This window comes from Pogona vitticeps, chromosome 3, assembly GCF_051106095.1.
Source record: "Pogona vitticeps strain Pit_001003342236 chromosome 3, PviZW2.1, whole genome shotgun sequence".
Taxonomy (NCBI): domain Eukaryota; kingdom Metazoa; phylum Chordata; class Lepidosauria; order Squamata; family Agamidae; genus Pogona; species Pogona vitticeps.
Window position 1 is genome coordinate 162,142,573 of NC_135785.1, and position 144,179 is coordinate 162,286,751.

At 41.5% G+C, this 144,179-nt stretch overlaps 1 long non-coding RNA gene across 1 annotated transcript; it reads left to right on the plus strand.

Annotated features, from left to right (window-relative positions):
* Nucleotides 1–40,604: 40,604 nt before the first annotated feature.
* Nucleotides 40,605–95,164, plus strand: LOC144588481 (uncharacterized). Its single transcript, XR_013544068.1, has 2 exons — nucleotides 40,605–44,688; nucleotides 83,104–95,164. It is a non-coding gene; the product is annotated as an uncharacterized LOC144588481 (long non-coding RNA).
* The last annotated feature ends 49,015 nt before the right edge of the window (nucleotides 95,165–144,179 follow it).

Consider the following 144,179-nt stretch of genomic DNA (forward strand, 5'->3'; position numbering starts at 1 on the left):
CTTCTGTACTCACTGTTAAGCGAAGTTTTCCCCATCCGCAGACATTTTCGCGCCCTCGGTAAGCGAGGGCAGGGCGCGAAAACGCTGCGCACGGCCATTTTGGGCATCCGGCGGCCATTTTGAAACCGCCGAACAGCTGATCCGTGGGCGTCGCAATGCGAAGATTGGTAAGCGAAACGCTTACCGATCGTCGCAATGCGAGTTTTGCCCATTGCGGCAGTTGGGATGCCTTCGCATTAGCGATCCCAAAAAAGGGATCGCTATGTGAATTCATTGTTATACGGTGCACTCGTTAAGCGAGGCACCACAGTATAAGGAGTTTAGTTCTACACCTCTGCATGTTGAGAGGGATTTGTTGTTATTTGAAGAAAAACCCATGGAGGGAAAGCCTCTGAAACAAGATGACAAATCCATTACTAATGTTGTCAATAGCTGTTTCTTAAAAGTAAGGGAACCTCTGATGTTAATGGATTGCGTCTAGGAGTCTAGGCTAAATCCTGGATTCTGAGGGGCTAAGGCTGATTTCTGCTCAGAAATAATGAAGTCATTAGTCAAGGCTTGGCAGGGATCAGCAGGCATGGAGATAAGCATAGCTAGAAGATTTGCCCCATAACCTTCCCCTAGAACAACAAATATGGCCACCGTGTGTCTTTTTTACCTGCTTTTTGGCCAGGATGACTAAAATGATGTGGGGGGGGGAAGAGGCTATGCTGGGAGATGATGCTTTGGCTGGGATGTTCATGTCTTCTATTTAATTTTTATTGAGGTCTTTTATATTCCTGCCATATCCTCTTGGGGGCTTGGCTCACTTTGAGACCAGAGGCTATTTCTTCACAGCCACTGTTTTAAAATCTATACTTGTCCTTGGCCAGACAAGTTTTCCAAGTTAAAACAGTCTGTGGGATGTGCATAGACATCTTGACAAAAATGAGACCCTGCTGGACTGTTGCACAAACCTGGCCAGTTTGGTAACATCCGACAACTTCATACATGTAGAACTGAACAAGTTGCATGTTTGTGCTTGCACAAAGCTGCCACAACAGCCTCTTCCTTCCTCAAGGATCCCTCAAAACTTCTTTTGTGAGAGAGGGAAGGTGGAGGTAAGTGTATTTGGGACTTCACTCTTCAGGGAAGTATCTTTTCTATTAGAGGACTGGATAATTGGAACAGACTAAGAAGTCCATCATCTTGAGTGGGAAACAAGCTAGCTGCCTCAGTGTCCCATGAGTCTGATCCTCACTAAGAAAGCTGGAGAGATGCCCATGTGTTCCTAGTCAGGACAGTGATACTGGGGAGCAGAGTCTGATTATCTGAGGGAATCAGCTGATTCTGCTGAATAAGTTATAGGGGCAGTTTGCTATGAAGCTCCCAGATCTGTCAGGCTGACTGTCATTGAGACAAGACGTGAGAGACTAGAAACACTAACTGGCTTGCTTGTCTGCTTGTTTTGAGTACTGTACCTGGTAGCACTCAGTCTGAGTGCCCAGCATGTACTAAATGAATGAAGAAAATTGCACACATCCTCCAGTGATGCAAATAAGCTAGTGAGACAATTTTTAATTAAGCAATTAACATTTTCTCAAAGAATCCCCTGCATATCTATGATGAGGCTTATGGAACTGTGTAGATATATAATTTTTTTTTCAGAAAAAAACCCCCAAATTACTGCATGTAGAGCCCAATTTTGCAGCAGATTTCAAATGAACAGGGTATTTCTTGGGGAGTGGTGGTAATTCAACCATGTGTTTGTAATTTGTAAATTCAATTTTTAATATGAGAAAATGAAAACAAGAATCTGAGCAAGAAAGAATACCGCACATTCAGTCATAGAATATTCTATTAATAGAAACAGCATCAGTTGAGAAAGGATTATGTGCACATGGAATTGGATTTCTGTTTATAGGTCTTCTTAGTAGATCAGCCCAGGCATAATAAGAATTGTGCCCTTTTTCTACCTTACAGAAATTACAAGGTATTAGATACTTGCTATAAAAGGGAATAAAGGTCCATTCAATTGACAGCTGTCTCATCATGGTTTCAGGATCAAACTGGGCATGATGGGGAATGCACATTCTCTCCAGAAATGAGAGGTGCATACCTCAGCAAATTAACAGTTGCAATTTAAAGCTGTGCATGCCTTTTCGCGATTAATTGAATTACAAGCTCAAACAAAGTTGACTTAGAGCAAGATATGAGCAATGGAGAGAAGCTGCACAGGCTATGATGAACAGAAAATTTCACAACTTGAATACAGTAGTACTTCAATTTATGAACGTCTCTACTTATGAACATTTCGAGTTATGAACAGCTCCGTTTGCAAAATTTTGCTTCGACTTGCGAACGGAGTCTCGACTTACGAATTGAAAAAAACTTTCCTGCCCTTTTTTTGACCTAAGTTCATCTTAGATCAAAAGTATATATATATAAAAAATCTCCCCCTAAAGCAAAGCATGGTAGAGTACGGATTAACCGGCTTTGTATTAGTTCCTATGGGAACTAATGCCTCTACTTGCGAATAGCGCCTCGCCATAAAAATGAAAAACAGCCGGAATGGATTAAATGGTTTTCAATGCATTCCTATGGGAAATTTTGCCTTGGCATACAAACTTTTCGACGTACAAACACAATTCCAATACTGATTAAGTTCGTAAGCCCAGGTACCACTGTACTTCTGACATTTTGCTAAGTATATCATATAGTATATCATATCATGTAGTTTGAACTCAGTCCTTTAATCTGATTTGTAACTGGAAATTAAACTAGGGTTTAATTTGTAAATCAGATTGGTGAAGCAAAAATCTCTGAGAAAACTGCATTGGAGAACAGAAATCTGGTTACTGTAGGGCATATGCGTACATCTTATTATCAAGTTTGACCCTAACAGTAGTTTCAGATGAAGCATTTATTGCATATATATTAAACTGACATCTATGAGAGTTTTGCATGTAATGCTCTTTGGGTTTTTGTCTTCTTTCTATGTCTTCTTCCTAATCACAGAAAATGTTTTAGGGAAAAACATATAGAATAACTGCATAATGCCTTCTAATCCTTGCATTGGAGGAGTCCTCCACTTTGAAGCACCCTCACAGAAAGAAAGAAAGTTTATTCTTGCTGGATATGTCCTTATTTTCAAATGTAGGATTTTTCTTAAGGACTAGAATATCATTTCTGAACACATTGTTGTTTTTGCATGTTAATAACTGTTTCTGAACACTACAGAACCCTCGAAAGGTGCAACATTGATTAGCTTGGAGTAGATTCTAAAATAGCAACTATGTCTGAGTTGCAAAAAGCCTGATCTTATGTGCTAACAATGTTAAAAGAAGAAGAAGGAAGAAGAAGAAGGAAGAAGGAAGAAGAAGAAGAAGAAAGAAGAAGAAGAAGAGGAAGAAGAAGAAGAAGGAAGAAGAAGAAGGAAGAAGAAGGAAGAAGAAGAAGAAGAAAGAAGAAGAAGAAGAAGAAGAAAGAAGAAGAGGAAGAAGAAGAAGAAGGAAGAAGAAGAAGAAGAAAGAAGAAGAAGAAAGAAGAAGAAGAAGAAGAAAGAAGAAGAAGGAAGAAGAGGAAGAAGAAGAAGGAAGAAGAAGAAGAAGAAGAAGAAGAAGAAGGAAGAAGAAGAAGGAAGAAGAAGGAAGAAGAAGAAGAAGAAGAAGGAAGAAGAAGAAGGAAGAAGAAGAAGGAAGAAGAAGGAAGAAGAAGGAAGAAGAAGAAGAAGAAGGAAGAAGAAGAAGGAAGAAGAAGGAAGAAGAAGAAGAAGAAAGAAGAAGAAGAAAGAAGAAGAAGAAGAAGAAAGAAGAAGAAGGAAGAAGAGGAAGAAGAAGAAGGAAGAAGAAGAAGAAGAAGAAGAAGAAGAAGGAAGAAGAAGAAGGAAGAAGAAGGAAGAAGAAGAAGAAGAAGAAGGAAGAAGAAGAAGGAAGAAGAAGAAGGAAGAAGAAGGAAGAAGAAGGAAGAAGAAGAAGAAGAAGGAAGAAGAAGAAGGAAGAAGAAGAAGAAGAAGAAGAAGAAGAAGGAGGAGGAGGAGGAGGAGGAGGAGGAGGAGGAAGAAGAAGAAGAAGAAGAAGAAGAGAGAAGGGTCTTCTTTGTAAATTGATTGACTGACTGAATGGGAGAAGGCAGAAAATAATTTCAGAACTCTCTTTGCTTTCCTTGCTGTTGTTCTGTGCTATGTTGGTTCCAACTTATAGCAACCCTAATAGACTTCCAAGGTAAGTGAGATATTTATGGAGTGGCTTGATCAGTTCCACACCCCCAATGAGTTTCTATAACTGAGCAGGATTTTGAACCCAGGCCTCCAGAGTCCTGTCCGTCACTCTATATATCACACTGGGTATTTTATTCCCTTAGTCATTTAGTCTTTGCTCTTTTCCCTGCATCTTTACCTTTGCTATCTTTCTCCATTCCTCAGTCCTGCTTGCAGCTGGCTTCTCCTTCCACCTCTGTCCTGATTTTGCACACTAGAAAGAAAAACAAGAAATCAACCCTTTCTTTCCAGACTCAATGGAGAGGTTTTGCACCACCTTGAGTGAGTGATGAAGAAGTATAAAGACTGTGTTGTGAAGGGAAGCAGCTGCAGGGAATGAAGAAAAATCTAGAGTGGATTTCTTGTGTGGGACAGGTTGTGGCATAAATCCAGTTGTTACTGTCAGCTGAAGCATACACACTCAATCAGTAAAACTGAAATAACGCTGAGTGACCAAATACACCAAGTCCTTTGTATGTGGGACTAATATTTAGGCTTGTTTCTGAATGTCATTCACAAAAGAGAAGGCACTTTGTGTGCATTAATAGGTATTTTTACTCTGCTTTTGATGTAAACCGAAATAATTGAGTTAGGTATCTGGCTGCGGAGCCAGAGGTTGGGAATTAAATTCCTCATTGTGTCTCTGGTAAGGAGAGCTAGGCTGTGTGGCTTTGGGCAAGTTGGACAAGTCCCAGGGAAACCCCAGAAGAAGGGAATGGGGAACCATTTCTGAGTAGAGATGGCTGTTTTTTGGACAAAAGGTATACAGTGCTTCTCAGCCCCACCTCCACCAGTAGGTGCCCATGCAGAGGCAGTGACCCATCTTCCCCATCCCACCACCTCCGAGTGGGAGCCTAATGGAGTAGGTGGAGCTTCGAAGCACTAAACACCAGTTTGGGAAAAAAAAAATCAAAAAATCGCACAAACCACTGGTTCAGCGGTTTGTGCCCATCTCTACTTCTGAAGGCTCTATACCTAGAAAACCCTGAAAAGGATCACCATAAGTCAGAATTGACTTGATGGCACACTACCACTACCACTACCACTACCACTACCACTACCACTACCACTACCACTACCACTACTTCTCAATGCTTGGCTGTCTTTTAACTGCTTTAAAAGCTGCAAGGATATAATCCAGTCAAGCGCAGATAGCAGTGGTTCCCAAACATTTTGGACTTGTGGCTCCCTTGATTTACTGACCACTGGCCGTGGCTTCCCCTGCTCGGAGGGGCCATCAGGGGTCTCACTGCCACCAGGGAAAGGATCTTGACACCCCTTCTCAGCAATCTCATATCCTCCCCTGCTATAGCACATAATTTAGGAACCCCTGACAGCATTAAAATCCCTTTGCTTGAATCATCTGTTAGCACCAACAGAAGAAATTGTTTGACAGTCCTCTGTTCTTGAATCTAAGCCTTATTGAGTCAAATGAGATTTACTTTCAAGTAAGTGTGTAAACTTTAAATCGTTCCAGCCTAAATCTGCTTCACTTTGATTGCATTGTGGCTCAAATGTTCTTCCATACATTGATTTGAAACTGAACCACCAAGTAAATAGTATGAAAATGTGATTTCATTCTTGAATGAACTTAGGCACATTAAAATTACTGTTCTGACCTGGGTAATGAAATAACAGGAGAAAATACAACATTGAACACTGGATGAAGTCGATATATATGAGCAATTTTCATTGTTTGTGTAATAGGCAATTGCAAATAATTACCCCTTGACTGAGAAGGATTCATTAGCTAGCTACACCAAAATAATTATGAAGTATATTATCATGGCAACTCTCTGAATTAAACTAAAGTACCAAGATACACAGTTAACTAATTCTCATAGATAAACCTATCTTTATTATAATCTGTAAGAACTGGTGGTGTTTATTAGACCTTGGTTCAAAGATAACTAGATTGCCTGTAATAAGCAACAGCAGCTGTGTTGTTTAGGGAGAAATGACAGAAGAATTCCAAGTCTATGAAGTTTTTCATCTGTCTTCATTACACTCAAAATATAAGATTTCTGACTCCTAATCCATGTGACTCTTGTTTAATGAATGCATGTAAAACTGATGCTGGAGTAATAGATGGCTCAGGAAAGATTCTCATCTCTTGGAAATTGCATGTCAAATTGACACAGTCACCAGAAATTATGGGTATCAATGCAGTAGGGTGAATTACATTATTTTTAGTTTGTAATGGATTCTAGGTGGAACTGCAGATAACATACCCCTGAAATACAGGGAAATAGAACAGATAGGATTTCCAAGGCATATGAGGGGAATTCCACTCATAGGATGTTTCCACCAGAGGAAGTGGAGAGCAGGCAATATTGCCATCCCCCCCTTCTGCTTTCATCTCCTGAAAATCTGTTATGGAGGGTTGGAGGACCTTAAGAAGGAGGGAGGGGTTGGCGTTCCCCACTTTCTTAAGCAGAAGCCTCTATTGGAGGCCTTGTATTCACGGGAGAGCAGGTCTGCAGCCAATCCTGCCCATTGTTGATGGTAATGATTAGAGATGGGGAAAAGTTGATGATTCACAAAGTTGCCCCCATGAACCGATGAGTAACTAATTTATTTGTCAATTCATGGGGGATTACTTAAAAACCAAACATCCCCCACCCCACCCCCTGATCAGCGGGCTGGTAGGCAGAATAGAAAAGCCATAGGATGGCTTTTTTTTTTTAAAGTTCTTATGGGACAAATAAAAATGGGGAAATATTTGTCGATCCGTATTCGTCGGGACTTAAAATTTGACGAGTGTGGATCGATGAACATATGATGAACTGCCACTAGCAGTTGCTGTGCAAGAGGATTTTGGACTCCTTGAATAGGTATGCAAGTGGCTGAAGTTTAAGATCAAATTAGGCAAGGCAATGAATTTGTAATTACAAATGCATGATGCAGTTTTCCCTCTGACATGACTTGTACCTGTGTAATCAGACTTGTCAATGCAACCCATGTTTATTGCCCAATCACAAAATAATTTAAAAAACAAACAAACAAATTTGTGTAATGTGGAAGTGGAGAAAACTCATAACAGGACAATTAGATGTCTTTTCTTGCTTCCAAATGCTGAGCTCACTGCCTTGTATAATCTGATCCTCATTTGAACCAGAGTTGTGATATTTAGAAAGAAAATGAAAGAATATGTGGTTAAACATGCCCTCCTTCCACTACTTCTTCTAATCCAAATGGACACTTTCTGATGCTCATTTTCTTCAACTCCCTGTCCAAACCCTTAGGTCTCAAAATTTTGCAAGCCATGATCAGGAAGCTGCAGTCCAAAAACCTCTGGGTCTCCCTGTTTGGGAACCAAGGATCTATAACCAGATCCTTAGCCCAGTCTTGGAATGCATCCAGATACACTCAAAGGTTAGCTATCTATGAACCAAGACATAATTCACACCATCAAGTAATACAGATTATAATGCAGATTTTGATTTATCTATGGTCATGAACACCATGTGTGTTGCTTTTGCTACGTTCAGTTTTGTAGACTGCACAAAAGAGGCCTTCTTTCATAAAATGAATGTTTCCATGTTCATTTCTTCATTTGCTCTTGGGATTGCCAAGAAAGAACATCCATTCCATATGTCACTTGTGTTTGGAATCTGAACTGATATTTCATACGCAGATGGGAACAAGTCATGGAAGGAAAAAAATCCCATATGTTCAAAGGATGTAGGCTGGAGATGCCTGCTTTGTCTAGTGGCAGTAGTAAAAACACAGTAATTAAATAAAAGCACAAACATCTCTGATATTCTTCTATAGAGCAAGAGCATTTCTACAAACTTCTTTGCTGATGTAATATAAGGCTGTACTTGCTTGGTAGCTTTGTTGTTTAAAAATTCATAATCTATACATTTAACGGGAAAATCCACACAAAAATGTGACCGAAGGTCAATAAATATCCCCAAGAAAGAAAGAAAGAAAGAAAGAAAGAAAGAAAGAAAGAAAGAAAGAAAGAAAGAAAGAAAGAAAGAAAGAAAGAAAGAAAGAAAGAAAAGGAAAGGAGTGAAAGGCCATGGTTGGGTTGAGAGCTGATGGGTTGCAAGTGCTTGGGCACATCATAACATTGGGAGCAAGGCAGGGAGTGATGCACGAACATTATGGTTTGTGAGCATTCCTGTTGCCTAAACCCTGACAGCAGTAGCACAGGGCATTGGAAAACAACTCTCCATATGCTGGTGGGGAAACTTCCAGAAGCCTTAGCATCAGTGCCAGGTCTGCAAAAACTGTTAATGTGTATTGTAGTAAGTCTGCAAGGATTGTGGGCCCCATCATGAATGGAAGCAACCCCTTATCCAGTGACATAAGAAAGCCTTTCCCCCTTTATTCAAGGCTGGCATAGTAGGTGGTTGGCTGGGTGTTAATCAGCTGTCTGGAAAATGGCAGCTACAGAAGTAATGCCACAAAATAGAAACCCACCTCATCTTGCATAAGGATAAAAAACACTTATATACTTACTGTCCTACACTATGGGAGATCTATAGTTAGAAGGAAACAATTTAGGCTTCCAAGCAATGAGATTATTAGGCATCAAAAGGAACTACAAAGCCTGTGTACAGTTAAGAAAGGACTTCCAGAACATGCTCAGGAATGTCCTGGCTTTGATGAGGCCTACAAGCTTAGTCCTCTCTTTAGTCCACCAGTAGGTACTGTCTACCTTCCAATGATAGCTGAAGACATCTGACTATGATTGACTTCTGTTTTTCTTTGGTTTGCACTAAGGGTACCTTTCATTGTTAATACTTTTTATTTTTTAAGTGATGTATTCCTATAACTTAGGGGTCATTTACATGGCCACATTACCGCTGTCATTCTGGTTTGTTCCACTTTTCTTCAGTTGCTGATTCTTTTGTTTTGAGTAGATATTTTCAGTATCTGCATCAATGGGTATTTCTTGCTGGATAGCCTTAGATTTATATTTTAAATAATTAGCATTTCAATGTTTTAATTTAATGTATTTAAAGCTGTTTCAGAGCCCTTATGTTTTTAGATTGCTTTGTATGGCTTTGTAACCTGCCCTGAGAGCTTGTGACAAAGGCTGAGTTTTAAATGTTTTCAACCAACCAACCAACCAACCAACCAACCAACCAACCAACCAACCAACCAACCAACCAACCAACCAACCAACCAACCAACCAACCAACCAACCAACCAACCAACCAACCAACCAACCTACCTACCTACCTACCTACCTACCTACCTACCTATCTACCTACCTACCAGCCTACCAACCAACCAAATTCTCTCCCAGCATCTTGCTCCCAGGTCTCAAAGCCCTCTCCTTCTGTCTATTCTTTCTATCATACCTCCACCTAGTTTTTTTTTAAATTTATGTATGTATGTATGTATGTATGTATGTATGTATGTATGTATGTATGTATGTATGTATGTATGTATGTATGTATGTATGTATGTATGTATGTATTTATTTATTTATTTATTTATTTATTTATTTATTTATTTATTTATTTATTTATTTATTTATTTATTTAATTTATACCCCGCCTATCTGGTCGGTGAGGACCACTCTAGGCGGCTCCCTCCTCCTCTAATTCCACCCATCCCACCATCTGCCCATAGCGCTTTTATCACAATGTCATCACACTGCCAAACCCATCTTATTCTTTTCTATTCCTACTGGTCAACTTGTTTCTCTGCTTCACAACATTCCTAATGTTTAAAATTTTCACATCTCCACCTTTCCTTTCTGCTTTTGTGCTGCAGCACATAACTACTGCTTTGCTAGTGGGGCGGGGCTGGGAGGAGGGGCTGGGGGAGGTTCAAGAGCAAAAGGGGAAAAATATTGGCTATATCTATATTGAAGCATCCAATTCTTGTACTGTGAGACAAACAAACGCATCATCTTATTATGGCAGAAATCCTCATAAAAAGCACTCACATAGAGAAATGGGTGACATTTAGCAGTTTCGTAACAGCCGTTTTTAGTGAAACGCTTACATGTCTGTGAGGGTCCGCTATTCTTCGCCTCCCCCTTCCCCAATAAAGCCTCAGACGCATTTAAACCAAACAACTTGTCTTCTTTATTTAACTGAGGTAACGGGATAGAAACGTCAATTAGGTTGGGGATAAACTTCTCCTGTTGAAGTAACGGCTCATACAGGGGCACCCAATCTTCGTCAAAAGGGTTACTGGACTTCGATGCCCATGGACCGGCCTGAACCTGGGAGGGTTCTTCGGGATCGAAGTCATCTCGCTCCATCGTCAATAATGGGGTTGTCTCCTCGAGCCCTGCATATCCCCAGGGTGATGCTGCTGTTGCCCCGAGGGTTTCCCAGGGTCCGGATGATACCCCAGTCTCCTCAGCTCCTCCAGATGCCATCGAGTCTTTTCCTCTCTTTCTCTCTCTACCCGTTTCTTTTCCTCAGCTAGCTTTCGCCTCCACTCACGGGTCTCTCTTTCTCCCCAGTAAGAGGGACGGACCCGAGCTTCATTCTTCCTTCTCTCCTCCGCTTCTTGCCTGGTCATACACACCTGTTCCCACTTGCCCGACCAGGGGTCTTGGATTGAGACCCATTCCCATTCGCCTCCTTTCCCCGCCGGCCTCCGACTGACTTCCCCCTCAGCTCCCTCTTCTGGAACTTTCGTTTCCCTCCCTGCCCAGACTAGAGGAGTCTGGGTCGCTATACTTAACCCTTTCACACCCTTTTCTAAATCAAAGGTATCCACTGCCTGGTGCAGCATCCGTGGTGGAAAGGGCTTGGGTGCGGTCTGGGTGCCCACGGAGGCTCTAGGGCGAGACGGCACTCCTAACATCACTTCACGACCCGGGGAACGGGTGTCACACATCCCCCCCTCCAAGAGTGCCGTCCGCTCTTCCTCGCTGCGCGCCCACGGACCCTGCCGAGAAAAATAATCGACATTAGTATGCTCTTTGCCTTTTCTATATCTTACTTGAAAAGAGAACGGTTGTAGAGCTAAATACCACCGAGTTAAGCGTGGGTTGGTCTCTTTCATTCGTTCCAACCACTGTAGAGGGGCATGGTCGGTGACCAGGTCAAAGGGAGCTCCTAGCAAATAGTATTTAAGACTATGTGTGGCCCACTTGATGGCCAAAGCTTCTCTTTCTATGACAGCGTATCTTTGTTCTCGGGGTGACAGCTTACGACTCAAATACAACACCGGGTATTCTACCCCGTCTTTAATCTGTGATAAGACAGCCCCTATACCTCGATCTGATGCATCTGTAAAAAGGGTGAAGGGTATATCAAAATCGGGTGCAAACCTGACTGGTAACTCACAAATGATTTCTTTTAACGTCTCAAATGCTTTCTTTTGGGAAGGACCCCATATTACTTTTACCGGGGCCTTTTTCCTAGTTAAATCAGTTAGCGGCGCCGCTATAGAAGCAAAGTTAGGCACAAACTGACGGTAATAACCTACTAAACCTAAAAATTGCTGGACTTCCTTCTTTGTCCTGGGTTGGTACCACTTGGATATTTTAGTCACTTTCTCCTCCTGGGGTTGGATTTCTCCTTGTCCGACTTTGTAACCCAGGTAATCTACTTTGGGCAGCCCAATTTTGCACTTCTTGGGATTAACCGTCAAACCTGCTTCGTGTAGCCTTTCCAGTACCCTCCTAAGGTGGGCTAGGTGTTCTTCCCAGGAGCTGCTAAAAATTATAATGTCGTCAATATAAGCGGCTGCACAGTCTTGTAAGGGTTCCAACACCCGGTCCATTAATCGTTGGAACGTAGCAGCTGCCCCATGGAGCCCAAACGGCATCTTCTTGAACTGGAATAAACCCTTAGGGGTACAGAAAGCCGTTTTCTCCTTATCTTGGGGTCTCAAGGGGATCTGCCAATATCCCTTTGTTAAATCGATCGAACTGAGATATTTGGCCCCCCCTAGTTTATCTAACAAGTCCCCTACTTTGGGCCTAGGGTAAGCATCGAACCGGGATATGGCATTAACCTTCCTGAAGTCAATACAGAACCTAAGCGACCCATCAGGTTTTGGAACCATTACCGGGAAGCTTCTCCAGGGTCCGTTGGAGGGTTCTATGACCCCCAGTTTAAGCATCTCATCAACTTCTTGGTTAATTACCCCAGTTATGTGTCTGGGCCAAGACCTTCCACTAACCCTTACAACATTGCCAGGGGTTGTTTCTATAGGGTGTTCCACCAACTGGGTGCACCCAGGTATTGAGGAGAATACTTGGGGAAAGTCTTCCTTCAACTGCCCTGCTTGTAATTTTTGCTCCTCTGACAAGAGGTCTCCTACCACTATATCCCCTCCGGAGGTCAAATCTTCCCTTTCGGGGCCCAACTCGTCATTGACCTCGGTCCCAAACAACACTTCTCTGTCTATCCACTCTTTTAACAAATTTACGTGGAACACTTGAGTTTTCTTCTTCCTATCAGGGGTCTCTATTTCATAGTCCACTTCATTTAATTTTCTTAGTACTTTGTAAGGCCCGTGCCACTTAGCCAAAAACTTGGAAGTCTCTGTGGGTAGGAGCACTAGTACCTGTTGTTGGGGTTCGAATTTCCTAGGACGAACCTTTTTATTATAGTAACCCCTTTGTTTAATCTGCGTTTGCCCCAGGTTCTCTTTAGCCATCTCCCACGCCAATTGTAAGCTATTCCTCATCTCAACTATCTGTTGGAGGGCCCCCTGGGAACGATCTTCCCCTTCTTCCCATTTCTCTCGTATTAAATCTAGTATCCCCCTGGGTCTACGGCCATATAACAACTCAAAGGGGGAGAAACCCGTGGAAGCTTGGGGGGCCTCCCTAACCGCAAACATTAATGGGGCGAGGAAGGTATGCCACATCTTGGGTTTTTCCATTGATAATTTCCTGAGCATACCCTTCAAAGTCCGGTTAAATCTTTCGACTAGCCCATTGGCTTGAGGATGATAAACCGAGGTTCGTAAAGGTTTAACCCCCAATAGGTCCCACATCTGCTTGAAGGTCAGGCTCATAAAATTAGAGCCCTGATCTGTTAAGACCTCTTTTGGAAAACCCACCCGGGAGAACATTTCTAACAATTCTTTGGCTAAGACTTTAGCTGTAGTGGATCTCAGGGCTACTGCCTCCGGGTACCGAGTGGCATAATCAATGACAACCAGGATGTACTGATGCCCCCCCGCTGATTTGGTTAGCGGACCTACAATATCCAAAGCAATTCTGTCAAATGGCCTATCTACTAGAGGCATAGGTATGAGCTCTGCCCCTGGTCCCGACTTGGGTTGAGTTATCTGGCACTTGGCACAGGACCTACAGAACTCTTCTACGTCGTGGGCCATCCTGGGCCACCAGAACCGCTGTTTCACTCTATCCAGAGTCTTTTGGGTGGCTAGGTGTCCTGCCACCGGTAAGTCATGAGCCCAATGCATTACCCAGAACTGCAGGCCCTCTGGGATTACCAGTTGGGATTCTTCATCGTTGCCAGCCTTGGTTACACGATACAGCAAACCTCCCCTCAATTCAAAGCCTTGCCCCCCTTCTGGGGTGGTCCCTTCAGTCATCGCTTGCTGCAAACAGCTGTTAAGTCCCGCATCATCTTGTTGGAGGCATCGTATCTGATCTCTAGACAAATTCATCACTTCTAACTCCCTGGCCTCCGTTTCTTCCTGAGCCCAGCCTATTTCCCCGGGCTCCTTAGCCAAATTGCTCAGTCCAGGCCAGTCTCTCCCTAGTAGCATTTCTCGGGTCATACCGGGCACTATTCCCACTTCCATGTCCCTTTTAAGGCCATCTACCTCGACCTCTGCCATGGTAGTCGCATATTCTTTCACATCCCCATGGATACACCGGATTACAGTGATCTCAGGTAAAAGTTCTCCCTCTAGCTCCTTTACCAGCGTTTTGCTGCATCCTGTGTCCACTAAAGCCTTCTTAGGATGTCCATTTACTCTCGCTTCTACTACCCAACCCGGGTGATTCTCCTCACCCACCTTGGTCATCCCGGTGCAAGCCTCTGCCCACGCACACTCAGTCACTGGGCAATACTTCCGAATATGGCCGAACTGGCCGCAGCCGAAGCAAGCGGTCATCTTCTCCTTCCCTAGGTTCCAGGTCGCCGCTTGTTTGGAGGCTGCCGGGTCGCTTGTCACCGTTGGTCTTGGTACCCTCGTTCCGACTGGGTTTGCGTATTCAATACGGTCGGGTCTGTTCTTTTTGGCCCCCGTCTGCGCCGCTCCGCGAAAATCCGCCTGTTTGTTAGCGTCCGCCATTTTCTCTCTCAGTTTGACTCCTTCTCCTTGTGGCGCACTTCTAGTTTGCCACGTGTCCTCTGCTTCCAAGTAATCTTCCAGCAGTGTCACAGCGCCCTCTAGGCTGGAGGGTTTGTTCTTGATGACCCAGTTCCTAGCTCCGCTGTTGAGCGTGGATATTAACTGTTCCATAATCACGATTTCTACGACCTGCTCTGCTGTCTTCCCCTTTGGTTGTATCCACCTCGTGGCGTTTACCCTCAACTTTTGCGCTAGTGTCCTGGGGTGTAACCCGGGCTTCAATTTTAGTCCCCGAAATTTCCTCCGGTAGGCTTCCTCGTTTAAGTTGAGGGTATTCAAAATGGCCGTCCTTACCACGTCGTAATCTCCCGCGTCTTCTGGGTCTAGGGTATCTACTATTTCTTGAGGTAACCCCGTGAGGTATGGGGTCAGTATTAGTGCCCACTGATCTTTTGGCCACTGCGCGGAGATGGCGATCCTCTCAAACGTGTGTAAGAACGCTGCCGGGTCATCCTGGGGACCCATTTTCTGTAACTTAACCGGGGGCCGTGTGGCTATGGGTTGTTTCATTCCTATGCTCTCTGAAGGCTGATTTCCCTGAGGTGCTTTTAACTGTTCGATTATCATCCGCTGCTGATCTGCTAATTGTTTCAACAAGACCTCCTGTCCTTCTGTTATACGCTGCATCCATTTTTCTGCGTCTGTGGGTTGCGGGGGAGGCCCCACGTGCTGGGCGCCAGTATGTGAGGGTCCGCTATTCTTCGCCTCCCCCTTCCCCAATAAAGCCTCAGACGCATTTAAACCAAACAACTTGTCTTCTTTATTTAACTGAGGTAACGGGATAGAAACGTCAATTAGGTTGGGGATAAACTTCTCCTGTTGAAGTAACGGCTCATACAGGGGCACCCAATCTTCGTCAAAAGGGTTACTGGACTTCGATGCCCATGGACCGGCCTGAACCTGGGAGGGTTCTTCGGGATCGAAGTCATCTCGCTCCATCGTCAATAATGGGGTTGTCTCCTCGAGCCCTGCATATCCCCAGGGTGATGCTGCTGTTGCCCCGAGGGTTTCCCAGGGTCCGGATGATACCCCAGTCTCCTCAGCTCCTCCAGATGCCATCGAGTCTTTTCCTCTCTTTCTCTCTCTACCCGTTTCTTTTCCTCAGCTAGCTTTCGCCTCCACTCACGGGTCTCTCTTTCTCCCCAGTAAGAGGGACGGACCCGAGCTTCATTCTTCCTTCTCTCCTCCGCTTCTTGCCTGGTCATACACACCTGTTCCCACTTGCCCGACCAGGGGTCTTGGATTGAGACCCATTCCCATTCGCCTCCTTTCCCCGCCGGCCTCCGACTGACTTCCCCCTCAGCTCCCTCTTCTGGAACTTTCGTTTCCCTCCCTGCCCAGACTAGAGGAGTCTGGGTCGCTATACTTAACCCTTTCACACCCTTTTCTAAATCAAAGGTATCCACTGCCTGGTGCAGCATCCGTGGTGGAAAGGGCTTGGGTGCGGTCTGGGTGCCCACGGAGGCTCTAGGGCGAGACGGCACTCCTAACATCACTTCACGACCCGGGGAACGGGTGTCACAATGTCATAATGCAAAGGTTATTCAGTTTTTTTTAAAGGAAGAAAAGGAAACAAAAACTTCACAATACACAGTCCATCTCTTTGAATGGACTGTTGAATGTTTCTAGTCCTTACTATATGGGGGGGATTCATGGTGGGATGATGTATGAAGGAAATGGGGGAGCCAGGTTTGTCAGAAAACAAACAAACAAGCAAAAAAACAGGTAGGAGTGGCACAGGGCAGTGGAGAGGCAACCATGGCAAACACAACCTCGCAGAAACAGCAGCTCCTGAAACACACCCACAAACTACACGGAACATCATGGATCAAGCTGGCATTATGTCCTACATGAAAATATCATATATCAGGACAAATGAGCAATGGGGAACAAGAACACATCACTAGTGGGGGGGGGGAGGGAAAGCCCGCAAAGCAAAGCTTCTTGTTCTGCTTTGACTCATTTGATACTATTTTCAATCTTGTGCTATGTGGGCAGTGGGAAAAGTATTGGTGCCATTGTGCCAAGAATGTTGGGTAAGTGTTCTGTGTGGACAAGCTCTTAGTGTTACAGTTAAGTATGTCTCTATATTCTCCTGCCATGATCCCCACAGAGAGCAGTCCTATATATGTCAGTTAGAAGGGCTCAGTGAAGTGTGTTACCTCATAAATGGTGTACGATTGCAGCCTGAAGTAGTTCAAACAATGACAGCACAAGAGGTGCAGTCCATTGTGTTCAGTGGGGACTCTGGTAAGTGTGTTTGGGACAGCAGCCTGCAAGAGAAGCAAAAAGAGAGATGCATGCTGTGGTGATGCCCCTTTGCGCCCCTTATTTCTTTGGACTCCACAAAGGTAAACTCGCCTTTTTTCGCTGCCACCAGGTATTAATACCAATTAATTCCCACATACAGGAGCTGCCACCCCAAAGGGTCATATATCTTATGAATCAGGGGTTTTGATTAAACATTATTTTCTTATTGAACAAATCATAAGTAAAATCAATATAGAACTGTTTCAGGTGTGCAAGTATATTAGAACGTGTAACTAATCACTTGTATTCAGAACTATGGTATGCTTTATATCACTACTTCTCATGTTAAGCTTATATGTTCATTCCTGCTTGTTCAATATATTGTAAACTGTTCAATTCCCTTTCCTAACCCCTCTAATCTATTCCTAAACCCTAACACTCTCTCAATACCTTCTGGTCCCTGACTCTCTCTATCCTTATCTGACTCCAACTGTCTCTAACTGTCCCTGCCAGCTGTCTAATTGTCCTGTTAGCTCCACCCCTCCTGCTCTATCCTCTGATTGACAGCCAGGGATGACGTCATCTTTTGGATTCCGCTACACATGCTGATATATTTTCTTGGTTGGAGGGAATAGAGGTACAATCACTATGGTCACAGCTTCTCTCAGCCACTGTAAGGTAATTGGTTTGCCCTTTTAATTGCTCTTACCTGATCTGTTGGGCAGTTTTCTTGGGCAAAAGAAAGGCCAGCTAATCTTTTTTTGTAGGAGGAGAACTTTAGCAGCTGGGAGGAAAAGCCACTGAGGAGCTGGAACGAGAAACTAGAGAATTTAAAGATGAAACATTGTGTTCTACTGTGAGAATGCTTATTAAATGTACCCATGCTGGTGCTCCACAATTGACCATCTGGCTCTGTGAAGAACAAAATTAATTTACATGTTGACCAACAGTACAATCAGCAATTTGCATTACAATGAACACCTGTTGTCATTTTAAAAAGGCCTTTCCTGGAAAACTAAATAGGATACATCACTGATTGTTACTGCCGGTGAGGATACATGCTAATGTCACCCACTTATGTGGTTCAAATGATGCATGAGCAAACGGGCTGAGTTGACTGCAGAGTATATGGTTAAAACAATAGCATTTATGATGCCCACTGAACACTACTAATTATACTGTATGTTTGTAAATATTCATGATGAGGATACTTGGAAACACAATGTTCTGTAAACTATCAAAATTAGAAGTCTGTGTCTAAAATCACTGGGTTTCTTCCCTGGATTCTCCCACACTCCACTAAACAATCCTGTCCAAGATATCAATAGCAAAATGTTGTGAAATTTCTGGACTTAAGTCTGAAAGGCAAAGATCCAGTTAATATGTAGGGTGGCCATAGTCCAGTTCTCCAAGTCCAGGTTGCCTATATTATTCAAGAAAGACAGTGTTATTTGCATATTATATTATGGAAATTAAATACAATAATGGTTGCACTGATTTCTTTTTACCAACATATTTTAGCCTCAGTGTCATATAGTGACCCCGATTGGAGAGAGTCAGTTTAGCATAGCAGTTAGCAGGATGGACTTGGAACAGGGAGACACGGCTTTAAATCAAAATTAGTCAAAAAACTTAAGTGGTGTCCTTCAGCCAGTCAGGAGCCAAACCTACCTCACAGGATTGTTTGAGAGTTAAAATGGGAATTGGGAAAGAGCCACTGTGTACATTGATGTGCATATAAAGCTACAATGGTGCTGCAAAGAGGGGATTATATTGGTGGACACTGGCATGGACCAAAACACCTGATCCCCCAGCTTGGCACACTAGGGATCCCTCTCTGAGCTCTGACCAATATTTCCTTGAAAGAGCCACGCTGGGCTAGACCAAAAAACATTAATCCCTAGTAGCCAGCTTCCAGTAGGGGACAGCCACGTGCCTCAGGCAGGACTCGCAGGCAAAAGCTTCCCTACTGCCAGCCTGTGACATCCTGCCTCTAACCTTGGAGGTCTTTTAATTTTATTGTGTGGTAGGAAGTCAGAATTGACTTGAGGACATGCAATTATTATTAGGCAGTCAACGGTGCTCCACTATGCACTAATACAATGCCCATTTCTAAAGCTCTCTAAGCTTTTTAAAAGGGTTTTCTGGGGCCAAGCAATTAGGGGGAGGCGTCTCCTTCATATACAGCCTGTAAGTTCTGAGAGACCATCTGAAAGAGAACTATCAAGGGCTCTTAGTTACTTAGGGGTTTTTTTCCTCCCAATGCTGGTATTCCTTAGGAAGTGGTGGTCACATGGTCTAACAATAGAATCATAAAAAAGTGAAGTTAGAAGGGGCCTATGAGACCATCATGTCCAAACCCCTGCTCAGTGCAGGAATACAATCGAAGCATATCTTCCAAGTGATTATCTACATTTTTCTTGAATGCCTCCAGTGTTGGAGCACTCACCAACTCCCAAGGTAACTGGTTCCACTGTCGTATTGCTCTAACAGTTACCATGTTTTTCCTGATATTCAATAGAAATGTGGCTTCCTTTAACTTTGAGCCCATTGTTGCACGTCCTGCAACTCTGGGATGATAGAGAACAGATCCTGCCCCTCCTCTTTATGAGAGCCTTTCAAATATTTGAAAAGTGCTATCATATCTCTCCTCAGTCTTCTTTTCTCAAGGCTAAACATGCCCAGTTCTTTCAGCCTTTCCTCATAAGGCTTGGTTTCCAGCCCCCTGGTCATCCTTGTCACCCTCCTCTGAACTTGTTCCAATTTGTTAGCATCCTTCTTGAAATACGGTGTCCAGAATTGGACACAATACTCAAGGTGAGGTCTAACCAGTGCTGAATAGAGGGGGACTAGCACCTCGTGGGATATACTTCTATTAATGCAGCCTAAAATAGCATTTGCCTTTTTTGTAACCACATCACACTGTTGGCTCATATTTAGCTTGTGATCTAGACATTACTTGTCAAAATATATCATGTCTGAAAGTATGGGGAGGGAGACGGGGTGGGGGAAGAATTTTTAAAAAATGTTAAGAAACAGACATGGGAAATCTAAAAACACATAATGCAACAAAATACAGAATAAATTCCTTATTACTTTGAATGGGGTTTTGGTGTTGATTTTGTTTACTCTTTTAGTGTGGTTTTTTTTCTTTTAAATTATTTGTATGCTTACTGTTCTTAGCTTTTAAATATTGTTTTTTACTGGTGTAAACTACCTTGGGTCCTTTTAAAGGAGGAAGGCAGGGTAAAAAATATTTAAATTAAATTGACGGATGGACCAAGCGACTGACCGACTGACCAAATGAACAAACGAATGAACGAACAAACAAACTAACAAACAAACAAACATTTTGTGATGCTCAAGGTCTTCTGATGAAAGTTGCAAGAGGTGCCAGGCATTTTCTGTCGTTCTGTCTTACTGCTTGCAAATACCCCTCCGGAGACCCATCAGAATATTACAGGAATCCCCCACTAGTGATGTCCCATAATTTGATCTGCAGAGGAGCATTTAGGGGGAAATGAGGGCAAAGTGCAGAAATCACAGCACAATCTTGTTCAGAGACAGGTATTGAGCATTTTTTCATAACTAGAAAATAACCTTAGCATAACTTCCTTTGCCATATTCAACTTTTCACCCCCCCTCTCTCTCTGCAAGTGTTAATCCAATGTGCCACCTCCCACACGTTGCTTCTACTTCTTTTCAGTATACATCCTTTCCAAATGCCTACACTTGCCACTTGCTGTTCTGTTTCAAATGAGATTCTTAGCCTAGCTTGAACATTTTACTTTTTATGATACAATCTCCAGAATCCCTCAGTCAGAGTAATCACTGACCTTGTTGTCTGGGGTATTTCAGAAGCTGAAGTCCAAGAAAGTAACTTTTCCCATTTCTGCTCCCAAATAAATACAAGCACATCAATTTCCTATGTGCATTTATTGAAATGCAAGGTGTATTTAACTTAGTAGGACAATATCTTAGTAAACATTTCAAAGGGTGCTACCAAGATCTTCCAAAAGGACATTTTAGTTTCGTTATCATTGTTTTAAATTTCCAGTGTGACTCTTTGTTTCTTTATTTTTAAAATACAGGAGGGCCTCTTTATCCACAGGATCAATTTCCACTGATTAATCTATCCACAGTCTGAAAATATTAAAAATGTTAAAAGAAAAAAAAATCCAGAAAAACTCTTTTCATATGTATTACCAGAGACCTGTTATGAATACTTGTTAGTGAAGAATACATAGCATGGTCTCTGACACCTTCTAGTGGCCAGTTCTTTTAATGCATGTGAAAATAATTTTTTCTGGATTTTTTCCGTTTACCATACTATATATGGCTCTCGATCAAGTGTTGCTGTGAATATATGTATTCACAGCAACCCTTGATCGAGAGCCCTCATTACAGTAAAAAAAGACCAATGGATTCCTTATGTTGGAGCCAGAGTAAAGACCAGACTAGATATTTATTTATTGTATTTATATGGCATGAGGGACGCATAAGCATGTGCCTCTCTTGCCTTTAAACATTTTTATAACCTGTTGTTAAATTAGTGCACATAGCCTACCTTTTGTCTAATGAGCTTCAGAGGGCTCATTGTTTCTTTCCTTATTTTAGTATCCCAACAAAGCTGTGAAGTAGTAAGCTTGAGAAAGAACGACTAGCTCAAGGTGACCCACCCATCTAAACTGAGGGCCTAGTCCAATCACTACACGACACCAGCTCTGAAACCAGCAGCCTGACACAAATGGATGTGTGTGTTATTTAAACTGGAGCACCAGCCCAGAGACAGGTGGCCTTTATTTCTTTCCTCTTATGATGCTTTCCCACCGGAGACCAACTCCCAGCCTTACCTGAATTGCTGTTTGCCTCCACTGGAAAACCATACTGTTGTACAGGGTTCCTGCTGAGGTAAATACCAAGTGTTGGAGAGGAGATCTTTTGGCAGGGCAGCAAAGCAAACAGTCAGTCCATTTCTTTATTATTATTATGGCTCTGATGCAGGTTGATACTCTGTTATCTGCATAAAGATTATTATTATGGTTCTGATACAGGTTGCTACTCTGTTATCTGTGTAAAGATTATTATTATTATGGTTCTGATACAGGTTGCTACTCTGTTATCTGCATAAAGATTGTTATCTGCATAAAGATTCACCTCCTTTTGGACTGGTGCCCCCCCCCAATGTGGGACTCATTAGAGCACATTAAAAGTGTTGTACATTAGACAAGTAGATCATAAATAAAAGGAACAGGATGGGAAATGCTGAGGAGCTGCCAGGCCCTTATTTCCGGCTTTTCACCTTATAAATGTTCTATAATATACATGTTTGTATATCGTACGAGCATGCTTCCTCTGTAGCATCAGCTCCTTCTCCTTCATTTTTTAAAATTTTCTTGATGTTCTGTTTCCCTTGCTGCAGCATTTTAGCCTTAAGGAAATGAACGAATGAACAAACAAACAAACAAACAAACAAACAAATGGGTATCTAGTATTCCTGCTTAGCCTTTTATTGATGCTCTCTTGTCTGTCACCTTGTTTCATTATGGACCATGCTGCTTTCCCCTCCAGCTCTGTTATTTAGGCAGGTTGCCACCTGTCTTTGTTTTCTGTATCAGCCCACCCAAGGTCAGTGTGTACTATGTGGCTCATGTGCCAGCAATCAGCTACTAGGAAGAATATCGTGATTGATGTTAAGGTCAGATGGAAGGGCCTGGATGGCAAAGACAGAGAAACTTGTTCTTGCCCCTCTTCATCTCCTGGAATTGATCCCTGCGAATATCGTTCTGTTAGATATTGTCAGCCTCTCTCCTCATTTGAAAATAAATAAATGGTTTGCTGCCCTTGCTGATAGGAGCACGGTGTGTTGATTTTCTGTATGAGTGCTAAAATAATTTATTTACTTGTTTCCTGAAAGGAAGAGGAAAGTGCCCCTGATATCTCTCGGTTGCTAAATGCTGTTGACAACCCAGCCTTAATTTGCTGCCAGTTTAAGCCTCCCTCCTACATTAGAAGTAGAGACAGCGATAACCAACTGGGAGCCTCATGCTGCACTGGTTAAAATGCAGTATTGCATCTGAAACTCTGCTCACGACTTGGATTCAATCCCAGGTAGCTGGTTTGAGGTTCATTCAGCCTTCCATCTTTCTGAGGTTGATAAATTGAGAATCCAGCTTCCTGGTGGGGGCAATGTGTAGCCTGCATAATTAAACCACCCAGACAGTGTTTAATCGCTACGGGGTGGTATATGGGCAGCACACTTTGCTTTTTTAAAATGTATTCTTTAGTTGCATTGGTTTTCTGGTGCTGCTTTTGGCTTTTTAGGAAGCGTTTCTGGTACCCATGACTGAACTGGACGGGTTGGAGTTAAAAACAGAGAATTGTACCTACTGAGGTTTCTATAAGGTATGATTCTCTGTTGAGCCACTATCACCACACCTGAGGGCGGGGAGGACTCACATACCCCAAAAAGCAAATTGAAAAACAATAACAAAGCCGAGAATGATTTTGAGGAAATGAATAGGTATGGTTCATGTGGTCAGTTCCCCCAAAATTTTGAAAGTGGAGTCCTCAGACCCTTGGCAGTTGCTAACCCCTGGATTATGCTTCTTTGAACAGGTTTTAAACGAGATAACCCTTCAAACAGAGAACACCTTCAGATAGTTGGCTGTCTCTTGTAAAACAGGAATGGAGCCACGCTACTCACACATCAGAGGCAGTTAAGCTCTGACTGAAATGGTGTTGGTTTAACTACACGGGTGGTAATGCTGATGATATCATCAGTCCATGATGTTATTATTTACTTTAAGTTAATTTAGAGAACCTTCATGTTTCCAGCATGGGACTTTATTCACTGTATATTATCACATCACACTATTTATAAAAGTGATTGACAGCAATGGCATAATGGTACTTTTGCGAGCATTGCTGCGGAAACCAGTGACTTAAATAACAGTCTTCCATTTAATTATTTAATAGGAGATGTGAGTAATTTGTCCCTGGCAAATGGTACAGAAGAAGAAAATGTACAATGAGAACTGGCCCTGCAGCTCTAGTTCCAAAGTGCTTTATTGCCGGTTTTTAAATCTTTAAGGCTCAACAGCTGCCCTGGAACCTGCTATGAAAAGTGCCCCTGAGAAGCAGGGCTAGATCTGGTTTCCAGTGACATCCCCATCGCAACAGCAGGCATCTGGAAGTGCGGAATGCATAATCTATCTCACTCCACAGTAATCCTTACTGACTCTGAAGTGTAATGATTTTTTCAGGTATTTCTACCCCCTACCTCAAGACAAAAACAGTTTCTAAAAGTGAACAGTTCATACCAACAATTTGAAACAGCAATTATCTCAATAAATCCACAGAACAACACAAAATTACAGACCATTAGGGGGGAAAAGAGCAAGATTTAAACTCAGTAAAACTCTTCCGAACTTCTAAGAAGCCTGGGCAAGCTGAAAATAAATATCTTCGCCATGGGTAGGAAATTCTAAAAATGGGACACCACCATGGAATACAGCCTGTCTCAGGTCACCTGCTGCCTTACCTAAGATAGTGGCAGGAGTGGAGAGGATGGAGGAAGGGGCTCAGAAGATGGTACTACTTCATCGCCTTTGTTGCATCCTCGAGTTAGTTAGACAACCGATGACCGGACAGATGCTGGAAGTGCTATTGCTGTTGAAATCAGGCCAGTGACTGGAACAGAAAAGCCCTCAGAAGCCTGGTGTGATAAGTCAGCAAGGCAGTTTGCAGGCAAAGTTGGCTGCATTCGACAGCTTTTGATGCTGTTGTCAGTATGTTCTAAAAATTCTGGTCTGGTTCATTTGGCAGGTACAACTTTTTTTAAGTAACTTGAGAGGGAGAAAAAAAATACCATCACCAGTCTTTATAATATATAGTTTAGTTTATTGGAAATAAACTTTAGACTAGGAAAGGAATGGGGCAGCAGCCCAAATCATTCATCTCAACAGTATAACAGAATAAACATACCTTTATAGGGATCTTATCCCATAACAAGCACAGGTCAAGCACAGATCGGGTGTCCCAATTGTCTTGAACAGTTGACACACGAACTGTTCTGTCATAACTTTGTATTGATGGTATGTTACAGTCTTGTGATGAGCTGTGACCCATTTATACAAACATCAGAAACATGATGATTATATGATTACATGGATACAAAGTAGGGTAGAATAGATGTCTAGTATTATTGGGGAAAAAACCTGTTAAGTTTTCTATAAGTGCTTCCAGTCTTTATCTCTTCATGTTAAAATGTCAGTTTGTTCATTGCGAGAAAGAGTTGGGGCACTTATCTTGTAGAAAAGGAATGTGTGTTAGTGGGAATTTCCAATGAATGGGCTACTTTACACTAGCCCACTTGCAATGAAACTAACATAAGGTACTTGTTAAGGCCATTTGAAAGGGAAAAAATGTAAAATTAATTTTATATCAAATACACAACCGACAAAAGTATTCAGAGCACCACTGAGTCAGGTTGTGTGAGAGCAGTTGCAGCTATCAAGACTTGATGATTTACATTCATTTTTTTAAAAAATTGCTATTTGGAAAGTTCTAGCCAACAACACATATCTTCGGTCCTTGTCCTTCACAGCTAGTAACTTCTAGTGGGAATTGGCTAGGTGGGTCCAGAGAACAGTTAAAACCTGTTGTAAAGGGAAGGTTGTGTTCATAGTTTAGAAAGAAGCTGTCATGCATCTACTCCTTTAAAAATCCTCCCTAGAAGCACAATGTATGATCTCAAAATCCCATTTTGAAGCAAAGTTCTCAAGAAGAGGGTGACTTAGCAGATCCAGGAATACTTGGATGGAAGATTTTATCTTAGCCCATTTTAAGCTGGCTTCAAGCTTAGGCTGGCACTGAAGTAGTCTTGGCTCCCCTGAAGGAAGACTTTTGCTGCCAGAGAGACAGAGAAAGTCCATCCCTGTCGACTCTCTCAGTGTCTTTTGATACCATTGATCAGCTTCCTAGACTAACTCTGTGGGTTAGAAACTGGAGGCAAGATGAATGGCGAGTGTCACACATATAGAAGTATTTACAGAGAGTACCATGGGGGGGGGGCTCATGCTCAACACCATGGAAGCTCTGAAAGATTCCACTTGGTCCACTCTACTCTTTAAAGGCTTTATGAAGCTGTTGGCAGAGATCAGTTGGGTATGTGCCATGAGATGTCAACAGTCTATTGTTAACCCCAGCTCTCTTTCTCCTTGTCAATGGAGTCGGGTGAGACAGGAAGGTGCTGGATGGGTGCTTAGAGGCAGCAATGGTTAGAGAAGTACTGTTAAACTTTGACTGAATCCTAAGAAGGCAGATCTATGAGTGGGTTGTTCTTAGGAGGAAAACATTCTATAGACAAGTTGATTTGGCACACCCAGTTTCCTAGTTTAAGGTGTGAAAACAGGAAGCAAAGGGGCCCTGGGGGTGGGTGTCAGTTCCTCTAAGCCAAGCACTTCTTTGTCTCCAAATTGCTTATTCTGTTTTAAAGGCCTGGTAGCAACACTGGTGCACTAAAACAGCTGGGGTGGGGAGAGAGTAAAGAGGATGGAATCAGCAGAGAGATTGGCGCCCACCTTTATTTGAAGCTTGTTAAGGTTGCTCTGTCATCACTGCCTCTTGCAAATTTGGATGGAGGCCATAAAACCACCTTAACAAGATGTTAAGAAATGCAGACTGGCAATTTTCTTCACTCTCTCTGCTGACTCCTTTGTGATCTGCTGAAGTGAATTTATCTGCAGAAATGTGATTTCCTGGATGTGATGTTGTAGTGCAGTGGTTCTTAACCTTGGGTTACTCAGGAGTTTTGGACTGCAACTCCCAGAAGCCTTCACCACCAACTGTGCTGGCTGGGGTTTCTGGGAGTTGCAGTTCAAAAACATCCGAGTAACAAAGGTTAAGAACCACTGTTGTAGTGGATCGCTTCATATTTTTCCTGTCGTATTGCTGCACCCTTAGCAAATGTCTCCTGAACAGATATAGTTTAGCCATTAAGGCCAAATTCCAAGTGCTACTCATTTTGTATGTGTACATGCATGTGTGTGTGTGTGTTTGTGTGTGTGTGAATGCCGAAGTGCTGCATTAGTGCATTGCAGGTGTGTATGTGTGTGTGTGGGGAGGGTGATGCTGCAGGAGTGGCCTCTAATAGCCTTAAACTGCATAAGAAAAAAACATTCAAAGCCTTGCACAATCCAGCTTCTGTTGTTCAGTACTGCTAAAGAAGGAACGACAATATTTTTGTTTTTGAAGTCCCGAAGGCCCCTGAGGCAAACAGCAATTTGAGAAAATGAATGTAAATGGCAATGTTACATAAAAAACAAAAAATCTTTTTAAAAAACAACCCCTTTCGTTAAAATTACTGAGTCTCGATTTTGTAAGAGCACTAGTTTAATGGTAAATATATAAATGTTAATGTTGTTGTGACATTTGGAAGAAGGCATTGGATTCCAGGCATGTTCACTTCAGGCTGATTAAAAGTGATTGTGGGGTGTGAAATTTGTTTTTGGCTCAGATGAATAAATCCTTCCAAAAACACGCGAAACACGGTAATCGCTGAAAACTCTGCAGAAGAGGGAAATTAAAATTCAATGGATTGCTTTTCAGATAGAGATAGCTTTTTTACCCTTTTAAAATCTTTTTAAAAGAACAACTTGTGCAAGGTTCATAGGCATCCAATTAGAGCCTTCTAGGGTACCAGGCCCCCAACTTGATCAGAAGTGTGTATTTCCCAGAAGCAGAGGGTTGAGGCTGTCTTGTCCGCATCTGAAGATACAGGTCACTGCGCCAATCTCAGAGCAATCTCTGCAAATGGATTTCTAGGTTTGGAAATAAATATTTTATTCCGTTCACTTCAAAATACTGTCACACAAACAGTGAATTAGACAAATTTGTGAGGCATTTGGCATTTCTGGGAAAGCTGAAACTTCCTTCCAAAGCATGGAGGAAGGGGCGCACTAGAAATGTGCCCAGCACACAATTCTTGAACCAAAATGATGTCTCCTTCTCTGGTCATGAGCCATCTGTGATCGGAACTCAGAGCTGTATTTGACATGTATGCATGTCATTTTGAGAAGTGAAGATGAAGACAAGCTTACCAAGGGAGGTGGCTGCGGAAGTCCCCTGTTTGTAGAGTGTTGCTTTCCTGCCTAGGAAATCACGTGACCCCCAAATGTCTTTGTACTGCAGTTTGCATCAGCTCAAGCCAACACAGACAATGGTGAGGAATGATGGGCACTAGAATCGAACAGCATTTGGAGGGCCATACCTTCCCTCCCTCTCCTCTAGCCCATGCAGTACTACAGTTGCTTGTTTGTGTGCAGAAATTATGACCTTGCAGTTGCAGCAACAGGGACATTAAATGGATAAGGCAGGGAGTGGGCAGATGGTGTGAAGCGATTGCAGCCAGTTGATGCTTCCTTCTGGAGGTTGTCATCTCCAGCTGCATCCACAGATGCTTGCAGAGTTATAGGCAGACTAGTATCTCATCTCCATTTGGTAGGGCTGGAGACAGATAAGCTACTGATCCATACGTATGCCTTATGCAGGGGCTTAGGTAGCCCATGCAATGATGAAAATAGCAAGGGACATTGAGAGGAAAAGACTTGCAGCAACAACCTTAGCCTCTCCCGCCAGCTTTGCTGCACTCTGAGAAAGAAGGTCTGAAGGCAGCTTCCTTTCCTCCTCCATGCAGCTGGGAACCCTGCTTATTTATTTCTTTTGGAGCATTTTTATCTACTGCTTTTTATTTTAAAAAGGTGGAAGTGGTTTACACTCAATAAATCTGGTGATCTAAATCTAATTGTTAGCCCCCCACAAGAGCAGAACCATGGACCCAACGGGAATGTGGCAAGTCTACACTTAGGTAAGCTGAACTGATTCCATAGGCCTACTCTAGTTTGGACTGCTGCCAGGATTTTAGGTCAGTAAAACCGAGCACTAACAGTAATAAAACCCCTGATACAATCCATTAAAAACAATTCCTTAAAAATATGGGAACTGATAGCATCAACAATTAAGGAAATAGCCTGGGAAAGGCCTGGGTAGATACGGAGGTCTTTGGGTGTTTGACCGGTCCGAAGGATGAGATTCTTTTACAAAATGAACACGAGCTGAAGCCTCCTTCAAATAGGGATGTTCCTCATGGCCAGGTTGAAAATGGCAGAGGAGGGCCAGTACATACTGTGATGTTGAGGGGTTAGAGGGGTTTGTACCTTCACCCGCTCCCTTACAACTCTCATGCGGGCAAGTTGAATGCAGAAAAATGAACAGATAAATCCTGGGAATAAAAACATGCCCAGCAATAACTGTGAATCGTAGGGTTTCTTCACGGCAAGAAGAAGAAATGTAACTCTTTCAGCTTTCTCCTGGTCTGAACAGTGAATCTTCCCCCCCACCCCATGCTTGTTTGTTTGTGTGTATGTATGTGATTTATTCCTTTGTTCTCCTGGCATTTGGCAAAATGCCTAGTTAAATTGTCTTATGTCAAGGATATGTAAGTAAATGTGAAGATCAGCCTTTGGCCCTAGCAATGTATGTATAGATGATTAGAACAAATGACGGATACCTCCGGGAAAAGGAATAGGATCATTGCAATATTTTTGATTTCTATTAGAGTTTTTACTGGGAAGAAATTCAGCAGAATTCGTACTTCTTGTTTTATGAACAGCTACATAAGCTGGGTGCATTTTCTGATCATGCTGAAATCGTAATGACTGCATTTTGTGCCCCATCACTGCCTGGGTGCTGACATGTAATTGCTCTAGTAAACTTTTATCAGCCTCCACCAGCCACTGCAGGGAACATCTTTATGCTTCAATAAAATGCCCAATGTTGTTCTGTCTCAGCTGTAGTGGTCCCTCAATTTTCCCACCTCTCCTACATTGCCAGAGCATCACATTGGAAATCATGTACTGTATCCAGAGATGGTATTAGAGGGCGGCAGTATTGGTCTAAGGCCCACATCCCAGTGGGGTTGATTTCTACTGAGTCTCACAAACTTTCTAGTCCTATTCCCTTTCTTTCTTCCATTGTTAGTTGCCCATGTTTCTTCACATGTGTAAGACATTATGCTGCCTACAGGGACATACATACAAGATACTCCCTCTCCCCATCAAAGAGATGTGAATAACCGTTCAGTTTCACTGCTGATGGACAGCTTCTGCCACCACCCCTGAGGGCAACAGACTTGCTTCAAGAGTGTAAAGCAATCTCCTTAGGACACACAACAAAGGGATGGGCGGAGGACTACTGCAGCTTCCCCCATCACACATCCTAGCACTCGCTTCCTGGAGAGGCCATCTGATGGTGAGGTCCACCCTGGATGATAGCAGTAACATCTTTTCTTTGTCTTGCCCTCTTCCTCTGGGAAGTGGTGTGGTTTGGGCCCAGCAGAGGAGGGCAAGTAGCAATAAGCACATTGTCTGAAAGAGCTTTAAAAGCGGGAGTCAATCAGAGCTTCAACATTCTTGGCTTTACACAGTTTTGTCCAGGGAGGCCAGAGGTCGAAGTTCCTACTTCACTCCCTGCTCCTTTAGTGCCACCTTGTTCCGCCACAGAAACGCTATATGCCATTTTACTTCATGAAGGTGCCTTGAAGAAACACAGCTGCCCTGTTCCCCAGTAATTTGTCTTTAAGTTGCAATGATTCCAGGTAAGTTTGCTGCCCTTAACACCTGATCTATTTTTTAAAAGAAGTTCAGGATTTCCCTTTCTTTGATTTGTCCCCCCCCCCCCAATTCCCGGCAACAGTACAAACCTCCCCTACTTCATTTTCCCAGCAGTGCTGAATGAGGGGGAGCAGCTGCAAATTTCAGAAGCCAGGAAACCTTTGTTAGCCAAATTCTAGGTCACTTACTGAAAAGAAGAGTTGTGTGTGGGGAGTAGGGTGTGGGAGACACAGCAAATCGGTTTGGTTGGGTTGTGCAAGAGGGCAGTCGAAGCTCTCCCTTCCTTCATTCACCGGTGCATTTTCCCCTCACACAATATGAGAGTGATCAGCCGCTACCCTGTTTCCCCAAAAATAAGACCTAACCTGAAAATAAGCCCTAGTATGATTTTTCAGGCCTGGAGTGCTCTGGTCCATGGGGTCACGAAGAGTCGGACACAACTTAACGACTAAACAACAACAATGATTTTTCAGGATGCTTGTAATATAAGCTCTACCCCCAAAATAAGCCCCAATTAAGTGAAACCCCGCCCTCCACCATTGTGCAGCAACCAGAAGGAGATGACATGACTGTATTTGAATAAATGTAGATTGTTGTACATTTAAAAAAAATTAAAACATCCCCTTAAAATAAGCCCTAATGCATTTTTTTGGAGCAAAAATCAATATAAGACCCTGTCATTTTTGGGGAAACACGGTAGAAACGGCAGTTTCCTGCAGTCCTTAAAAATTAGTTCTGCTCTAAGCCACCCTAATTACCATCATCATGTGCTGCCAAGTCAATTATGACTTATGGCAATTCTTTCCAAGGTTTTCTAGGTAGAGAGTATATTCAGAAGTGGTTTACTTTTTCTTTCTTCTCGGGGCATCCTGGGATTGTGCAGCTTGCCGATGGCCACACAGGCTGGCTGTACTCATTGGAGCCACAGAGGGGAACCAAACTCCCAACCTCTGGCTCTGCAGCCAGATACCTAACCCCCCCCCATCTGCACAAAAAAGAACAAAATAGTTATGAGACAGCAGATTGTACAAGTTTCACAATTCTAATTCTTTCACACTTTCCAGGATTCAATGAACATGCACATTGGGGATGTGGAAAGACATGCCATAGCATTCAGTCCCTCTCCCGGTCTATACACAGAAGTATTGGTGTTTTCTCTATACACATTATAATGACCCTGCCATCATAACATTATTTCCCCATTATGTCTTCATTTAACTATAAATGGCTGCTGTGCTCATTTCTTAGTAATAGGACTTAATTTCAGAAACACCAGGACCAGCCCTACAATTAGGCAGAGTGAGGCAGCAACCTCAGGTAGCAAAATGTGTTGTTGTGAAAGTGCAGAAAGTTGTTAGTACTTTAATTCCTTAATATTACCTTTTTACTGCCCAGGAGGGAGAGAGATATACTGGATTTTCTGTCCAAGGTGCCAAAATAATTTAGCTGGTTTAGGGTACTGACTTCACCCTATGTCATATTTTTCAACAGCAGGGAAGTGTTTCATCCACTCCACAAGTTGTGGAGGAAACCTGGAGCATTTAGATCAAATACTTCAAATGTCCCCGGTTATTATAGCAATTTGGAGCAACAACTCTGATCTGCAGAGCTTTTTGTTTTTTGGGTGTGTGTGTGTGTGTGTTTTTGCACCGTTATTGAATGAGCATATTTGATAGGCTGGGAGTTTGATTCCCCACTGTGCCTCCTTGGTAGCAGCCACACTCAATGATCCAAAGGGTTGCCTTCCAGCTTTGCAGTTCTAAGATGATCATCATCATCATCATCATAATAATCATAATCTTAGAACTGCAAAGGACCCTATGGATCATCAATTCCTGCCCCTGCCAAGGAGGCACAATGAGGAATCAAACATCCAGCCTCTGGTTCCACAGCTAGAGACCTCAGCCACTGAGCTATCCAGCGGTTCATACAAATAACCTGCAGGCTAAGAGTGGAATGGGGAAGCAGCCCAAACCATTCATCTCGATAGGGTAAAAGAATAAACATACCGTTATCTCATAGCAAGCATAGATCACAAGATTGGGTGTCCCAACCGTCTTGAATAATTTCTCACACCTTGCTGGGAATAAGGGAAACACAGGCATGTATCAGCAATGGCACCCTTCTCTTTATGAATCCAGTTTTGTCACGTAAACTTCCTCTGTAAATCCTTATATGCTAACCAGGTTCCACTTGAAACCAACCTAAGAATAGCCTGGATTAGACATAGAATGTGTTGATAAAAGCTTGATCACAATTCTTTAGATATTAGATAAGGGATTGGATGCTCCCAGAAACATCCATCGACATTCAAAATTAACAATCTAGAAGGATATATTAACACTTTTCTTTTTGGTGTCTACTTTCCTGAATGCATACAGGACCAGCGATGGGCTTTTCGTGTTCTCTTTTATGCAATTAGGGAAACCCAGGGACAAATTGCTACTCGGCCCTCATTGGTTATCGTTGGGGCAATTTTTTAACTCTCATCCTCACCTATGTCTGAAGATTGTTTAAGGATAATATTGATGAATGGGGTAAAATCATATGCGCACTCTGAGCTCTTGAGAAAACCGAATAGTTGAATGTGAGAAATAAGTGAAAATAAAGGGCTGAAACCAATGGTTAATCCCAGGGAGATCCATAAAACCAGTAGGATTTATACAAGTGTTGACTTAACTTTCCATCCATTGGGCATAACCACCAGATGCAGCCCAAAGAAATGGCTCAGTCCTCTCTCTCATTACAAAGTGGTGCAGGCCATGTGAAGTTTGATGCCATGATAAATGGTTGCTTTCAGTGTCATCAAGCAGTCATTTAAGGAGTAGTGGTCAAGTCCTATTTTATTTACCTTTCAGGGGATGACAATAAAACATGAGGCAGCCCTGCTGAGTGGGTGCCCTCAGCCATTGACAAATCTCTCATTTTAACTCGGGGTCATAAATTATGGCTCAAGCCTTCAAGTCAGCAGTCTGTGGAAGACACAGAAGCACTCCCAATGGTAAAGGAAACCAGTTGCCTCTCGTTCCCATCTACATTCCATCTGCTAGAGCGCGCCGGGGGCAGCCGTTGCTTTCTAAAACCATTCATTTAGTTTTAGAAAGCAGAAGAAAAGGGAAAGAAGAAGAAGGGGGGAGGGGGAGGGAGAGAACCACCTTCAGCACCCACATGGTGGTTGAATGAATTTTTTTTTTTTTTAAAAAAGCCCTATTCTCCTAAATATTACACGCTTCTTCATCTGAATTATTCCATGCTGGATTGGGGGGGAGGGCAAAGGCAAATTCTCCACGCTAGGGGCGCATCCTGTCACAGTGAAGAGGAAGGTCAGTTTGGATTTTAAAAAGAGCTTCGTGCAGAGGTTCATGACTCACAGAAGGGAGCAGCTCTTTGCCTGAAAGGTCTAAGAGGCATAAAAATAAAAATAAAAAAGGTCAGCAAGCACCTTCCCAGCAGGAACCTAACAAAGCGTAACCCATCTTTCTTTGTAACATAGTCATACTTGCTTAATCCACCATAAAGGGACTTTGATAGAAAAGAAAATGCTGAGGAGAGAGAGAGTGAGAGGGCTAATGAACCCAACCGCATTTCCGAAAAGAAAGTGCCCTTCAGGAAATAGCAGACTTAAATAGCGTTAAAAGATAGGGAGTTAGTTATACAGAGTATACACACCGTATTTAGACCAAGTTGAGTATATGTATTTTGCTTTAGGAGAAGGAACAAATGTCACGTAATAAAACAGTTAAGCTTGTTAATGCAAGACAGCTGCGCTGTACCATACATCATTTCACATTTACTCTTTTTCATCTTTGTAACACCAAACTTTGCAAGGAGAAAAATGGAATGTCTGTATTGACAAATTAGTTTCCGAAAATTTGGGACAAGTTCGCTTTGCCTGTATGACTTTACTGCTTCTTCTTCTTCCTTTGCATTAACCACCTGTCATCGTGGAATCTCCGGAGGAAATCCACGCTTCACATACAATTCCCAGAAGAATCCTGCTGGTAAGAGAAGTGGGGCAGCCCCAAAGTAATGCATCACTTGTTAAGTACTCTAAGATCTATAAATCAAGCTGCCAGTAAACTACCTCAGACTTGTTCAGGCAGTTTAGGTGATTCTACAGCCGACTAATTCAGTTAGCAGCATGCTTGGGTAATCCTAACAGCAGCTGAATGGCAAGGCAGACAGATGATATTACACCACCAAGGACTTGCCAACATTGTTCTAGCTTTAATGCATATTAAAGTGGATCACATTTGATACTTTAAAAAAATATAGCCAGTATGGCATAGTGGTCAGGATGCTGAAGTTAACCTGGGAGGAGTTGAGTTCAAACCTCCATCGTGAAGCACCACAGTGGCTAAAATCCTGTTGCAAAACTTTATGCGGCGTATGGCTGATGGTATCATCACCATTGTTTTATTTTGGGAATTAAGTTTCCAGCCCTTCCTAAGGGTTGTGAGGATCCTTTGGGATCCCTTTAGTCCTGGGAAAGTTTTGGAGGGTTGTGGGAAAGGGGACATTTTATAATGTACAAAAATTGTTGCTGGCAAGATATTCAGAAACGTTCAGTTCCCGAAAAGGAGCTGTGATTGACAGCATCACCAGTTTTAAATGGTGATGGGATTTCAGCCACTGTTTATTAATATAATTAGCTTATGCAATTTAGATCCTACCTTTCTTCCAGCAAGTAGTAGTCACGATGGCTCGCAATAATAAAATTCAAATCAAAACAGTTGCAACTGAAACATAAACACATCTTTAAAACATAGAAATAAAAATAGAAACAGAAGTATCCAGCTGGATAAAACCTCGGCAACAGCAACTCAATTATTATTTACTACTGCTTAGCCTAACCTAATACACAGTGCTATTTTGAAGATAAAAAGGCACGTCTATGTTGTGTCTTAAGCTCCTTAAAGAAAGAAGGGGATATAAACAGGATCAAATTATCTATAGCATTGTTCCCAAACTGTGTGTGTTTCCCCCTGAAAAGTGTTAAAAGAGACTGGGTGGAGGGGTGAAATTGTAAGATTTTTCAGAATGAAATATATTTTATCAGCTTAAACTTTTAAAAAAACCTTCGAACTTCATACCACAAAATTTGTCCTTTCATATGTAGGAGTAAGTGGTAGTGCTTCAAACAGTGGGGAAGCAGAAGAAGAATGTACAAGGTACTAGAAATTTTATGAATTGATTTTTTTTGTTGTTATTTAAAGTTGGTTAGATGCAGGAAAAGTAGAGATGAGGAGGTGTAAGGCTTTCTTTAAAATCACAAGGGCTGAGTGTGGGCTGCCAAAATGTTTGGGAACCACTAGTCTACAGATTTTATACACTCTTTCAGGCTATGTAGATTTACCTTAAAATGCTTACTTACAGGCAAACTACTAAATTAGTAAGATTTATTCTCTCACTCGTATGCTTGTGATTCTAGCCTGGGGTGGACTGTTGGAGTTCACTCTTGAAATGTCCAGTGGTAGAACTGGAAAGGCTGAGGGTGCCGTTGGGGTTTTCAGCGGGAAGGAGCTCATAATCAACCGGTAAGCCTTGCAAATCTGGAAGAACACATGGGCATAAGCAATGATGATCCAATGCGAACTGGTTAAGATTGTGGCCAGTACACACTTTCCTGGGAGTAAGCTCCATTGAACCTAATGGAGCTTGTTTCTGAATATAAAATGTATTGAATTGTGCTATGAAATGAAAATTAGATGTTATGGTTCTCAGTGCAGTAAATGTATAGGTTAGGTGAAATCTCCCCGAAAGAATACACTTGCTTTCTTACACATTGATAATTAAGAACAATAATGATACAGAACTTATAAGTATGGATGATGAGAACAAGTTTTACCTAAATATTTTGCTTATGGATGGGCAAACAGCATAAAACATAAGAGGAAAAAATTTGTTTTTTCAGTCAATGTCCTTGTTTTCTTTACTGCTTGTTCTTCATTGATTTACTCTGTGTTTTAAAATTATTGTAAGCTGCAAATGAAACTGAAATAAAAATCCAGCTCTGAACAAACAGAAACACAGGTCAGAACTAGTTTCTCATCAGCGATGGCTACAGTACTCTGAACCGTCCCTTCCAACTCCCAGAATCAGCACGAAGTGTCCATTCAAAGATTTTTCCAGCAGGGGGCAAGAAAGTATAAGGGATAAACTGGTGAGCCGGCTTCTACCTCCCTCCCCTCCTTCACTTTTTCCCAAGACAATCAGATCGGAAATGTTAAACAGAATAGCCTAAGGAAGGAACATGAAAGCTAGAAAACATTCCCTCTTTAGATCGTAATGGCTTTTAAACATAGCCTTTTAAGTCTTCAAGGATTTCCCTCGGAAAGACAAAGTAGTAAAAGAGCATGAAAGACCACCAAGGCTGCCACCTGGCCCAGACGACCATGTCAGCGCCCTGGAAAATAGACTAAGAGCTCAGTTTTACTCTGAAAATGGTGTGTGCCATGACACGGTAGAATGCATTGCTCCTGCGCTGGCTGGCAGACATTAGACGAGAGAGCCGGTGGCAGACAACACAAGTAGCTCTCAAACGTCTTGAACTTGGTTTGCCTCTTTCATTGTCATTGTCAGCACCATCATCATCTTTTTAATTCTTTCTTTAAAAAAGTTATTAACTTTTAAGTAAATGGGGTGGGGGCAGAGGAAACTGTGTTATTTTTCTGGCATGTTGGCCTTCTTGTCCCAACTTCCAAGTGAGTCAATGCAGAAAACAAAAGACCCCCCTCCCCCCGGATGCTGAAGGTGTGATCAGATGGTAGGAAATGTCCCTATTTGATAGTGTCAGAAAGGGCGTCTTTGCAGGAAGGCATCTCCTGTTTGTCTGTTGGGGAGTCTCTCCAGCCCAACCCTCAAAAGCGCAGTATTAGCCCTACAGCTGGGCCAAAAAGGACCAGCTCAGGCACAGACGGGGTTTAGGCAGGAGCACATTTCCCCGAATGACACGTGACCGCACGGAAACAGATCACACTAGGCGATTGCACAAGCAATGCAAATTGCAATATTTTTAAAAAACTCATTTATTATTACTCATACATACAAAACAACAAAGTAAGACATTAAAACAACAAAGGACAACAAAAACTAAACATCCATACAGTGGACCCTCGACTTACAGATGGCTCGACTTACAGATTTTTCGAGTTACAGACTTCTCTGGCTGCAAAATTTAGATTCGACTTGCAGCCGGAGAATCGACCTAAAGACCAGAAAAAAACCAAAATGGAACAAAAATAGAACAGAAACGGCTGGTTATGGGATTAATCGGTTTTCAATGCATTGTAGGTCAATGGAGACTAGACCTACAGACTTTTTGACCTGCAGCCACCGTTCCAATACGGATTAATTCCATAAGTGGAGGGTCCACTGTACTACATCTATAGATCAGAGATTTCGCCATCATCTAGGTCATCTAATACTATCAAAGGGTTCTTGTAGGCACTGGTTCGCCACAATCATTTCTTCCCCTAAGTTCCCGCCTGTTTCTGGACCCAATTGAACATCAGCTTCCAGCTTTCCTTTACAGAATATCTTGGCTGATCCCATATTGCCTCTGAAAGCATATTTAGTTCTGCAAAAATTGCAATATATTTTTCAGTGTGACAAAGAAACCAGAATGAGAGAAGGGAAGGGGAGTGTTGAATGGGGCCAACCTAAGAAGATAAAGGCATTTTAAAACAGGGTGTAGGATTGGGTGGGAGACGTTTTGGCTGCTCATCTAATGCTTCTGAACTCATGGCTTTGTAGGCTATCAGACTAAAGTGTTTCTTCCACTTCCTGCCAACCCCCTTGATGTCTTGAGTCCTGGTTCGGGGAGAAAGGCAGGATATAAATCCAACAAATAAACAAATAGATAAATAATGAGGATCTGGGGGGCAATGCCAGAACATATGTTTAACTTCAGGGGTACTTTGTCTGCATGTTCACTTAAATTTTGGCAATTTGCCCCAGTGCCCCAGTAGCCTCTTAGAAGCACTTTTTGTTGTAATAGATGAGATACAATTGACTGCCCAGAGCTGTCAGACATTGATTAGAAGGAATCAGGATTCAGCCTCTCTCCCTTCCTACTGTCACTTTAAGACTGGATCAGCTCATGAAACAGAAGGAGATGGATCTATGGTGACAGATACCTGAGCCAGTAGAACGTACTGTGCCATTTCAGATTCAAGGCGCCACTGATTATGTCAAATATATTTACTTCACTTTTTTCTGCTTTGTTTCCAAGCAATGGTTTCAAAAGGCATATATATCACAATATATACCTCTCTCTCTCTCCTCTCCCCCCACATTATCAAATCCCCTGTTCATCCTAAAACAAACCCCAAGCTCATAAGATAATACTCCCTTTTGTAAGGACCTTCAAGTAACAAAGCAGGACAGCAAACAAAAGACTAGGTTAGAATGACTGACCCTACAAAGTCACTTTTCTTCTGGCAGGAATTAGCTGTGGGGACTGTTTACTGTTATAAAGGAGGATGTGAAAGTGGTGCGCGCGCACAGAAACACATGTTGCAATCTAAAAAGAGGGGGTCCAAGTCTTTTGCCTCAAAACTTTACCACCACCTTCTAGAACAGATCTAAGACTCCCATAGTTAATGCTGATCATAGGGGAAGCTGCTGGCTTATGCTGACAGCAACTGTGCTTGCATGGATGAACAGAGTTCGACTAGCATGCTATCAGAATGGTTCCAGTGTTCCAATAAAAAGCATGCTGCTTATGTAGTGCCCCATAGTACTTGAAGCACCTTCTCTGCAGTTTAAAAGTTAATTATGCAGACTACACATTCCCTCCTCGCCTCCTTAGTGAGCTGGGTACTCATTTTACAGACCCTGGAAGGATGGAAGGCTGAGTGAACCTTGAGCTGGCTACCTTGGACTGAGTCATGAGCACAGTTTGGGCTCAAGCTTTACAGAGTTTATTGGGAGAGAGGGAGCGGAAATTTCAGGAGTTTGTACCGTCCTTGTTACTTGACTCAGGGACAAAGCCGACAGCACTCGTCCCTCCACAGTCACAATTCATCTGGGCCCCAAATTAACACCGTTGGGGCCCAGGAGTCCTTAATATCCATTAACAGAGGTCTCCATGGGGGGACCAAAGGTTGTGGTCCTGAGAAGAGTCAACCTGTAAACCTACCAGGTGGGGGCAAGGCACTGGGCTTGCCCATGGCAAGAGCTGTTGTGGCGGAGACGGCTGGCACTCTCTCTGCCTGTTTGTCTTCAGTGTCACTTCCAGGTAGATACAGGGCCCGCGTGCCATGGCACAGACTGCAGTGGTCTTGGTGTCGAGGTTGGATGTGACCACTCAAACTGGACCTCTCTGGTAAGCTGCCTTGCTCCTGGTGTGCGTGGGGACCCCTCTTGAGAGATCTTCATGGTAGAGAGAGTCCCGCCCCCCCACAAGCTTTGGTTTCTCCTCAGTACTGAGAGCCCCTCTACCTCTTCCTGGGCACCTGCTGAAGCCCCTTCCTCCCCTGGGCCCAATGGCTCGTCGGCCACATGCAGACACCTTTGCTGCCATTCCGCAAGCTGGCAAAGACCTTTTTAATGTTGCAGGCTACCTTGGGACTTTTAAGGAGAAAGGTAGGGTAAAAATGTTTTAAATAAACAAATACGGTAAAATGCAAGTGTCCTTTGCCCTCCGTCTCAGCCCCCCCACCTCCTCTCATAACGCTCAGTTGTAGAGAGGTTCCTTGTTCCCCCACCCTCCTCCAGGCGAGTCTCCTCTGCAGCAGCCTCCTCCCATTCCTGAGTTGGCTGTCCATCCTGGATCCAGCACCAGCTGGTTCCGAGGTCTTTTCTGGGTGTCTGGGGTCAGGGGGCCCCCAGCGGTCCAGCAGGCCCATCCCCCAAGATGACCCTCTCACAGGAAGTCAAAAAGATGCACCTAATTTAAGAAGTAATGTAATAAGAATTTATAAATCAGACAAAAACAAAAGACAAAAAGGTTGTGACACCATAAAGACTAACTGCTGCATTTTAATGTGAACTTTCGTGGATCAAGAATGTCCTTATAAGAGTGAGACTATATGATGGTCATATTTATACACGGTTCCATGATCAGTTGGAGATACAGATAATGGAGAAAGTGGCAATGGTCTGTTAGTAAAAGAGTAGGCTATTAGGCTCACATTAAAATACAGCAGCTGGTATTTGAGTTGCCACAGTTTCATCTCTCTCTTTTTGCTTTGTCTGATATGTTTACACAGACTAACAGCTGGTTCTCAAATAAGTACTTACAAACTTACTTTTTGGCACAATTAGCAATGTTTCCCAGTTACTTTCAAAAGTTACATTTAAAGGACATAATGAAGCATTCTAGATTCATTCAAATGGTTTTATCAAGCCAGAGTGGTGAGGGAAACCTTCATTTTAAATTATTTTCTTGTTATTTTCTAGGTGCAAAGTCAGAATTGGCCACTAGAGAGAACCAAAGAAAATGGATCGCTAGAAGTATTCTGCATTTTTCTGGCACACTGTTAATGACAATGCAAGAAGTTAATAAAGTGAAATGCATCAATACAGTGCAGTGCAACAGATTAATTTTGTGGAAGGAATCATAACATTTGCTGCTATGAAGTAATGAGTAATGTAATGGGGAACTGTTATTTAAATGGTTAGTCCTGTATTCTTAATGGCAGGGGATAATTCTTTCAGTCTCATAACTCTCCACATATATCTAAATCCATACACACACTGGGGTAGGATGTTGCACACATCCTTATACAAAACAACAGCAATAACACTCAAGAGACTAAACATACTTTAAAACTATGTTAAAATATCTTCCTCAATGACATTATTCTAAGGGAAAACACATAAGATTGAGTAAATATTTATTTAACAAATAATCATGATGTGCAGAATGCCTCTATATTTCTTCCAAGATTATGAGCTACCGTTCCAAATTAGCCTCCCCATGCCTCCACAGAGGTATCAGGTGAACTAGAATGTGATGTTTTGCAGAATAACATGTTCCCTTGATTTTTATTTTCTGTTCAGCAATGTCAACTAATTAGTGTGACAAATAAAGCAAAGGAAGCAAAGCATTTGCTTCTAATGAATGAAATTAAGGCATGACTGAGCTTTAAAAATACATACATAAATTGTAAAAAAGCTGGATTTATCACATACTGTTTGCGTAGTCCAAACAAAACATACAGTAGAGAAGGTGTTCTTCAGTTGATATTATTCAATTGCCAAAACACTAGTTATTGCTGGTATTGGCTGAAAGGAAACCAAAACAGAATGCTAGAAGACCTCGAGTCTAAGAAGATGCAAATAGAAAGGGAACAGGTGATTTGTAAAAAAAAATAAAGGCAACAGGGCAGGACAGAGCGGGACAGGGAACTGTGGCTGTACAATATTAAATTGAGGCTAGTGAAGATTTAATATACTAGGAAACATATGAGAACAGGAGACCATAGCAGTTATGCAGTTCATAGTGCAAAGCACCTCTGTGTGTCCACTCAGACATAAATCCCTTGGAGTCCAATGGGGTTCACTCCTGGTAAGCCAGTATAGGATTCTCATGTAAAATACACAAAACCTGTTGCCAAATCGCCTTGTCATTCTAAGCCAAAAATACACAAAATGTTGTAAAATAAATTTGTTATCGATTTTTTTTTTAAAAAAATACAACCAATCTGCTATGTCCTGTCATTTGAACACTCTTTAATAGTCTGTTTATGCATGTGTGTGCTTTATTCGCCAGGATCCAATTGTGTACATCTACTGGTCAAAGAAGACCTGTCAGTGCTTCCACAGCTTCTCCACATGCTCATTATTTGCTCCAGGAGGCTGGGAAACTTCCAAAGCAGATTTTTTGACAGGGGTTTTTCCTACCTGTCAGCCAAATATTATTGACTCCTTGACCTTTGACCTCCTTGCAATTTCAATGAGCCTCGGAGTGGCTTGAACTATATATTGTTGATTGGCCTGCACTGAACTAGATGGATCACAAGTCATATAGACTTGAATTAGCCTTCTGAGGCATGCTTTCAGTCTCGACTGGCTCAAGACATCTGGCTGCCTGTGAAGAAGACAGGATAACTCCTCTTCCTCATTCCGAAGTTTTTGCTTCCCATTGTTTCCCAGGTGTACATTACTTTTATACTGACAAGGAGACCACATTCTCCACCATATGCAAGGATAGTTATCTGGGTTAGGGATTCAAGGATCAGTCAATTAGTACATATAGGCCTGTCCTTTAACAAAATGCCAGTTCTACAGTTATTCCTCCTGAATCTCTCAAGAGTTCCATTTTCTTAAAGGACAGGCCTATATGTGCTAATCCTCTAGTTATTGCCATCCTCTAGTATCTGACACCTGAGGCAGTTGCTTTATTCTGTGTAAAAACTAGGGCCAGCTCTGCTTCTGGTGTGTTCCTCGGAATATTGCTATGAAAACACAGCCAATGGAAACAACCAAGAAATGACTATGTGCTCAAAAGCTTAGTTTTTGTCATTAGATATGTGCATGCTGCTAGGGATTAAAACATGTTTAATAGAATTTGAGCGCTGTTATAAAAAAACTGATACATGTATGGCCTTTGGGCATATACATTAGCTATACTAAATGTAATAGTAAATCTGTTCTATCAGCAGCTCATTAACTGAGTATTAGGCAGATTGCATGTGGAGCACGATCACAGCTTGAGTAGAAATTAGCATGTTTGCAAGAAAAATATCAAAATGTTCATGTATTTGGTAATTCACGATCATGTAAGAACTCATGTGAACACAACGTGCCTCCTTCCATCCCCCAATGGTTTCAGAATTTCAGTTCATAATGTGCCAATTTTTATACCTTGTTATGAAGGTATAAAAGGTACAAAAATAGTTATAGCTAATGAAAAAGAGGTTAATAGTAGTAATGACTGAGGCCCTGGTCACACAAGGGAAATGTTTTCTAGTTCTTCCGATACTTTCTGTACCTCTGTTGCAGTGAATCATAGTCATGTGATTTATATCCGGGGACAAATGTCCTAAGAACTTTTAGCAGTACAGTACCGATTTATTTCCTCCTATTTGAATTATTATGCCTGACTACACCATGGTATTGGTTTATTTTCTCTCTTGCTTCAAGGGGCAATTTAGCCCCTTGATTTATACATATATGCCCCCCCTGGACAGCTTTCTTCCTTCCCTGTGCACCCATAGCAATTGTTTCAAGTCCCTTTCATTCCGGTTGCAACAGAAACCCGTGTTGGGGGGGGGACTTGCACATATAGGAGAGTGGAAATTAGAGAGAATGTTGATCAGGAAGGGGGCTCTGTTTAGGAAAGTGCCCTCCAGAAATGCATTGCACTCAATGGACTTGGGATATCTGCACAGCAGTACTAGTGATACCCCTCCCCCTCTGGTGACATTGGGATACCAACATTTCAATGTATCTTCCCATAGAATAAAATAAAAAAAGGTTGCCAGTAATGTAATGGTGGAGGTCCCCCAGTGGCATACTTTTACCAAGGTATTGAGACATCTTCCTGGCTTTGATTCTAAAAAGAACTGGGGCAGCCGGACACCCAGGCAATCCTGGTAAGGAATGCACCAATACAACAAAATAGCACAACCCGCCTGGCGATGGGGAAATGTTCTATAGTTATACCTTTGGCCAGGAAAATGTCTCGATCTTGTTTCTGTATCATGTGACCAGGGGAAAAAAAGCAATGAACTGATGGGGGGAATAATGTATGAGTGACAGAGTGTGACAGTATGTGTGTGGGGTTCCAGAAAGACCAGCACCTCAGACCTTAAAAGAAGATGGAGAAATTGCAAGGGAAGATGGGATAGTGTGCCTAATACAGAGCTGCAAAAGAAGATGCAAGTTGCAGCCAGAGACAGTTTTGTTATTAATAAGAGACTGCTGTGTGGGCAAAGGTCTGGACGTCTGTGCCCAGACAAGAGGGAAGTGAACTGGAGCAAGAAGTCCAAATATAGCTAAAACCGGAGAAAGCAAACTTAACAAAGAGGAAGCAGGCTACCTGAAGCCAAGTCTGTGGCAGATGGAACAGACTGTACATGTGAATGGAAGCATTCCTGCATGACAACAGGTTGTATCTGCCCAGGAAGCCAGAGTCTGCCCTCATGTGCTTGTGCCAGCCGAGGTTTAGCCCATTAACACAGCCCACAAGGAAAAGTCTACAAGAAGGATGACCCAGGAAGAGACCGGTGGGCTTCAGAACAGCACTGGAACAACCCCCATCACCCTTTCTGAGGACTGATCACCCCCAGTGAAGGGCCATCTGGATGAGTGAGTATCTTGTGTGAATGGGAAGTATGAAAGAGATGCCTCTTGTACCTTTTGTTTTATATCCTGTATCTTATGTCTCATCAATTAATGTTACATGAATTATTGGTGTATGGTCTCTAGTCAGTAGTCTGGCTGGGTTCTCTCTCTCTCTCATGGTCCCTCTCCTCAGGATATAAAGAACAGTAACCCATTTGGGGTAACGGTAACTAGAGAACATCTCCATCATGTGACCAGGGCCTGAGGCTGAGTGAAATACATTGGGTCTTGTGGCGTCTTCCCTGCAAATCTATGGCCTGGCTTCTACAAACAGCCAATTAGAAGTTGTAAACTTTTGTCTTGTTTATCCCACTTCAGATACAGGTGGGAGATGATATGACAAAATGATTTCCCATCCTTGAGGAACTGTGTCTGCACACAGAGAGCTACATGTTCCAGAAAGGGTTTGAAGTTAACTGTCTCCCTCGTGTTTCAGTATTCTATATACAATAAATGTGTACATAAGAGCCATGTTGAGTCATGCCAAAGGACAGCATTCTTTTCATACAGCGATTGTTGGTGGAACTGCAGTATTTTAGCAGAGTTTAAATCAGTCCAAGCAGTCCAGTAGAACAGCACTTGCACAGACAGCTACAGTACTTCCAGACACCACATATATTTACAAGTATATACAGAAGTTCTCACACTCCAATCCTACAGCATAACACCATAGCACTCATCAGAAAGAGATCCACATCTTTTCCCCATGTCCCACATATTTATATGTACTGTATGGACATTTACATATGGCAAATTGGTAAAGACATTACATCACCCAGACATTAATTTATGTTTCAATACACATCTTGTGTGAATCAGCACTTTGCCCACCTGTTTCACATGGCCACTGATTACCAGAGCCCTGGTTCTGTTTCAGCAAGGAAATTATCTTTGACAGCAATGAACCTATTTTCCATCAGGATCCTGCTAGTAAGACCTCAGTGCAACTGCAGCCTCAACCTCACATTCTACAGCAATGGATCTACAGAACTGCACTGCCTTTGATATACTTGACTAGCAGCTATTGATGACCCTAACCAATATGAATGTATCAAACCCTCTTCCAAAGTCATCCAGGTGGACACCTATGACCGGGAGGGAGTTCTACAGTTTCCTTATGCACTGGATGAAATCCTGTTGCTTAGCGTAGTAAGCCACAACTAGATCTCTTTCCTGATCCATCATGGACAGCTCAAAATCCATCAGCTGATAACTAAAGTTTTGATTTTTTTGCCCTAATGTGCATTACTTTAAATTTTCTTACATTGAAATGCGTTTGCCATTTTGCCACCCATTCTCCCAGTTTGGAAACATCCCTTCTGGTCTTCACCGGATAAGTTTTGTGCCATCTGCAAACTTGGCCACCTCACTGCTTATCCCTGTCTTCAGGTTATTTATGAATGGGTTGAAAAGCACCGGTCCCAGGACAGATCCCTGGGGCACACCACTCTTCAGCTCTCTCCATTGTGAACAGTGCCCATTGACACCTGCAAATCTGTTATTTGCTAAATGGAGACGCATCCTGGGCTTGTAAAAAAAAAAAAGGCAAGATGATTTCAAGTCTACCATCTACTGCAAAGCATGCTAGCAAGCTCTAGAACTGCGCAGACACTGATATGTGTCCAAGAAGAGTTTGACAGCTCATGGCATCACAGAGCAATGTGGTCCTTTTAATCACAGGAATACTGACCTCATGGCTCTTCTGGGCATTAGAGGTCTGAACTTTTTAGCAGGAACTTTTCTGATCTGCTGTGAAAGTATTTTGCCATTGACAAAAGTACTATTTTTTTTTTTAAATTAATGTACTATAGAAGACAACAGAAGGAGATCAAGCACACTGCTACTCTTCTGAAAAATACGCTGTCGATATCAGCTATTATAAATGCTCTGTTTAACTTTTAAGATTGTGTCATGCAGATAAGTTATTAGCAATATATGCATGAAAAAAATTCCTAAAAGTGGAAACTTTGCACAGCCTGGAAACACTTAAATGTATATAGTTTCATCCCTACATCTCAGTTTCTGTGCTATGTGTCTTCCTAAGGGGCTACGTCGTTGTTGTTGTTTAGTCGTGTCCGACTCTTCGTGACCCCATGGACCAGAGCATGCCAGGCTCTCCTATCTTCCACTGCCTCCCGGAGTTGTGTCAAATTCATGTTGGTTGCTTTGCAGACACTGTCCAGCCATCTCATCCTTGGTCGTCCTCTTCTCCTCTTGCCGTCGCACTTTCCTAACATCAAGGTTTTTTCCAAGGAGTCTTCTCTTCTCATGAGATGGCCAAAGTACTGGAGCCTCAGCTTCAGGATCTGTCCTTCCAGTGAGCATTCAGGGTTGATTTCCTTTAGAATTGATAGGTTTGTTCTCCTTGCAGTCCAGGGGACTCTCAAGAGTCTCCTCCAGCACCACAATTCAAAGGCATCAATTCTTCGGCGGTCAGCTTTCTTTATGGTCCAGCTCTCACTTCCATACAACACTACAGGAAAAACCATAGCTTTGACTATTCGGACTCTTGTTGGCAAGGTGATGTCTCTGCTTTTTAAGATGCTGTCAAGATTTGTCATCGCTTTCCTCCCAAGAAGCAGGTGTCTTTTAATTTCGTGACTGCTATGGCAATGCCACTCCAGTATCTTTGCCAAGAACGCCCCATGATCAGAAACAAAAGGGGCTATACATGCAGCAAAATGAGATCAAGAATGAGTGTGGTATAGTAGATAGAGCGTTGGGCCAGATGTCATGAGTTCAGATCTGCACTTGACCATGGACACGTGCTGAGGGGAGAGGTAGCAGTAACAGTAAATGGCTCCTTGAATAGCTGACATACTTTGAAAACCCTCTAAGGCTCATTGTTAAATTGGTAGTACCTAATGACATTTATAATTTTTTCATTTTGTAGAATGAACTATATTACTGCAAGCTGTAGATGGTGGATAAAATTTCTTCTGAAAATCTAGTTTAAATTTTAAAAAAATGTGCATGATGGGAAACTGTAGGAGCCAAAGCTCTCTTGCTCTCTCTGGTGATAAGTGGTGCCGACACCACCCTTTAACATCTCTGAGATCACTGCTGTCTGTCCTCTGTCTCACCTCTGAAAGAAAGGTTAAAGGCTGATGGAAAGCAATGCCAGGCAGGGCTGCATCTCCAAATGGTGGCCACTGAAGGGTGCTTTCCCAGAGCCAGGAATTCCATGAGGACAGCCTTGGGAAACTGCCCAAGCTGATGTAACACAGGTGATCTTGCAGGGCACTCTGCCTGCCATGCCTGCATCACAGGAAGGACCCCTCAAAATATAGAATTTGGAAACTAGCAGAGGTGGAGGCCACAACAGCTTAAGAGAGCCATCAGCCCTTAAGAGCAACAGTGGAATGTCAAAGCTAGTTAACTGTGACAAACCAAGTTTGTTTGCTTGTTTGTTTTTTTACAAGTAAAAGACAATATCCAAAAACTAAAAACAGTCAGTATACAAATATAAAACATGCATTATATTAAATCAATCCAAGCGGTCCAGTAGAACAACACTAAATCAACACTAAAAATACATTTAAAAGCAAAAGAGCACAACAATCCATTTTAAAGAAATCATTGAAAAGGGGGAATAACCAAATGTTCAGAAGAACAGCTGGGGACTGGCACAGTACAGCATCTGGTGTCGGAAATAAGTGTCTCTCTTTGCCTAACAGTAGGACTGGTTCTACAGAGACCTCCGTCAATCCACTGTAGCCCCCTCCCCACTGCAATTATGTTCAGATCCACAGCTTTACATTTGTCAATTTATGTTTTTGTTTCCAGCCTCTTCTTCTTTTCACCCAAAATGATATCGCCTTGACAGAGCTGAATTAGACTTGATGATTACATGATTGCTAAGCCCACTGGGTTATTATCTATGCATTTGAACGAATACTCACATTTGGATTCGTGCCATCGACAAAGCTTGTAATGCTTGTTTACTTTACTGCTTTAGTTAACCTACTTAATTAAAATGCTGGGGGGAAAACAGCTGATGTTACTTACAGGAATGCTACTGAATTTTAAAACCTCTGTATTCAGAAATACTGTATCCAGTTGGTCGGTCAGTAGATAGGTGCTTAATATCAAGCAAAACCATCTTAACCCCCAAATTTAATTTCTTGGAGAATCTGAGATGGGTAAGAATGAGGTAGAAAGGATCTTCAGCAGGAGAGATGAACTCCACTGTAACCCACTAGTATCCCCATATTTATTATAAAGGCTAGTATGTCATTACTAAGGAATTGTAGCTCAAACAGTCTGTTCCACACATAGGTCCCCCCTCCCTGCCATTTGGGCAAGGGGAATCCAGTAATCCCCTGCACAAGTGGGGATCCTTTGCAACTGCCTTTGCAACTGCCAGAAGAAATGCAGAGAGCTCTGTCCATAGAGCCCTGATGTTGTGTGTTTGCTAGCCAAAATGAGGAACAATTCAGAGTATGTTGATAATGGAACTGCCACCTATGGTTACACCAAACTAGCCCTAATTGCAAAGGCAGTGAAAGAGAAGGGGGTGGAAAGAGAAGAATGAACAGCTGGAGTGTCGATTTAATAAAAAATAAAGTCAACATATATAATAATGATGATGAAACACACTTCAGCGGTCCCCGCAGTCATTGGAGCTTTGGGAACAATATCAAGAAATTTCACACAGTATTATAAGCAGTTGCAGATCTCAGAAATAACACAATTGGAGCTACAAAAATAGCAATATTAGAAATAGCATACATACTGCACCAATATTCAACAGAACATGCTTTTGGTTAAAACTTGTATCTATTATATATAATACCACTCAATATTTTTGTAATTGTGATTGACTGTGCCTGGCGTTTTTGAACAACAAGAAATTCTTTATGTTGTGTTCACAATCAGAACAAGAAAATACAAAATAAATGTCCACGTAGCTTGGATAGGTCACAGCACAACAGTCTGGATCTTAAGGTTGTCTCTCAGGAAGTTGGATTTTGTCCCAGTGTTTCTGGAATTTGCAAGTGTTTAAATGCAGGACTGCAGACTAATAAATGCCGCAGAGTTTCCTGAATCCCCTTGGGAACAGGTTGTCTGCTCCTAGGCCAATTGTGAACAGCAGCAGAATCTTCCAAACATAATTAATTGGAGTTTCCATATTTAACAATTATTTAATGTAATGTTATATGTTATATGCATGTAAATATTCATATTTTTAGAGTTATTGATATTGGTGTTTATATATACAGAGACAGTTAACAACAAATAGAATTAACTCCAGAAATATGGTTTTATAATAACATAGGTTCAATATACAGAATTAAAAGTCTAAACTACTGAAATATAATGGATTCCTAAATCTTTGAGATTTTTATTTTATTTTCCCTTCCCTTTTCTTTGAGATTTTTATTTTATTTAAAATCCTACCTGCAAATGTTTTCCATTTTCTTTGAGATTTTTATTTTATTTTAAATCCTACCTGCAAATGTTTTCCAGAAATAGTAAGCCACTTGAGGTTATCTACATGTGTGTTCCAACAGCTTATTCGGAGAAGAGAAAAGGAGAAATGGGACAGCGCCCCCACAGGCCTGCTAGATTGCTTTTAATGCAGCATCATGTATGGGTTATACATAGAATTGAGTTATACGTAAATGATCTGAAACTAGTATGTTTTTTCCCCTAAGACAGACTGTAGACTGTACAGTAAATGAGAAGTATGTACCTGAAGACATCCATAATTCTCTGAAAATATAAATTAAGATAGCAAGGAAACATTCTGGTTCAAATGTTGGCTTTTCATGCAAGTTTTTGCTCTCAATAAAAGTCCATTATGCAAACCCCCTTTGGCACATTGGCAAATTGGGAAATCCAGGTGCTCACCATGCCAGTCCCCGTAGCTAGCCTTTCTGGAAGAAGACTTCAAAAATGCAGACAGCTGGAGCAATCTGCATCAGCTAATAAGGAACATGTCTTTTGCAACATCAATGGTTCTTAACTGCCTATTCAAGACCAATGCACTCTCAAATAATTTGTATTAAAAAAGGGATAGCTTGTCAAGGTACACTATTTTTAAAATCAATCTGGGAGCAGGAAACCTTAAAAAAGTGTGTGTGTGTGTGTGTGTGTGTGTGTGTGTGTGTGTGTGTGTGTGTGTGTGTGTGTGTGTGTGTGTTAGGGATTATCAGAAATGGATAATTTCTGTTATTCAGAAAATCCAGACGCTCAGCAAAATTGCTCTTTCTGCCACATTATCCTGAATTTTCAACTAATACAGTTTGGTGAGAGATGTGTTACATCTGTTGTGGGCCCAGGATAGACCCAGATCCCTATTAGTTTCCTGGGCAATTTACTAGAGACATGAATGAATATTAAAACTATTTGTAGATGTATTACTTTTTAAAACCAACAACAAGCAAATGTAAAAATCTAACATTCAGGAAATAAATGGAAAAGTAACTCTGATGGGAGTCAGTTGTTAAAGGGGTTACTTGCACATTATGTCTTCTCAGAGTAAATGTAAGTTTACACTCTCACCCCTCACATATGAAAAGGGCCTATAGTTTTCCTTTGCACATTGCCCTTTCAAATGCCGTTCTGTTGCAACACCCATCAATCTCAAATGTCAAAAGGGTAGTATTTACAGTACCAAAGAGTTACAAAAAAACAATCCATTTTAATGGGTATTTACAGATTACAGCAAAGTTTTTGACTTTGTAGATCACGAGAAGATTTCTTTTAAAGACACAAATGTGCCAAGTCACAAGACACTTGGTTTTCCTGATACGTACCCTGTATTGTAGACAAGAAAAAGAGAGATAGAGTGGGCAAAGGTGTTGGACAAGAGTGTGTTTTATCTCCCTGTGAATTCAATCTGTATGCAAGATATATCACAGAGAAAGCTGGATCACTGTCAGATGAAGGAGGAGTGATAACTATTGGAAGGACTATTGGAAAATATTTAAGATATGACAGCATCTTACTGCAGGAAGCAGTAATGACTTGGAACAATTTCTGCTGAAACTGAAAGAAGAACATGCAGAAGCAGGACTGCAGTTGAATATTGAACTGCTGGATAGCTGAGTGGTTTAGGTCTCTGAGTTGAAAGTTTGATTCCCCACGGTGCCTCTTTGACAAGGGCTGGACTCGATGATCCAGAGGGCCCCTTCCAGCTCCGCAGTTCTAAGATGATGATGATGAAAACCAATTTATCTACAAAGACTTACATAACTTGAATGTTGAAAAGGAAGAAATTGAAAATGGTTGAAGATTTTGTATATCTTGGTTCAATCTTCAATCCAAATGGAGAATGCAGAAAAAATTAATCTGAAGACAACTGTGACTTGGAATAGCAACTAAGAAGGAACAAGAAAAATTCATGAACCATAAGGAAGTGACATTGGAGATTAAGGCCAAGGTAATATATATTATGATGTTCCTTATTTCGATATATGGATATGGAAGGTGATAAGTGTTGAAAGCTGACAACAACAAAACCTCACTTGAAATAAGATGTTGGAGGAAACCTTTTCAGATGTTATGATCTGCCAGAAAGACAAAAAATTCTAGATCACATCAAATCTGAATTCTGGCTGGAAACAGTGAGAGTTTGACCACATCAAGGAAATATATGCCTTAACAGAATAAAAATAAAATAACAGCAGCAAAACTGAAGCACATTATGAATATACGTAAGATAATTAAAGAAAGAGTTTGATTCAACAGCAGTAGTGTCGGCCCCAAACTGGAAAGAACTGAACAAGAAGAGTAAGAAAATCAGGACCAGAAAAAGTAACTCAAGCACAGATCCACATACAAACAAAAGTGTAATATACATATCAATACACCCCTAGCAATAACAATGTATGATCAAGTCAATTTTGATTTATCATAATACTTTCAAAGTTTTCCAGTTTCACAGGACTTATAACTGGGTTTCAAACATCTCCTAATGTGTCAAAATAGTCAAACATGCCTTTTCTTCTTAGGCCATCATCACACCAGCGAAATGTCCCCATTTTCTCACATATTTTACTCCCTGAGCAGTTGCACATTGTAGTCACATGACATATATCCCAGGGTGTGCATTCTGACATGTTTTTGAATTGCCATATCTTCCTAAATTTGATGCAATATAACTGGCCATACTTTGGTATTGGAATACAGTATTGGGTTGTTTATGTCTCTAGGGCCCCCCTTTTTTCCCCTTTTCGTTAAATATATATTGTTACATCAATGTTTCAGCAACATTTCCTTGATGGGTATGATTTTCTCCGCTGTCTTTGAGCCTGTTGCAACAGAGGAAAACAATTAAGGGGACATACAGGCAAATGACTGGTGGAGGCAACACAACGAGGATGGCCAGAAAATTATTGGTACAGCCGTGCACTTGTTATCCTTTATGCTGTAAGCCGCCTAGAGTGGTCGAAATGACTAGATAGGTGGGGTATAAATACAATAAATAAATAAATAAATAAATAAATAAATAAATAAATAAATAAATAAATAAATAAATAAATAAATATGCCACTTGTGCAATATATCCTGCAAAAAAAAAAAATGAATTAGGTGGGATTTGATGCCAAGATAGCATGGAGGTAGACCAAAATATTTGATAATGGCCTCACATTGTCTGATGACAACAACAACGACGACGACGACGACGACGACTACTACTACTACTACTACTACTACTACTACTACTACTACTCAAAATCAATGAGGAAGAACTGGGAAACTTTTTGCAGGTGTGACCATGGCCTTAGATAAAAGGGGACAGGAGACAAAAGCTGCAGGTCATAGTGGTTCATTGCAAAAATATATATGTACACTGTGTGCTTTCCAACTTCCTTAAAATACTTCACAAGTCTAAAGCATAACCCACCTCACCGGTCTGGTTTCATCTGCTCTAGATACTCAGCTTTGTTAGCTAAAGCTTCCAGTGCATTCCTAAGGCCAATGTTGGATTGACTAGTATAAATATAATTTTAAGTCTCTTCCCCTTTGGAAAGGGGGAAATGGGTTGACATATTGTGATGGTGTTCCTTCTTTACTTGGCATGCTTCCTCCAATTCCAGACTCATGGATAGTCACGCCTTTCTCTCTCCCCCCAGTATGAAGGTTTACGGGGAGCCTGGCATCTCTGCTGCCTCTCTGCTTCTACCCCAGACATTTTTAATTTCACCTACTCTCCAGTCTAGGGATCCACCTTTTCTACCCTCACCCACCCTCCAGGTAACTTAGTTGAGAAGGGCTTCCCTTCTACCTCTAGCTGTTTTTTTCTTTCTTGGCAGGGAGTTCTCTATCTTCCCCGCGAGACCCCTTATCTTTCTTCTCTCTCTATTCCTCCCTCCTCCTTCCTATCCCTTCCTTTTCTCTCCTCGATCCCCTTAGACTCCTCTCCATCTACCTGTTGTTCTTTTCCCAGGCAATTTTCCTGCTCTGGATCATCATGTGTGGTTGATGACTCAATTCCTCGGTTTTCTATCACTTCAAGACTTTACTTCATTAGATTTTTACCCCACCCCCTAGACAAAGTCTATTCGGGGTGGCTTACATACATGATAAAACATCATAATATAACAAATATCATAAAAAATCATTTAAAACATTGTAATTTTAACACTTATTTTAGATCATTGCCAAGACGAAATAATTTAAAAGACAAAGAATAAAGATCAGTTATTGACTGGAGGGAAGACCTGCCTAAAGAGCTAAGCTTTTAAAAACACCCAGCGAGGGTGCCAGATGGATTTCAGTTGGGAGGGTGTTCCACAGCCAAGGGGCCACCGCCGAGAAGGCCCGTTTTCTTATTTTTTCCTTCTGGGCCTCCCTCGGCATCAGGCCTCTTAGCCGTCCCTGCTGGCTATGCCGGGTGATTTGGGTAGATCTAGGTGGGAGAAGACCATCTGCCAAGTATTGAGGTCCCAAACCATTTAGGGCTTTGTACGTCATCATTAGCACTTTGAAGTCAATGCGGAAACGGATGGGCAGCCAATGCAAAGCAGCCAGAGTGGGGGAGATATGCTGATATTTCCTCACCACACTAAGACTGTCACCTCTGGCAGGGATTCTATTCCCATATCACCCATGTTGACTTCTGTGGGGGAGCTCATGGTCATGTATTCATTGACCTCAGCCAGAAGAGGGGACGGCACACCAACAGGGATGGTGGCTTCCTTGTCTCCCTTCTTATACATACGTCTGCTGCAGAGAGCATACCAATTAACATTTTAATTAATGGATTAGTTTAATGAGAGAACTGCTTTCAGTTTTCATCTGTACTAGCTGCAAGTTAATTTTCCAGTTTCTAATACTTAACATTAACAAATTAATGTTGAAACCCAACATTCCAAGCTCTGTGATCTAGAGTACGCCAGCAAGGATTGTTCCAAACAACCCCCCTCAATTGTTTAGCAGTAGCAATACCAAAATGATTTCTCCTCCAATTATATCGCTCAGATGAAGAAAGTTCTGCTGTAACCAGCAGCAGGCTTCTGCGCTGAAGGACGGTGTGCCCCACTCAGTTCTGCTCCACAGAACAAATTCTTGGGCATAGATTGTTTTAATTGTAGGTCTTTTGCACAAAGCGCAGATCGATAGGCTGTGAAATCTGCCCACTGATGTTACATCTGCTTTTAAAGCAGCCCTTAGAGACACAACACCATCCTCTTCCAGAGATTAACAGAGATATATTTTCAGAAGTGGGGCCTTCCAGTGCTACAGAGCTTGTTTTATAATTACGATCTGGTAGCAATGTGTAGTATTCGTACTTATCTGCCTGTGGGTGCCAGTCGAGAAGCTGAATATGCAGCTGCTCAAGCTTGCACCTGTAACTCATTTGTTAAGAACAAAAATGCATCTAATTGTTCCTTCAAATAGCTACCAGACACCCATCTTGCTCAACATATGTTCCTAAATGCATCTTTAATTGCAGTTAGTATGAAGTGATTCGAAGCTGGATTTTATGTAGCTTCAGTGCATGAATTCAGGAATACTTTTGTCACTTGCAAAAGAGTGAAAGAAGTTTTTTTCATTACTGCTTTTTAAAAATGGACTCACAAAGACAGTTAGCATTTGAATGCCATTTTGTAAGACTGTCGGATTCTTGGTTTTATAATAAGTTGTTCTATATACCAGGTTAGAGCACTGCTTGGGATTACAGGCTTGCTGAATAAAGATCAACTACTGTTCAAAATCTTGTTTTCAGAACTTTTAGTTTTCCAAACAAAAAGCCTGATTTAGGAGGTGTAGAAACATACCTTCTTTGCTTCCTTAAACGATGACTATTTCCTTGAAGAAGATACTTGGGAACATCACCCTGGATGGGCCTTGGATTTTGACATAACTGTTTAACAGTTACAGTGGAACCTTGACTTACGAATGTCTCCACTTACCAACATTTCGAGTTACAAACGGCTCCGTTTGCAAAATGTTGCTTCGACTTGTGAACGGAGCCTCGACTTACGAACACAAAAAGGCAGAGGGAAGGGGTGGGAAAATTGAATTTACTGAACTGTTGGTGGTGAAGAGGCTGGTTCTTTGTAGCTCTTTTGCCCCAACAATTAGGGAAAGGGATGCGGTGGGGGTAGCCCAGAGCCAGGAGGCTTGAGCCTCCTGGGTGCTCTGGCGGGGGCAGCGGGGGTGGCAGAAGCAGCGATAGCCCAGTGCCATGAGGCTTTAGCTGGCCGGGTGCTTGGCTGCTCGCCCCTGGCTGTGGCGAAGGCAGTGGAGTGCTTGAGCTGGCTGCTCACTTGGCCGCTTGTCCCTGTGATCAGAGTTTCTCCGCTCCCCCCCGGTAGCGGAGTGCTGGGAGGCTTGAGCTGGCCTGGAGCTTGGCCACTCGCCCCTGTCAGCAAAGCGCCGGGAGGCCTGTGCTCGCCGGGTGTTTGGCCACTCACCCCCGCTGGCGGCGGAAGCAGCGGAGCACCAGGAGCCTTGAGCTGGCTGGGTTTCTTTGGCTGTTCGCCTCCTGGCTCACCTCCTGTTCACTCCTCTCTGCCATTTGAATTTCCTGCCATCAGCCCACGGAGGGTGGCATGGAGCAAGTGGAAGGTGAACTTCAGCGAGTGGCCAAAGAAACCCGGCCAGGCTCAAGCCTCCCAGCGGTGGCTTTCACAGGCTTCGGACGGATAAGGTGCCACTTTTTCCTTTTAAAAAAACTGTTCTGGGTGGGCTTCAGAGGCTGGGTTTAGGCTGGAGGGGCTACGTTTCTGTGCTGTGTTGTCTTGTTTTTGGATTTGGGTGTGTGTCTTTTTTTCTTTTTCTTTTTTCTTTTTTCTTTTTTGCAGTCCCAGCGTGGGACTTGCTCTGTTGTATTTTATTTTTGGTATTTTTTTTTTGAAATGCTGGACGGGATCAATCCCGTTCCCATGCATTTCAATAGGAAATGGTGCTTCGACTTACGAACATTTTGACTTACGAACGCTGTTCCAATGTGGATTAAATTCGTAAGTCAAGGTACTACTGAATCTCTTCTCAAGATGATCACAAATGTTTCCCCAGCATCTGGGTCTGGAGATATTATTGAGTGGAGAGCACTTGTTCTGTGAGATGTCACTGTTACCTCACCACCTTCAGGGTGCTGTTCTTATCTGTCCCAATTGAGTCATTGTCATTATTGCATACTGCACATGGGGGGCCTTGATATGATCAAAGACTGCATTCTCAAATTTTGTGGCCGCTGAAGAGGCAGGGGGAAGCTCCACATTGTATGACTCTTATGACTCACTTTATATAATGAGATCCACACTCTGAGTTAAATGCAATTCGGGTAAGTTTCACAAAGTCATACAATTTATTCTGCATAGCAGCTTGACACCAAAACCATAATGTTAAAGCATAGACTATTCTTGCTTGCTTGTGTCTGTTCCCCTTTGCTGGTGTGATCACTAGAAGGAGAAAGAATCCATTGGCTTCCCCTTGGAACTAATTACAATGTGTCTTTTCATCAGAACTGGAAAGCGGGTTTAACGATGCACAATCAGAAAAGAGGATGTCGTCTTGGTTTGTTTGGACAAAACGTAGCGTAACATAACCACAGCTTGCCATTTTAACTGGAATTGTGATTAGAATAAAATTAGCCATCCAGAAAAAGAAGAGATGGCCTGAAACTTATGCGTGTATATATAAAATGAAACCAGAACTTGGAATGGTTACATTTTTGGGATCATACATGGCCACACTGGCTGAGGGATCATGGGAATTTTACTATTTTTTAAAGTGACTTTTCCAAGCTGTATGCTAAACAATGACTTTGAAAGAGTTGTAGCTACAATGGAGTATAACCTGGCCAAGTCTTGTATAAGGACCACCACTTTTTTTCTTATATGGCTTTGCAGCTGCACAGTTTTTGTCAATGATGGCCTGAGGGTAATTGCCAGTTCTCACTGTACCATCACACAACAGACAGTTAGGTTGACAGGCCTGAGTAACAGACAAATCTCTGTTTCAGTCTCCAGCCCCCCACTGTGTAGACGTACCATATAAAATGCAAGTACAGTGGTGCCTTGCTTAATGACGTTAATTTGTTCCAGCGAAATCACTGTAGAGCTAAAATGTTGTAAAGCAAAATTAAAAAACCCATTGAAATGCATTAAAACCCGGTTAATGCCTTCCAATGGGCTACTCACCATCTAGCGAAGATCCTCCATATGGCGGCCATTTCCGGTGCCTGTATAGCGAGGAATCTGTCCCTAAGCACAGCAGGGAGCCATTTTGAGCACCCGGTGGCCATTTTGAAAACCCGTCGATCAGCTGTTTTAATCGTCGTAATGTGAAGAATAGGTTCCCGAAGCAGGGAACCGATTTTCGCAAAGCGAAAAAAACCCATTTAGACCATCGTTTTGCGATCGCAATTGCGATCGCAAAAACATCATCATGAAGCGGATTCGTTGTAATGCGGGGTAATCATAAGCAGGGCACGACTGTAAGTGAAACAGATCTTAGATCTAGATTACCCATCCAAGCTACCAAGCTAACCGGTAGGTTCTTTCTGTCATTCCAGGTGAAAACTTCTGTTACCAGTGTGAACTGAACTTTGAGATAATTCATACAGGCTCATTGCTTTATTCATGAAACTTTGGCTATTTTTTTTTTTAAAAAAAGGATTCTTCATTTAGTAGGTAAGGCCATCTTGTTAAAAGGGAAACTCTTAATAGCTAGTGATTGAATAGCACAATAAAGTGTAATGACCTATGTTCACCTGGGATTAAAAACAATAGAGGAGGTGCATTAGGCAAAAAGGTGCTTAAACCTTCCATTAGAAGGAAGCAGTAAAATACCTACAGGAAGGATTTTTAAGAGAAATGCTGGCATTTTCAGAGGACCTGCCATATCATCAGGCAGAATGAGGCAACCCAATTGTGGATGAGCACAGTGGTGGCAGCTTTCCCCTGATATTCCTCCAGTATCCTCTGTCCTTTTCCTCCTCAGAGGCCAGTTTCATGTAGACCATAGATGTACTGTACATCCTGACTTGATTTGTTCTCACATGGTAAACAGGACAGGACCAACCAACAAAGGAGAACTACCGGTAACTAATTTTCTTTCTTTCTTTCTTTCTTTCTTTCTTTCTTTCTTTCTTTCTTTCTTTCTTTCTTTCTTTCTTTCTTTCTTCCTTCCTTCCTTCCTTCCTTCCTTCCTTCCTTCCTTCCTTCCTTCCTTCCTTCCTTCCTTCCTTCCTTCCTTCCTTCCTTCCCAGAGAGATTGTGTGCATTTTTAAGGCAGCAGTTTTAGATTTGGGTTTTTTGTTTTGGTGCACTTATGTAAAATACATAAAGCATTTTAGAGAATGCAAAATTCAGCAAAATGTGGCCTTTGGTGACTGGAAGTTTCTAAGAGTTGAGGCCTGAAAACCTACTGTGGCGGAATGCCCAATTCACGCTTGTCAGTCATATGGAGCTCTAGGGCAGGAGCCTATGGCAGGACAGGAGGGGCGGAGTTGAGAGAACAGTTGGAGACTGAGGAGAGTTTGAGAGGAAGTTTTTGAAGGTTAAGACAGAGATTGGAAAGTTGGTGTGTGTTAGAGAATAAATAAGAGGTAAAAGTAATAGGAAATAGATAGACAGTCATAAGGTATTGTTACAGTGGTTAATTTGAATGAATACAAACAAGCAAACGTGTAATCCTATCCAAGTTTAATGATTGAACAATAGAAGAACATCTATGACTTTACTTCTGTGATTTACCAATCAAACAATAAATAAACCTGTTATATTTGGCAGCCCAGGTCTAAGAACTTTATTTGGTACAGTGTGGATAAAGATCTACTGGTGGCAGCGGGTAAAGGGAGAAAATAGTACATCGTGTCCGAAGGTGGACTTGTGTTTGAGCGAACACACACAGGGGACACTGGGGGAACGCGACACCTACGTTTTCTAAACTCTGAATAAAAGGGAAGATAGTTGAGCAGCCCCTTCACCATCAAAGTTTTCAGCATACTCACGCAATGTGCCCACCTTGCCACGTCACATTGCATGCATGGCCAAGTCCTCTGAGATTAATGGGATCTATTTCCATTGGACTGAATTTATCAAAATAGCTGTCCTCTTGTTCTAATGATGGGTACTAGGCATGAGAGAGAGAGAGAAAAAGGCAAGTCCAGGTAACAGTCGTGATGATTGTCCCCTGCCACACTTGAGGAGGCCTTTTGAATGTTGCCACCCCTCTCTCTTGATTGGCCAGCTGTCTTACACAGCCTGGTACAGGTGTAATGGAGCTCTGCTGCTTTATCCTGGCCATACAGGATGGAGCAAAACTGCCTGGCTCCCAAGCAGGGGATATAACATTCTCTCAAGGAAAGAGAACACTGGACTTTTTTTTAAAGCAAGTAAAATGTTTAAAAAAGGAGTCAGCAGTAGCAAGACTGGATCAGGAGTATGATAAAGGCTATTTGTATTTTACAAAATCCTTGTAAAACTGCTGCAATTGTTGCAAAGACAGCTACTTTCTTTAGTGATTAATTTGTCACCTCTTTCCGACAGAACACACATTTTCTGCTGCGTAGTCCAAATCTGAGATCCGGTGCTCCTTGCGAATCGACTCTTATATACCAATGTCAAACGAGTAATTAGGAACATTTTCAGCAGAACCCCATGTACAGATGCTGGCTTTGTACCAGGTTTAATGGAAAAGGTCTTTATAACCTCAGATTTGGAAGATTTAATCTGAGACCTTTCACTGTGATTTAAACTTCAAGTGATTCTCCAATGTGCCTTTGTTGTTCTTATGTGCTATCAAGCTGCTTCTGACTGATGGCAAAGGAGCTAATGACCTGCAGACGGTCTTGTCATTAACAACCTCCTCAGGTCTTGCAAACTCAAAGGCTTTGGCTTCCTTTATTAAATCAGTCCATCCCATGTTAGTGCTTCCTCTTTTCTATTTTACCTCCTCGCTATATGTCTAATAACCTCAATGTAGTCATTTCAGCTTCTAGTGAGAGTTCAGACTTGACTGAAAAAACAGACTCGATTTGCTCTACACATAAACTTACATCTGTCTTTGGCAATCTGTGGTACCTATAAAGATACATTCCAATACCATATTTCAAATGAACCAATTTTTTCCCTGTCACCTTTCTTCATTATCCAACTGTTCATGCCTGCACATGAAATATGAAAAGTATGAATGATTTTCAGCTTGGTTTTCCATAATACGACCTGTCCATTGAAGGACTTTTTGAATTTCCTTCATAGCTGCCAATTAAAGTCTTGCTCTTCTTCTGATTGTTTGACTGCTTGTGATTCTCTCCTGAAATTCTTTGATATGCTCCAGTAATAGTAAACAACAACAACAACAACAACAACAACAACAACAACAACAACAACAACATAAATAAATAAATAAATAAATAAATAAATAATGTGCTGTCAAGAAGTGGTTTACTGACTATCACAGTAAATTTTAACATAGTTATAATTTTTAAAAGACATAAGACATAAGACATAAGACATAAGAAATTTATTTGTCATTGCGCTCACAAGTGGGTGCAACGAAATGAGGTGCTCTTCCCCAAGGTAAAACTGGACAACACTACAAAAAAAAGTTAAAATATACACAACTTTCACCATCCAAATATAGATACCCCGTTTTCTCTCAGCAATTGAAATCCACCAAAAACCTATGGCCCCACATTTAAACTCAATACTGCACTTGGGTAAAAACTGTTCTTGAATCTGCTTGTCCTTGCTTTCAATACCCTGAATCTCCTTCCTGATGGTAATAGTTTAAAGAGCTGATATCCCGGATGAGAGGAGTCTTTCAGTATGTTAGATATCTTCCTCTTACATCTGTTCTTATACAATTCTTCCAAAGAGGGGAGTGAACAGCCAATGATGTTTTGGGCCATCTTAATCACCCTTTGAATTGCCTTTTTCTCTGCCACTGTGCAGCTCGTGAACCATACACAGAGACAGTAGGATAATATGCTCTCAATCGAACTCCGATAGAAGGTGATTAACAAACTCTCAGTCAATTGTTGCTTTCTAAGAATCCTTAGAAAATACAACCGTTGTTGTGCCTTCCTGATTAACGCAGCGGTGTTTGCACTCCAAGTCAGGTCATTTGTTATGATAGTCCCAAGAAACTTACATTCAACCACCTGTTCCACACAAACTCCATCTATATACAGTGGCTGAATGTCTGCTCTTTTTTTCCTATAGTCCACTATGAATTCCTTGGTTTTTTGGATGTTAAATAAAAGATTGTTTTTTTTGCACCAGCGGGATAGCTGTAATACCTCGTCCCGATACGCAGACTCATCATCCCCAGAGATAAGTCCTACTAGTGTAGTATCGTCTGCAAATTTGATAATCCTATTACTGGGATGGTTATTGGTGCAATCCGATGAATAAATGGAGAACAGTAGTGGACTAAGGACACAGCCTTGTGGAGTGCCAGTGCTGAGTATCTTGTCAGTAGAGATGTAGTCATTCAGTTTAACCCTTTGTGGACGATTTGTTAAAAAATCCAAAATCCACAGACAGATAGAATCTGGAAAATCAAGATCTTTAAGTTTGTCTATTAATCTGTGGGGTATAATGGTGTTAAAAGCAGAGCTAAAGTCCGCGAACAACATTCTTACATAATTCCCTTGTGTTTCCAAGTGGGATAAAGCCATATAAAGCACAGTATTGATCGCATCCTCGGTTGATCTATTTTCTTTATAAGCAAACTGAAGCCCATCAAAGGGATGAGGAAGGCAGGAGATAATATATTTCCGAACTAACTGCTCAAAGCACTTCATTAAGATTGAAGTTAGTGCCACCGGCCTGTAGTCATTCGGACTGTTTGTAGGCAACTTTTTAGGCAGTGGAACGATGACGGAAGCCTTGAGACAGACGGGAACTGCGCATAGTGTCAGGGATCTATTAAAAATTACAGTCCATATCCCGGCTAGCTGATCAGCACAGTCTTTTACCACCCGACCAGGAATTAAGTCGGGTCCAGCTGCTTTTCTGGAGTTAACCACTTTCATAGTCTGTCTCACATCCTGCTCATTCACAATGAAGGGGGGACTCTGCTGAGTAAATGATGGCAAACGAACAGTTTCAGTTTGATCGATCTCGAATCGAGCAAAAAAGTTGTTCAACTCCTCAGCCACCTCCACACCTCCGCCTGAGGAAACCTTTTTTGCTTTGTAGTTTGTTAGTTGTTGAACCCCCTGCCAAACTTGCCTCATGTTATTGCTGAGAAAGCAGTCTTCAATTCTCCTCTTGTATTCGGCCTTAGCTTGCTTAATGCCTCTCCTCAAATTCGTTCTTGCTGCACTGTAGTCTAGATCATCCCCAGACTTAAAAGCCTTATTTCTAGCATACAACAGGCGTCTAACCTTCCCGGTCATCCAAGGTTTTTGATTGGGATAAACCCGGATACGTTTATCCACTGTGACCGTGTCAATACAGTGTGCCATATACCCTAACACTGCAGCTGTATGTTCTTCCAGATCAGGATGGTCAAAAATTTCCCAATTTGTTTGTTCAAAACAGTCCTTTAACTGCTCCATTGCTCCCTCTGGCCAGCTTTTCACTGTCTTGACTACTGGCCCTGACTGTTTTCTCAGAGGAATATACTCCGGAGCTAAAAACAGGGACATATGGTCAGACTGGCCCAAGTGTGGCAATTGTAATATCCTGTATCCATTTGCAATATTCGTGTAGACCTTATCTAAGGTGTTCAGCCCCCTAGTAGCACACCTTACATGTTGATGGAATTTGGGGAGGACTGCACGTAGATCTACATGATTGAAGTCTCCTGCAATAATGTATACAGCATCCGGAAATTTACTTTGCAAGTTGCCAATTTCATCGCCCAGATGACCCAGCGCCAAATCCGCATTTGCATCCGGCGGAATATAAACAACAAGAATAATAACAACGCTGAATTCCCGTGGAAGGTAAAAAGGTCTGCATTTAACAGACAGATATTCCAGCTCCAAAGAGCTATGACGTGTTATAATCTCTGAGTTTGTGCACCAGCTCTCTCTAACAAACACGCACAATCCTCCTCCTCTGCACTTCCCCACATTCCTGTCTCTGTCCAAACGATGTAATAAAAAACCTTCCATATCAATAACAGTGTTTGGAATAGTGGGGTTCAGCCAGGTTTCAGTGTCTGTCAGTAGAGGATAATGTCTGTCAGTAGAGGATAATATTTTCAGGTGCAGTAGACCCATAGGTGGGAATTACACCTGTTACTTACAGGCAGAGATGTACAGGGTTTTTTATTCTACAAATACTGAGAGAGAGAGAGAGAGAGAGAGAGAGAGAGAAAGAGAGAAAGTGTTTAAGTGGAACTGCCAAAAATACAATAATGCTTTGGAAATTCCACTGAGCTATTTTTCATTTAGTCTGAGGAGACAAATGCATTCCTACAGTGATTAAAAAAACCCTGCACATTTAAAAAAAAGTCTTTATATAGATTTTCTAGAAGGCTTTCACGACTGGAATCCCTTGATTGTTGTAGGTTTTCCAGGCTGTTTGGCTGTGTTCTGGAGGTTTTTCTTCCTAACGTTTCGCCAGTCTCATCAGAAGACAGGTGTTAGAACTCTGTCTGTGTTCTGGTGTATTGTGTGCCCTGAAACAAGCTGGACATGAAATCCTATTTCAAAATACAGAAGTACTGGACAACACCAGCAACCATTATGTTAGACTATACAGGAAAGCCATTGAAATCCACAAACACCACCACAGCTTCAACAACAAAAAAGAGAGTTTAAAACTCAACAAAGCCTGGCTCCCAGCACTGAAAAATACAGCCTGCAAAAAAGGTCAATGAATTCTACCCAGCTACAAGGACCGGTGATCACTGCACACAAAAGACTAGCTAACAACACCGATCAATCACAGTATATATTTTCTCCTCCCCTTATCACAACAATACACCCAAAACACCATAATCACCCAATCTCCTGAAAAGGACAGAAAGCTGACCTCACACACTACACCAGAACACAGAGTTCTAACTCCTGTCTTCTGAAGATGCCCGCCACAGAGACTGGCGAAACGTTAGGAAGAAAAATCTCCAGAAGATGGCCATACAGTCTGGAAAACCTGCAACAACCATTATACAGATTTCTTTCTATATTTATAGGTAAAATAGTAAGATTTAAGAACAGGCTGGAGAAGAAGATACCATTGACCATGGTATCCTTCTGTCCCATCTCTCTGGAATGGAAGGCACTCTTTTACAGAGGCTCTGGTCCTTCCTGGAGGAGAACACTCTGAAGGTGGTGTTGGGGACTCCTGTTTGCTGCCATGGCTTGTTGTCCTGCAGGGTTCTTCAGGGTTTTGTTTTATCCCCTTTTAAAGATATCTAGGCCAGATTCCATCACCACATCCTGTGGCAAGGAGTTCCACACACTAACAACAAGCTAAGGAAATATTTTCTTTTGTCTGTTTTTACTGTCCCAACACTCAATTGGAGTGGATGTCCCCTGGTTCTGGTATTGTGTGAGAGGGAACTCATCTCTATCCACTTTATCTGTCCCCTGCATAATTTTATATGTCTCAATTGTGTACCCCCTCAGGCACTTTTTCTCTTGATTAAAAAGCCCCAAACGCTGTAGCCTTTCTTCATAAGGGAGTTGCCTCAGCCCAGTCATCATTTTAGTCACTCCCTTCTGCACCTTTTCTAGTTCCACAATGTTTTTTTTGAGGTGCAGCAACTGGAACTGTACACAATACTCCAGGTGTGGCCTTATCAGCATTTTGTACAATAGCCTTATAATGTTGTCTGCTTTATTTTCAATCCCCTTTTTCCTCATGACAGACCATAAACACAGGTAAAGATGGGCTCCAGGGTAGAACAAAAGATGCATGTTATCACCCTTCCTAAATTAAATACTGGACACCTGACAGAAAGGCCTGGAATCTTTTTCTGTAATGTTCAACAATATAATCAGCCCCTTAAGACATCGGTCACCTGATAAACCTGTAAAAAAAGAGCAAGTAGATACATACAAAAATCTCTGATTTATTTTGCTTTCTTTTCCATGTCCTTCAGGATCCTCAAACAGGATGTTAGGTTTTATGCTTAAAATGTCCAGGATGCTCAGCTGGGTGGCTCAGTGCATTGTCCTCGCATCAGTCAATAATCTCTTAACATTGACTTTGTGCTGTTTTAGGACTACTTCTGTAATTTTGAGCAAAAAAGGAATGGGGAAGCAGAGAAAGAAAAGAAAAGAAGTCCCTGAAAAACAGCACTTTAAAAGCCCCTGCCTTTCGACTACATCGCCTTTCTTCATGTTTTATACGGGTGCTGTGTTTCAGAGCTGACCCAGTTGGTAATTTTAAAAATAGTTTGTCTAATTCCCTGCTGCGAGTCAGCATTCTCAGCACTTCTAGGCCCAGTGGGAGCCTCAGAAGGCAGGGATATATAAAGATTTAATTCTAGAACTTGAAATGAACTTGCGTCCTCTCTTCTCTCCCTTCCCCTTTAGCAGCTTACACCCCCCCATGTAAATACAAAGTTATATCTCTATTACACATGAGGAATGTCTTTACAACAGGATAGTTTTATAACAAAGCAGACTGTGGCTGACTAAACCATGAGGATAAAAGCAAATGTACCCCTGTGTCAGCCTTGCCTTCTGCTGAATGTCTGCAAAGGAAATCGGAGGAAGGAAAGCAAAGCTGCCTTCGTCAATAAATCAGAACAGGTTTCCTTGCAAATGGCAAGCAAGCTGACAAGAGACAGGTTTGTGGGATGTCACTTTACATCCCCTGTTTGGAGAGGAGTCAATTAGACTCTGCGGTGTACGACTCTACGGAGGCTGTCCCAGCTCTGTCGGCAACTGGATACCAAGAGGAGCAGGTGATTATTTTTATTGGTAGGCAATGAAAGCAAAATACTGTTATTATAGGGGATATGTTTGGTTTCCAAGCCTTGGCTGCGTTGTTATTTTGAAGCAACCATGGCGATAACAAGCACAGAAAACAGCTGGAAAACGCTGCACGCAATACCAACCTGTAGGACCAAGTTTGTGGTATTTTTTTTTCAAATTCTGAAAAAGGACAGGGGAAGGTGAGCTATCTTTAAATTCTTTTTTTTTTAAATACTAGCATGATTCTTATGGCATGCTATGTCTCTCTAGTTGCTGAAATGGGACTTGTGTGAAGTAGCATTTTATCTTGTCATAATGCAGCTGTTTACATTTCTACTGCATCAGGGGTGTCAGGCACGAATGAATTACTGTTCAACCTCTCTTCTCTGCTACCATCTGTTGAAACAGGTACTGTGCCTGGGAGTACAGGTGTGCTTCACAGGGTACACAGCAACTTCTGACCAGGAAAACAAGTATATATGAACTCGCTACAAGGGAGGGGCCCAGTTCTCAATAGCCAGATTCCTAATAGGATTTTACTCTGAAACAATGAACTAGTGCAAGTTGTGGTGGTGAAATGCTGTAATTAATAATGGATCAGACATGTGTCTGGTCATGTAACTGGCACACAGCCAGGCATGCAACCAGCACTTAATTAATTAGCTGCAGTTTGCAACCACAATATGCTTTCATTTAATTCTGGAGTAAAATTCCAACCGAATTCTGGACAGTGTTTTGCACACGGAAGTCCTGAGTCTGTTCTCTGGCTTCTTTGGGTAGGATCAAGCAAGACTCCCCTCCGAAACCTTGAAGAAGCCAGTGCCATTCAGTGTAGAGAGTACTGAGCGGATGTGGTCTAGGGGCACAGGAGAAGTAACTTGCCGACCTGTTCCAAAACATGTAATGAGCTATTTATTTATTTCTGCAAAGAAACACACACATATGTAAATAGGTAACTCAGGGAACAAAGTAACAATCTCACAGGCAGCTTATAACCCAAGCAGGAGAGGCATGCCTTCCCAAAAGGCAGAAACGAGGTGCTCCTTCAACATGGACCTTAAGCCACCATGCACTCCCAAAGTGCTTTTTCTTCAGATTTGCTGCAGTCCATAAACTTGGGCAAAAGAGTCGCAACTTCCATTGATTCATACTAGTACAACAGGATATCATGTCCCTTTCATAGCACTCATCCAGTGATGACACATTTGAGCTGGCTGATTGTGCAGAAGAACATTGGGGCTACCTTTAATGATAGCATGGCCAGTCAGAAGTGGAGGCTGAAACTCCCAACCCTGCCTCTGGACTGAGAACAAAATGACATGAAGATATGGGTGAAATCTTGTCTATAAGTGGGGAATTCACAGAAGCAGGGCTTTGGGTAGAAACAGAGGCCTTATAGAAGGAAAGACTGTCATCCTATGGAGGCCAGCTGCTGGTACATCCACAATTGAGCTGTGGATTAGGTAGCTCAGTAATATAACTCTCAGTCCTACACAAAAAAAGCTGATGGAAACAGTGTCTAGAGTTCATCAAGGGCAGATTATAAACAGCTAACATAATTTTTAATGAAAAAGCAGATCATCTGTAGATGGATCATCCCAGGTGTGCAATTCTACTATCAAGGTCAGTGGCAATATATAAACACTACACATAAAGCAGAGGCTTTCCTGGTCAGATATGGAGGAAGAAAAGAAAAGAGGAAGAAGTTAAAAGATACAACAGAAGGCAGGAAATCAGCAGACTCAGAAACAGCCCAGGAAAGCAAAGAAGAATCTGAGGAGGAGGAGGAAGAAGAGGAGGAGGAGAAAACCAAAGAGGCAAAATAAATAAATAAATAAATAAATAAATAAATAAATAAATAAATAAATAAATCTAAAGAAGTAGTACAGATTCAGACCAGATGTACAAGGAAGAGGGAGGACTATGGAGGTAGTAAGCAAGCAGGAAATGTCTAAAAATCAGCTGAGACTAATCATTATTAACATAAATGGATTGAACACACCTAGAAAACGGGAAAAAAATCATCAACTTAAGAAACTGAATTTGGAAGTTACATGCATACAAGAAACCCATATTTTTTTTTAAAAAAGACTAGAAATATTTAGAAATGCCAAAATTAGGGAGGCTCTTTGCTACATCAGGCAACAAAGAAAAATGGAGAGGGGTGACAACATTTATAAAAGAGGATCCGAAACCTAAACCAATTTTTACATCACAAGATGGAAGAATATTGATGGTAGACATTCAAAGAGGGAAGGAAAAAAACATTGATAGTGAATATTTATGCTTCAAATAAAAATCAAGATAATTTTTTCAAAGAACTACTAAAAGAATTGGCAGATAAAGAATACATAGATATTTGCTGTGTAGGGGACTTCAGTGCAGTTCTGGATAGAAAACTGGACACAAACATTCAAACATTAAGAAAAGGGGAAAAAGAAAGAAGGACTATATTGTCAGAAACCTTCCAGTCTATAGAAGAAGGGTTTCATTTGGTAGATGCATGGAGAGCAACACATATAAAAGAGAAAGATTATACATTCTACTCAAATTCGCATAAGACATGGTCTAGAATAGATGCATGCTGGATTCCAATAAGTTGGATAAAAGTGATGAAGACTATAGACATACTACCAAGAACTTGAGCCGCCTAGAGTGGTTGAAATGACTAGATAGGCGGGGTATAAATACAATAAATAAATAAATAAATAAATAAATAAATAAAATAAACTTTTGCTGATCATAGTCCAGTTATTTTACATCTGAATATACAAAATAAAACATTGTTCTGGAGAATGAACACTAGTCTTTTGCAAAATGAGGATTTTAAGAAAGAAGCAATGCAAGAAATGTCTTGGCTCTTTAAGGAAAATAAAACTCTAGATGTACCAATGAGAGTAGTCTGGGATGCAGGAAAAGCAAAGCTAAGAGGGATAGTTATAAAGCATGCAGCAAGACAAAAAAAAAGGCAAAAAAATTCCAAAAATTAGAGAAAAAACTCTTCCAGTTAGAACAACAGTCAAAACAAAATAGCTCAACTGAAAAACTAGTAGATAATATGAAATCAGTACAACATCAAATAAATCTGTAGTGGATGTCAGAAATGGCAATGAAGATAAAACAAGCGAAACAAAATTTCTTTTAAAAAGCAAACAAACCAGGCAGATGGCTTGCCTATAGATTGAGAAAAGAACAAACAAGAAACCAAATTATAACCCTTAAAGACCAGGAAGGAGAGACTAAATGGGAGCAGAAGGAAATAAAAAAAAATTGTCAAGGATTTCTATCAAGCGCTATGCAAAGAACCAGGGAAATCAATAATAGAGCAAAGAGAATATCTGCAGAAGTTTCAGGTAAAGAAATTATCTAAAGAAAATAAAGAGATCTTGAATTCCTCAATAACGATGTGTGAAGTGGTGGAAGCTATGAGAAAACAAAAGAATAATAAATCTCCAGGAAGTGACGGAATACCGGCTGAATATTACAATAATTTTGAAGAAGTTCTAGGTTTACCCTTTGAGGAATTAATAGAAGAAATAGAAATAGAAAAATAAATTCCCACTTCATGGAAAGAAGCAGTAATTTCACTGATACATAAAGCAGGTACAGATCAATCAGAAATCCAAAACTATAGATCAATTTTGTTATTGAATGTAGATTTTAAAATTTTTGCATCAATATTAGCAAACAGATTGAAAAAAGTTTTGGTGCAGATCATTCATCAGGACCAATCAGGATTCTTACCCAAAAGACAAATGAAAAATAATATCAGAATAGTATTGAATGTCTTGGAATACTATGAAGCCCACCCTGAAAAACAGATGGCATTAATATTTTTCGATGCAAAGAAGGCCTTTGGCAATATGAACTCTATTTTTTTGCTGACAGAGTTACAATTAATGGAAGCTGGAGATATGTTTATAGGAGGAAATTAAAGCAATATATTCTAAACAAGAATCAAGAATAAGTGAATGGAGAGCTGACAGAAACAATTCAAATTGAAAAAGGCACAAGGCAAGGATGCCCACTGTCCCCCTCCCCCATTGTTTATTCTCATGTTGGAAGTCCTGTACCAACAAATCAGAGAGGATAAGAGAATCAAAGGCTTAAAGGTTAAAGAAGATTTCAAAATTCAAGTCTATGCTGATGATTTAGTAATAATCTTAAAAGAACCTATGATGTCAATACAAATATTAGTAGAGACAATAACTGAATATGGATGTGTGTCAGGTCTTAAAATAAATAAACAAAAAACAAAAAATCTGATGAAAAATATGACAAAAGAAGAATTATGAAGGTACTTAGGAATTAATATGACAACAAACAAACAAACAAAAAACAACCAAGTACAGTGGTGCCTCGCTTAACGATTACCTCGTTAAACGATGAAACCACTTGACAATGAGATTTTCGTGATCGCTTTTGCGATCGCAAAACGATGTTCTAATAGGAGAAATTTGCTTCACAGTCATTGGTTCCCTGCTTCAGGAACCGATTTTTCGCTAGACGATGATTTTAAAACAGCTGATCAGCGGCTCTAAAATCGCAGCCCGCTGTGCAAAATGGCTCCCCACTGTGGTTTAGGACGGATTCCTCACTTTACAGGCACCGGAAAATGGCCACCCTATGGAGGAACTTCGCAAAATGAGTAGGTATTTAGGCCATTGGAATGCATTGAACGGTTTCCATGCATTTCATTTTAAAATTCGCTTGACGACAATTTCGCTTGACAGCAATTTCAATGAAAGAGATTATCGTCATCAAGCAAGGCACCACTGTACATTAATAAAGGACAATTATATGGAAGTAATGAAAGAAATCAAAGTAAATTTGCAGAAATGGTCTAAACTCCAATTATTCCTAATGGGTAGAATAGCCGCAATAAAAATGAATATATTATCAAAGCTAGTTTTCCTCTTTCAGACAATTCCAATATCATTAAAACAAAAATTTTTTAAAAGAACTGAATTTTTTTAAAAGAACTGACCAAGTATGTTTGGGATGGGAAAAAAACAAGAATAAAACTTAAGGGTCTTCAGGACAATAAACAAAGAGGAGGGTTTGGCCTACCAGATTAGATGAATTATTACAGTACAGCAGCTCTATCCTGGATGAGGGAATGGATTATTCTACAAAATGGGAGACTTTTAAAAATTGAGGGGCATGAATTAAGGCTAGACTGGCATGCCTACCTATGGTACCAAGATGATAAGCAATGCAAAACATTTAATTTACATTTGATCAGGAGAGCTCTGTTATGGGTTTGAAAACAGTTAAGGCACAACACTATAGAAAGATACCATTATGGGTAGCTCCATTAAAAACATTCTCTGATGCAGCAAGAACATCTCAAGGGACAAATGGGAGATATGCTGAGATATTAGATAGTGATTTTAATCTAAAGAACAAAGATGAACTGGCAGAACAAGGTATTATCTTAGATTGATGGTCGATAAAATTGTTGAAATCAAGATATGTAAAAGATTTATCAAATAGTCCTGCAGTGTTTGGCTCGTATTGCGAATGATCTTTCAGCGTCTGACCTTGGACTATTTTCTTCTACCACTCCCTAGTTGTTGCTTGAGACTGACTTGGTTCAGACCTTGGGCTGCTGTTGGACTCTGTCCCTTGATTGCCTTTGGCTGATCTACCTGATTTAAAAATATCAGTCTTCTGTTTTAATGTTTCCTGATTGACGTTTCCTCTCATTAAGGGATTTAGTTCCTTAATATTTAGAGTATGTTTTGATCTTCCCAAATTAACAGTGAAATCCTGTATAGGCTGGCACTTCATTACAAGCATAAGGTGTTGTGCAGGTGTCATCTTTTTATGAACAATAATATTCCTGAGAATCTATGATCCATAGTATAATCCATTTCTCATCTTCAAAGGAAAAATGCAACTACACAACATGGTGCTTTGTCTAAAACACATCTGGTGTTTAATTGTTTACATTTTTAGAAAAGGTCTCTATGTAGAACTTTTGTTTTTTTCTGGTTTAAGTTGGGAGGTAATTGTCAAGATGGAATTCTGATTGATCAGCCTGTTGTATATGAGATAAAGGTGAGAAAAATGTCAGCTTATGTCAGATTTGTGTGTATTTTGGCCTTAATACTTTTTATCTGTCCAAAAAACTCTGCAAAGATGCAGCAATCTTTACCTGAACCCCAGATTTTCTTCCATCGCTATTAAGCTCATCTTTATATTTTTGTCTAAAGGATCTTTTAAAGACTGTTCATCTTCTCCTTCAGAATTTTAATCTTCCAGAGATCACTGCTGGGACTACGTTACATAATAGACAAAGGTCAAATGTAAGGGCATGGTTTGCTGTTTATTCTGTACCATTTTTCATAGGTTTATTACATGCTGTAATTCTCAAAATGCAATCTTCTCTAGGTCTTTTCTGAACACACATGAGACAGTGGTGCCTGAAATCAAAATCTGAAAGGTCATTTCTGATTTAGTGTCCAAAATCCTGTTGCTTGGCATAGTAAATTGTACTAGAGTAGTCCCATTGAATCCATGGAACGTACAGAGGAATTAACTTACTGAATCCCCATTGGTTTAATGTGACTACTGTAGTGCCATTTACTGCACTAAGCAACCGGATTTCGGCCACTTACTTTTTATTCATTAATGAATTAGCTCTTGTCTTTATACTTATTTAAATTCAATATAGAAATTAACACATTAATAGGAACTTGAGTTCTGTTGGGATTCCCCCACCCCATATTTTCACATGTACTGTTTTCAGATAAATGTGGGAAAACACTCCTGAAATATTAAAATGATATACAGTGGTGCCTCGCTTAACGAGTGCACTGTATAACGATGAAATCGCATAGCGATCCATTTTTTTGGATTGCTAATGCGATCGCTCAACGAGTTTCAGATAGGGAGAATTTCGCTTTGAGAAGTCGGTAAGCGTTTCGCTTACCGATCTTCGCAAAACGAAGCTCTGCCGATCAGCTGTTTGGTGGACAAAATGGCCACCGGAAGCCTCAAAATGGCCGCGCGCAGCATTTTCGCGCCCTCCCCTCGAGGGAGGGCGTGAAAATGGCTGCCGGCCATAGGAAACCTCGCTGAACGGTGAGTAGAGGAGCCTTTTGGAACGCATTAAACGATGTTTAATGCGTTCCAATGGCTTTCCCTGCCCCGTTCAGCGATGTTTCGCTATGCGAGGCACCACTGTACCTTTTTGCCCAGGTAGCAAAATGAAGGTTCCAAAACTATGACTTAAATCTGTTGTTGGGCCAAACAGAGCACACCCAGTGGACCAATGGGAATTTAATAAGTTAGTATTTACATAGGTCCCTTGAATTCAGTGGGTGAACTGTAGCTGGAAATAACAATTGGATTTAGGCCAATGTTGTCATAGTAGAAAGTGAACAGAAAACACGTACGTACTTTTTTCCTCAACATTTCTGCTGCAAGATTCAGGTTGAAATGAATGGAAAATCATTTTTATCTATAGTGTGTGGAAAAACCCTGTTCAAGGTTGCTAGCTGTTTATCCGTTTGCAGTGAGAGCAAACTCTCCTGGTGGAGACCGGCAGCTGCCAGCGGGCGGGATGACTACTCATTCTGCTTTTCCCCTTAGAGTTAATTATAATTTCAAAGGCTTTCTCTGGCCAATCCTAGTAGCGATTAGGTAACCAGTATCCTATCTGAATTCTTTCAACTTTCTGTGTAAGCTTGCTAGCTAATAAAGGGAGTTCTCAGGGCGTCGCCCTGGGGATCTGCTGGTGGACATCTGCGTGTCAACTTCTTTGCAACTTCTCTCTAAAGCTAATTGACTTCTCTTTGTTCTGTGATCACCTACATCATTAGCCTTTTCATTTTGTGATCACCTACACTAGTGTAAAATGTTATGTTTGGGTTCATGCTTCAGAATTTTTTTAGAAAATTGTTTACATTTTTCTACATTATTGAGAAGCCAGGATACAGTGAGATCTCATTTTTCTTCTACTGTATATGAAAATCCACAGCAGCTTCAAAAGCTTTATTTTATATTCTTGTCAATCCGAAGATTCCCATACTTTTAAGTCAGTATCCTATTGCTATTCCCAACTAGATTCAATGGGACTTGCATAAAATTATTGACTTACCATTTAGCAGTTGACTCAGTAGGTCTGCTCTCTAGCTGAGGCTAGCAGTAAAATACTGGCTTGGGTATTTTATTTATTTATTGTTGATTAGTTTTGTATATTGCCCATCTAGAACGTGTGTACTCTGGGCGGTTTACATATAACATAAAAATAAAATCCAGATTGATCACAGAGTCCAAGATGGGAAAGAAAGGAAATAAGAAAAAGAAGAAAGAAATAGAAAAAAGAAAAGAGGATATAGGTTAGGTAGTAGCTGTAGGGAAGACCTGCCTGTATAGCCATGTCTTCAAGTTAGTCTTGAAGGCTCTCAGCAAAGGAGCCAGGCAAATCTCTACAGGTAAGTTGATTCAGAGGTGAGGGGCCACTGCCGAGAAGGCCCAATTTCTAGTTTTTCCCCCCAACCGGCCTCTCTTGGCATTAAGCGCCTCATCACCAGAGACCACCCCCCCAACAGCCTCATATAGATGTTAAACAGCATTGGAAAGATGATCGAACCTTCCGGGACCCCACAACTGAGGGACCATGGGGCCTATATATTTTCCCCAAGCTTAACTCTCTGGGGACAGCCCTCCAAGAAGGACTGGAGCCACATGAGAGCAAGGCCACCAATCCCCAGCTTGGAGAGCCTCCCCAGGAGGATACTGTGGTCGACAGTATCAAAGGCGGCTGAGATATCAAGGAGGACAAGCAAGAACATTTTGCCCCTGTCGGCCTCCCTAAGTAGGTCATCCAGCAGGGCGACCAATGCCATTTCCGTGCTGTGGTGCGGCCTGAAACACGACTGAAATGGATCCAGGGTATTGGTTTCATCCAAGAGAGCCTGAAGTTGGTTGGCCACTACCCTCTCAACTACCTTGCTAAGAAAAGAAACATTGGTGATGGGCCTATAATTATCAATGTTGTCTCAAGACTCATTTATTATTTCAGTGGCCCATTCAGTTATCACCAGCCTGACAGCTTTGATTAGCCAGACCAGGCAAGGGTCAAGGGAGGAGGAGGAGGCTCAGCAGCGATCAAGGACCTTGTCCACCTCTGTGGAGTCACAGGTTGAAACTGAATAATTCTCAACGGACAAGGCGCTGCGCTGGATGTCTCAGCTCGATCCGCTGTTTTCAAATAGGGTGTAAGATCAGTTCCTTTATTCAATTCCTGAGACTTGTGAGCCTTTCTAGTATATCAAGAGTTCTTCCAGATACTGCCTTCTTTAGAATATGGACTTACAAATAAAGAGTAGGCACGGCCATTCCAAGTAAAGCTCCTGCCTGAGGTAAAGAACTAAGGCTTGTTTGTGTTTGTATTTGCCTTGCAATAAGTTCTGTTCTAAATGGAATCAATTTAGAAATAATGTGATAATCGCATGGCATTTGGGTTGATGCATGTGTCTTCTTAAGCTGTGCTTTATCTTGGTTGAAGGGGCTACACTGGCATTTAGAATCATGGCACTTGAGGCATTGGCCGTGTGCCCACCTGCCCTGCCCTCACACTGTCCATTTGCCCCTGCTGCTGTGGGGAGAAAGAAGGACAGGTTTAGGGTCTGCTGGCAAAGCTGCTTGTCCCTTTAGAGAGCTTGGCTTCTCCTGTCATTTAGGAATGCGCTTGCTTTTCCCCGGCAGGCAGAGAGAAGCAGCTTTTAGGGAAAGAGGCATATATGGGCCTGAGCATCTGTGGAAATGACTAAAACAAATTGGGTTTCATGTGCGTGCTAAAATATACGACCCTCTGGTGGAAGAGTATGTTGCATCACTTTCCAATCAGAAAACACAGTTCCCTGGCAAAACACTCTGTTCTTCTGTTTACGTTATGGAGAAATCTTGTTTTAAACAAACAAACAAACAAAAAGCAGAACATGGATACAACAGCAGTTCTTATTGTCATTAAGATCAAGCCGTCAGATGTCCCAGTCTCATATACAGACAACAGTAGGACTGTGTGGGTGACTTGACTATTCCTCTAACGCTGGCATGTTGAGGAACCCATGTATCCAACAACAGCAGGCCTACATAGGAGACACAGGGCTGGCTCCACGTAACCCGCAGCTCTATCCACAGCCATGTATTGCTTCCCCCCCTTACCCTTCGTTATTTGTGTTCTGAGGTGTCTGCTTCACTTCGTCCAGTCGTAGGGCCAGTCCTGACGCTAAGTCGGATTCCTGTGCTATACTGGACCTAAATGAACGACGTGGGCATTCCGTTGATATATGAGTAAGGAGCCTACAGGGAGGAACCCTTGCCCAGTTCAGCTGTATGTGTCTGTGTCGTCAGGGGCAGAATTAGTCCAGAGAGCCCTGCTCTGTGCTTATGCCTCACTAGTCATGCTGACTGGGGGGACCTGGAAGTACAATCCAAACATAAAAGGCAACTTCCAGGCTCTGTATGAAATGCATACTGTATGTGATCTGTCTAGCCAGGGAAGATTAGCTTATTTTCTCCTTCAATCATTACTACAACCCTTTGCTTCCGTTGCTTCTCTCATTGCCCTTGTGGCAAGATCCATTGTTTTATTTCTATAAGTTTTCTTCCCACTGTGGAAACTACCATATATATACATTCATGGTGCTAGGGGAAGGAAAAACAAACCTCTTCTTATTTACTAGACAGAAAAAACAAACAAGTGTTGCAATTTCAGGCTGAGCATGCTGAGCGACATACGAAGCACAGCAAGTCCCCAAGTACTTCTGTGCTTCCTGTAGCAGCAGATTCTACACATGACTGACTTCTATAATAGTGTCTCAATAGATGTGAGTGTTTCTGGTAACAATATTGCTTGAATGACTCCTCCGTCCAGTAAAGTGCTTTTAGGGTGCATTTCGTCCAAATAGCTAAGAGACTGCTGTGGCTAGTTTTCTCCCCCTCTGAATATATCATATTCGTGTGTGTGTGTGTGTGTGTGTGTGTGTGTGTGTGTGTGTGTGTGTGTGTGTGTGTGTGCACACGCACGTGTGCGCATGCGTGTATAACAACATCTATACTTACAAAGCAATAAAACTGTAGCATAGTTCCAGTACATGTACAGAGTTCAGGAGAGGAGCAGGCACAGATTAAATTCTCCTGAGATATGAGGCTAAGCAAGGGCATCTTGGCAAAGGCCTGCTTGACAAAAGCTGGGGTGCTCTATTGTTCAGCTTCTACTACCATCATCCCCCTCTTTAGATGTTTTCATCTTTTCTACCAATCATGTTGCAGAAGTAACTTATTTCATGCATCTCTCCCATCCCCCCCCCCTCAGACAAGGCAGGTGCTAGCAATTAAGGGAGCATGGGAAGAGGCTCCTTACAGCTTTCTCTGGCCAAGAAAGTTTTAGATAACATTTCAAACAGCTATAGGCAGTTCTCCTAATTAGAAGATACTTCTTCCTCGTCCCATCTGGCCAATTCAACTACCGGGCCCACATTTTCATGGATTATGGGGAATAAATTTTCCCTCTATTTGGCAAGTCCATCACAATCCTCTAGATTAGTGGTCCCCAACTTTTTTAACCCCACAGACTGGTTGGTAATGGTGGGGCACCCCCCACGCTCGTGCACGTGCACGAAAGAGCAGGAGGGTGCTCATGCAGGTGCGTGTGTTCACGCGCTTGCATGAAGGGTGGTGTGGTGCTCAGGGGGGCACTTATGCACATGCACGGAGGGGCTTTGTGGAGGTGGGGGTGGGAGATCTGTCTCCTCAGCCCCATCCAGCTAAAGGACCTCTGCTCTAGATGTAAGCATGGGATTTCTTTGCTATCTAATTTTACAAACACAGAAGGATTGTTTCAGTCACTGCTCTGCAACACTGATATGCTTTCAGTTCTGATCAGAGGCTATCATGAATGTCTCTTTCCGGCCTCACTTGCAAGAGAGGCTTCTTTTGCCACATAGCGCACAGATTTCAGGGATAAAACCTGATGGCAGGAACCAGCCGTTGGTGTCACAGGGAATGCCCTTATGATGTCACAGAGGCAGGGCAGGCAAGGGCTGGGAAGGAAGCAAACACAACCATGCTTGCGAGCAACTTTGTGCTGAGTCAGTGGACCCATGCCATGGTTTGCCAATAGTTGAAGAAGGGCCCCCCAAGACATGGGAATGGATGAAGAAGGAGTGTTCTAAACCTACCCCCTAAAACCAGATTTTCTCCTCTACCATCAACATTTGCTCCGGGATTTGTCTGTCCACCTGGAGAGCAGGAGAAGTATAGCAGCTCCCTGAGACTTCAGCGGCTGCCCTGGGCCCTGTTGCTGAAAGATGGAAGCAAACTGCAATTCAGCAGCCCGACCATCTCATGTGCAGAAGCTGAGAAGGCTCGCTTGGCAATGGAATAACTGGCACTGGAATGGTTTTCTCTGGTGACCTGTGGGCAGCAGCCTAGTTTAAGATGTTCAGGATGAACTCTGGGCCAAACATAGGCCTGTCCTGCAAAAGAGGGGGATGTCCAAGGAGCTCAGGAGGAAGTGCAGCGGGAGCTACCCCCAGTGCTGTACTGGTATGCTGCCTTCCTTACTTCCAATTCACCTAGTTCCAACTTTCTTCCTGCAGTGAGAAGATAGAAAGAACTCCAGCTCCAGGGCAGAGTGTATACTTTACACGAAGAAGGTTCTGTAACCTTCTGATAGGGATAGGAAAAACCTAGCAACCCATTAGGTGTACCACCCACTTTCTCCTTCCCTTGTTGCTTAGCCTGTGGCAGTGAGGCAGGGGGAAGGAGAAGAAGGCTGTCCTTCACGATGAGTCAGCTCCATTGGCAGTAGCAGTTGGACTGGGGCATAAAGAGGCCAGTCTACGGGAACTGGTGGTGGCAGATGTCATCAGCATCCTTGCTTTTTAAAATATCACAGGGCTTTGACCCTGTTTTCCCTGGCTCTATTCTAGGACTGCTATTAAGATGGATGTGTCTTCTGCTTGGCTTTGCCTTTTGAGCTACGATTGGATACATGTTTTATTATATATACAGTCTGGCCAGAATCTTCTTATTTATGCTTGGCAAAACTCCACTAGCCTAACGTTCAATGGCAAATTGCCACAGCTTTGCTGTCACACACCCATTGGATGACTTGATGTACAACAGGAAATGCCTACACTGACTTCTTAATGTGTGGTAGTTCGCTGCTGAATGTTACCCTGACAGAGTTGCACCAGCATAAATATGCACTAGAGTTTTGGCCACTGTTTTGCCTAGTGATGGACCTAAACATTGCATACTTGCATCTTGCTTTCTGACCCGCACCATTTCTGGGAAACATTCAACTATTGTGCCCCTATAAAATAAGTGAACGAAATCTAAAGCTGATGCTTATGTTGGCCACATATTAAGAAACTGTCAGATGGAAAGCTATTTAATCTCTCTAGATTGAGAGTGAAGACCAAAAGTCCAACTGAAATGCATGCAGGACTTCCTCTTCACAGATGATGCAGCTGTTGTTGACCATTCTGCTGAAGACCTTCAACAACTCATGAATCGTTTTAGCAAGGCCTGCCAAGACTTTGGACTAACAATCAGCCTGAAGAAAACACAAGTCATGGGCCAGGGTGTGGACTCACCTCCCTCTATTACCATCTCCACACAAGAATTGGAGGTTGTTCATGACTTTGTGTACCTTGGCTCAACGATCTCTGATACCCTCTCTCTAGATGTCGAGTTGAATAAACACATTGGGAAAGCAGCTACCATGTTCTCTAGACTCACAAAGAAAGTATGGCTGAATAAGAAGCTGACGGCATATACCAAGATCCAGGTCTATAGAGCCTGTGTCCCGAGCACACTACTGTGCTGCAGTTAGTCCTGGACCCTTTGTGCACAGCAGAAGAGGAAGCTGAACACCTTCCATATGCATTGTCTCCGACACATTTTTTTTATCACCTGGCAGGACAAAGATCCAAATAGAGTAGTCCTAGAACAAGCTGGGTTTTTTAGAATGTATACATTCCTGAAACAGCGACATCTACCTTGGCTTGGGCATGTTGTGAGAATGGCAGATGGCCGGATTCAGCAGGCTGAGGCAAAGAGGCAGTCCTGAATCCAGCAAAATCAGGGAGCTGGCCAGGGGACAGATTGCATTTGTCTTCAGTGTGGAAGGGATTGTCACTCTCGAACTGGCCTTCTCGGCCATACTAGATGCTGTTCCAAGTCCTCCATACAGAGCATGTTACCATAGACTCTCAAGACTGAAGGATGCGTATCTGATTAAGAAACTGGTTCACTTGCACATGAATGCCTTGTACTTTTTTTTTTTAAAAAAAGGATTATTTGTTAATATATTGCTCCTCCTGGAAAATGTTCGTTCTTTTTGTCAGTCCTGTTGGGGCAAAGGGGTGAGGTGTTCCTCTCTCTGAACATCTCTCCGATGCTTTCCAGAAGAAATCAATGACCCCCACAGACTGTGCTGCATCACTCACACTGAACTACCTTGGAAATTTCAAAGATTGCAAACAATCAATCATTTAGCCTTTGGGGGCTGGAGCATAGAAAGGCAGAAGACCACACATGCTGTTACCTTCTGTTCTCAGCTGCTTGGCTATGACTGGAAGCTTCCCCTGGAGGCACAGGGAAAGCCTGCCCAAATGATATCCTGTCACTACCAACAAAGCCCATGCGGCTATGTGCACTGTTCAATATAACTGAGAAGGAGGAGGAGGAGGAGGAAGAGATGGTTTTGATTTTTCTCACCTGTTCACTGTATAAACTGGAGCACTCTCTGGTCTGCTTCTCCTCCCACCCCTTAATATCCAAGCTTTGCTTTCATTCCGTTCTCACTTGAAATAAAACTAAACACATGGAGAGTGTCCAAATCAAAATAAGACATAACATTTTTGTTTTAGAACAGGGAGAAGTCAAGCAGATGTTGAAGAGAGGCTCGCGGTGCAGTTTATGTACTTTGAATTCTTTTCCAAATGTTATATGTAACTTGAACCCAGGGGAGAGAAACTTTTTTGGCTCTCCAGATGTTGGACTCCGATTTCCATCAGCTCTGGTCAGGCAGCCAATAGTAAGGTGTGTTGGGAATCATACTCCAGCAACACCTGAAGGGCCACGGTTTCCATGCTGCTTTGTTTTTTTGACCAGTACTTTCAAAACCTATTTTTAGAGAACTATTCCCAGAATCCCCCAGCCAGGATGACTAGGTGGGAGGTTCGAGGAGTTGTAGTCTAAAACAAAACCCAAAACTTTTCTAAGTTTGGCTGTTGCCTATTGGTGAATATTTGTTTCCAGATGCTAGCTAGCACTGTGGTGCTACTGTCTTCTCTTATTTTTTTCCCTTCTATTGGTCAGTGAAGGAGACCTGCCATTTTTAGGATGCTTGGGAATGTCCTCAGAGCTTGTAATCTGTATGTACATTTCCTAATTTGGGGCCTGGCTCTGAAGACGCTCTTTCTGCAAGTTTTTGGCTGAGGCCACCTGCAGTAGAAACTGATTGGCTGGCAGCATAATGTCTTCAGGTAATCTCCATCTCCATTTTTGGACCAATGCATCCGACTGCACATTTCTGTTTGTGCAAGGACAGCTTCACAAGAGGTTACCCATGGTGAGTTATCCTCGCAATCAGTTATGTCACTGTTGTGCTTGCTATTTTACAACCAATATGTAATGAATGAGGGTCTTCTTACGGAGTTGCCCCTTTGCTCTGCATGTCCTCAAGAGGATTCTCAGCATGTTTTCTATTCTTTACATTCTGTACATTTTATTTTCTTTGTACAACTGCCAGATAACTTTGTCAATGGGTGTTAAAAATAGTTCTTTTCTAGACCCAAGCTTAGTAAAAATCGTGTAAACAGACAAACAAACACAAGCTTTGGTATGGTCATGTGCATGTCTTTTTTAGTTGTGAAGTTTGGATTACATTTTAAAACAGTTCAAAAATTTTTCACTTGCTTAGCCGATAACCAGATAAGAGTACAATTACTTTTGGGTTTTCCTGCTCCAAATTTTGAAAGTTTACCAAACAAGACATGCATACAAAAATACATGGAATAATGCTGCCCAGATAACGTGCATTTTTGTGTCATTCACAGGTGCAAAAATATGCATGAAAATGTGTGCAAATGAGCTTGTGGGCAGTTTGTCCTCATGGTCTGTTAAAAAGAAGCTGCAAAGTGGTGAAGATCTGGAATGGAAAGAACATGTGCTTTTAAACTATGAGCATTATATAAAGTGAAACAAGTAAACAAATAGTCCATGTCCTGGGATGATGCAGTAAAGCAAAGGAAAGTGTACTGCTTATATACGGCTCCACAGTACTAAAGCTCTCTCTTGTTTACAACCACCAGACCTCGGAAAGACTAACCTTGAGCCAGCTACCTGAATCCATTGGCAACGAACTCAGGTTGTAAGCAGATTCTTGGCTGCAGTACTGCAGTTCAACCACAAAATCCACTGTGAATCCTCCTTTTCCTGTGCTTCGGTCCTCCTAACTGTTTGTGTGTGGTCTGTTATATAGGATTTTAAAAAGTCTTCCACCTACTGAAAAATGAGAAGAATATTTTAAACTGCAAAATTTTATAGCACCTTAGGCAGCCCCAGCTAGAGGAGGGGAGCAAATGTTAGCAAATAGTGCAGTACAGAAAAAAAAGTGTTTTCTTTTATCTGCAAAATTTGGCCACTCTGGAGGCACTACCTTCCAGCAACGGTGTTTTTCTAAGATTTTTCTGTGCACCAGGATCTATCGATTTGCTGCCAGTGCTTACAAGCCTAAAGGGAAGGTCGCATTTTGTCATAGCAGTTTTTTAAGATAAAGACAAATGTTTGTAGTGCTGGCCTTCGCTCACTTAAAAACATATCTGCCCAATGAAATAGGATGTGTAAGCAGAACTAAAGAAAGAAAACCTTAACAGGTAACCTGCTTTTCAAAAAAAAAATGTTTGTCTCATTAGAGTAATAGGAATGGCTACTGATAAGACAGGCAGTTTCTGGAGGTTGTAGAAACACCTGGCAATTAGTTTAGAAATAGTTTCCTCTTTTATAACCAGTTCTGAGCATCATTAGCTACAGTACGCTCTCTGCCTTTCTCAAGAGATTCTGCTGATGCATATGAATTTAAGGTCTGTCCTTTTCTCAGGTGGTAATTGACAAGGCAAAAGCCAGGAGCTCACCAGCCAATCTTTGCTTAAAAAAAAAAACCACATACACAGCTTATGGGGCTATAATTGCTCTCAGACCCATCTGCCTTGACCCAAAGAGAGTACACAGGCGCAGCACAACAGAAGATGCAGTTGTGTAAGCTACAAGCCTATGCACATACTTGTTTGGGACAAAGCCTAATGAACACAGTGGGACTTCCTCCAAAATATTTGTGCATACTGTAAGCATATAAGAAAAGCTCAGCTGGATCAGAAGCCAAACAGGGATCTAATCCAGCCTTCTGTTTTCAGTGGCCTCCAGAGAGATGCCTCTCGGAGGTTCACAAGCAAGACATGAAAGCAAAAGTCCGGTTGTTTGCTTCCAACATCTGGCACTCAGATGTACAGTATATTGCTTCCAAACATAGCAAATACAGCCACTGATTGACATATCTTCTTTCCTGAATGGGCTTAATCACCTTTTAATGCCAATTTGAGGTAGTTGCCTTCACTTGGATTCACTTAGTGATGTAAGGTCCCAATAAGACATTAATGAACTGTGTGGAGGAAGGGAAGTGAGTTGTTGCTGTTGTTGCCTTCCTGTTGGTGGAGAGTGGTCATTCTGAAAAGGAGGGGCTCCTGGATGTATGAAGGTCTTTGTGCTTTTTAGAACCCTGATTTTCTAGGATGCCAAATCAGATATTTTGTGTTCTGAGGTGGAGAACCTTTGCCATTGCTGATGTTTTTGACTACAACTCCCACAGTCCTTTATCTTTGGCAACACAGGCTGGGGATTCTGGGAGCTGAAATCCAAAACATCTGGTGTACCAAAGGTTTGCCACCTCTGCACTACTCAGCTGTTCTTTAAAGTGTGTCCCCTCCATTTGTGATGGAAAAACGCACTGGCTCTTCCCCCGCTACCATCACTTTCATCAAGGGAAGGTGACTGTCAAACCTCATTTCTCCTGTGCTCTGCCTTATGTGGACAGCACACGCGAACAGAACACTCTGAACGCAAAACAAGCTTGTTCCTGTTTCAGTGAGTCCTTTTGCATTGCTCCGTATGATGAAGGAAATGATGGACAGACCAGCTGACAGATAAGGGAGAGGTAACACAACAATGCCCAAGGCACATCATAGAGATGCTTTTAAAATTCTCCACATCCAAACTTCTCTAACAGATTTCTGAATTGCAAATAATTTGGTCTCCTATTTGAAATAGAATGAGTATTGAAAGCCCTGAGGTTGGTTACCAAATGTCAAGCAGTTTTCATTTCCCCTCCATTCTCTTGTGGGCTCCCCCCGCTGCCCAGTTAAAATGAGCATGTTTATGCCAACAAATTCTCTTCTCACTGTTGGTAGGGATTTTTTCAAAATGCTTTTCCAGTGGAAATAGGCAAATATCTCCATCTTGGTTTTGCTTAGTTCCTTGTTTTATTTTTTTTTTGCAAATCTTTGGCCTGTTCGGTGCCGTTGTCCCTTTTCTACACCAGTTTGCAATTTTTAAAATCCTTAACCACCAGAGAGGAACATTTTAATCCCCCTGGGATCAGGCTTTGTTGCAGAATTTGCACAGAAGTAGAACTACATTGTAGGCATCCTGCAGAGTTGTCACCATAAGAGTTTTACACAAGGTTACTGAGCTTCATCCATGTGCCATGTGCAGTTAAAATAAATGGATCAAAAATTAGTAAATGTGGCTCCTCCTCCTTCTGTGCTGACAAGAACAGGATCCCCCAGTAATGACCTGATGGGCTGCAGCGCAGCTTCTTGGCTCAGAAGAGCTTTTATTAGTGATGTAGTGTCACTTCCCACATAGTCTCATAGGACTAAAATTATAGTCTCTAAACCCTTGGTCTCTGCTTGCCAACTTGGGGACCCAGTTAAATGAAGTTCCTCAGATCCGGGTTCTGGAAAGCAGGATGGAGAGGAGAGCTTAGTTCCAGGAAGCACCCCTTTCAGGGAAGGCTTGTAAAGATGGGCAGAAGAAGTCAGACTCTGCAGTCCATCTCTACCCATCCTCTCCCTTGGCGTGCCTGCCACTTGCCTCTCAAGGGATGCAGTGGTGTACAGGCTAATGTAGCCTTGTCCAAGCCTTTGCCTGGAGTCTCTGATCTCTGATTCCTGTGGCAAGCAAGCAAGCAAAGAAGCAAGCAAGCAAGCAAACGAGGCGAGGTTAGACAGCTTCCAGAGTTGTCCTCTGTTGCATCCTCCTACATACCCTTTTCTTTGGAGACAGGTGATGAACCCATGTCTTCCCAGTCCTGCTCTTTTATTCTCCTTGACCTTGCCTCCTCCAGCAGTTTCTTCTTCAGCTGTGTCACCTGATCCTGAGAAAACGTACCCTCTTTCTGACTGACTGACACTTGCGTGCTGGGGCCAGATGGCTTACTAGGGGTGAATGCCTGCACATTCTCACAGTGAAACATTTCAGCAAGCCACAAAAATGTTGAAGACAGAAAGTGCCACTTTTTGCCATTGAAGTACTCTTTTCTTTCTCAGCCGGTGCTGTGTTTATGAGGACCCAAAATGTCCCATGCCATTTTTCAGCAAACGACCATGTCAAGAAGCAGAAATGACATGCTTTGGTTGCCAGTAGGGTGGTCTGTACTTTAAAATTGAATTCTAACAAGAACTGTGTTGCTACTGTTAGTGCTCAATGTATTTGAATTTTCATGGCTTTGGAAAATACTTAGTCAAGATATTTTTTAAAACAAACTTGTATATAAGAGTTAAAGGTGCAAGTCTCGCCAGTCTCTGTGGCTGGCATCTTCAGAGGATAGGAGTTAGAACTCTGTGTTCTGGTGCAGTGTGTGGGATAGTTGAGTACAGTATTTGTAGCTGTAGAATCAGCTTTTTGACCTTTACAGGAGATTGGGTGATTATGGTGATCAGGATGTTTTTGTTATGGGTGTATTGTTGTGATAAGGTGGGGAGATGATCTGTCACTGTGATTGATAGGTGTTTGTTAGCTAGTCTTTTGTCTGCAGTGATACCAGTCCTTGTGGCTTGGTATAGTTCATTGACTTTTTTTGCAGGCTGTATTTTTCAATGCTGGGAGCCAGGATTTGTTGAGTTTCAAACGTTCTTTTTTTGTAGAAGCTTTGCTGATGTTTGTGGATTTCAATGGCTTCCCTGTGTAGTCTAACATAATGGTTGCTGGTGTTGTACAGTACTTCTGTGTTTTGAAATAGGATTTCATGTCCAGCTTCTTTCAGGGCATGTTCAGCTACTGCCACTTTTTCCGGTTGTTTCAGTCTGCAGTGTCTTTCATGTTCTTTGATTCTGGTGTGGATGCTGCATTTTGTGGTCCCAATATATACCTGGCCACCACTGCAAGGTATCCGGTATACTCCTGCAGTGGTGAGGCGGTCCCTTTTGTCCTTTGCTGACAGTAACATTTGCTGTATTTTTGTGGAGGGCCTGAATACTGTTTGTAGGTTGTGTTTTTTCAAAATGACCTGCAGGGTATCCAGTATACTTCTGCAGTGGTGTGGGGGTATTTTGAAAAAACACAGCCTACAAACAGTATTCAGATACCTTGCAGTTGTAGAGCAGTGATTCCCACCCTTGGGCAGCCGACATGTTCTTTGACTGCAGCTTCCAGAAACCCTGAACAGTGCAGCTAGTGGTGAAGGCTTCTGAGTACTGCAGTCCAAGAACATCTGAGGTACCCAAGGTTAGGACAAGTTGAGTAATGCCTGAAGATGGCTATGGAATTTTTGGGAATCCTACAACCCTCAACTGCAAATGGATCCCTTAGTTGCAGAAAATTATCATTTGGGAGTTAGGAAGATGGGTGGGTTGCAGTGGGTTAAGATGAGATCCTGTCTCTGGTTTTAGTATTTAGTCAGAGCCAGAGAAGAAATCTGCAGCTTTTTGATGAGATGAAGTGACCATTCTGAGGCCCCTCTAAGTTCTTTTATGAACTTAAACAGGGCATCTCCAATACATCTCTCTAGCTTCCAATGCCTATAACTGAAAGGCAGAGCAGAAAATTTGTTACTTTGGAACTGATTGGTGCACATTTTAAAGCCTCATCATGGAGTAGCTGGAAAATCAGTCTTGTAAGTGCGCCAACTGATTAAAAGAAATACTAGGGAACTTAAGTGCTTGCCAATACAGAATAATAGTTGTAAAAATTACAGTGATTTTCCCTCCACACACCCATATAATTACTAGCAGAAGTGCCATAAAGTCATATTACCTGCTTCTTCACTGTGCCAAATGGGTTTTTAACCCTAGTGTTTCTGGTCTCCACCTGCTTTTTACATCATCTCTTATCTGCTCTTGACACTGGTTCCCTGTAATTTTTTTAAATCTCAAAAATATTTTTCATGACTTGTGCTAGAAATTCTCCATGTGTCTTCATATGGGTGCGCCTTCCACTTTCCAGATTTTAAAGGCATATCTTATTCTTATTACATGCAAATAAACTGTGGCAGAACTGAGCATCATCAAACTATATTAATGGGAAAAGCTAATTTTACATTTTGAGCAGGTTTTAAAGCTCATATAAATGTTATGTAAAAAGACTCTGGGTAAAAACAATCCATATGGAAATAATTTTGAAATAAACTGAAAGAGTACAAGAACAAGGTAGCAGAAGTGCATTCATCTCAGTGGGATTTGCTCCAGTTTCCAGGTGGAAATGGCCTTATATGTTTAAGAATGGTGCCTTTTAAAGGAATATGTTGCAATTGAAATGTTCACAACCCATCTCAGAGCCAGGGTGGACACGACGAGAATAACCACATAGTGCCAGGTTTATGGATATGCTAGGATGAACTGCAGTTTATGAGGATGAGGATTTTATTAGCTTTTGATAAAATTGAATCCCTTGGCTATCCCTTGATACATCTAATATGAAAAACAATGGCCACTGGTCATGTTGGCTAGAGTATTCTGGAAGCTATAGTAGGAAAAATAAACTTTTCCTTATCCCTATCCTTTGTGTGGGATGTGGTGGCGCTGTGGGTTAAACCGCAACGCCTTTGGGCTGTGAGGGTGAAAGATCAGCAGTTTGAATCCACACAATGGAATGAGCTCCCATCACTTGTCCCAGCTCCTGCCAAGCTAGCAGTTTGAAAGCATCTAAAAATGTGAGTAGATAAATAGGTAACACCACGGTGGGAAGGTAATGGCATTCCATGTCTAGTTGCACTGGCCACGACCACAGAAACTGTCTATGGACAAACGCTGGCTCTATGATTGGAAACGGGGATGAGCACCACCCCCTTGAGTCGGACACAACTGGACAAATTATCAAGGGGAACCTTTAACTTTACCTTTATCTTTTGTGCTTAATTACGTTTTCCATTCTTAGGGTCAGCTACACAAGACACAAAGCTCATAATCAGAAGGTGGTAGCATGATTTTCTTCCAGGAATGTGGTTCCTTCTGAGAAGTCATGCCTCAGCAAGACAATCCTATATTTATCTCTCAGTGACTAATCACCAAACAAAGCAAGCTAATTTTCAAAATCCAGAGGTGGGAAAGCTTATGCTAGGACAATCAGTACCGATGGCACTCCCCTTATCTGGAAAAGGGGCCCTAAAGTCATTGGTGCATGTGTTGGTGATCTATAACATCAACTACTGTAACATGGACTTCCCTTGAGACTGATGTGGAAACTACAGTAATTTTAGAATATGGCCACCGGGGTGGTGTTGAGTGTGAACCAATTTGACCACACCTCCCCAGTCCTGGCTCACTTGTACAGGTTACCTTAGACATTCCAGGTGAGGTTCAAGGTCTTGGTTCTCTCCTATAAAGCCCTCTATGGTTTGGGCCCTCTTTACTTGTTGGAATGTCTTTCCCCAAGAACATTGACCCATGCCACCAGATACTTGCAGGCCATGCTCCTACGGATTGTCAAATCTAGGGAGGCTAGAAAGAATTCCACCAGAAGTTGAACCTTCTCAGTTGTGGCATTAGCCCTTTGGAATGGGCTTCTGGTTGAGCTGTGCCTGGGGTCCTCCCTCTCAGTCTTTAAGAGGTTGCTTAAAATGATGCTTTTCAAAGAGGCTTTCAATGGCATCCTCCAATGAATTTGCCAGATCTGTGCTGCCCATCTGACTTCCACGGTGCTCTTGGTGTGTTTGTTTCATGTTGTTTATTGATTTGTTTTGCTTTTATTATTTTCTTACTGTATTGTTTACTGTTTATTTCTAATGTTATATATTGTATTTGTCTTAACCGTCCAGAGTAGTCCTCACACAAATTGGGCAATAGAAGAGTTGAAGAAACAAATAAACATCTTTTATCAATTTTATGTGTTCCACATCGCCCATGTGACACATGTTGGTCCTTCCTACAGTAGAGAAAGGAGAATGTATACATATTACTTCTTCTCTAGCCTATCCTCTCTGTGGCATGGAGGGCTAATGACATTAGTGAGGACACCTGTCCTGGAGAACTGTGACTGAAGAAGAAATGGCGATTCACATTAGCCCTGGCAATGTCCAGATTAAACTACACAATTCTCTGTAAGAGTCATGACCTGAAACATAGTGCCAGAGGTGTAAATCCAATGAGCACTGCCAAGAAAAAGGAGACCTATTGAATCAGTGGTGTTTACATACAAATTTACGCATACTTCAGCAACTGATTTGATGGCTTTTACTCTAATTGGAACTGGCAATTGGATTTAGGCCATGGTACCCACTGAACATAGTAAAATGGTCTGTCACAGACTAATAGCATTGGAATCCGTCATGGGAGGTCATGGCATGGATTCTGATTTTTGTAGTGAAGCTTAACCACTGAAGTTCATAAAGGGAGAAATACGTCTCTTGATAAGTACATAATGTGGAAGAGAAGTAAACACCTGAACTCGGTCTGTTCGGCTAAAATAGTGATCATGGCTCAATAATGTATAGGGATTTCTCAAATCTAATTTCATTTGGAATATTTTCCTTCTTGACTTGGCTTTTACAAACCCATGCCAACCCCCACAGCCTCTCATGGGACTTGCAATGGAAATAGGTTCTGAACCTCAAAAAAAGCTGAAAGGTATAGGAATATATGTGCATTAAAAAAAGAGAGAGAAAAAATATCTGGAGTTAATAAATAGTACGATATTAATTTCCCCAAATGTGGAAAGGTTTGGCTTATGCTGGGAATGATTTGGCAGGTAAGACTTTCATGAGGAACATGCACATGTCTCACATCCTCACAGATGGATTAGAGCTGATGTTGTACAACAGCACAGAAAATAGGACAAATATTTATAAAGTGAAATAAAAGATTTCATAGCCCGGCAAGCGACCTGTCATGAGACTTTTGCTCCCATAATTAATTTTACCCCTTTTGAAAATGAGCCCCTCTTTCCATACAGGTAATTCTTGAAAGCTATTTGATATTGAAGAGATCCCTTGTTGTTATAGCTCACTTCCTATTCCCCCCCCCCCTTTTCCCATTTCCCCCGACTCAGAATTACCTGAAACTGTTGATTTCTTGAAGCTCAATGTCGGGAGACTATGTTGGCTCCACAGGAACTGCTCTCTACACCATCTTGCCCTAGATGTGCTGTCTTGCTAGTGACTGTCAAGATTAGTCACCAGCTGCAGCAGCCCCAGAGAGTGAACCATTTATTAGCACTCAGGTAAATCTCACTAACCTGGAAAACTCTGGTATCTGCTAGACATGAGGCAAGTCACCCAATGTGCATAAATCCATCTGCATGGACATGTGTGGCTTGAGTTAATTTCCTTTTGCCTCCCATGCGGTATCTGCTTCATATACAATGTGTGTTGGGTTTTAAACCTCACCCGTGTTTTTAGAGTGATCTATTAAACGAGAAATTGCTTGCCTAATGTTAGATGGGAGACTCCCCCAGCTTGCAAAGTAAGGCTACCGTTGGCAGTTCTCTTTGATTAGCTACAGATCAACTTACACGCCAATATACTAGCTCTGGAACTGTACTAATGCTTATTTCAACCACAAAATATACACCACCTCCAAGGCCTTTTTAACAGTCTTACAGTACTTTGCCAGCACTGTATCAGTTCCATATTTTCATCTCTAAAGATACTTTTTATTAGAGGTCTGTAGACTTTGGACTGTGCAATTTCTTCTACCTTGCCTCTGTCAGCATTTCTTCTCTGTTTGGGCAATTTCTCCCCAATAGCCACAAAGTAATTGCAAACCCCCCCCCCCAATATTTATATGCTTTTAAAAGTTTATTATAAAATCCCAAATAAGAAGTTGACTCATGCTAATAAATTCAGTAGAATTTGCCCAAAATACAACAATGGAATGCTCTTAGAGCACTAAGGGAGCAGTGAAATTAACATTGACTTGGATCCAATGAATTTTGGAACTGGTTTTGCAAACCCAAGAGATTTTTGCTCTTAAAAAAAACCATCATGCATACTGGGTGGCAAAACTGTTGAGGCTGAGAAGTGTGTGGGAGACAGTAGTATGACATGGAAGCCTGCTGTTTAAAAGGGCAGGGTGAAGTCCTCCCAAAAAGTTTCACTTAATAATAATTATATCCTATCATGTCAATTCTGACTTACAGTTACCCTTTCCAAGGTTTGCCCAAAACTATATGGCCTGGCTTTCTTCCTGGGACATAGAGCAGAGAAATGGACTTCCCACCTCCGGTTCCAGGGCCAGGAACTTAACTCACCAAGTTATTTAGTTTAGGCACGGCAAAAACAGTTCTGGCAATCTGGACAACACAGTCCTCAGGGAATTTAGGAAGAATAAGGAGGAAGCCACCTCAGGCAGCAGATTTTGGCTACCATGACCAGACAGCAAATTATTAATTTATTATGTTTCAAAAATGTGCAGTACTGGGAGGAAGGGGGAGAAACTATTGTAAGTTGTAAGCTATTTCTGACAGCTTTAGTTGGGGAGGACACCATTTGATGCTTTGCCTAAGGCAACAAAATGTTTTGGAATGGTTCGGGCAGTCTTTTAGATTGGGTCTCTTTATATGTTGAGGCTTGGTTCAGAAAGGATTTTAAAATAATTCCCTTTGCCTTATATTTAAGAGCTGAATTCAGAGTGAGAATGTGTTTTAAAGCATTATGACCCTTGAGACAACACCAGGTTACTTCATCCTGGAGATGATGAATGAAATATAGAGGTTTAGAAATCTGGCAAAATGTTAGAACTGGTTTTTTTTCCACTTTGAAAATGTCAAATTTTGCTTTTAAAAGTTAATTTTTAAGTGTCTTTTAAAATTTTAGTAACTGAATTTCTCTATCATGAAAGTGGCACATCCAGTGAAATTAGGGAGCAATATTATAAATACCCCCTTCACAGATTGCTGCCTTGTCATGGTGAAGGGCTTGAGTAATTGAGAGAAGCAATGGGCTATGCTGTGCAGGGACACCCAAAATGGACAGGTCATAGTGGAGAGTTCTGACTAAACGCGATCCACCTGGAGCAGGAACTGGCAAGCCACTCCAATATCTTTGCCAACAAAATTCCATGGACAGAAACAAAAGGCTAAAAGATATGACGCTGGAAGATGGGACCCTCAGGTCGGAAGGCATCCAATATGCTACTGAGGAAGAGAGGAGGACAAGGACAAGTAGCTCCAGAGCTAATGAAGTGGTTGGGCTAAAGCCGAAAGGACACTCAGCTCCGAACGCGCCTGGAAGTGAAGTGAAAGTCCAATGCTGCAAAGAAAAATACTGTGTTAGAACCTGGAATATAAGATCTATGAACTTTGGTAAGCTGGATGTGGTTAAACAGGAGATGACAAGAATAAGCATTGACATCCTGGGCGTCAGTGAACTAAAATGGACGGGAATGGGTGAATTCAATTCCGACGATTATCATATCTACTATAGTGGGCAAGAATCCTGTAGAAGAAATGGAGTAGCCCTCATAGTCAACAAAAGAGTGGAGAAAGGCTATACTGGGATACAATCTCAAAAATGATAGAATGATTTCAATATGAATCCAAGGCAGACCTTTCAACATCACAGTAATCAAAGTTTATGCACCAACCACTGATGCTGAAGAATCTGAAATTGACCAATTCTATGAAGACTTACAACACCTTCTAGAACTGACACCTAAGAAAGATGTTCTTGTCATTATGGGGGACTGGAATGCTAAAGTAGGGAATCAAGAGATACAAGTAACAACAGGTAAGTTTGGCCTTGGAATTCAAAATGAAGCAAGGCAAAGGCTAATAGAGTTTTGTCAAGAGAACAAGCTGGTCATCACAAACACTCTTCTCCAACAACACAAGGACATCACACATGGACATCACCAGATGGGCAATACCAAAATCAGATTGATTGTGTTCTCTGCAGCCAAAGACGGAGAAGCTCTATACAGTCAGCAAAAACAAGATCTGGAGCTGATTGTGGCTCTGATCATCAGCTTCTTATAGCAAAACTCAAGCTTAAACTGAAGAAAGTAGAAAAAACCACTGGGCTAGTCAGGTATAATCTACACAGTGGAAATGAAGAACAGATTTAAGGAACTAGATTTGGTGGACAGAGTGCCTGAAGAACTATGGATGGAGGGTCGTAACATTGTACAGGAGGCAGAACAAAAACCATCCCAAAGAAAAGGAAATGCAAGAAAGCAAAATGGCTGTCCAATGAGGCCTTACAGATAGCAAAGAAGAGAAGGGAAACAAGGGAGATAGGGAAAGTTACAGAAAATTAAATGCAGACTTCCAAAGGATAGCAAGGAGAGACAAGAGGGCCTTCTGAAATGAACAGTGCAAAGAAACAGAGGAAAATAATAGAAAGGGAAAAACCAGAGATCTGTTCAAGAAAATTGGAGATATTAAAGGAACATTTTGTGCAAAAATGGACATGATAACAGACAAAAATGGTAGGGACTTAAGAGAAAAGACATCAAGAAGAGATAGCAAGAATACACAGAGGAATTATGCCAGAAAGATCTGTATGTCCCGGACAACCAAGATAATGTGGTTGCTGACCTTGAGCCAATAATCTTGGAGAGTGAAGTCTTTTTTTTATTTTATTTTATTAAAAAAATTAGAACAGAAAACAAATGCAACAACAGAAATACAAAATAATAATAATAATAATAATAATAATAATAATAATAATAATAATAGTAGTAGTAGTAGTAGTAGTAGTAGTAGTAGTAGTAGTAGTAGTGCTTGATATACACTAAATTCTACCATGCACCCCATACCCACGGGACCCCATTGAACAATATTTTTTATTAAAAACTTCCTTTCCAAAATTGTATAGATTGCTGTTTAGAGGCTTCCCCCTTTCCCTTCACTAATACGAATTCAACAAATCTACCCCAAATAGCATAGAATTTATTTATTTATTTATTTATTTATTTATTTATTTATTTATTTATTTATTTATTTATTTATTTATTTATTTATTTATTTATTTAATATCCCACCTATCTAGTCCCTCAGGACTTGAGTTCAATAGTCAATTTATCATTTAATGCAATGTCCCATATTTCACCGTTCTAATCTTCTAATTTAATATCATTTTTAGCACTTGTCATAAAGTTAGTAATCAGTTCCTTCGAGTAATAATCAAGATCTATCTTATCAAAAATTGACAACAAAGCAATTTTAGAGTTAAATTCAAGTAGAGTGAATTCAAGTGTGCCTTAGAAAGCACAGCTAACAACAAGGCCAGTGGAGGTGATGGCATTCCAGTTGAACTATTTAAAATCTTAAGATGACGCTGTTAAGATGCTACCCTCAATATGCCAGCAAGTTTGGAAAACTCAGCAGTGGTCAGAGGACTGGAAAAGATCAGACTACATCCCACTCACAAAGAAGGGCAGTGCTAAAGAATGCTCCAACTACCATACAATTGCACTCATTTCACACGCTAGCAAGGTTATGCTCAAAATCCTACAAGGTAGGCTTCAACAGTATGTGGACCGAGAACTCCCAGAGGTACAAGCTGGATTCCAAAGGGGCAGAGGAACTTGAGACCAAATTGCTAACATGTGTTGGATGATGGAGGAAGCCAGAGAGTTCCAGAAAAACATCTACTTCTGCTTCATTGACTATGCAAAAGCCTTTGACTGTGTGGACCACAGCAATCTATGGCAAGTCCTTAAAGAAATGGGAGTGCCTGACCACCTTATCTATCTCCAGATAAATCTATATGTGGGACAGGAAGCAACATTTAGAACTGGATATGGAACAACTAATTGGTTCAAAATTGGGAAAGGAGTATGACAAGGCTGTATATTGTCTTCCTGCTTATTTAACTGATATGCAGAATACATCATGTGAAAGGCAGGAATGGATGAATCCTAAACTGGAATTAAGATTGCCGGAAGAAATATCAACAACCTCAGATATACAGATGATAGCACTCTGATGGCAGAAAGTGCTCTGGTCCATGGGGTCACGAAGAGTCGGACACGACTTAACAACTAAACAAGAACAACAATCATAAGTACTTCCCTTTTAAACTCTGTTATGATTGCTGTCTGCAAAATGAATAGTTGACCAAAACCCTTGTATAAGATATTTTCCAGGACAGAATACCGTGTAGTAATTTTGTGGACTGTATGGCAGTCAACCAAGGTTTTTCTTTTTCTTTCAAGAATCAGGATAATTATGAACACTGGTCTAGCATCTATGAATTGATCTGATCTGAAATATGGGTCATGCACTGGAAACCCGAAGACTGAGAAGTAGAAGTGCCCAGGTGGCTAGAAAACTTGTTCATCTGATGTAAGAAAAAGTAACATTTCACTTTCAGTTGCACATAAACATCATTTTGTTACATAGTCTCCTGGTTATGGTAAACACAACGAACAGGATTTGACAACTTCTGCAAAAGTTGAAAACAGACAGTGGTTGTGTAATTGGTTAATTGTCTCTTTTCGCAAATTGAGCATCACTAGACTATCAAGAACGTGAACAGTCAATGTGCTTACAGCTTTTCTGACAGTAGAGCATCTCACAATAAGTGGGTTTGTTAACATCTGTGATAAAATTTTAAGCTGACGTGGAAGTTGAATTTCTGGGCTTAAAAGGAGCTGATCTCAGTAACATGAAAAAATAACTGATTCTTATGTGAACAAGATGCATGGTAGGTTTGCTTTTATGTCTCATGGCAAAATGGTAATTTTGTTCTTCTTTCTTGTTTGCTTGGCAATAACTTCTAGTAAAAGAACTCTTACTATTTTCACTATTTTCATCCCTGGTGGTCAAAATCAACATCTGATTGTGATACATATTGCCACCAAGATGATCAGCTACCAGTTGCCCCTAGGTACATCCAGCAGCTATATGATAATCATAATGTATTTCTTTCTATCTTCTTGAATGTTCATTGCCTTAAAAAGCAACTATACTCCAAACAATTACCCTATCTGTGTATCTGGCTATGGTTTTCTATACCACTTTTCATGTAAAAATTACCCAGGACTAGAAAGAACAAATTGGTCACCTGGGACGTTCCTTTAGGCTTCAGTCTGGTGTGTGTTCTGCTTTGCCAACAAAAAGCAGTGATAGCTGTGCTGGCAAAAAAACAACCACCAACCAACAAATAGTTTTTTAAAAAATCCAACCTAACTCCATATTGATATACTTATAGGCCAACCAAAAGGGGACAAAAGTATGTAGAGGCGCACCTGAAAGCTTGAACATCATATCTTTTTTAGACTAGATGTTAAAAATAGGTAGGGATAAGGGATGAAATGGATGACAGGAGGCTGGTTTTAGATTCATGTAGTCCACCTGCTGTTCTAGGATATAATGGAAGAAACACCACCTTCTCAGGTGATGCAGGACTATTACATTTCTCACAAGGTAGCCTATAGACTCACTGGGGATTGGAAATTTAGAAACATCAAATCCTCCATTTTAAACAATATGTCAGCTTCACCATGCTCTGAATTAAAATCTGTATGGGGGCAGCATTGATGCTTAGCCTTCAGGCACCAAAACAGAAACAGAAACAAACAAACAAAAAAACTAGAATGAGTTGTGGAGCATTTCTGAGCCCAAGGGAGAATTCCTTCATCCCAAGTACTAGGATGAACATTAGGGTTAGGATTGTGATTAGGGTTTAATGTATATCTGTTGTATTTCCTGACTCAAGGCAAATTCCAGTGGAATTCCTCTCCCTTCAGAATAGGGTTAACAACACCTTGACTACCAGGAATACGTCACTTCTGTTTTTCTGCATCGTGGTACATTGGAGAGTGACTGGAAAAGGTGTTCAAAAGACCACAAATAATAGCTTTCTCTCTCTCTCTCTCTCTCTCTCTCTCTCTCTCTCTCTCTCTCTCTCTCTCTGTGTGTGTGTGTGTGTGTGTGGTGTGTGTGTGTGCTGGTTGTTTTTTGTTAAGCAACAACGCCGTACAGGGCTAATGGCTGAAACTCAGGGGGTGTTGTTTGCAGCTGTTCAGATGAAAATGATGCAGAATGTGTACCTCTTGAGTCTAGTTCTGTGGAGATTTTGTTACAAAAAGGACTCTGGAGCTCTAAAATGCCCTACCCTGTGGTGCATAAGGTTTAAAATAACCAGGGTGCAAAGTGCTCAAGGTGGGAGACATATGGTGTGCTTTATATTTTCCTACATCAGTTATTGTTTCCAAGGGTATCTTTTTTTTAATCACTTTTTTTAAAAACTACATTTTATTATTTTTTATGACATATATACCTACAAAGACAAAATACAAAACAGGAACCAAAAAACAAACCAGAAATACCTACAGATCAATGACACAGACAAACTAACAAAACAATACAAGACTAAACAAAACACACCGTGGGGAGGCATTTCTCATTCCAGCTTAACTATTATATAAACTTCTAACTGCAGAAATAATATATCCATTTGCATCTGCACAGGCTATATTCCACATCCCTATTTTATATATCTAATAGAGTGTCTAAACATCCTAACTCTATAAAAAGGGTATTATAAATTCCCTCATCTGCATACCATCCATCTGACTCTCATCATTGTAAGCCTAAGCACTCTTATAGTTCACAGATATTTGATATTCCCATATTTCTAAGGGTATCTGAGATCCTGGGTAGAGTTGTAGGGATGTTCCTCCCATCCGCTCTCCACTTCTTCCACTGCTATGCTGAATCTCTGGGTTCTCCCCACTACCAGTCCTGTTTGCTGGTGCTACCGCTTAATGTATAATCTTCTAGGTATTACATTTTATTTGCCTTTGACGATTGAATATATATATTATATGTCATTGGCTCAAAAGATAGGATTTAGGCAGTTGGTAAAAGAAATATAAGGAACAGAGAAAGCCTTCACGCCTTATCAAATCTGTCTTCCAGTTTCTACAAAATTGCCAAACTGAACCCTTGTATGGTATATATATATATATAGCAATGCAGTCTGGAAAGGTCTAAGAAAGCACTCGAGCATATCAGTTTGAGAATGAGAATTACAGCATCACAGGAACTTAACCCATGACCAAGGCACTGCCTCTCTTCTTCAACCTCGAAGCCCTCTTTCTGGGTTCACAGCTGTCTCCCTATAGCGCTGTTGGCCTACTCCTGGCTAAGTGGAACAACAATACAATTAGTTTGGAAATGATTAAGCTAGGGTTTTATTCTTACCCCTTTCTCTGTAATGACAGAAACTAGCAGAAGGACAGTACACTCTGTAGAGGCCCTGCAGCAAGAATATTATTGCTACAGGCACTCTCGTAGTGCTGTAAATGGCAGCAATATGAAACATGCCAACCTTAACTGGAATGGTTAGCAAAAGTTCAAAATGGAGCAGCTGAATCAGTCACAAAATGAAGGGCCAGTCCAAGAAATGTTGCTGCCTGAGGGACAACAGCAAATGTTATGTCACATTAAGGCACGTGGAAACCAGAGCCAGGCAAGTTATTTTGGCACATGAGCCAGCAAGTCTAATAGAGGTCCTTCTCCACTCCCAGCAGTAGAAATGCAGCAACAAATTAAACACCTTGTCACTTGCTGTCATTACAAGAGACCCCACATCTTCTTAATGAAGGGCTCAGCTCACTCTGCCTGATGATAGGGTAAAGGTAAAGGTTCCCCTTGACAATTTTTGTCCAGTCGTGTTCGACTCTAGGGGGCGGCGCTCATCCCGCTCTTCAAGCCATAGAGCCAGCGTTTGTCCGAAGACAATCTTTCCGTGGTCACATGGCCAGTGTGATTTAGACACGGAACGCTGTTTACCTTCCCACCGAGATGGTACCTATTTATCTACTCGCATTTGCATGCTTTCGAACCGCTAGGTTGGCGGGAGCTGGGACAAGCAACGGGCGCTCACTCCGTTGCGTGGATTCGATCTTACGACTGCTTGGTCTTCTGACCCTGCAGCACAGGCTTCTGCGGTTTAGCCCACAGCGCCACCACGTCCCTGTCTGATGATAGGGTAAGGCCTGACAAAACAGGGTAGAGTATTCTGTGTACTGAAATGAAAGCAATACTACTAAATAAAAATGAAGTATAAAGGGGGTGGCCACATAAGCCAAAACAAAACAAAACAAAAAAAAACCCCAGCTTTGGGGAAGGCCGATTTGCATTTTTCCATTGATCACATGATGCAATGGGAAATGTGAATCAGCCTCCCCCCATAATCCCAATCTGTAGTTTTTCCTTCCCAACAGGAAGGCTTCTACTTTTTAACATAGACATCCTTTCAGATCTGTTCAGGCTTGTGATTACTTGAACAGATGCAGAAAGGGAGCATTAGCCAAACTCTCTCTCTCAGTTTCTCTCTCCCTTGTCCTTCTTTCTCTCACACATACAAAACCAACACAATTGGGTGGAATAGTTAATATTCTGGAAAATAGAAACAAAATTCGAAAAGATCGTGATAGACTTGAGCACTGAGCTGAAAACAACAGAACGGAATTTCACAGAGATAACTGCTAGGGGGAAAAAAACCTCCAAAATATGCAGTTACAAGATGAGGGCAATACTTTGCTCAGTAATATTCCAAGCAAGAAGGATCTTGGAATTGTTGTTAACTACAAGCTTAATATGAGCCAACTGCTATTTTAGACAGCATTTACAGAAATATAGTTGCCAAATCCCATTAAGTACTAGTTCCCCTCTATTTGGCACCGGTTAGACCTCATCTGTGTTTGAACCAGGCAGATGTACTGGAACAAGCTCAGAGGAGGGCAACAAGGATGATTAGGGGTATGGTCTTCTTTCATTTATTCTTAAAAGGGCAATGAAAGAGTTTGCTCTTCTCTACGTTTTCCATCTTTTCTCTCTCCCCCCTGTTATTTCTTTTCCCTGGATTTGAAATTAGTGATGCTAAGACCACAGTACAGATTTTGATGCCCTAATCAATGACTTAACAGTGGGAAAGACAAAGAAGCTTCTATTCTAAGATAAAGAGCCTACTTTCCATGTCTATTGTTGCCAATTAAGTAACTTTCTTATTTTTTCTTTCCATCTCTCAATTTCTAATCATGACTCATGAATGCCAGATTTAATATGAGAAACCCCTGTTGGGTTGAGGAGGGAGCTGGCTTGCTTGACTCTTTGCTCCACTTCATGGTTGTACCTGAAACACACAAACACAACCGACTGAGGCCCTGGCCACGCAAAGGAAATGTTGTGTAGTTGTCCACCAGTTATGTCAGTATTTTTCCCCCTAGTCACACAATGCAGAGTCAATACCGAGACATTTTCCTGGCTAGCCATGTAGCTGCAGAATATTTCCCTTTCACCATGAGGGTTGTGTTATTTTGTACCATTGTTTTACTGGTGTGTTCCTTACTGGGATTGCCTGTGTGCATGACCTGCCTTGCTTCTTTCGAGAATTGGAGCCAGGAAGATAGTCACCATTACTGCAGTGCACACATTATTTTTTTAAAAAAATTGTGCCTGATACATCAATATGTTGATGAAAGTATGTCACCAGGGAATCCCCACTATTACATTAGCAGTGAGTAGTAATTTTTGTTGATATATCAAGGGGCTAAATTCCCCCTTAAAGCAAGAGAGAAAATAAACCGGTACCATAGTGTAGCTGGCCATAACATTTCAAATAGGAGGAAATAAATTGGTACTGCTAAAAGTTTTTGGGACGTTCATCCCAGGATATAAACCATGTGACCATGATTCAGTACAACAGAGGTATGGGAAGTATCGGAAGAACTAGAAAACCTTTCCTTCATGAGACCAGGGCCTGAGTTTTCTAATCTTTGCAATTCAAAACACTTTAGTATTTCATCTCTGTAGGTTCTGGCTCCACTCCAGCACTGGTCATCTTTTCTCCCATGAATCTGACTCATCCATTTCTAAAGCCATCTACATATGACTACATCGTGCCCATTTTTACAAAATTGTGGGGGACGGGGAAGGAATCCAACATCTTCTATTAGAGACCAAAACAAACACACAAAGAAAGAAACCTCACATGAAAGTATCTGTTGTTATTCTTAGACTCACTGTTGTTACAATATTAAATAGGCTCAAGGGGCTCGGAAGAGGCTGTGGGATTTGTTTGTGAGAGAGTCTTATTTTAAGTAATTGAGACTTACTTCTGAATAGCTTATACATAAATTGCACCATAACCTATGGTCATCTAAATTCCAGTTTGAAATGTTTGAACCAGGCATTAAATGTTAGGAATTTGTCCTATTTCCTAAATGCTGGATTAGAGTTAATCTAATTCTAATCCTTACCCTAACTCTAGCTCTGTATCAGAACTTTAACTTCTTTATAAGATCCCATTGTATGATTGTTGGCATTTACTAACTACCTGGAACTTCAACTCTGCCTAGTGATGATTTTTAAAACTAACACGGTGCCAAAATATATTCCAGTTATGTTCAGTTCCCCTCGGGAAACAGGTTTCCCTGTGTTTAATCCATGTGCTTTAATGAAGTAGTTTTGTTACTTCTTGTTCAATCAAGTAAATAAGGGTCAGCCATCTGGCAAAGATGTGCCTCATTGGCAGTGAATCCATCTGTTATAAACCAGGTGATATAAAAACATTCAGCATTTGAATTTTATTTATGTTTTGATCTGGAAACAGTGGGATTCCTTCATATGGGTTTGAAAGACGGAATTCTGTAAACTGGTTTTCGTGCTTTGGGACAGCCAAAGAGGTTGATGCTGAAAACAGTGGAGAATTTTCCCACCATGAGGCTTAGGTGAATTCTTAGCATTTTAATTGCCTGGCAAGAGAAGACAGTTGCCTCCACCAGGTGTGCCTATGAGCCAATCTTACCAAGAAGTTAATCAAGATTTATGTTTTAAAGGAAGATGTACCCAAATAATGAAATAGGATTAACTGAAATCTTTTAATCTGTTAATGATTGTCGCTATATAATTTTCCTCTGCTGATTGAATTTTTTAAAATTGATATTCATAAAAGTAACCATAACAAAATTAAAAACTTGAAATTTGTATGGGAAAAATAACAATATGCAAATGATGATGATGATGACAGCAATAACAACAATCTGGGCACAAGATTGTAATAGTAATAAAGGGCCAGGAAGTTTTTTTAAAAAAAACATATTCGAGAAACAGTCTCTACTAATTATTCTTTTTTACTTCATTTTTTAAAAAAAGTTCCTTGCTGAAGCAAAGAAACCTGTAGTGTCCATTGTCTTGACTTACCTATGAAGCTATACATTAACTCTCTCCTGCTGAGCATCACTGATGTTTTTTTGGAAAACCGCTGACACTCACAGGTCGGCTGAATTAATCACATACTTGGTTGGTTGTTGTGTACTAAGCTTCAATATGTGTTTGCATTTCCCAGTCTGCCTAGCACTATGAAGTAGTTATGCTGAAGATGTTAAGAGGCAATTATCTGACTTACAATGAGCACTCATTTACAGGTAGATGTACATCAGCTGATAACACAACATTTCAGGTCTTGGCTTTCAATGACCTGAATGTGAAAATGTGAAAAAGCTGCAGAGGGCAGGGGAGGAGGAGAACATGCTGCAGTGTTTGATCATTTGCTGTTCTGTACATGTAAGCAATCACCTTGGGCTGGTGCACACATCCTTTTTAGCCAATTAGTGCTTGCAGGATGCAGTAGTAACTTGCACATATGAATGAGTTATTGCAGAACCCACAACCCAGATCGGGTTTTCATCAAATATACAGTGGTGCTTCCCTTAACGATGTTAATTCGTTCCAGCGAAATCGCTGTAGAGCAAAAACATCATAAAGGGAAAATAAAAAAACCATTGAAACGCATTAAAACCCGGTTAATGCATTCCAATGGGCTAAAAACTCACCATCCAGCGAAGATCCTCCATACGGCAGCCATTTTCGGTGCCTGTCTAGTGAGGAATCCATCCTAGAAAACAGCGGGGGGTGATTTTCTTCAGCCAGTGGCCATTTTGGAACCCGATCATCAGCTGTTCGTTGATTATCGTAATGCGAAAAATCGGTTCCCGAAGCAGGGAACCGATCATCGCACAGCGGATTTTGCCCATAGGAAGCATCGTTTTTGCGATCGCAAAAAAGGCATCGTTAAGCGGATTTGTCGTTATACAGGGCAATAGTAAAGCGAGGCACGACTGTAATTGTCATCTAATTCTGGATAGCTCAGTAGTTTAGGTCTCTTACTATGGAGGTTGGGAGTTCAATTGCTGACGATGCCTCCTTGACAGGGATTGGACTCAGTGATCCATGGAGTCCCTTCCAGCTCTGCAGTTCTAAGAGATCAGTGCAAAAGCAGTGCAAATTCTACATGGAGTCAGCTCAAGCCATTAATTCTTTTTATTTAGCAACATCCTTTTCCTTTCACTTGCACAATGGTCCATTGTGGGCATAGCTGGAGTTTTGTTTAGATGGGGCACTTACATCATGTTGCTGTGATTAAAATGCCTTTCAGTGGGCGCTAGGTTCAAACTACATTCTTCAAGCTAAGTTCCCATTGAAAACAACAGCTCTTTGCTTCTCCTCTTGATTTCTCTTGTTCTTGTTCTTGTTCAGTCGTTTAGTCGTGTCTGACTCTTCGTGACCCCATGGACCAGAGCACGCCTTAAATTTAATTAACCTAGTCTTGAGCCAACCAAGCCTTTTGAAATGCTACTCACATTTGTGGATCATTATATATATTTTTGGCTTACCACTCTTGTGAACTCGGAAAGAAATATAAAACCAACATTCTGTTAATGCAGTTCGTTCGTTCGTTTAGTTGTGTCCGACTCTTCGTGACCCCATGGACCAGAGCACGCCAGGCCCTCCTATCTTCCACTGCTTCCCGGAGTTGGGTCAAATTCATGTTGGTTGCTTCGCAGACACTGTCCAACCATCTCATCCTCTGTCGTCCTCTTCTCCTCTTGCCGTCACACTTTCCTAACATCAAGGTCTTTTCCAAGGAGTCTTCTCTTCTCATTAGATGGCAAAAGTATTGGAGCTTCAGCTTCAGGATCTGTCCTTCCAGTGAGCACTCAGGGTTGATTTCCTTTAGAATTGATAGGTTTGTTCTCCTTGCAGTCCAGGGGACTCTCAAGAGCCTCCTCCAGCACCACAATTCAAATGCATCAATTCTTCGGCGGTCTGCTTTCTTTATGGTCCAGTTCTCACTTCCATACATCACGACAGGAAAAACCATAGCTTTGACTATTCGGACTTTTGTTGGAAAGGTGATGTCTCTGCTTTTTAAGATGCTGTCAAGGTTTGTCATCAGTTTCCTCCCAAGAAGCAGGCGTCTTTTAATTTCGTGGCTGCTGTCACCATCTGCAGTGATCATGGAGCCCAAGAAAGTAAAATCTGTCACTGCCTCCATATCTTCGCCTTCAATTTCCCAGGAGGTGATGGGACCAGTGGCCATGATCTTAGTTTTTTTGATGTTGAGTTTCAGGGCGTTTTTTGCACTCTCCTCTTTCACCCTCATTACAAGGTTCTTTAATTCCTCCTCACTTTCTGCCATCAGAGTGGTATCATCTGCATATTGGAGGTTGTTGATATTTCTTCCGGCAATCTTAATTCCGGTTTGGGATTCCTCCAGTCCAGCCTTCCGCATGATGTATTCCGCATATATGTTAAATAGGCTGGGGGACAATATACAGCCTTGTCGTTCTCCTTTCCCAATTTTGAACCAATCAGTTGTTCCATATCCAGTTCTAACTGTTGCTTCCTGTCCCACATATAGGTTTCTACTGTTAATGCAGTACATTGTGACAAATTTATACAGCTGATTTGGTAAGTTAATTGATGTATTTTCTGTAATTTGCATTGCAAAAGTAGGAGGTGATCTTCTTTGTCTATAATCTGATATTTTGATAGACAGTGGGATGGCAGGAAGAAGAGTGAGATGTCCAAGAGTTTAAGAAGGGAAATAACATATCAGGGTGTCCATCATAGTATTTATAGTGTGCTGATTTTTTTTGAGATAGAAAAAAAAAGAGGAGTGACATTTCTGCAATGGGAGCAGTCTCATCCGCAAATGGCACAGTTCTTTCAATGATTATTTATTATACAAATATTACCATTTCCAATCTGGTCATGAATATAATTATATATGTATATATGTATGTGTATATGTGTGTGCCTGCGTGTGTATTTATATGAATATTTATATATATATTTATGTATCTTTATATGTATATCATTTATATACAGTATATAAATGGTAACATATGGAGACTTATGTGCATGCAATTTTGTTTCCTGGAGAAAAGCAATATTTTTATAAGTTGTTGTGTTCTAGTGAAGAAATGAGAGGAAGCATAAATTCTTGTTGATTAAACCTAACTTTATAAAAACAGGCAGTGCATAGTCTAATGTATTTCTCATATCCTCCCTTCTAGGTACACATTTATTAGTTCCAGGTCATTTTAAAAAGTTTTTTTAATGCAATAAAACAATTTGATTGATTATTTTCTGGCCGTACAGTAATAAATGTTAATGGTGGCTAATCAATAACAAAATATTAGTCCATAAAGCAAATTTTTTTGTATTTTAAGAAAGACAGAAAGAAGACACATTTCTAATGAAAGATTGCTTACTTGCATCACATATTTGCCTCATGGACATATGAAGTCTTGTACTTTAGGACTAAGCAGAAGTGTGAGCTCATATGTGTCTAAACTAATATTCTATCTTCTTTATTACAGTAATAGTAAGGAAAGCAGGAAACATCAATAAAATATTTCCAGTAAACCACCAAAATCAGTAACTAACTGAGTTAGTGATCAAGGAACAATGGGCTGCAGGAACTCGTGACTTTGGAAGCCTACCTGACTTTGATGACTGTTCCAAATGACTGGCTCAGCAATGGAGACGTTAATCTTCACACGGTGAGGAAATGAAATTCAGGTTGCAGTAAGTAAGGGTGGTCAATATATAGAGGAGGTTGAACTGTACAGGGAGAGTTGTCACATAACACATCACCTAAAGCAGTAGTCCCCAACCTTGTGTAACCTATGTAGGTGTCCTTGGACTGCAACTCCTAGAAGCCTTCACCACTAGCTTTGCTGGCCAGGGTTTCTGGAAGTTGCAGTCCAAGAATGTCTGGGTTATCCAAGATCAGGAACCGCTGATCCAAAAGAACATGCATCTCCCCCTGCCCCCCCCAAAAAGACAAGAGGACACGTATGCATGCTAATTTATTTGTGCAGATGAGATATTAGAAATGACTTTGAAATAGAATTACGATGTATTTCACCCAAGTGAAGCAAACTGGGACCAGGTGTTTTATGTGCTTGCTATGGAAACCACTATCGAGGGGTTCCTTGTGAGTTGACAGTTTTATTCTTCTTCTGCTGCTTCTTGTTGCTTCTTGATCTTTAAATTAAAAATGCATTGGGCATGCCTTGAAATAGGGAACATCTTCCAAAGGAGAATTATCGTCTGGAAGCCCTTCGTGTGGATGATTGTTCTCCCTAGAGGAGGACATATGGTCACCCTGCCTACATGTGGTAAAGAAGCGGCTTGGTCCCTCAAGGATATATGCAAAGGTGCTTCTGGCTGTGATATGAAGAAAGTCACTATTTGCAAGTGAGAGACTTGAAGACCTTTGGTTTCCTCTAAAGGTTAGGCTGACACAGCAGTTGTGCCTCTCCTTAATTATTTATGGATGAGCCAGTGAAAAGCTTGGCAAAAGGAGCTGAGAATAAAATAATGCCTGGTATGAAATGTCTGACCTTGAAAACAGGTCTGACTGAAAAGAGTTACCCAGTGTGTGTGTGTGTGTGTGTTTGTGTGTATGTACACATGCTTCTACACACACAGGCACACTCTTCCCATTTTGGTAGCAATGTCCAGCTTTGGCAATAATGAATTACCCAATCGTTTTAGCATCTGATTAAGTTGCCTCAGCCATTTATTGTGCATTAGGCTTTAACACGGTTGACATGCTGTGTAAAATAGCATTAATTATCTTTGTTTTCTTTTGGGGTGTGTGTGTCTGTGTGTCTGTGTGTCTGTGTGAGTGTGTGTGTGTGTGAGAGAGTGAGAGAGCAAATTAGATGAGCAGGTCTGTGTATACATGTGTGAGAGAGACAGGGAGAGAATAGGAGGGAGAGGAGAAAAAGAAAGAAAGAAAGAAAGAAAGAAAGAAAGAAAGAAAGAATAGATTCTCTGGATTTGCCCTTGACATTCCTCGGAGTTCAAATGTCATTCTGAAAAAGTCAGAATCCTGAAATTAACTCTCTTCTTTTTCTCCCCTGACCTCTATAAGGCTTTGCTATGAGCAGGTGCATATGAATTTTTTTTACCCTTTTTGTTATGGCTGTCTGGGTTGTCAGACTAACATCTGGAAATTAGATATAGGGAAATTATCAGTCTTATGAATTATAATTAGCTGTCATTCTCTTCCCAGGGAGCAGTTCTGGTCACAGGTGAAGAGAATACTGTCTCATGCATATTCATGCAACTGAATTAAAAAAATACATTGCAAAGTAATAGCTTTTATTGTATCATACACATTCACCATGAACCCACTGCACAGCATTCTTTCATTCTGGCTTCTGTCTAATTCCACACACACACCACTTCTGTAATGGCTGCTTCATGGGTACCAGGTGTAGCTTTGTAAGGTCCCCTGATTAATATACTATGGCACACTAGGGGTACATGGCTCTATAAAAAGAAAACTCTGCTGACACAGAAAGGAAAACTGCAACTCCTAAATGTTCTGAGGGTTTTTTGTTGGGGGTGGGGTGGGGAAATCATAATTATACGAGATTATTGTGGCATCAAATTTATGACAGTAAAACTGAAGTGGTGTCAGCATCTTTCTTTAAGTGTCTACAGCATGGTGATAAATGTTGCTTTCAGCTATTGGATAAAAATGACAGTCTAAACATTCATTAACTAGGCACAAATAACTCTTCTATGTATGATCCAAATGCCATATTTATCCTCCATTTGACTACAGATTATGTGTATGTGTGCATATATATCCCTGGCATAGGGTTGAGCAAAGCGTTGCCCTCTTGATGGCTACCCCCAGCGTTCCTCACCATTGGCTATGCTGGCATTGGGCTAAGAAGAGTTGTATTGCAGTGATATCTGGAGGGTCATGCTCCCATCAAGATTATAATGGCAGGGTTACATTTCTGCTCAATCCACACGTGGATATGGTGAAAATATGAACCACGTTTTCTAAAGCTATTGTTGATATGCATTAGCTACCCAAAGACTGTTTATACTGAACAGTAGAATCATAGGCATCTACAGGATGTCTGGGGTGGCACCACAGCTGTAGAGCTGCTTTGTCCAGATAATTCACACTGCTACAATAAGTGTGTGCATCTTCCTTGACTTTATGCTTTGTTCCACAGAGTCATATTATCCAACATTTAGAAGCCCTTATGGAGTGATGGAAATTCTGGAACTGTGATAGCAGTAATGCAGAAAAGTGCTCAGTTCAAGCTGCATACGTATAAGAGGCATCGAACAGAATGTTACTGTGAGAGGAATAAGAAGATCAAAGGATACTACAAACTTGAAAAACCAAAAACCAAGATGCACACTATAGAGAGCAGTGGTTTTAGAAGAATCATATAAGCTATTCTGTGACTTTACTACTTTGATCACAACATTCATAGCTTCACATGACTTGCCAAGAAAGGACTCTTCAGGTTTTAGAAAGATTTCCTTCTTTTTGCAAATGGAGGTTGAACACTCAGTGAAGGGTTAACAGGCTTGGAAGTAGCCAGCTTTCTACAATATTTCTGCATAAACTGGAGTTCCTGGTAAGAACTGAACATTTCTTCTAGGTGCTGGTGTTGGTGATTATGATGGTATTCTTTAGTACACATTTACTTCCATTGCTCCGTGATCTTTTGATGGAGACATGCCCATTTTAATAGCTGTTCCTGCTTCTGAGATACTGGGGGAATTGAGAAGAAAATCTTTCAGCTAAATTATTTTTCTAAGGGGAAAAAAACAGGAAATTATGGCTTAATACATCATTTTCCATTTTGTAATGATGTTGAATTTCCAGAAATAAAGCTTTCCATTTTCCCTTGGCATTAGCCTTCATTTTGCTACTGATCTTTGGTACTCAATTTCAGGATTTTTATAATATTGCTGTATGGTCAAATTGCTCCTCTAAATTCTCCTGAAGTAGGTTTTTTTTTTTAAAAAGCCACCAAAAAACTCTTTTGGTTCTGTGTGTCACTATCTTTTTCTGTTCATAAGATACTCAGTGAATTATGTGATACACCCTGGTGCTTCTTTATAGAGCAAATAGATATAATCATAATGATCTTGCCCTCTATTGGCTTTGCAGGGCACATTCTATTAAGATGATGGGCAAGTCCTGACATCCTCTTTCCCTCTCATAACCCAATTTGCTGAGTTTCAATACAGGGGTTTGAGAGAATGGAAGATATTTTGTCCATTTCTCATTTGGTCTTCATCTTGTAGAGATTGCAGGTACCATGCAATAATTAAGTCCTTTGTTAGAATGCTCCAGCCTCCTGTGCCAATATAAATAGGTTCCTTCTGATTTTCATGGAGGTGGGAGTGGGCAAGGAAGCTGCCTCAGGCAGCAGATGCTGAATGGGACTGGATGAGTGAGCTCTGCATGCCATTTGGTCTGCCCCGCACTCCCCAGGCTGTTAGGTTACCTACATCTTTTAACTTGATTGGTCTTGACAAATGACTTTGGCTGAAGGAGTGAAAGGAATCTTTATCAACTATGCAAATGACTCCTAAGTGGAAGAGATAACTATAGCCTCCCAAGATTGGGAATAAAATCAAAACCATCTTGACAAAATGGAAAACATGGCCGGATTCAACAATATGAAATTCAACCAACTGAAAGCAAACATTTGTTCTTATGGGAGGGAAATCCATTCAGAAACTTCAAATGGACTAGCACAAGATGGGGCCATATTCAGCTTGGCTATAGTACAGACACCAAGATTTTAGAATTGCTTTTAGTCACAAGCTGCTGTCTGTTACAAGCTAAAAATGCATTCCACCACATTATTTTATTATTGTGAGCCGCTTTGGGTCATTTGTTGGGAGAAATGCAGCATATAAATAAAACTAATTTTTATTATTATTATTTGCCTACTCCAAATACATGTGAGAGGGGACCTGATCCTTTCTTCTGTTTTGTTTTATTAAATCCACTCCAGGTACATGGGGAGTGGAGACCAGAGTATTTTTCTGAACAAAAAAAATCATGCATTTTAAAGTGGATTGCTGAGGTGATGGAAGTAAAATACTTAAGAACTAAACTACATGTTCTGTGGTTCTCTATGTTCTGTACTAGAAAACATCATCAAGTGTAAGGATGTGTCAATCACACTCTTGTGTTTTCAGTCACTATGTATAGGTATGAAAGTAAAGAAAGGTGACAGGAAAACAATTGCTTCCTTTGAAACGGGTTGCTGGAGAAGAGTTCTGTGGATACCCTCGACTGCCAGATAGACAAACAAGTGGGTCCTACATCAAATCAAGCCTGAACTATCTCTGGAGGCAAAAATGTTGAAACTGAGGCTGTCCCACTTTGGTTCCATCCGAAGAAGACAGGATTCCCTGGAAAAGACAATAATGCTGGGTAAGGTGGAAGGCAGCAGGAAAAGAGGAAGCTCAATTATAAGATGGACTGACTCCCTAGAAGAGGGCATGGGCTTGAGTCTGCAAGAGCTAAGCAGAGTGGCTGAGGACAAGACATTTTGGAGAGCATTCATTCACTACTTGAGTTGGAGGCGACAACCACACATAACAACAAGCTACATTTTACATTAAATTTGTCCCTTCTTCTCTTTTATAGCAGCAGCCATGAACACTTCTACAAGAAACCTATGAATAAAGACACACATTTAAAATAGTTGTGGTCCTTTGGTCTGCACACCTGATAAGAATGCTTGACAGTATGGTCTTGTGTGCATGTTTACCCATAAACAAGTGTTGTGTTGAACAGTGCTTACTCCTAGGTAAGGTGGGGTGTACATGATTACATGCTGATGACAATCATGATAGGCACCAGCAAGTAGAAGACAGTGAGCTGACTTGGATTTGGGATGCCTGAGGAATTCATCTTAGTGTGTTTCAGTACAAATGGAGCAGATCTATACTGAGGGGACTAACACATGGGTTCAGAGTTATCCAGCGGCAATGCTTGAACATACTGCTTACTCCACATAAGGAGCAATGGATGCTTGAAAATGCATATTTTGAGAGGAAGAAAACTTAAAAATGTGTATACTGACAGAAAATGAATTTAAAAGAGGTATTTAATTGCAATTTTTAAAATATACATCTTGTTTTTGTGGAATTCAGATTAATCTATCACTGATGTTGTTATGTGACATCAAGTTGCTTCTGATTCATGGTGAGCCTAACAGAGTATTCAATATATCTCATATATTTAAGAAGTGGCTGTACCATTGCCCCCCTTGCCCCTCCCCACCATGGTCAAGTGGGGATTTGAATCCAAGTGTTCTCAATCCTAGATGCAAAACTGACACAGCTTAGAGATTCCCCTCTCTATCATGTGACTCATGGGCCATTCTAAGAGATTTGGAAAGTTAATTTTTGGACTGCAATTCCCAGAATACTCCAGCCCGCTTGGCAGTGTGGGAGTTATATTCCAAAAGAGCAATTTTTCCTTCTCTACCCATTGTATAGTGGGTTTCCCCATCTCCCCACTGAACTCTACTAACTAAGAAAGATGAGATCCCATTTAACACAGCAGCCAAACAGAAATTTTCCTTGAATGTCAAGTGCACTGGTTCAGAATGCCTGTGCAGAGACTGCACCAAGCAATTGTGAGTCCGGTATTTTTGACATTCAGAAAAATTTGGTTTCTGAAAACAGACTGAAAACTGCATCGGTCCTGTTAATTGACTGGTGCTGTTAAGAGCTAAGAATGCATTCTTTCCAGTTACTTTTATGTTTTGCACTGATCTTTACAAAAAGGCAATGGCTGACAAATTTTCTATCATATGTAAGGCATCCTCTTAGAGTAATTCATGTAATAAACCCATATTGAAAAATCTGTCATCTCTCAGCAGCTGTATGGCTCTCATTTTATTCAAACGCTCAGTGTAATAATAAAGATGTCTCTAAAGAAATGTCATCTAAAAGGTTCATACTCCTTTTTTAATTTGCTGGTTGAAGGTCACAAAGCTACTGCAGAACACCCCTCCCCAATTACTGTTCCCTCTTGATATTCCACCTCACAACACTAAACATTTATAGGTTAGGTTGACCTAGCTTTTGGTCCTCCGATGCTGAGCATTAGGCACAGGAAATTATCCAGAGCATTCTTTTGTCTCTTTTGAGGTGATTTCTTCCACTAACAACAAATTTGGTGCTGGTTTTTATGTGGCGTCAGATAGGGCCGTATCAGCATCTCTGTTAGATAAACATTGTCTTTCAACGAGACAACTGAACTATTCCCCCCCCCCCCAAACCCACTCTGTTTGCTAGGAATTTGTCAAACCGATTTCCAACTGAGACAGTGTTTTATGTTCAACTGTTGTAATGGATGATTTGTTCAGATTCTGGTTTTTGTTGATCTAGATGCAACACCCTTGCTGCTTCCCCTCAGGTACACAGGGAAGACAAGGCACACTGTCCTTCTTTATGTCTCCCTGGCTAGTAGCTCTTTCCCCTCCATTAGCATCCTACTGAGGTGAAGAATATTAGTCTTCCTTATGTTAATAGACTGCTACTCCCATTGGTCTTATCCAGCATATCTGGTGATGAGGGATGATGGGAAGCTCAGTTCCTACAAAATCTGGAGTGCCTCAGGTTTCGCACCGCTGGTGTAAATAGCAGGCTTGATTTCAGTCAGCATTGCAGCAACTTATTTTCAATACTCTTCTTCCTTTTAAAATGAGGTAACACTCAGGATGTTGCTGGATTACAACTCTGTCTCTGTTGTTAATTTGGCATGTGCCATTCAATTTTTTAATACCGCAAATCCTAGAATTCGCATTTCTGGAAATTCTGCCTGCCCGACCCACACCTAATTTGTACTCACTTGGAGAATGGTCAGGCTGGAAGGCTTCATGGCCTAGGACAGGTCAAGCTGTATCTTAGCTTCCAGTTAGAAGAGGAAGGTGTTCCAGAACTCCCAGGAATCACGAGGATGACTTCAGTGGACAGGAACTTTAATTCAACATCTGGAGAACCCATCCCAGCTTTACACCACTGAATATGGGCAATCCAACTTATCGTAAAATGTGTCCTTTCTCTAAATCTGGAAACAGAATGAAGGATTTTTTAAACATGGAAGTGGACAACCTAAAGTTAATTGGCAGAGTGTGAAAACTGCTGGTTTAAAACTCCCAGCAACGCAGCATAAAAAATCCAGACAGGGACCTACAGAGCAGATTGTTATAATTACAAGTCTCCCTCAAATATGTCACTGCTTATTGTATAGTTAGTTTTAGTTAGGTTTACCTCAACTGGCAATATAGTCTCCATAGATTCAGTCAGAGCCTTTGGTGTTGAGAAAGAATAAACAAAATTTCTGTTTTACTCACAAATCTTCATATACACCAGAAAGACAAACAAACATATTTACTTCTTATATAGCATGAGATCTTAACTGGTTAACTTTATTATTTTGACTCGCTGACTGGTTGCATTTAACATTTCACACAGACTCTAAGTGCTGATTCTATAACTGTCAAACTCTAACACCAATAGAACATTCACATTGCTAACTGACTTTAGCTGACACTGAACCCTGACTGAGTAAAAAGGCGGGCATAGGTATCTGAGACAGAGAGGGAACAATTTGCTGCTGCTACGTGATTGACATAGAATCTCAGTCTCTCATACAAACCTCTTATAGACATAATATGCAGGTAAATTCTAACACTTTCCCACACCAGCTTTACAGCACTGGATATGGGCAATCTAAATTACCTCAAAATTTATTCTTTCCCTAAATCTGGAACAGAAAGAAGAATATTTTAAACACAGAAGTGGACAACCCAAAACTGTCAGTGTTATCTCACACAGTCACTGCTGTTCCCATAGGATTCTGCTATGTATTTTGATAAGCACATGGTCACCCCATGAGAAAAATTAACACAAGCAGGCAGAAAGTAATATGCATATGTGCCCTCAATGACCCAGCCACAAAATACAGCAGCTAGAGATGTCCCTTGGAATGATGGTCTGCACTTTTTGTCTGAGCTTGCTATTCTGGGCTTCCTCCCTGTCATTATCTTGTCTCATGGTGGTATGTGAGAGAGCTGTGAATGGAACCCAACACGCCAAGACATGGAGGCATTTTGTGTGAGTGCCAGAATGACAGATGATGTGCTTGGTGTGCATATGAGTGTGTGGAGGGTTTTCGGGGTGAGGGATGGAGGGGAAAGAAAAAAGAAACCCTTTAAGACAGTGATGGAGAGAAGATTTATGGATGTGAGGTGAAGAGTGATGAACAGCTGACAGATGGTATAAGCAGTGACTGAATGTGATTAGTCAGCCCCATACCTGATGAGCAGGTAGGTACCTTCCCATCATCCTTGACCTTGTCGATTCCTATCTCTGGCCCTGTCTGCTGGATAGCTTAGTAGTTAAGCATCTGGCTGCAGAGCCAAAGGTCAGGAGTTTGATTGCCCGCTGTGTCTTCTTGACAAGGGCTGGACTTTATGATCCATAGGGTCCCTTCCAGCTCTGCAGTTCTAAGATGTTGCTGAGATTATGTGGTCCGTGACAGACTTTTTTATGAGGGAATAAAGGTTTCCCTACCCCGTCATATAGTATGTTTCCCAAGATGATCACATTTATTCTGAAATACCGTTCAGCAGTTCTCTAAAGCAGGGGTGGGAAAAGCATGGCCTGGGGGGGGGCTGATCCTGTGTGGGACCCCAGGGGCCCACATTCATCCCCCTCTTGTTCTCCTGAACCCTTAGTCTCCCACATTCTATTGTTTTACATTTCTTTAAAATAATTTCTTTTGTTTTTAAATATTGCTCAGAAATTCTCTTCTTCCCTCAGGAAGTCTCTAGGGGCTGTGAGGAAACAGTTCGCCACATTCCAGGAGCCTGTGACATCTCTGTTCTCATTTATTTATTTATTCATTGATTGGCCACTACTGGGTACGTGGGGTCTTTTTCAATAAAATGAATTTCTTGAAAGAAAAGGAACTTAAATACTTTTACAAGGCTCTTATACTGTATAGTCCAAGATTCTTTGAGGTGAGCATTGTGGCCAGGAACAAAGTACAGTAGTACTGTAGTTTGTTTACAGCAAACTCTTTCCCCATCACACTGCCAGAAGCAAATGCACCACAGCTTTTGAATGTCTCAAGAACCTTAAAAAAAGGTCGGTCGTGTAGTCCAAGCTGGGAGGTTGCTGTTTGCGAAACACAGTTTCAAAACTGCCTTAAGCACATGTGATTAAATGGCCAGTGTTCATTTCCTCATCTGTATTCTATAAACACATTTTTGTGGACAGTCCTAGGATTAGACAGAAATGAATACCTACCTCAGGTGGTAGATGCTATGGGGCAGAAGGCAAGAGTGAGGCGTTGAAGGCGACAGACCTCCATATGCTGGCCGGCCTACCCTAAGCCCCCTAAGCTTGTCTGATGCCATCTGATGCAACAGAGAATGCTTTCACCTCACCAGTCCACTGGGGTGAGCATCAACGATCAGTCCGGCTGAGCTTCGTAAACAGAGCGGAAGAGAGATGCCAGCTTGCCCTTAGACATGGGCAGCACAGTTTCTGGGTCCGGCCTGATGTCCTATGGCAGAACCCCCACCCTTCTCCACTCTTTGTTTTGCTTTCAGAGACCAAGTCAACATCTGTCCAGTATTCGGGCCACTTTAAAGCAAGGCCTATTTAAGTGGGCTCAGTACGCACTCAGCTGACAGGTCAAGGTGGCTTTGTCAGAATCCGGATTCTAATATTTCTCTTGGGTTTTGTTTTGTCTTTAATCCTGCTGTGAAACTTAAAGAAGAATCACAAATACTTCAGGAAATTGTGAGACAGGAAATTGTTAGTTACTCTGCTAATGCTTGAACAAATTGAATTCACCTCCAGATGACATTCTCTGCCCAATTGAGTGCCCACTCTCTTTGTAAGCAGCTTAAGGGGCAGTTTATATAGTATATGAAGTAGTTTTGTGTCTTCTTTCCATGAAGTGTGTTTCTGATTTATTTTGCTGGTCTAGTGCAGTAAACTTTTTTTTCTGTTTAAAGTTACATCTTCATGGTCTGAGGCTCGATCCTCTTGCCTTAGTTAACGACTTCTATTAGTGCCTTATCCCTTAAATCATTGTTACTTTACATTCCTAATAGTTCTTTATGGCATACTTACCCAGAATGCACTTGTTATGGGGCCTTAGTCGACAAATTAATCAAAGATTTGTAGAGGAACCTGAGCAAATAAAATCAAGGCAAGTGCTGCTAGCCACGCAAGTATCATGTTGGGCTTTTAAAACCAAATTGCCAAGGCTGAGGTTGGCCATAAGCTACCTGCTGTTATCTGTCATGATTAGCTAACAAATGCAGCAAGGTGCAAATAAATTTCCAAAGAGAGCATTCAAACCGACTTACAATAAATACTTTGCTTCAAGACTTCCAAAGGGGATGTTACACCCTTCAGTATGCCTTTAATATTACAAGGGAGATTTGATTGTACTTGACTGCAAATAAATGGAAAGGGTTCAATGAAACTGGAGTCCCCAAGAGGCTTCTGCAATATATGCCGTAATGGGCAGATAATTTTAGTATCTGTCCCACTAAGTGGGGCATTCATTTGCCTCAAAGCCTTGATAAGATGCTGCTTCAGCAGTTCTTTCATTAGCAGACTATTTTTATTATAAATTGATGACGTCATAGTGTTGTTGTTGCTGCTGTGACCTGGAAAACTCATTCTATTTTTGTTGAAGTCATTGCTAAACAGGACAGTGGTGTATTTTTATTTGGCCTACTTGCTCTTTAGAAAGCATGTCCCAAAAACAGTTCTTCAGTCATAACATCCGTATCCTACTTCTTGTCACCTCAGATAACACTGCCCACAGGCTATACAACAGGATAATGAGGAGCATGCCAAATTGGGCCAGAAGCTGTAGTGTGGTGTCAGAAAGGAGTAGGAGAGCTCCAAAAAGGGTTGGGAAGGAGCACTTTAAATCAAAATACATGTGGATGCCGTACTTTGATTTGAACCAAAACACACCAAAAGGGATCCAAATAATGAGGTCTACACCCGTCTGGACAGGCCCTCAATAGCATGTCATTGGGTTTGCCCTAGTTGGGAGTAACATTGGATGTAGCCTGCAGATAGCAGGGCAAAGTAAATACTAAAAAGACATGTTTGTGCAGAATATTGCACTTAATGCTATTGAGAGGATTTTGGTTCTGTTTAAAGTGGAGAAGCACTAACTATAGGAATAAGTGTCTCAACCAGGATGATGATGAATTCATTTCATAGACTCTTTCTACAGAAATACCAGTTGAGAAAAATCAGAGTGCCTCTGACAACAGTATATGCAATGTATTTTCCCCTCATGTATACTTGCAGCTTCCTTTCCCTCACATGTTCAGAATTTAAGGAGTGGTGTACATCTGGGCATGTGAGAAATGCTGTTCAACCTTCCCTTCACCACTGTGGTCTCCTGCTCTCACGGGTCATAATTCAGCAGCAGGCTGCCTCTGAGCGCATCCTTGGTCATATTTTTTTCGGCACAAGGTCTGAGCCCACATGCTTCTCATCACACAACAAATCCACTCTTGATTTCCTGAGGCATTTTAGAAAGAAAATTTAGAGAACAGGAGACTGAGAAAAATTTTAGGCATCATAAGGGTGAGGGAAAACAATTCTGCTTTCATTTGACAGACGGTATAGTTCAGCTTTATGGTAGCTTTATCTCCTGGTGCTCCGATGACAGAGTAGACTGGGTCACATTCTTCTCCTGAGTAATGCCTAATGGCAGCAGTTTCCTAAACCAGGTTGATCCAAAACAGAGAGATGTTTGCAATTAGATGTCCCCTTTTCCTGCCATGTGTCCAGAGGTAATTTTGTCTTGCCTATTTCCTTGATGCAGATTTAATAAGCTATCCCAATGAGATAACCAGACTGAAACACAAGTTTAGGGAAGAGCTACACGTGTAGTATTAGAAAGGCAGTGTGGGAGAATGTTCCTCATTGGTTTGCTTCCCACTCATTACAGAAGCTGTAATGTGAAGCATATTTCTGAGTGAATGTCTTCAAGATGGTAAAAGAATACGAAAAACAAAGATTATGCTAGAAATTCAAGAATCTGAGTCTCCTTGGACTCAAATTTGCTTCTGTCCCTCATCCTTTCTCTTCTGACCCCCATGGTACAATCATCTGTGATGTAGTGGTGTAGTGACTCTGAGCTTAGCGACGGTGCTATCAGTAGCTGGGTGAAACATGGGATTGATTTTTGCCAGCAACGATACATTACAGGGAGCTACTCCTGTTATACTATGAAGTCCTTTGGGGTGGCTTGGTCTTCAGCAGGCAATTAAAGCCCAACCACAAGTATCTTTAAAAACATGGAACACATACACCCACAGTGCTCCCCCTTTGTCTGATGTTGCACAGGGTGAAGGACAGGACTTTATGGGGAAGAACAACATTAAAACCAGAGCACCAAAATAGATATTCAGAATTCAGATTTGGAATAACAGGCCTTTAGATTCAGAATTTGAAATTTTAAAAATCTGGAATTTCCAGGCAAGTCCTTAAAGAAATGGGAGTGCCTGACCACCTTATCTATCTCCTGAGAAATGTATATGTGGGACAGGAAACAACAGTTAGAACTGGATACGGAACAACTGATTGGTTCAAAATTGGGAAAGGAGTACGACAAGGCTGTATATTGTCCCGCAGCTTATTTAACATATGCAGAATACATCATGCGAAAGGCTGGACTGGAGGAATCCCAAGCTGGAATTAAGATTGCCGGAAGAAATATCAGCAACCTCCAATATGCAGACGATACCACTCTGATGGCAGAAAGTGAGGAGGAATTAAGGAACCTTGTAATGAGGATGAAAGAGGAGAGTGCAAAAATGGTCTGAAGCTCAACATAAAAAAAAACTAAGAGCATGGTCACTGGTCCCATCACCTCCTGGGAAATAGAAGGGGAAGATATGGAGGCAGTGACAGATTTTACTTTCTTGGGCTCTGTGATTACTGCAGATGGAGACAGCAGCCCCGAAATTAAAAGACGCCTGCTTCTTGGGAGGAAAGTGATGACAACCTTGACAGCATCCTAAAAAGCAGAGACATCACCTTGCCAACAAAAGTCCGCATAGTCAGAGCTATGGTTTTCCCTGTAGTGATGTACGGAAGTAAGAACTGGACCATAAAGAATGCTGACCACCGAAGAATTGATGCATTTGAATTGTGGTGCTGGAGGAGGCTCTTGAGAGTCCCCTGGACTGCAAGGAGAACAAGCCTATCAATTCTAGAGGAAATCAACCCTGAGTGCTCACTGGAAGGAGAGATCCTGAAGCTGAGGCTCCAGTACTTTGGCCATCTCATGAGAACAGAAGACTCCTTGGAAAAGACCTTGTTAGGAAAGTGTGAAGGCAAGAGGAGAAGGGGACAACAGAGGATGGTTGGACAGTGTCATTGAAGCTACCAGAATGAATTTGACACAACTCCGGGAGACAGTGGAAGATAGGAGGGCCTGGCATGCTCTGGTCCATGTCCGAAGAGTCGGACACAACTAAACGACGATGATGAGAACTCCAGTACAGTAATATGGATACTATATTATTTTCCACCTGAAGAAAACCACAAACATTTTAAAAGGATTTCCCTCTATCCTCTTACACTTTCCCATGATTGTGGCAAACAAAAAGAGAGCATACCAACGGCGAGCAGTGCCTAGATGATAGGAAATGACTGCAATGGACATACTGATTGAATTCTGATCAGTAGGAATGCCAGCAGAAAATACCAACGGTGCTGGGAAGCAGAGGAGACGTTGCACTGGAAGTGGGCAAATGCCTTGGTCAGCACTGGCAGGAAGACTGGAAGCAGCACATAGCTTGTAGTGGGTGGGAAATGTGCTACCAGCCTGGGGGCACAGCATACTTCATAGACAGATTGGAGTCTGATTTTCTCTTGAATGCTTTGAGCATTGAAGCACTCACCACTTCCTGAGGTAGTTGGTTCCATTGTTGTACTGCTCTAACAGTTAGGAAGTTTTCCACTGATATTCAACCAAAATCTGGTGTCCTGTAAGTTGAGCCTATTATTATGTGTCCTGCACTCTGGTATAATTGAGAATGGATCCTGCCCCTCCTCTGTATGACAATCTTTCAAGTATTTGAAGAATGCTATCCTATCTCCCTTCAGTATTCTTTTCTCAAGGTTAAACATGCCCAGTTCTTTCAGTCTTTCTTCACAGGGCTTGCTTTCTAGTCCACTGATCATCCTTGTTGCCCAACCTCTGAACTTGTTCCAGTTTGTCAACATCCTTCTTACAGTGTGCTGCTGAAAACTTGACACAATATTCAAGATGAGGCCTAACCAATGCCAAACAGAGGGAAACTAGTATTTTATGGCATATATCTGTAGTGCAGCCTAAAATAGTGTTTGCCTTTTTTGCAGCCTCTTCAGTGTTGGCTAATATTCGGCTTGTCAAGGTTTGATACTGTGTTGGTTTAAGAATATTTGAAAAATTATGCGGAGTGCAGAAAGGTTCCCTAAAATTACACTACTTTTAAATCTGTAGTGCCAAAAAAAAAATATTGTGTACTTAACTTTTTCACAAACATTTGCTGGCTCTGGCAGAGTGAGGCTACTAAATTCATAACATTTCTTGGCAACTGTCTGTTTTGCTTTTCAATTTGTAAACAAAGATGTGATTATAGTAAACTTTGGACAGATGAGAATAATATTGCATTGTGAAATATCATATCTCAGAATCTTAGAACTGCAGAGCTGGAAAGGACCTTTGGGAATCATCAAGTCCAGACCTTGTTGTCTGGCATTTATTTCTATGCACCTTAATTTGTGTGAGGTACCAACACATGTTAAGGTGAATTTTATTGAAATTTGTTTCTGTCTTCCAGCTATTCCATTCAATTTTGTGTCGTTTGCAAATTTGGTAAGTATTCCCAGCACCCAATCATCCAAGCCATTAATAAATTTTTTGAAGAATACTGACCCCAGGCCTGAGTTTTGTGGTACCCCACTTGTTACCTCCCCCCAATTTGAGAAGGAGCCATTGATAAGCACTCGCTGAGTATGGGTTTGTAGCCAACTGTGTATTCACCTGATAATTGTTCTGTCTATCCCACACCTAGTTACCTTGCTAATCAGAGTATCATGGGTGCTATTTCAAACACTTTGCTGAAGTCAAGATATATCACACCTACAGTATTTCCATTGTCTTCCTGGAAGGTTACCCAATCAAAAAAATGAGATAAGCCTGGCAAGATTTTTTTTCTTGGCAAATCCATTTTAGCTTCTTGTTATTACTGCATTGTTTTCAAGGTACTTTCAGAGCGACTGCTTTATAATCTGCTCCAAAATTTTCCTTGGGATTGATGTCAGGCTGACTGGTTTGTAGTTCCTAGTTTCCTCCTTGTTATTGTTTTCAAAGATAAAGACAATGTCAGCCCTCCTCCAATCATCTAACACTTACCTATTCTCCTTCAATAGTTTTGGATAAAATTAATTTGGCCCTGCAGCTTTGATCTCGTTCAAAGTAGTAAGGTATTCTTTCACTATTTGTTTATCAATTTGAAGCTGAAATCCTGTCCCTTGTACTTTACATTTGCCTGGAAGGGTCATAGACTGTTTATTGGGAAAAGACGAAGCTGAAGTAGAAATTAAGTACTTCCGCCTTTTCTTTGTTATCATTATTTTTTCCATCTCCATTGAGACACTATTTCATCTCTGTTTTTTTGCTGCGCAGCTACATGAAGAATGCTTTTTTGTAGTTGCTTTTTGTTTCTCTTGCTAAGCTCAGCTCATTCTCAGCTTTTGGCTTGCTAATGCCATCCCTGCAATTCTTTGCCATCTTCCTGTGTTCTTCCTTTGTGGCCTGGCCTTCTTTCCACTGCCTATATGCATCCCTTTTTGTTTTCAGGTCCTCTCTGAACTTTTTGTGAAGCCACATTGGTCTTTTTTGGATGTCTTCTATCTTTTTTTCCTTGTTGGAATTGTTTGTAATGGTACCTTTGGGATGTCCTTTTAAAGAAACTCCCGCCCATCTTGGACTCCTTTTCCTGTTACAATTTCCTGCCATGGGATCTTATCTATAATTGTCCCAAGTTTCTTAAAATTGGCTTCCTTAAATGTATATGTGTGGCTAAACTGCACTTTTGTTTTTTTTAAAATCATGAACTCAAGTAGAACATGGTCAATATCCCCCAGAGTTCTTCTTGCTGCCACTTCTTCCACCAAATCATCTCTATTAATTAGGATCAAGTCCAGGATAGCTACTCATCTGGATTCTTTGTCGACTTTTTGTAGGAGAAAATTATCAGCCACACAAGCCAGGAATTTCTTGGGAGGGCCATGCTTGGCAGAATTTTCCTCCCAACAGATATCAGGATAATGAAATCTCACATTACTACTACATTGTGTCTTTTTGAAATTCTTGCAATTTGTTTTTCAAAGGTTTCATCCTCATCTTTTCCTTGATTAGGTGGTCAGTAGGAGACTCCAGCTCTCAAGTTCCTTTTTAGAGATGAGGCTATTTGTATTCGTATATGACGTTATATGACGAAATCGCTTGATGACGATGTTTTTGATGATTCTATGGGCGATTTTCATTTGACGATGATTGGTTCCCTGCTTCGGGAACCAATTTTTCACTTAACGACGATCAAAAACAGCTGATTGTCTGGTTTTCAAAACAGCCACCCACTGTGCAAAATGGCTCCCCACTGTGTTCAGGACGGATTCTTTGCAAGACAGGCACCGGAAAATGGCCGCCCTATGGAGGATCTTTGCTGGACGGTGAGGTATTTCCCCCATTGGAATGCATTGACCAGTTTTCAGTGCATTTCAATGGCGGTTTTTATTTTGCTTGACGACAATTTCGCTCTACAGCGATTTTGCTGGAATGGATTATCGTTGTCAAGTGGGGCACTACTGTATCCCCTACAGGTGAAAATAACCAGGATCCGGCCCCACTGTCCACTCACCATTCCACTGTTGACGTGAGCTTGATGGAGCCTTTGTATCGCACCGTTGTCCGCAATGGATGAGCCACTCCTGGCAGGAGGCAGGATAACAAGCCTCTCTGCCAGGTCGCAGAATGGCTAATCCATTGTGGACGACGGTGTGATAGGAAGGCTCCATCAAGGTCATGTCAGTGGTGGAATGGTGAGTGGACAGTCTGGCCCCATGGGGCCTGGACCTTTGTTATTTCCACCTGTGGGGAATATTCACATACGAATACACCCATCTCTATTCCTTTTATTTTCACCCCAATTTTATGAATCCAGATGCTCTCAATGGGACAATCAAGCTCACCCTCCTGTATTTCTGTGTAGAAACATATATTTTTTGACATATGCTATCATTCCACTACACTTTCTTTTCTTACTGAACAAGTTATATCCTTCCATTGGTACAGTCATGGGAGTCATCCCACCAAGTTTCAGTTATCCCTATCAAGTCATATTTACCCTTCTGAATTAAGATTTCCATTTGAGTGAGGAATAGCAGTTGGAAGAATGAAAGAGGCAGAAGGAGGGTGCCCCAGACTGAAGCATGGCATGCCTAGAACTGTGAGCAGAGTGCAGCATTCCCTTTTACTTAAAGGGGACTCCAGGGAAGACCAGGATTATTAGGATGTCCTTAAAGAAAATAAGTTTTTTACACATCCAGGTTCCAGTGCATGCGCAGCATGAACTGACAATGTCCTCCCCTGCCTGGGAGAACACTCTCTCACTGGGCATGCTCATGTTTTTCTTTGTAAGAATAGAATATGTACCGGGCCATCTTTCCACTCATCCATCCCTATATTTGTAAGCGTCAGCTATGCAATGTGTGTGTGAACACACGCGTCGCTCTCCTTGCTTCTGTATTTTGTGTGATAACCCACCCATTGAGCCATCAAATATACATGAGCCTGTTTCTGTGTGATGCCAAAATGTTTGTGTCTTTTCGCCCGGTACTGCGTCCCTTCTGCATATTCACCAAAGGCATGCCAGAGAGACTTTAACACCTGTTTTCTCTAGAGTTTTATAGCTTTTCATTTTCCTTCTCATAAGGTGGTTATGGACATTCACAGGTCTGTTCAGTTGGCTCCAATCACTGCGAGTTTACGAAATTGTCGATAAATGAGCTTTAAAGGCATTGCCATCTGAGACAAATTAATGTTTCCGACAGTTATTTCTTTTAAATATCTCAGGATGAAAGCAGGGAGGTTTTATCCCATGTGAATCTATGCAAAGGTAACCCCAGGGACGCCTTCAGCTTTCTCTCATAGAACTATGAAATGATACCAGATGTCTCATTTGATGTGAAGTATAATCCTTCTAGTATATTACTGACTAACAGAACAGTTATTAGTATTGCTACTGACCTTTCAAAACTCTTTTTTTCTCCAGAAAGCTTTTTAAATTTTACATGCTGCATAATTGCAGTTTGTGAAAAGAAAATGAATTATAGATTTGCATGTGACCTTGCATGTCAGAGAGTTCACCCAAAAGGCAACCCTTGAGACTATATATTCATATTATTTTGCATCTACAATGCAATGAAAAAAAAATCTGGTAGATCTGGTCCTTTATTCACACCCGGAAGAAGCATTTAACTATGTATAACGGAGAAACAACTTCTCCGGTCTCATTAAAAAAGCACCAATTTGAATTGTGCCCTATGGCTGGGGAATAATTTTCTGTAGGTTAATATATGTAAATTCCAAAATTGGTTTTAATTTTGGGTCTAAATAATTGGGATAGGCTTTGCTCAAAGAGATTTTCATTTGATTCCTCTCCATAATGACCCATTACACCTGGGATGGGAATCATTCTGGGTCTTTTTTTAATCTTTTTCCACAGAAAGCTATATCATGCATACAAAGAAAAAGAAAAGGCGGAAGCAAAATGAAGGTGAACCATTTTGACAAATATGTTAAAGGCAGTAATATGTGGGCCTGGGCTTCAAATATTTTAGATCTCTACTAAAATATTCAATAACTTCTCCAGCAATGACAACAACACACTTCCGTTTCTTTAGTTTTGTCCTTTTTGGGTGTAGCGAACACCCTGTCTTCCTATATATATAATGCTATTGGCCTGCACCAATGGGAGCTGGCAGGAGGTGGAGCCAGAGAAACCAGAAGGGAGGGATGAGTCAGAGTCTAGGGCAGGGGTCTCAAACTCAATTTACCTGGGGGCCGCTGGAGGCAGAGTCTGGGTGAGGCTGGGCCGCATCAGATTTTCCACAAGAAAAGCTTTGTTAAAAAAATTCCAATCTTCTCAGATCTCTTTATTTTTTTAACACAAAATAAGATGAACAAATAAACAAATTAAGAATTAATAAGTTAATAGTAGTAGTAGTAGTAGCAGCAGTAGTAATAGTAATAATATTTCTCTAGTGAGCGACTATATGTGGTTTCTTCAGTTTTCTATATCTCCTGTATTCAGATTCAAATGTCTGCATTAACAGTTCTTTAACCTTTAATCTTCTAAACATGAATTGTCCTGAACATGAACGGAACATTGAAGAACATGAACTGTTCTTCTGAACATGGCTTTTCTTGCCTACTCCTTGTGCTAGAGACCTGGCAGCGCTTCCTCTTGCATAGTCGAGCCACATCTGGCTTGAGGGAGGAAGCAGTTGAGACCCTCAGTATTGACGATGATCATCAGTAAGTCTGGACCTATACTTGGACTTACAGTTGTGCCCTGCTTAACAATTACCCCGCATTATGACGAATCTGCATTATGACGATGTTTTTGCGATCGCAATGGGGATCGTAAAATGATGGTCTAAATGGGGGAATTTCACTTAACGATGATTGGTTCCCTGCTTCGGGAACCGATTTTTGCTTTATGACAATCAAAAACAGCTGATCGTTGGGTTTTCAAAATGGCCACCGGGTGCTTAAAATGGCTCCCCGCTGTGCTTAGGGATGGATTCCTCGCTATACAGGCACCGAAAATGGCTGCTGTATGGAGGATCTTCACTGGACTGTGAGTTTTTAGCTCACTGGAACGCATTGAACGGTTTTCAATGCGTTTCAATGGGTTTTTTAATTTCGCTTTACAAGGTTTTTGCTTAACAGCGATTTTCCTGGAATGGATTATTGTCGTTAAGTGAGGCACCACTGTACTGAAGTTCAAGGTGGAGAAGAGCTTTTTGCACAAATATGTGCTCCCAAAAAAGCACATGGCCCGCTTGAACATTTGGGAAAGCTCAGGGAAGCTGGGGGTCAATTCTCTCAAAAATTGCCCAAGCTTGTCTGCTTTTCCAGTCACCTCCCTGAACTTTGCTTTGAGTGCAGAGTTGCACTGCAGGTCAATGAGCTCCATTTGAAGCACAGGAGGGGCATCTTGCACATCAAAGGAGAAGGGGTCTGCAAAAATTTGAAACATGGCTCTGTGCATCCAGAAGGGGAGGCCCTCTCCCTGCCTGGCAGTCTTCTCCCTCAGGGGTTTGGTGCTACCAGGGCTTCTGCTTTTAGGTCTCCCCCCTGCTCTTAGCAGGTCACCTGGCGAGGCTGCTGCTGCTTTCGCCTCGTCCTCTCTGTGCTTCTCCTCCCCCCCGCCTGACACTCCTCCATTCCCTGTGCACACACACACCCCTAGCAGCTGCATGCAGCCCTTCTGCAAGGCTGGCCCCATCAGCAATCTCTCCCCCCTACCCAAGGGTTAATGGGGCTTCCTGACTCACACTCGGGCAAGATGCCGTGGTCTTGCCCAGTGTGGCTCAAGGAGAGGGAGGGGAGGGGAGCGCGCATGAGAAGGCTGTTCTCTTGGCATCACCCTCTCCCGTGGCACATCTGGGCAGGGAGCAGAGGAGTGCCAGGCGGGGGGAAGGAGAAGCACAGAGAGGATGAGGCGACAGCAGCAGCAGCCTCACCAGGGACCCATGAAGGGAGGGAGGGAGGGAAGGAGAGAGGGAGAGAGAGAGAGAGAAAGAGACCTAAAAGCAGAAGCCCCAATGGCGCCTAATCCCTGAGGGAGAAGACTACCGAGCAGGGAGAGGGCTCCCTTCTGGATGTGTGGGTGCTTCGGGGGGGCAGGCGGAACCCAGCCCCTATGAGGTGGGGAGGAAGCCCCACACTCCCCAAGTAGATGCTGCCGCCGTTGCTCCTGCTCCTTAAACTTTCATTTTAAGGCAGGGGCCATAAACTATCATCCTGTGGGCCGCAATTGGCTCGCGGGCCACATGTTTGAGACCCCTGGTCTAGGGAGTTCAGTCAGAGACAGAGAGAGAGAGAGAGTTTAGGGGTTGGAGGTAGAGAGAGTGTTTAGGGAGTGATTAGTCATAGTGTGACTTGTATTGATTAAGATAGAAGATGTTAGAGGAAAATACTGAAGCTTTGTGTAACTTTAAGAATGTGCTTAAGAACTAGTCCTAAGACAACTTGTAATCAATAAACCTGTTTCTGTTTAAAAATTCAGTACTGAAGGGACCTCAGTCTTTCATAGGAATTATAGGTTGAAAAAGAGATCAACTGGTGGCAGCGTGTTAAAGGGTGTGTTGGGATACTTGTTTGAGCTCTGTGTGTGGTGAAACAAGCAGGGGCCACGGGGTAAACACCACATTGGGTTTGTGTGTGAAGTTCATTCTGTATCATTTCTGCATCTTTCTGCACTGACATGTAAGAAATTCATTTGGATTTCCATGGCCATTTCCCAAATATATACATCTCACAACGCAATGTTGTACACAATTTATATATTACATTTTTCACGAATACACCCATTATGTGAACACTTCATTGACTATTTCAAATGTCACAGAGAAGCATGGGACTCATTCCATGCTTCTCGTATTCTGAACTAATTTGAACTCATTCTATCTGTTTAATGATGATAAAGTATGTTCCACGGAATACACAGTATAGAGGAATTAGTGCAACAGGTCTGTGATTCACAGTGGGATTTTGTTTTGTTTTGATTGGCTTGGACAAGTTATTTAACATTTAACATTAATAATATAAACAGAGGATAAGACTAGATAGCCATTTCCTGTTATTCTGAATAAAATATAGTAAGCAGCTTGACACATTAAATGTGTAGTATAAATCATAAACATAGCTTGGAAATAACTATTTACTTTTGCAATGAATAATGTAACAAATAGTTACAAAATGGGAGCAAAAGTAGTTACAAACTTACTTTTAGGTATAATGAATAAAATGTTCTAGTTACTTTCAAAAGTTTTCAAAGGCATTTTGGCAGGCATTTATCAGGTTTTATACCATTATTTTCTCAGTGCCAAAAAGTTATCTCTGTACTTTGTATTTTTGGAAATAACTACAAGGTATAAATATCACAATTGCTCACTAGAGGAAGCTAGAAAGCATTCCTATCTAAGGTCAACAATGGACATTACAAATTCATAACAGAACAAATTACATGTGCAGTTGAAGCAATGAAGAAGATAGCAATAACCTGTCTGTAAAGAAGTAATGAATAAAACAAGTTCCTTGGAACATAATGTTCCAAGCTCTGATCATAAAATCTAAGATGCCAGACTACCAAGAATTTTACAGAGAACTGGCAGAAAGAAGCTTCAGAAATACAGTGGTGCCTCGCAGAACGGTTGCTCCGTAGAGCGACGAATCCGCGCAACGGTGCCGTTTTTGTGATCGCAAAACGGCACCTAGATAGGGCACAATTCACAGAGCGAAGGTCGGTAAGCGGTTCGCTTACTGACCTTCGCTTTGCGACCCGCCGATCAGCTGTTCCGTGGCTACAAAATGGCTGCCGCGTGACCACAAAATGGCCGCGCGCAGCATTTTCACGCCCTTGGTAAGCGAGGGGAGGGCACGAAAATGCTGCCGGAACAGCCAAAATGGCTGCGCGCAGCGTTTTCGCGCCCTCCCCTCGCTTACCAAGGGCGCGAAAACGCTGCAGCCAGCCATTTTGGCTGTTCCAGCAGCCATTTTGGACCCGCCGGACAGCTGATCGCAGCCATTTTTGCGCTCTCGTTCAGTGAGGGGAGGGCGCGAAAATGGCTGCCGGCCATAGGGAAGCATCATTGAACGGTGAGTATTCAGCCCAATTGGAACGCATTAAACACTGTTTAATGCGTTCCAATTGGTTTTCTTGCCCCGTTCAACGATGCTTTCATACAGCGAGGGTTAATCCGGAACGGATTAACCTTGCTGTGCGAGGCACCACTGTATGTGAAACTGGGACTCTTGGTTAAAAAGATTAACTTTTCACACAGTTGGGGAATAAAGCGTGGGACACTGAAAATTCCTTTGAGAATGATTTTGGGCATACAATGTGAAACAATCTGGAAGTTGAGTCATGGCAACTGGACTTCTTTCTCATTAGGTTGAAATGTTTCTTCATCTGTGGAGGGTTGTTAGGAGATCCCTGATGTATCCTCCACCTTGGTTTCACTTCCCCCTGGTCTGAATAGGCTCATTAGATGGACAAAGGACTGGGGGTGAGGGATAATTCCACTTCTGCAGTCCTTCTCCATGCATTGTCATGAGTCGTTAAGAGTCATTAACAGTGGTCTTTCTGCTGTGTGTGGTCCTGATCTTTCTGGGGAGAAATGAAGTAGTGAAACATTTCAGCCTAATAAGAAAAAAGTACAGCTGCCATGACTCAGCTTCCAGAAAACCTCACCTGGATGACTGAGAATCTTCATAGATATGGGTGAAACAATGTTGGTCATTCTCAGTGGAAAAAAAATTGTGGGCCTTGAGAGCATGACCAAGAAGAAGTGTGGGAGGAAGCTCCTTGTTTCCTTTAACACTATTATAAGCATATTAATCAAGGTTAAAGATGGATCCACACATGTGAAATTCATTATTTGTTGGCATTTTTGCCAGTTATAGAGTGTTTATGTATGTGTATGCATGTAAGAAAAGGAGGGAGTTCTCCAGTAATTCAAGGGAAGCATGGAAAAGATTATTGTCAGAAAATTGACCTTAAACTTATTGTCTGAAAACTTACGTTTTGACCTTGTTTGAACAAGATTAAGTCACAGCCTCTACAGATGCCCAGCCATCATCCCTGCTACTGGTGTGGGGTTTTTGTTTGTTTGTTTGTTTTTTGGACAAAGAATTTCTTTTCTCCAGCTTTCAATAAAAACAGTGGCAAAATAATGGCAAATATCAGATCAAAGTGAGCAAGTGTGGGCACACTGAAGCTAACAGCAAGGTCATAGATTTGTGTCAACATGGGGGCCCTATACACTTCCAAGAGTTTGAAATGTTTGTATTTTGAACTCCTAGAATACTCCAGCCAACATGGTTAGTGGTCAGGCTGTCTGGACAGCATGGCCAATAATCATGTTGGCTGGGACTGTCTGGGCATTGTATGAAAAAAAGGAACTTTTGCCCATCTCTGCTGTTGCCTAGAAACATTCAGTACGTGAGAAAGGTGGGTGTTTTCTGGCCCATAATTAATATGTTGGCAAGACCTTCACAAACTGGCAAGAAGAACTCCAAAACCCATTATAGAGTCTGAATATTTCTGGAGCACCACAGCAAGAGAGAGCATTTTTCAATTGTTGCCATCAGAAATATAGAAATTTGTTAGAAAGTAGGCAGAAAACCCCTCACCATGCTCTGAGATACTCTTCTGCAGTTCTGCCTTTGCAGTGGGAATGGTGTCATCACCTGGAGCAGTTTGCTACTGATTAAAAGCTTCCTTTTGTAATTTCAGGGTGCCCGTACACAATGCGACAAAGTCACTTGCATTCCAAAATCAGCAGTAATCTGCTGCTGCATCCATCCTTTTCCGCAGGCAGACCCACCTTCAACAGGATTTTGGCCACTTCGTTTAGATGATAAGAGAACATTCAACGGTGTGATATTTCAGCAGGGGACTTCATCAAATTGTTCTTTCATAGAAATATCTTGATATTTTTCTTGCTGCTGTTTTTGTAAAAAAAAAAACAAGTTTGAAAAATAGGTTTTATAAAGTAATTAGAGTAGGACTCATTCTTCTCTTTGTGCACTAGGACAATTTTAATTAGAGATGACTTATGAAACAGGTTTTTATCGAAGATGTTATAGCAATAGGGAGCTGAAATTAAACAAAAAACATTTGTGGCATAAAGAACTGGCATTCCGCTGACAGTCTTTTGTGCAACTTAAGATCCTCTAAGAGCCTTTCAAGTCTTTCTTATATTTTAAGAATGGCTGGATGGTATACTTTTAGATTTTATGATGTATAATACCTCTGTCAATGATAGATGTAGTAGCTATTATGGCTGGTCTCCAATCAAACTCAGACCTTTCAAGCAGCCAGGAAACAGATTGATTGACTGACTGACTGACTGACTGACTGACTGATTGATTGATTGATTGATTGATTGATTTCACTTCTATACTGCCCCATTAGAATTGTTATTTCCTGGGTGATTCACAACGTACAGTTAAATCATACAATAAAACCATTGTGTAATAAATATAACAAAATATAATAAAGTACAATAAACTCTATTGCGAGCTAAAACAGTGAACCTACCTTTAAAAAGAAATATGGAAATTAGAACTAATTTGAACATCTCAGGCCAATATTCAGCATTAGTGGAAAGCAGTTTTATACCTGTACAATTCTGTATTAGTTAATCATCACTTTCTGACATCTGGCAACCCTTTTCAGGGTTTTCCAGGAAGAGAATACTCAGAAGTGACTTACCACTCCATTCTTATGGGGGGTCATCCTGGGACTGTGCAGCTTGCCCAAAGCCACATAGGCTGGCTCTACTCACAAGAGGCCCAGTGGTGGAATTGAACTCCCAACCCCTGTCTCCGTAGCTAGATACCATAGATATACCGATATATTCAGCCAGTCTGTCTTAACTAGCTTCCTAAAAACCGAGAGGGAAGGCACCTGGTGAACCTCTATAGGAAGCTTATTCCAGAGGGAAGAGGCCACAACCAAGAAAGCTCAGCTCCTTGTGTTGACTTTTCTGGCCTCTTTGGGTGTTACAGCTGATCTGTGGTGCTCTTTGAATCTTCCCCAGCAGCTAAATAGGCAGTGAAAATGCACTGCGGAAGCCTCTGAAAGCCGCACTTTGCCGGGGTGGGTGGGTGGGTGGCAGGGACAGGGCCGCCACCCCCCGCCACCCCGCTCGCGCCCCCCCATGGCAAAGCGCCGCTTTCAGAGTTGCATTTTCACTGCTGTAAAAAGCCCCAGGAGGCTTCCGAAAGTGGCACGAGGGGGGACGGGGGGTGGGGGGTGGCGGGCCTGTCCCTACCACCCACCCACCCACCCTGGCAAAGCGCGGCTTTCAGAGGCTTCCACAGTGCATTTTCACTGCCTATTTAGCTGCTGGGGAAGATTCAAAGAGCACCGTGGATCAGCTGTAAGGCAGGGAGGGGGAGGGGCTGGAGCAGGGAAGCTGGGAAAATGGCCGCCCGCTGTGTTTTGGCCCGGATTCCCCGCTTACCGGGCAGCAAAAATGGCAGCTGGATGGAGGATTCCCCGCATAGCAGTGAGTTTTTCCCCAAAAGGAACGCATTAAACGGAGTTTCATGCATTCCTATGGGGTTTTCCTCCCCACATAGCGATGTTTCTGGATAGCGACGTTAATCCTGGAATGGATTAACGTCGCTATGCGGGGCACCACTGTACTTACAATGACAATAAATTATTATTATATGTAATTCCTCTGTGTATTATAGCCATCTCTTCTTGATGTCTTCTGCTTCTGTTAGGTCCCTACCATTTTGGTCCTTTATCATATCCATCTTTGCACAAAATATTCCTTTGATATCACCAATTGTCTTGAACAGATCTCTGGTTTTTTCTTTTCTATTACTTTTCCTCTATATCTTTGCACTGTTCATTTAAAAAGGCCTTCTTGTCTCTCCTTGCTATTCTTTGGAAGTCTGCATTCAGTTTTCTGCAATTTTCCCTATCTCCCTTGCATTTTGCTTCCCTTCTCTTCTCTGCCATTTGTAAGGCCTCGTTGGACAGCCATTTTGCTTTCTTGCATTTCCTTTTCTTTGGGATGGTTTTTGTAGCTGCCTCCTGTACAATGTTACGACCCTCCATCCATAGTTCTTCAGGCACTCTGTCCACAAATCGAGTTCCTTAAATCTGTTCTTCACTTCCACTGTGTATTCATAAGGGATTTGGTTTAAATTATACCTTACTAGCCCAGTGGGTTTTCCAACTCTCTTCAGTTTAAGTTTGAATTTTGCTATAAGAAGCTGATGGTCAGAGCCACAATCAGCTCCAGGTCTTTTTTTTTTTTTTGCTGACTGTATAGAGCTTCTCCATCTTTGGCTGCAGAGAATATAAATCAATCTGATTTTGGTATTGCCCATCTGGTGATTTCCATGTGTAGAGTCACCTCTTGTGTTGTTAGAAAAGAGTGTGATGACCAATTTGTTTTCTTGACAAAACTCTAGCCTTTACCCTGCTTCGTTCTGAACTCTAAGGCCAAACATACCTGTTCTTCCTCTTATCTCTTGACTCCCTACTTTAGCATTCCAATCCCCTAGAATGAGAGGAACATCTTTCTTTGGTGTCAGTTTTAGAAGGCGTTGTAAGTCTTCATAGAATTGGTTAATTTCAGCCTCTTCAGCATTGGTGGCTCGTGTATAAACTTGGATTACTGTGATGTTGAAAGGTCTGCCTTGGATTCGTATTGAAATCATTGAGATTGTATCCCAGTACAGCTTTTCCCACTCTTTTGTTGACTATGAGGGCTACTCCATTTCTTCGATGGGATTCTTGCCCACAGTAGTAGATATAATAATTGTCTGGCAATCTTTATTGCCATCTCCTATTTGACTGCATCCAGCTTACCAAGGTTCATAGACCTTACATTCCAGGTTCTAACACAGTATTTTTCTTTGCACATCGGACTTCCCTTTCACTTCCAGGCACGTCTGCAGCTGAGCATCCTTTTGGCTTTGGCCCAACCACTTCATTAGCTCTGGAGCTACTTGTCCTTCGCTCTTCCTCAATAGCTTGTTGGATGCCTTCTGCCCTAAGGGGCTCATCTTCCAGCATCATATCTTCTAGCCTTCTAGCCATGGGGTTTTCTTGGCAAAGATGCTGGATTGGCTTGCCAGTTCCTGCTCCAGGTGGATCGCATTTAGTCAGAACTCTCCACTATGACATGTCTGTCTTGGTTGTCCCTGCACAGCATAGCCCATAGTTCTCTGAATTACTCAAGTCTGCTCACCATGACAAGGCAGAAATCTGTGAAAGGGGTAAGCAAGCTAGGACATTGCTATTCAAATTTAGGAATAATTGAATATATGTATGTAATATATGGACGTGTACGTTCACCCAATATTTTAGTCGCCATCTGTAGAAACATTGATTAGGAACGCCTCTTTGGCTTAACAATAAAATAATTTACAGTGAGACCTTTGGCTGGATGCTGCCCCTTTAATTAATTCCATTTGCTGGTCTCTGAGGTAGGACCTTTTCAGCTATGATTCCAGAAGTCTGCAACATTCTCTGCAGGATTGCTCACCAGGATGACTTTTTCATTTAATTTTAGGCCTCAAATGATTTCTTTAATTTCCTCAGACCTTTTAGGAATCTTGTTTATGTCTCTGCAGTGGCGTGGGAATTCTTACATTTTAATGAAATGTTTGTTTTAATATCATTTACATGTTGATAATATTCTATGCTATTTAAATGATGTTCACAACACAGCAATGAACGCGTGTAATCATATTCAATTCTTCAAAAAACCTCCAATTTATGAATGTGGGATATTATGTTTCTGTCCCCACAATTCAAAAAGCCAGGATATGGCCCAGTATTGCTGCACAATATTGTATCCTCACTGTCAGCAGGAAAAAGGGATGCCAAGCTTTACAACACAAACAAAAGGTCATCAGGACGCTAAACCACAGAGCAAGAAACATCCCCACCTCTGCAGAAACCAAGAAGAAGGAAGATGGACATCCGAGGACAGGCCTTAAGGCCTGTGGATATCCAAAATGAGCCTTTAACAAGGAACAGTTTGAGACCCAGAGCCAATGGAAGAACCGGGGAATTCCTTACATGGTGTGTGTCTAAAAAGCTCGAAAGGATTTTTAGTAAACACCACATGCCTGTGCACTTCAAACCCACAAACACACTGAAGCAGAGACTCGTCCACCTGAAAGACCGGACACCAAAACACAATAAGAGCAATACAGTATATACGTTCCAATGCAAAGAGTGTTCGCAGTTCTACATAGGAGAAACCAAACAGGCACTAAAGAGGAGAAGGGCCCAGGATAAGAGGGGCAAAGGCTCAGGACCACAATTAGCAGTGCTCTTTCATTTGATGAACAAAGGACATTCATTTGATGACCAAGATATAATATTGGATTGAGATGATAAGCAGTTTGAGAGAGGGGTCAGGGAGGCCATTAAGTGTGCATAGAAAATTCCTCACTCAACAGGGGTGGAGGCCTCAGATACAATCTCTCTCCTGTTTATCATGTTGCCCTTTCATCCATCCCTTAGGATCACACACATCACAAAGACCACTGTTAATGATCGTTAATGACCCATAACAACGGGTGGAGAAGGACTGCAGAAGTGGAATTATCCCTCACCCCCCAGTACTTTGTCCTTCTAACAAGCCTATTCAGACTAGAAGGAAGTGAAACCAATGTGGAGGGTATATCAGGGATCTCCTAATAATTCTCCTCAGACTGAAAAAGCTACTTGGATAAGTAAGGACGCGTTTCAATCTAATAAGAAGTCCAGTTGCCATGACTCAACTTCCAGATAAAAGATTGAATGTGGATGGAAAACTCTGATCAGTAAGAGTAACCATGCCCAGATCTGAGTCAGCTTAGCCATTATGACACATCTTCCATTGTGACATCACAGCCCTGCCTGCTTACATGTCAGATGAGCAGAGGTATCCTCACAACCCCCTGCATCAGTATTAGTGCTGATACTCTGTGAGAGCAGTTTTTTTTCTTGTTTTTTCTTGCTGCTTTTGGATCACTTTTATCGCTGTAGTTTGAATGCTACTTATAGGTGCTAATAATTTGTTTTTTTAGTTGTTTAGAACTATTGATTAATTTTGATATTTTTATTTCCTGTTTATTTCTGTAAAAGAGAGAAACATGGTAAAAACGTAAGTATGTCTTTTATATGGCTTGTATAATCCAGCATCCTAAATTATAATATTAGTACTGGAGGAAGTGGTAAACCCGGTTTCTCACCTTCTCTCCCTTTTTAAAAAATGTTTTAATTTTTTTTTCAGAACAAAAACAAATACAAAAGTGCAAAAAACTTACTATACAATCTAAACTAACGAGCACCCCATACCCAAGGGACACCCTAGAACAATACTTTTAATACGATCTTCCTTTCCAAAATTGTATTGATTGTTGTTTAGAGGCTTTACCCTTTCCTTTCACTAGTACAAATTGAACAAATCTACCCCAAATAGCATAAACATATTTGAACTTATTTCCCCTCTTTTCATCTTATGTTCAGTAGTTAATTTATCATTTAATGCAATGTCACATATTTCATTATACCAATCTTCTAATTTAATGTCATTTTTGTCTTTCCAAAATCTAGCTATTAATATTCTAGCACTTGTCATAAAATTGAAAATCAATTCCTTTGCACAATAATCAAGTTCTAATCGAAAATTGACAACAAAACAATTTTAGAATTGAATTCAATATCTTTTCAAATATATCACATATTTCCTTAAAATTCAGTTTCCAAAATTTCTGAATCCGTTTACACTCCTAGCACATATGATAATACGTGCCAATTTCTTCATCATATTTCCAACAAGCTTTACAATAATTTGAATTTATTATATTCATTTTCACTGGAGTCATATAGAACTTAAACTTATTTTAATTATTTTCCTTTATTCTTACTGACATTAATCTTAAAACTCTCATCCTTGACATTTTTATCCAATCCTTTATTTTGATTTCTGTCTTTAAATCATTGTTCCAAAATTAGGTTATATATTCTACTTACTACTCCCTTCATCAAAGCATCTTTCTGCATATCTTCATGTGATAATAGAAATTGTTCGCACTTAGTGTACAGTGGAACCTGCACTTACGAAAGTCCCTACGTATGAACAATCCAACTTACAAACAGCTCCATTCGCAAAATTTTTGCTTCTACTTGCGAACGGGAGCTTCAACATACGAATTAAAAAACGCAGGGGAGGCAGGGAAAACGAAATTTGAACTTTCAGTTGACCGTTGGCCAGTGAAGAGGCTGTTTGTCTGCAACATTGCTCATCCAAGCAGTTAGAGAGTGAATAGGGAGAGAGTCTTCAGACTACCTGCCACTGCCTGATACTGTACAGTACTGCCTGGTATTGCCTGGTACTGTACTGTACAGACTTTTTTTATTTTTTTTATTTTAATTTTTTTTATTTTTTATTTTTTTATATTTGACTTTCTTTTTTTAAACAGAGAGACTGCCTGTTCTGGGAGAGTACATTGTATTCACTGTACTGTACAGGGTTTTTTGCAGCTGGGGGGGGGGGGTAGGGCTAGGTTGCGGGGTTATGTTTCTGTGCCCTGATGAGTCTTGTAGTGTGGATTTAAAATGTGAAAAGTAGACTGTAATATTAAATTAAAATTAAATGTGAAAATTAGACTGTAATTTTAAAATGTAACATTTATTTATTTGATTGTTGTGGGTTTTTCGGGCTCTTTGGCCATGTTCTGAAGGCTGTTCTTCCTAATATTTCACCAGTCTCTGTGGCCGGCATCTTCAGAGGACAGCACTCTGTGCTCTGGTCCCAGAAATATCTTTCAGACAACCAGCTTACTGAGAGGTGCCTTGTGCTGACGGACAACACCCCGGCACACCCGCCATCCTTGGTGGATGATATCAACGAGGATTTCATCAGGGTCAAGTTCCTCCCCCCCCCCACATAACACCTCTTCTGCAGCCCATGGACCAGCAAGTGATCAGCAAATTCAAGAAGCTGTACACAAAGGCACTCTTCACCAGGTGCTTCAATATCATCTAGGACAGTGGTCAAGGAACAGGGGTAAATTACCCCAAATGGGGTAAAAATGAAAATCCTGGGGGTAATGAGGATGCAACCCTAACCCCATTCCCTCCTCCTCCTCCTCCTCTGCCAGGAGGGGGGTCCCCGGCTGCCTGATCACCCCCTTTCCACCCCCTTCTCCGGCCCGGCTGCAACCAAGCCATGCAACCAAGAGTACAGCAGTCAAGGCAGTGGCGGGGCCAGCCATGGCGGCAAGGCCAGGGCGAGTGGCTGGAGTGCCCCATGCAGGAGGAGACTCTCCTTCCAGTGCCTGGAGAGGTGGATCATGGTGGAGGGGGGAGGGCACAGCCATGATGGCGGCCCAGGTCAGGCTCAACCTCCTGCTGCCGGGCCGCCACCCGCCACCCCGTCCCCGAAGGAGTCTGTCAGGCAGCAGCAGAGGTGGTGTTGGGCGCCCCTGGAGGACAAGCCACTTGCTGCTCTTCGACGGCTACCCAGTAGCCGCCCAGGACTGAGCGCGGCTCTGCCAGGCAGTGGTGGCAGCGGAGGAGGCGGCAGCCTGGGCGCAGGTGGTGAGGCTTCGGTAGCGGTGCTCGACTGGCCACATGTGACCGAGATCCTTCCTTTGAAAGCAAGGGGGTAATGTTGGCGTATATAAATTTTTTAGGGGGTAAAAGGTAAAAAAATTCCGTGACCCCTGATCTAGGAGATGGAGCCTGCAGCTAAGAGACAGCGACAGGGAACCCCTGGAGAAGATGACCCAGAGGAGGGTACCTCTACCTCGCAGTGATGACCATCTCACCATCCTCCAGCCAGAAGTCACTGTGATGTCCTCCAGAAGATACAGTAAGCCAAGTGACCTCTCTTTTGTTTTATAAGGTGTTGGTGGGTGGGTGTAAAAGTTGCTTGTTTTGTTTTAAAATGTGCTTTGTTTAAAAGTTGCTGGGTTTAAAAATGTTGTTGTTAAAATGTGTGGGTTTAAAATGTGTTTTAGACTCCAAACTCTCTGTCCCCCCCTTGACTTCTCTCTCTCTCTTCTCTCTTTATGTGCTTAACAGCACAAACCTTTGTCTGATGGCTCTGTGTGCCCCAGTGATGACCTTCTTTCCTTCTTACCTCTTTTCCCCATTATTCCCTCCCTCCCTCCCTCCCTCCCTCCTTTCCTACTGTTTTTTTGACCTAAGTTCATCTTATTTCAAAAGAAGAAAAATTCTCCCCCTAGTGGTAGAGGACGGATTAACCGGCTTTGCATTAGTTCCTATGGGGACTAATGCTTCGACTTAAGAACGGTGCCTCTAGATAAGAACAAAAAACAATCGGAATGGATTATATGGTTTTCAGTGCATTCCTATGGGAAATTTTGCTTCTACTTACGAACGTTTCAACTAACGAACATTTTCTGGGACGGATTAAGTTCATAAGTAGAGGGTCCACTGCATTCTTTACACTTGCCATTAATTTTCAGCCATTCATTTGTCCAACTATCTAATTGGATATAGTTATACCATGACAATCTATTAATTTGTTTAACTATAATCTGATCTTTTAATCTCATTTTAATCATCCAGTTCTTCAATCTAGCAACTTTTTTGTCCTTAAACAAATCAACCAAACTCCTCAAGTTTGCTGGGAAGTTTTCTATTTCAGTCACTAATTTTAATGGTGAAGTAAAGGGATATAACTTCTTTTTATATCTATTCCATACATTTAACATGTTTCTTTAAAAAGGGTTGTTCAGCTGATTTATTGTATTTATTTTTACTACATTAAATAAATATTTTGCAACATTCTCATTTATTTCTGAGGATTCCGTATCCCACCAAATTAACTTTCCTTTGTTATATATAATATCTCCAATAAATCTTAACTGATTTGCTATATAATCATTTTTTATATTAGGAATACCTAAACCTCCATTTTTTTTGAACCTTATACCAATATATTTTATTTATTCTAGATTTTTTACCTTGATTACAAAATTCATTAATTAATCTCTGCCAATACTTAAGATCTTCTTCTTCTAATTGTATTGGGAGCATCCTGAATAAAAAAGTAATTTTTGGCAATATTTTCATTTTGATCATGGTGATTGTCCCAAACCACGATAGTTTCAATTTAGAATACTCCTGCAATTTATCTTTAATATCACTTTTTAATTTATTAAAAATTTGCTCTTTTAGTTTTTGAGTCACTTTAACTATATTTATACCTAAATATTTAATATATTTACACAATTTAATATTTATATACAAATATTTCTTGTTCATGTTTATTATGATTAAACATTATTTGTGTTTTTGCCAGTTAATAGTTAATCCTGTTATTTCCCTGAATTTTTCTAAATGATTTTTAATCTTATCCATACTTTCTAGAAGTCCAGTTGCCATGATTCAACTTCCAGATAACAGATTAAATGTGGATGAAAAACCCTGATCAACAAGAGTAACCATGCCCAGATCTGAGTCAGCTTGGCCATTATGACACATCTTCCATTGTGACATCACAGCCCTGCCTGCTTACCTGTCAGATGAGCAGAGGTATCCTCACAACCCTGTGCATCAGTATTAGTGCTGATACTCCATGAGAGCAGTTTTTTCTTGTTTTTTTCTTGCTGCTTTTGGATCACTTTTATTGCTGTAGTTTGAATGCTACTTATAGGTGCTGATAATTTGTTTTTTAGTTGTTTAGAACTATTGAGTAATTTTGATATTATTATTTGCTGTTTATTTCTGTAAAAGAGAGAAACATGGGTAAAAAGTAAGTATGTCTTTTATATGGCTTGTATAATCCAGCAGCCTAAATTATAATATTAGTACTGGTGGAAGTGGTAAACCCTGTTTCTCACCTTCTCTCCAAACTATGAGTGATCTTCTTATGAAAAATGACAGCAAGAGTTGCTCTTGTTTTTTCAAAAAAGAATCTGTGAATGAACAGAGAAGAGAAGATGGCAACCCACTTCCCAACATTTCTGAAGAAGACAACCCATTCCCCACAACCCCTGAAGGAGAAAAAGACAAATCATTGCCCAACATCCCTGAAGATGACCACCCACTCCCCAAAATCCCCAAAAAGAAAGTGCCAATGGGTACAGAGTTTTATGCTTGGATGTTGTATTCTGTATGGTCCCGGCAGTGGGGAACACTCTTCTGTCTGTAAGTAAGTACATCACATACCAGCTTGTCAGCAGTCTCAAAGATCTACAAAGAACCCAAATGAGGGGCCAGTTATGATGTGACCATGACAGTGAATTTATATGTTACACATGACACTGTTCTCATTTTACATACGGTTGTTTAAATGGTTGTAACTAGAGATAAAGGGACGTGGTGGCGCTGCGGGCTAAACCGCAGAAGCCTGTGTTGCAGGGTCAGAAGACCAGCAGTCGTAAGATTGAATGCACGCGACGGAGTGAGCTCCCGTCGGTTTGTCCCAGCTCCCGCCAACCTAGCAGTTCGAAAGCATGCAAATGCAAGTAGATAAATAGGGACCACCTTGGTGGGAAGGTAACAGCGTTCTGTGTCTAAGTCGCACTGGCCATGTGACCATGGAAGATTGTCTTCGGACAAAACGCTGGCTCTATGGCTTGGAAACGGGGATGAGCACCGCCCCTAGAGTCGAACACAACTGGACAAAAATTGTCAAGGGGAACCTTTACCTTTACCTTGAGATAAGGATATGTGTATTCGTATACGGATATGAATATCTCCGAGCAGCTGGACCTAATGATCCCTCCATTCACGCATCTTATTGGTGTGCCGGTCCTGCTTGTCCTTCCAATGGTCCCTGGAGCTCCACTCTCTTCCTGCTTGGCTGCCCACTCCAGGCAGAGGGTGGCAGGATGAGTTTCCCCACACGGGGAGAATTCGAAGCAATCTAGATTGTGTTTAAAAGGTTATGTAGCCTGCATAATTAACTTGTAAACCACCCAGAGAGTGCTTGACGTCCTATGGGGTGGTATATAAGCAGCACACTTTGTTTTCGCTTTATCTTGTACTTCTGCAGCTTACTACTGGATTTCAGCCAATGTTTGAACAAATGAACAAGTATACACTAATTAATATGTAGACTAAGAGAACTGTTATTAGTTGACCAGTCTTGTCCTCTCCTTTCCCCACTGGCAGAATGGAAAGGCCATGAAAAATTCTTTCTTACTATCAGTCTTTCCGCCATTATGGCAGAAAGACTTAAAAAATATCTTAAGCAATTTATACATGTAGACCAAAATGGCTTTCTCCGAAAAAGGCAATTGGAGAACAATATAAGAACTATAGTAGACATTTTAGAATATAATGAAGCACACCCGGAAAAACAAATAGCTCTCCTATTTTTGGATGCGCAAAAAGCTTTTGACAATTTAAAGTAGGAATACATGAAGAAACAACTTGAGATGATGGAATTTGGAAAAAACTTCTTTTTTCTTTCTTTTTTCCAGTATTTATTTAAGGACAGGGTAGGGTATACAAAAAGTAAAGGGGGATAGGTAAAAGGGAAAAGGATTAGGGGGATAGGAGAACACAGAGTATACAATAATCCGATCTATTCATATTACAATAACCAATTAACATTTTGCTTTTTTACAATTTGATCAGCCTCCTGCTTTCACCTTATAATTTAATTTTAGCTTAATTCTATG